The 140011-nt window shown below is 41.7% G+C and overlaps 12 protein-coding genes and 1 long non-coding RNA gene across 19 annotated transcripts; 4 read left to right on the forward strand and 9 right to left on the reverse strand.

Annotated features, from left to right (window-relative positions):
* Window positions 1-28230: 28230 nt before the first annotated feature.
* Window positions 28231-29804, reverse strand: mettl21a (methyltransferase 21A, HSPA lysine). Its single transcript, XM_028981350.1, has 3 exons — window positions 29605-29804; window positions 29416-29527; window positions 28231-28797 (listed from the first exon to the last, which is right to left on the reverse strand). The coding sequence occupies exons 1-3, from the start codon at window positions 29752-29754 to the stop codon at window positions 28400-28402; spliced, it is 660 nt and encodes a 219-aa protein (XP_028837183.1). The 5' UTR covers window positions 29755-29804; the 3' UTR covers window positions 28231-28399.
* A 4299-nt stretch (window positions 29805-34103) lies between these two features.
* fastkd2 (FAST kinase domains 2) lies at window positions 34104-38146 on the reverse strand. The gene is made up of 12 exons (XM_028981100.1): window positions 38026-38146; window positions 37252-37880; window positions 37085-37188; window positions 36907-37015; window positions 36586-36709; window positions 36177-36316; window positions 35796-35968; window positions 35496-35659; window positions 35076-35306; window positions 34775-34847; window positions 34488-34602; window positions 34104-34390 (listed from the first exon to the last, which is right to left on the reverse strand). Exons 2-12 carry the CDS (start codon window positions 37840-37842, stop codon window positions 34271-34273), a joined length of 1944 nt encoding a protein of 647 aa, XP_028836933.1. The 5' UTR covers window positions 37843-37880; window positions 38026-38146; the 3' UTR covers window positions 34104-34270.
* A 200-nt stretch (window positions 38147-38346) lies between these two features.
* On the forward strand, window positions 38347-43986 carry mdh1b (malate dehydrogenase 1B, NAD (soluble)). The gene is made up of 9 exons (XM_028980378.1): window positions 38347-38383; window positions 38460-38572; window positions 38680-38814; window positions 39230-39372; window positions 39599-40107; window positions 42153-42291; window positions 42386-42558; window positions 42716-42855; window positions 43693-43986. The coding sequence occupies exons 1-9, from the start codon at window positions 38362-38364 to the stop codon at window positions 43735-43737; spliced, it is 1419 nt and encodes a 472-aa protein (XP_028836211.1). The 5' UTR covers window positions 38347-38361; the 3' UTR covers window positions 43738-43986.
* Window positions 43987-45738: 1752 nt separating this feature from the next.
* retreg2 (reticulophagy regulator family member 2) lies at window positions 45739-51945 on the reverse strand. 2 transcript variants are annotated; one of them, XM_028982100.1, is made up of 9 exons: window positions 51583-51945; window positions 51177-51280; window positions 50946-50976; window positions 50731-50860; window positions 48759-48843; window positions 48519-48656; window positions 48145-48233; window positions 47842-47977; window positions 45739-47467 (listed from the first exon to the last, which is right to left on the reverse strand). In XM_028982100.1, exons 1-9 carry the CDS (start codon window positions 51831-51833, stop codon window positions 46704-46706), a joined length of 1728 nt encoding a protein of 575 aa, XP_028837933.1. In that variant the 5' UTR covers window positions 51834-51945; the 3' UTR covers window positions 45739-46703. The 2 variants fall into 2 exon arrangements, with proteins under 2 accessions (XP_028837933.1, XP_028837932.1); XM_028982099.1 differs by having other exon boundaries at window positions 50946-50979.
* On the forward strand, window positions 51212-51966 carry LOC114791332 (uncharacterized). The gene is made up of 3 exons (XR_003749978.1): window positions 51212-51321; window positions 51408-51484; window positions 51586-51966. It is a non-coding gene; the product is annotated as an uncharacterized LOC114791332 (long non-coding RNA).
* Window positions 51967-52935: 969 nt separating this feature from the next.
* Window positions 52936-57312, reverse strand: prkag3a (protein kinase, AMP-activated, gamma 3a non-catalytic subunit). 5 transcript variants are annotated; one of them, XR_003749804.1, is made up of 13 exons: window positions 57197-57309; window positions 56963-57002; window positions 56703-56812; window positions 56233-56314; window positions 56069-56127; window positions 55913-55973; window positions 55111-55165; window positions 54846-54972; window positions 54593-54758; window positions 54460-54497; window positions 54114-54260; window positions 53737-53913; window positions 52936-53164 (listed from the first exon to the last, which is right to left on the reverse strand). XR_003749804.1 is itself a non-coding variant. In XM_028980560.1 (13 exons), the coding sequence occupies exons 1-13, from the start codon at window positions 57200-57202 to the stop codon at window positions 53094-53096; spliced, it is 1053 nt and encodes a 350-aa protein (XP_028836393.1). In that variant the 5' UTR covers window positions 57203-57312; the 3' UTR covers window positions 52936-53093. The 5 variants fall into 5 exon arrangements, 3 of the variants coding, with proteins under 3 accessions (XP_028836393.1, XP_028836394.1, XP_028836392.1); XM_028980560.1 differs by having other exon boundaries at window positions 53820-53913; window positions 56963-56999; window positions 57197-57312; XM_028980561.1 differs by having other exon boundaries at window positions 53820-53913; window positions 55928-55973.
* Window positions 57313-58097: 785 nt separating this feature from the next.
* cflara (CASP8 and FADD-like apoptosis regulator a) lies at window positions 58098-62421 on the reverse strand. Its single transcript, XM_028980558.1, has 10 exons — window positions 62075-62421; window positions 60944-61308; window positions 60740-60845; window positions 60486-60621; window positions 60345-60379; window positions 60189-60261; window positions 59950-60002; window positions 59783-59858; window positions 58849-59335; window positions 58098-58463 (listed from the first exon to the last, which is right to left on the reverse strand). Exons 2-10 carry the CDS (start codon window positions 61249-61251, stop codon window positions 58340-58342), a joined length of 1398 nt encoding a protein of 465 aa, XP_028836391.1. The 5' UTR covers window positions 61252-61308; window positions 62075-62421; the 3' UTR covers window positions 58098-58339.
* A 2386-nt stretch (window positions 62422-64807) lies between these two features.
* LOC114790898 (transmembrane protein 169-like) lies at window positions 64808-67882 on the reverse strand. Of its 2 annotated transcripts, none has more exons than XM_028981321.1 (3): window positions 67795-67882; window positions 67198-67520; window positions 64808-66678 (listed from the first exon to the last, which is right to left on the reverse strand). In XM_028981321.1, exons 2-3 carry the CDS (start codon window positions 67424-67426, stop codon window positions 66047-66049), a joined length of 861 nt encoding a protein of 286 aa, XP_028837154.1. In that variant the 5' UTR covers window positions 67427-67520; window positions 67795-67882; the 3' UTR covers window positions 64808-66046. The 2 variants fall into 2 exon arrangements, with proteins under 2 accessions (XP_028837154.1, XP_028837156.1); XM_028981323.1 differs by having other exon boundaries at window positions 67614-67869.
* A 247-nt stretch (window positions 67883-68129) lies between these two features.
* On the reverse strand, window positions 68130-71030 carry pecr (peroxisomal trans-2-enoyl-CoA reductase). Its single transcript, XM_028981271.1, has 8 exons — window positions 70884-71030; window positions 70599-70732; window positions 69843-70008; window positions 69199-69280; window positions 68925-69021; window positions 68724-68834; window positions 68502-68613; window positions 68130-68289 (listed from the first exon to the last, which is right to left on the reverse strand). The coding sequence occupies exons 1-8, from the start codon at window positions 70993-70995 to the stop codon at window positions 68207-68209; spliced, it is 897 nt and encodes a 298-aa protein (XP_028837104.1). The 5' UTR covers window positions 70996-71030; the 3' UTR covers window positions 68130-68206.
* A 5279-nt stretch (window positions 71031-76309) lies between these two features.
* rpl37a (ribosomal protein L37a) lies at window positions 76310-79093 on the reverse strand. Its single transcript, XM_028980819.1, has 4 exons — window positions 79012-79093; window positions 78487-78615; window positions 78220-78302; window positions 76310-76476 (listed from the first exon to the last, which is right to left on the reverse strand). Exons 1-4 carry the CDS (start codon window positions 79012-79014, stop codon window positions 76413-76415), a joined length of 279 nt encoding a protein of 92 aa, XP_028836652.1. The 5' UTR covers window positions 79015-79093; the 3' UTR covers window positions 76310-76412.
* A 1907-nt stretch (window positions 79094-81000) lies between these two features.
* Window positions 81001-93422, forward strand: pfklb (phosphofructokinase, liver b). Its single transcript, XM_028979653.1, has 22 exons — window positions 81001-81191; window positions 81753-81826; window positions 81915-81992; window positions 83158-83347; window positions 84158-84323; window positions 84585-84629; window positions 84875-84983; window positions 85091-85186; window positions 85364-85456; window positions 85544-85669; window positions 86356-86420; window positions 86537-86600; window positions 86813-86959; window positions 87283-87353; window positions 87767-87854; window positions 87956-88108; window positions 88899-89063; window positions 89198-89259; window positions 89349-89460; window positions 91283-91382; window positions 91460-91565; window positions 92378-93422. Exons 1-22 carry the CDS (start codon window positions 81110-81112, stop codon window positions 92520-92522), a joined length of 2337 nt encoding a protein of 778 aa, XP_028835486.1. The 5' UTR covers window positions 81001-81109; the 3' UTR covers window positions 92523-93422.
* A 2904-nt stretch (window positions 93423-96326) lies between these two features.
* On the forward strand, window positions 96327-99897 carry cfap410 (cilia and flagella associated protein 410). Its single transcript, XM_028980283.1, has 7 exons — window positions 96327-96500; window positions 97067-97085; window positions 97159-97205; window positions 97302-97531; window positions 98127-98274; window positions 98366-98462; window positions 98799-99897. The coding sequence occupies exons 1-7, from the start codon at window positions 96424-96426 to the stop codon at window positions 98934-98936; spliced, it is 756 nt and encodes a 251-aa protein (XP_028836116.1). The 5' UTR covers window positions 96327-96423; the 3' UTR covers window positions 98937-99897.
* A 49-nt stretch (window positions 99898-99946) lies between these two features.
* orc2 (origin recognition complex, subunit 2) lies at window positions 99947-105553 on the reverse strand. The gene is made up of 17 exons (XM_028980282.1): window positions 105411-105553; window positions 105166-105305; window positions 104914-105066; window positions 104692-104781; window positions 104507-104599; window positions 104399-104430; window positions 104266-104323; window positions 103968-104152; window positions 103785-103883; window positions 103567-103676; window positions 103192-103324; window positions 103013-103109; window positions 102402-102548; window positions 102141-102312; window positions 101968-102029; window positions 101763-101881; window positions 99947-100550 (listed from the first exon to the last, which is right to left on the reverse strand). The coding sequence occupies exons 2-17, from the start codon at window positions 105260-105262 to the stop codon at window positions 100467-100469; spliced, it is 1731 nt and encodes a 576-aa protein (XP_028836115.1). The 5' UTR covers window positions 105263-105305; window positions 105411-105553; the 3' UTR covers window positions 99947-100466.
* Window positions 105554-140011: the final 34458 nt, after the last annotated feature.

Here is a 140011-nt window from a genome sequence, read left to right on the forward strand (position 1 = left end):
GAGCATAAAATCAACTGTCACCCACCTCTAATGACTTTAATGTACCGTTACATGTCAAATGGAACAAAAATGTAGTTGCGCTGCTTGCTCAAAAGAGTCATTTAATGACATCTGATTGGCTTCTTCATCGCAACGTTTTCTTCTTCTCATGTTCGATGGTACAGAGACAGACTGGTAGCTTGACACTTGGCTATCCAGTCAACATATCTTTGCAAGTAATGATTGATTTATTTGACTTGCATTCCTCAAAGCTTCATCCTAACATCTGCAGTGGGTTGTGGGTGACTTTTTGGCAAGCAGATCTGAACTGTGAAGTCTCCCTCCAATCTTGGCACGATCATTACTTGTGATTTTCCAGCAATGCTTATTTTTAACTCAGTTCTTTAGCCAAGAACTTTTCTGGTTGGAACAAAATGCTGGCGAGGCTCTTTCTAACCTCCACTCATCAGTTTCCTGCCTTTATTGCATAGTTACATTATTTGTTAAAATGTATTTTATAGGACAATATGTATTAAAAAATGGATTCACCAATATCAGCAACACATTTACAGAGTGGTTTCACTAAGGGTGTGTGCAAAAAGCAGACAGGGATTTTCAAGGCATGAGGGCACAAATCAATGACCAGAGAAATCAGTGAGGCAAACAGAGCAGAACAGGAAATTCTTTGACAGACGCAGGAACAGTTTGATCAGCGCAGGATGGCATAGAGCACAGTGGATGGAAGCTTCAGTTTAGGAAACTCGCAGATCATGCATTGAAGGATATTCAAATGAATTCGATTCAAATAAAAGGGACAATCACAGAACTGAGTCATAATTTATTATGTTCATTACGGTCCCATGAAGAGGTGGTTGTTAATGTAGTGCTTTCTAAATGTACGAAACGATACAATGCACCTTTTAGCATTTCCTGGTGCATGTGTATGGAAGACTGAGGGCATTCTCGAATAGTTTTTTGTCCAAATTTTTTTTTTCATCTGTATATTAATAGTCTTTTGATTCCACTTGTCTACTGTGTGGCAAAACAATTTGGGGAATTAAAAAATGATTTAAATTTCTCCTTCATAACACTTATGACCCTGTTGAACATGACTCATGGTGCAGTGAGTTCTGTGAAGCCAAACAAAGGAGAAGCGTTCAGCCCCTCTGAACCACTGCTTTGAAATTCTAAGGGAGAGAAATTGAAGACTGGGTAGAGTGGGCGGGCAAGGGCCTACACCCCTGTCTCCCATTGTGTTTTCCTCGCTCCCTCTCTCATGCCTTGGGGACTGGTGGAGCATAACGGGCGGTGAACATTCATCTCTACCCAGGGCTGGAGCTGTCTGTTGGTTTGGCATCATGCTGTGGGATGGTTGGTTCACAGAAAGAGAGGAGAACCTGGTTGCCTTCTGCCTAAACAAGCACTTTATGAACCTAGTCCTTAGGACAGGTATAATGGATTTTATGCATTATTTAATGGATTTGATTTTCTTTAAACATTGTATTTACTATATTACTTTTTTTTTGAGTCAGTGGAGTATTGCATCAGTGTAGTAGCACCATTGCACTGACAGTTCATATATGACATGCCACTTCCAATCAATGAAACAAATGCTGTAATAAACAGGGCTGGGGAATGATTTCACCTCCATTAACAAATCTGTCAGACCCAACACTAGACACGTGGGTCGTCCTTATCACTGAGGATGTCAACTGCCCACAGCAATTTCATGGCCTGTCACAGTGCCATGGCATTCATGCAAATGCATCACCACCCAATGCTAACACAACCTTCTTTTTGTTCGTTTTATGATATTCCACTAATGTTTAAAAATTATTGTCAGTCAGACCAAATGTATGTGTGTATGTAAATGTATATAGTGTGTGTGTGTGTGTGTGTGTGTGTGTGTGTGTGAATATATATAGATATATAGTGAAAATGAAGTGATTGTCATTGTGAAACACTGCAGCACAACACATGGTGAGACAATGAAATGTGTCCTCTGCTTTTAACCCATCATGACAGGCACCCAGGGAGCAGTGTGTGGAGACAGTGCTTTGCTCAGTGGCACCATGGCAGACCGTAAATTTAACTGGCAACCTTCTAATTACTGGCAACATTCCTTAACCACTTGGCCACCACCGCCCCAGATAGATAGATGGATGGATGGATTGATAGACTTTACATGCACGTTCAGTAAAGCGGCCATGTCTTCCTTGCCTCGTGACAGTTACAGATGACTTATTCTGTTTGCCTACTATCTTCAATGTATGTGTGTCTGTTAATGTTACAGTTACACCAGACAACTGAGCTGTAAGCCCAACACATCCAGAGAATTTGGGCAGGGATAGAGTTTTGCACTGGCATGAGACATGACTTTTAGACTGATGGAGTGGACCACAGGACAAGATAGGTGCTTCAGGCAGCAGGACAGGAATCTCTGGTAGCCACAAAGCCTGTGAAGGCACCTTGAGAAGACAGTCTGGAACCTCCCTCAGGGAGCATCCAAGCAGCACCACACACTCCTAGGGGAGCTGGGCAGGTTCCACTTGTGGCAGTGCAGTCTTCTCAAACAGCAGACAACCTGCAGAGTCTTTCCTGGACAAGTTCCTCGGACAACCAGAAGTTCCAGTTTGTGTGCCTACTAAATGGCCACATACACAAGCAAAGTCACAACCACGTGTTAGTTACTTGAGATGCAGTATTTTGTTCCATTAAGGTCTTACTCTAATTTTTATTGTTTTGGAATAATGCAGTCTGGCTTTTTATGTCCAGTTTTTATAGTGCTTCCTTACACACTCCTGTAAAAATGTGTCATTGCCATCCAGAATGGGACACGCTGACACACAGAAATTTAAGGACAAAACATCTGACGGAGATAATGTGAATGAGGAATGAGTGTTTTCCTTATGTGTGCCCTATATTTAGGTCAGTGGATTCTATCTCTATCTCAAACCAACATGCATCTCCTTTGCATCTTGCAACTGCTCTAATTTCTTGGCAATTCTTGTGATGTTTATTACCTCATAAGGCTTATTTCATAATGCATAATTCACTTTTGAACACATATTATAATGAATGCATGCAAAGTGCTAAACAAAGTGTTTAACTCTATGTTGTTCCGGGGAGAGAATGTACATCTCATTAACGATTATCAGTTAATATGATTTGCAGAGTCGTGTTCAATTACCATTTAATTGAAACTTAATTTGGGGTGTTATATAATTTATTTTACATATGAATACGAGCTACAATAAACTTTTGACTTACCTTCATATACAAAGTGGAAACCTTTTTTGATTTTTTCCTTGCTGTCACTCGACTGGATGGAGTATAGAAATGAGAGAAGCCCCACATCAGTCCTGGACTCATTTCTCCGTGAACCTGCCAACCCAGCCCCTTCATTCATCTGGGCCAATGTGCCATGCTTACGTCCCGCTGAAGAAGGGGGCAGGGTATATGTGCTCGTCCATTTCCGTGGTAAAATGGAAATTATTGTGATTGACAGCTTAGCGACGTGGCCTGAAACGAGGGAGGGTGTGCGCTCAGGTTGATTTATTTCTGAGTTGCACTTGGCAGTACTGTGTTCTCAATATGCATAATGTTGTCCTCTCTCTCTGTCTCGGTCTGCCTCCTTCAGTGCAGGGCGATGTGATTTTACCCCTGCCTGTGTGTGGTACCCTTCACTGGCTTAATGAAATGCTGCTCTGCCTGTAGAGACTGTGCGAGGTAAGGAAATGACATGTTCGGCTGGTTATAATGACTTGCTCGTGGCTCTTTTCCTGGGGGATACTAGCCACGGTGATTATGTGGAGCGGGTGGCCCCTCGGCTCCCCGAACATCAGCCAGAATCTCAACAGCATCCTGAGATTTCCCCCATCCTGGAAAACGTCAACCCAGAGCGGAGCCATCTGAACCATCTGACACACTAAGCTGGCGGCAGTGATTGCTCTGTTGACATGGCATAGCAATTGAGTTATGAGAGGAACCAAACCGTCAGTAAGATCAACACTCAACAATCTGTTCCATCCCATTGTCTTACACCAGGCCTTTAGCAAAGTAGTGGGATTGATGATCATGGTTTCTTTCTTTTTCTCTTTTGCTTTCGGAATTTAGAATTTGTAGACATGGTTTTTAACTTTGAAATCTCTCTCTCCCTTCTGAAGAAGGAAGAAGGTTGACTGTAGTCACTAGCTGTCACTCACGGTTGGCAGGTGACAGGTAACAGCTTGCTGGAAGATGTCATCATCTGCAAACTTTCCAACACACTCCAGGACTACGACTGCAGTTACTATTTGTTTGGATTGAGGATTAAAGGCACATTGACATCACTAATAAGAATCTAAATGTATTCACAAACAATTGCAAAATATTTTAATGAGATTAATGACCTTTGATCAATTTCTAATCAGTTAAAATCCTGAAAACATGAGCATCTCAAGATGACGCAAAGGTATGCTTCTCAACAGTGAGCTGATTTTCTGTGTTTAGTAGCTGCATTTACACACCATTCAGCAGGACAATTGATTGTGCTGCATTATGCAATGCAGGATAAATCAGCATGTTCCAGTGAAACCTTTTCTCACGCACACATGCATGAGAAAATTTCCTTCTTGCATGCGGTAAATCTGTTTATCCTTCCACCGGAGCAGCTGTATGGGACATTTCATGGGAGATTTTAAAGCATTAGTGAGACACCGCCTTGATGTCAGATTAACCATTTATATTCTTGAAAATTTCACAGAATTGTCGTCCTCTAACATGCACAATTTGAACATTGAAAATCTCCTCTCCTCCTTTTCCCCTGCCGCCACCCCTCCCCTCACTCCTGCTGAATTAGGTAGAAGTGATGGAGCAGTGAAGTGATACACTTGATTCTGACCTAACTGGTTTAAAAAAGCCTTAGACTAAACCAAGGGTCACATAGACGAGTAGACTGGCTCTTACTGAGGTAATCAGGGTGTTTTGCCGTCAATATTATCAAATGATGTGTGCATTGTATATGATAGGAAGTCTGATTGGTGAGCAAGATCATTTCCTATTTTATTTAATAGAAATAAAATCCAATACAAAATGGGGCTTAGCTTGGCCTGGCCAGTACACTGCAACTTTATTGTTTTACTCCCCTAGAGCCATACAAACTTCACGAGACAGGGGAACATCTACACGCACAATGACCCGACGGCGAACAGACACGAACAGGATAGTTTTATACAATTATATAAATAGACACCAGGTGAACACGATCAGGGAACATTACACAAGACGAACATGAAACTCCGGTCCGGACTACGGATCTGGAGTAAACCCCTGCCGGTCTGGATCATGACAGTACCACCATAATCCCTATATAAAGTACAAATAAGCAAAAATGTCAAATCAGAGTGCTGTGGATAATTTTTTTAATTCAGTGTTGGTCAAATTACTGTACTCAAATATAATAGCATAATATGTGGTCATGGGTATGGAGTGAACTATTTAACTATTTAACATAACATCAGCGTCAACAACAAAGACTAATTTCAATTGCAGTCAGACAACTGTAAAATCCTGGAAAGTAAATTATCATCCTTTTACAACCACACAGATTACAGATAACACAGCTTTTCAGGCACAGAGAGTAAATGTTTAATTCTGTTATTTGATGTGGGACTCTTCCTAATGTCCCTCTTCCTAATGTTTTTAGCACCATTCCCTGCCTACTACTAAGCTTTATAATATAGTGCATATTCTATAAAGGGTGATGTGACTCTCTAGAGTTGAAGTACACATGCACACACCACTTCATCAGTCCTTAGCAATAGAGGAGCTCCAGACTGTGTGATATTTAGTGAGTTCTCAAGTGATTAGACTATAATTGCCAACAAAGAGCTCTTCTCTCATCATCTCCCTTTTTATTTCAGGGCCAGCACTCCACTGACAAGGAAATCCCTGTGTTGGTCTAGTCTCCATCCCCATTGACCTTGTTAATGGTCACACCGGCAATCTAATTCTCAACCACCTCTCAGCTCACCCACGTTCTTTGTTGTCTTCGCTTTTTGGGGGCGTGATACTGGAACGTAATGGAAATAAATGTGTGAAACATCATCTGTTATGGTTATAGTTATTGGAGACAAGCTGTCTTTGTTGTTCACTATGTGGCCACTCTTCTGACACACCTATCCATTGTCATCCTTGACCACCTTCGTGCTACATGATGATGAAAAACCCTCATGCTGAGAGGAGGTTTTCCATGAATCATAACCAGTCCCATCCAGCAAACAGGCAGTCATAAATGTTTATTTCCATCCACTGACTGTTAGCATGCACTGCAAAAGGTTTCCAACTTAAAATCTTAAGTCAACATACAGCCCTATCCAGAGCGCCTTACAATCAGTAGTAACGGGGACAGTCCAAACAGGGACATTCAAAAGATGTGAAATTTGTAATAAGCAAGAAAAATGCCCACCTGAGCATAGTTTAATTTCCATGTTTAACCATGTTTAATTTCATTTATGGCATTTAGCATATGCCCTACACAGAGTGACTTACTATCAGTAGTTAAATGGTCAGTCCTGATCTATAGAGGGACTATTGAGAGCATTCTGACCAGCCACGTTACTGTCTGGTTTGGGAACTGCACCGCATCATCATCAAGACCCTCTGTGCATAGTGAGGACAGTTGAGAAGATCATCTCTTCCCCTCATAACAAACATGCTTCCCTCACATGCACTCTCAACCCTTTTACCATCCGGAAAAAGATACCAAATCGTAGACCAACATGGACCTCACTGGCTTTTCAAGTAAACCTTGTTTATCAGTTCTATTCTGGGGGACTTCTCTACTCACCCTTTACTTTAAGATTTTATGTAAGTAAAAGGATTACAGTGGCTTTAGGTTCAGTTCCGTTTGACAAAAAGATTTATGGAGCACATATTATTATTGTGGAATAAATGAATTCATCTCACAGTTGTATTAACGATATCGAGAGATTTTAACAACTGTCTCACAAGATCTCCACCCTTTGACCACTGAGGAGACTTAATCTGAAAAAAAGATTTTTTAAAAAGGTTTAAAATTGCTGACAAAGCATGGTGACTGAGAGCTTTTCTAATCTTCACTCGTCAGGTCTCATCATGCCGCTCCGTGACCTGGTTTATGACCTCGCGCTGAGAGGTTGTCATCTGCCACGTTTGAATTTTTTTTGCTTAATTTGACTGTATAAAATGTTAACTCCTAATTGGAAGGTTGCTGGTTCGAATCTCAATCCGAAAAGGTGCCACTGAGCAACACTGCACCCCAGCTCCTTTCATGGCTGCCTACTGCTCACTAAGGGTGATGGGTTAAATACAGATACCACGTTACACTGAGTGCTGTGCTGTGGTGTCACAAGTGGCAACTAATCACTTTCACTTGCCAAGTTTTCCTGGGAATTTTATTGAAACTACTTAACTGACATGACTTTCATTGACATGAAATTCTTTAAATTTATCAAATATAGTAATAACCACCCCTCCCCCAAAAGCCCAGAAACTAAAACTGAGCTCCTGAATTGAATTGCAAGGTTGACATTTCCAGTCACACATTGTTTTTGGACAGGAACCCTAGAGGAAATACAGTTGACTGGCACGGAGACTGAGTTTCACTACACCTTGCTCATTTGATTTATGATTCATTCTAAAAGCAAATGTTGCAAAAAATCTCTGCAAACATTTTAATATTTTAGTTTGGAGAAGGAAACACCATGACGCCCTGTTCAGCTTGGGTCTTTTAATGAAATCACAGCCTTCATTATATTTGGCTTAATTGAAGGAGAGGATTTGGCAGACACTAAAGGACCTGAGGGAGCAGCAGGCACATTGTCTCTCACCTTGGGAGAACACTGTTACACATGGGTCATCTTGATTACATATCCAATTAAAACATGCCTCATGTGCTTTGTTTTCAAATAAAACTGCTGCCATGTTGTCTTATTGGTTGACATTTTAAACAATGTTGTCCGGCCCTAATTTAAATGCAGAGGAATCCCCTTCAACAATATTCATATTTTAGACCAACATGGACCTCAAACTGCCCCTGGCTGAAAGCACATATGCAGCTTCAGCCCTTCTCCTTTTGGCAGGTGTCAAGAAGTGAGTGGGGTGGCCATAGTGGAAACTAAAAATCAGGCAAGAATCCCTCGACTGTCAGTCATGTGCCAATCATCCGTCGTGGTAATTTTAATGCCCACCCAAGGGTCCTTCAGTCAGTCTTTTAATGATAACCTCACAACAGTCAAGCTACAAGCCATTCAAATGCATTCAACCTCCCAAGGTTCCCAATCCATGCCAGTTTCTGTGCCAAAAAAGCACACATCACAGCCAATTGCTGTTTTTTCAACATTAAATGTACTGTGTGCATTAAAAAATATCATGATATCCACATGAATTTTCAGCCAAATGAAAGGAACAAATAGGGCACCTTGGGGGATATTTAAGACATGACTCCACTCACTGTGTGTGAGAATGACAATTTTATAAAGTGTGCTAAATTTCACTCGTAAATAAGATGTGACGCCTAATCATTTACATTTAAGGCATTTTTCCAGAGCGTATAAAACAGAGTATTGAGTAATCTCAGCTGGAGCCAATAAAGAATGATCACTCAGTACACCGGACGCCGAAGGTTGAGAAAGAAAACTAAGGGATTTATTGACAATGTCCATAACAAGTACAACAAAATCACTGTGTCTTGGCACTGAACTGTTCTGATGGCTTGAAGAGGCACCAGTCCCCGACGGCATCTGCCTTCCACCAGCAGTCTCCCCATCCAGGGACCGTGATCCCTGGTTTACTGGGGAGAACAGGGAGGTCGGGCAAGGTAGAACACAAGGCGCAAATACAGTACCACACACCAGTGTTTGTGTTGGTGGATGACTCTAGAGTTCCGGATCAGGCGAGTATTTATAGGGGAACCATTAGCCTCAATCAACCACACCTGAAACTGGTCAACCTGAGGAGGGTGGAGACATGTATCATGATACGCAGATCCTAGTACTCAGGAGAGGTAGAGCAAGTTGTGAGGGGCCAAGCTGGCGTGGACATGACCTCTGTTTATTTCTGTTAAAGCATAAGAAATGAATGCTGTGACACTGTCATTCATGCCAAACATGGCCAAGGATTCCCTATGTTTCCTTGTTTTGTGAGATTTTGTGGGACAAATTGTGCAGGTTTTGGTGGGGGTGAGGGGGCTTTCCTTAGACAGCCCTCTGGTCTTGGCCATGATGGAGGTTGGAGTCTAATTGTTTAAAGGTGTGGACAGGTGTCTTTTATACAGATATCCAGTTCAAACAGGCACCATTATTACAGATAAGTGAAGGGTTCTTAACGAAGAAGTAACAGGTATGTGAGGGACAGAATCTATGATCGTTTGGAGGTGCTAAATATTTATTTTCTGCACCATTATACAATTTTAATGGATCAACCACTGCTTATTCATATTTTTTTGCAGGTGGCATCGTTTGGGGCACGTCCATGCCTTCACCGGAGGCTTTGCCATACTGACTCAAAACGGGGCCCAGCTACAGCAGTTGCTGTGCTGTGGATGCACGTAAAGAGTTCAAGTGTGTTTTGCTGTGGCCGGGATCCCAGTAGTGTTTGGGGTTTTGTCGCCAGTGGGATGGAGCTGGATAAAGTTCATCTTTAGCGAAATGGCTGCCCGTTTGCATATACTCCAGAATGTTATGAAGAGTGATTAGATGAATTGCCAAATCCCTCTTTGCCATGAAAATGAACTTAATCACAAAACCCAATTCCACTGCATTTCAGCCCTGCTACAAAAGGACCTGCTGAGATCATTTCAGTGATCCTCTCATTAACACAAGTGAGAGTCTTCACAAGGCTGGAGATCATTCTGTCATGCTGATTGAATTAGAATAGCAGACTGGATATAGCAGCTTTAAAGGGAGGATGATGCTTGAATTTATTGTTCTTCCTCTGTTAACCATGGTTATCTGCAAGGAAACACGTTCAGTCATCATTACGTTGCATAAAAAGGGCGTCACAGGCAAGAAAATTGCTGCTACTAAGATTGCACCTAAATCAACCATTTATCAGATCATCAAAAACTTCAAGGAGAGAGTGTTGTGAAGAAGGCATCACAGTATAAAGTCTGTCTCCTAAAGGACCGCCTCCTAAAGATGATTCAGCTGCGGGATCAGGGTGACACCAGTGCAGAGCTTGGTCAGGAATGGCAGCAGGCAGGTGTGAGGTGTGCATAGATGAAACACAGAAAAAGAATGCAATTTGTCATTATACGCTGATAAAATCCTGCAAGCACAGGAAACATTATAATTTTCCATAACATACACAAATTTTGCTTCAACAACAACAACATTTATTTCTTATATAGCCCAAAATCACATACAGTATGTCTCAATGGGCTTTGACAGGCCCTACAGTTGACACCCCCCCCCCACTTGACCCTTCTGCACACAAAAAAACTCTAGGAGAGAGAAAAAAAGAAAGGAAGAAACCTTGGGAAGGAGTGATACAGAGAGGGACCCCCTTCCAGGGTAGAGTGAGCCTGCAAATGGTGTCAGTGCAGGGTTGGGGATGATATAATAATAAGTCCTACAGTTGTAGGGTTGGAGAAGTCCAGGATGTAGTCAGTGTCATGGTCTAGATTACGTGTCCATAATGATGTTACTGGTCCATTTGAAGATCCCTATAGCTGTAGTTGTAATGGTGGTGGTGGCTGTGGTGACCCTCTGGTTTGTTTCATGGTATGTCCTTGTTTAGCAGTTGTCAGGAACCAGGATTTATTTGCTGGTCTCTTCACTGGGGTCTGCCAGTAGTCTGGGTGATTGGTTCCGTGTCTCGGAGAAAAACAAACAGAAGCAGCTTCAGTGTTCATCGATATTTTTGACAGTTATTTCTGTGGTGTATTGAAGTATAATTACAAGCATTTTCTAAGTTGCTGTCGAAGGATGTTTTGGTTGCATTCTTTATTCATGGCTGTGTTCTTAGGGAAACACATGAATGGTCTCAGGATGTTTTACAGGACTGACCAATTGTGCTTTTTTGTTCAAATTCAAATCAAGTTCAAATTTTATTTGTCATGTACACAGTCATACACTGTATGATATGCAAAGAAATCTTCCTTTTGACTCTTGGGGTTTTTGGAGTATAAGCACAATGTGTGTGAATTTTATTTTGTCCACACAGTGTGCAGTATATCTCTTTTACCTCCTTATTGTTTCCTATAATGTTTTTTTGTTTGTTTATTTTTTTGTTTTTGTTTTTTAATAAACTTTAACATTTATAATTGGAATAGTCTCTGTCTTGGTACTGGAACAAACCTGTGGATCTTCTTTTGAGCTTGTGGCAGAGATTCCTTTGGGTGAAATTCCTTTAGGTGGCCTTATCGAATATGAACCTACCCATGCTCCTGCTCAGTTCTGCCACACAAATAAATTCTTTAAAAATCATATAATGTGATTTCCTGGATTTTTTACTATCTGTCTCTCACAGTTAAAGAGTACCTAGGGTGAATTACTGACCTCTCTCATCTGTGGGACAACTTGGACAATTGGTGACTGCCAAGTACTTTTTTTGCCCCGTTGTATATGCTGTATTGCATGTGTATGAATTCAACTTATAATGCTTATGTAATTAAAAATAATAAAATATTTAAAATAAAAGTTTTGTATACAGATATTTAATGTCCCATTTAATGTCATCCCACACACAGTGGGTTAGGGAGCATAAAAAGGGTAGCAACCTCTGAACTGGGCTTCTACATTAATGTGGAAGATGTTACTTACCTCATGTTTGGTTTTGTTTTTGTCCTGTCAAATAGACACACAACTCCGGATTCATTTTAGTTTTTTGGCCCTTGTGACGTTTCTTTTGTATTTTGTAATAAAATGTCCAAGAAGTCCAGTTTCTGCACCTCCTTTTCGCTCCAGTGTAGGGTAAACCCAGATATGCAGCAGCTACTGTTTATCAATGGTTAAGTAATAGAAACCTCAGAAAGATGACTGGTCTAACTTCCTGTCACTCCTTATTCAGCATTGCCAAGCAGAAAAGAGTTTTTAAAGCCGGACCACAATCTTCATCTGTGAGGAGAAGGACACGTCAGAAGCAATATTTCACTCAGCCACCAGTCAAACCTGCTTTCATCTTTTTTTTTTTTGGTTTGTTTTCCCAACTTTGTTTTACTTGCAATGTGAGTACACATTTTCCTTCAAGAGTGTGTGCATAAAATGAACTGCTGGAGAAATTAACAGTTCATATTTTTGACACGTCTTTCAAGTCATGAATGCATGTGTGCCCAACACACATTCATTCACTCACACGCAGGTAGGTGCAAATTTGTCTTCCCAAGGATTTAAAAAAATTAAAAGCAAAGAAATTCGTATCACATTAGCAACATGCTCATGGAAGAACGGTGACGTGGTTAATCAGGTGTGAGGGCAGTGGCAGCTGTGGCAGTGATAGCGGCGAGAGCCCCGGGAGAGCGGAATCACCCTGCCAGCTGCTGCTTTTTCGGGGGAAGGAGGCAACGTGCCCTGTCAGGACCAATCAGACACAGGCGATCTGACCAAAATCCACAGCCTGGCTGGTGTCTCCTGCATTATTCATGGGCCTCGGTGCTCCCACGTGCCCCCCTGTGCCTTAGTTGCATTTCCACTCTTTAGTCCCGCCATAAGCATCTGGGCATGAACTGCGCTGTCATCGGCTTCAGAGCAGAAAAGCCGGGCCAGTCAGTCGCCCCAGACAGGGGCGTCTGTTACAACGAGGAGCGTAAATAAGCTCCAGTTGCCTGGTTTCTCTTGGCAAGCTCTTCAACCTCACTGCTTTTATAGTCGCTTTGTAGTCAAAATGATGAATAAGTAAGGCTCCTTGTGCCAGACCCGGGAGGTAAGACTGACGAGAGCTGCCATGTCGAAGTGAAAGCTGGTTTATGTAATGAGTTGATCACGGGGTGCTTATTCTGACATCTGACGATACACTTTCAAGGGTGTTGGCTCTGATATCAATAAGCTACTGGGCATAGTGAGTTGCTTTAATGCGTCTCCACAGGTGTGTGTGTGTGTGTGTGTGTGTGTGTGCACATGTATCTAATATTATTAGCAATACATTTTGTGAGTGAGCTACCTACACATTAACAATTGAACCAAGGCATGATTCCGTGGGTGACATAGTGGTTCATGTGTTGCTGATGAAAAGGTCCCCAGGTCAGATAGCGATCTTGATTCCTCGACCGTCCAGGCTGCAACGCAGCTATCCCAGGAGGAGCGAACAGCGGCTATGGGGCGATGCGCTATCTCAGAACTGCAGAGTGCAGATAAGGCCGTGATGGGAGACCAATTTGCCCGAGTCTCCTGCACCTCAGTCTGGCATGCGTGGCTGTGCGTGGACCACTGTTTTATATTAAGCAATTAGCTTTATGTAACTTTTCCAGTGTTTTTTTTTCATTGAATCACAGTAATCAACAAATTAGTAGAATTTTGCTGTCATTTTGTCATTGGTTTACTGTAGTGTAATTTTCTCTGCTGTCATACAAGAGGCTTTTATAACTAGAATAGACATTTCACTTTCTTCTTGAACACAGATGAGTCCATTTTTCCCTGTTTTCCATTAACATCTGTAACTGGAAACGGGATTGCTTTGTGTTGTGGAATTGTTGAAGTAGTTTGCAAAAACTGAATAATAATAATTTACTGAAGTCATCACAGCAAAAGTATCCACACAATCAAGTGCATTTTAATTGCAAATCAAATTTGAATATTGAAATTCAGCATTGTGTAGGTCACAGCAATAACCATAGAAAAAAACATTCCCTGGATAAGGCCATTTCTGGTGTTGTTTTGGGGATAAACCCTTAATCCTTTAAATGTCATCCAACAGAAGCTGCAGAAAATCACAGAAGGACACAATCGGGGTTTTTCTTGACACTGACATGAGGTCAATGCTCAAAGCCATGGCATAAAATCACATTAAGGGTGGAAAAAGCAAAAATACTTTACACTTTTGTCATGTTTCTTTGTCAGAAACAGCCTCAATCTGTCAGTCTTGTGGACCAACGGGTGTTCCAGGCTGCAACACAAACATGCTGGCGTAGGGCAGCATGAATTTTCTTGTCTCGATATGCATAATGATTTATTTTCTTATTTTTGTCCTCTCCTTTAAACTAGTGAATTTATATTGCCAATAAATAGTTCCATTCGAAAGCACTAGAAATGCAAGATATTGATGTTAAAGCATTATAGATTCAAATGTGATTATATCCAACTATTGGAAAAACTGTTTTGTGAGGTTCACACTTTTGAGATTCCCTCAACCTCCTTGAATTAGACAGTGAGGATGTTCTGCCAACAGTCCTGAAAGAATTCCTTGTTGGCTGCTTTTCATTCACTCTTGTAAAAGCACTGAACACCTGAGATCACATTTTCAGATCTTTAATCCAGCATTTCTTCTGCTGATATGATGCTTGGGATTCATGAGAAAAATAGAGACGGCTTACCCTGTTAGTGGCTTGTGTTCTAATTCTCACCTTCCCAGACTGAGGCAGAAGACTGGGACATAAAGGGCTCATGGCAGAAAAAAAGAGGATGTGCTACATTGGGTCCCTGCGTGAGAAGAGCACTTACTGGCCCTGGGTTTTCTTTGTATTCATCTGTAAGTATAATGGGACCATCTAGAATAAGTGTGCTTTGACCTTGTCCTGCTCCCCCATGTAAATCAAACAGGCGGGTACTTGACATTTTTTAATTTAAACATGAAATTATCTTTGTCTGTGCAAAGGGAAACATGTTCTCAGCATTTGCTTACGACATGGTAAGGATGCTAAGAGCTGCTGCAGTTGTTAAATACCAGTGATGACCTTTGCTGAACCCTCCTCTCTATATGCATTGGCCTGTTTAATTGAGATTAATAGGTTCAATATACGGTCACCAAGAATATCAGATTGAATCGGTAATGCAAATTACGTTACATGATATTAGCAAAGCTGTGCCCTGCTATTCCCCGGTCCATTCATCACTGACTTCCAGAGGGAGACTTGCAGAGGAGATACTTTTGTGGTTGTTTGTGAGTTTGCAATCATAAACCTTGTTTATGATCATAAAGCTTTCTTTTATTATTTCTCGTAAAAGTCTTTTTTTCTGAAACAGAGAGACTAAGCTATGTGTATATTATGCAGATTTAAAAAATCAACATTGTTTTCATTTGTTCACAAACTGGTATGGGGATTGATCAGCGTTCAGAGGCGCCGCTTCTATGGATCTCTGAGGCATTGCAGTCTTTTCGTTAACATCTACGCTATCATGGTCACCACCCACACTTCTGAGGCAAATTGAAACAAATGATGTCTTCCGTATACTGTAACGATCCTTTCTCCACTGCTAGGGCCTGAGTGATTTTCTAATGAAAGCATCTGAGTGCAGCCTGAAGAGGGAGAGGATGGATTATGCTCGACAAGGGTTTTTCTAATCTGTGCCCTTGCTGCATCACCAATCACACTCGAAATGATCGTTCTTCTCTCTTCTGCCCCATGTTGTGGTTTGAGGGCACTTTGGCGTGCTGTGCTTGAAATGTACGTTGCGATTGATTGAGAATTCTGGAAATATTCAAATATTTTATTGCAAATGAAAAATTGAGCTTCTTGCTATTTTTGTGTCTCTTTGAGGGGCGGAACTAATCACCCAACAGGCCTTTGGTTTTGTGCTTAAAAAGGGAGCTGCCAATCATGTGGGCATGAGTGATAGATCTCACAAATACCGCTTCCTCATTATGGACAGTTTAAACCTCCTGCTGTCAATACTTTACACACACAGGATCCTCCCTCCTGTACACTCTAAATACCCATTTGTTCAAAGGGGTCTCAGTAGCCATCACAAATACTGTAAGTATCTCACAATCAGAATGTGACATTTCAAAGCAAAGTCTTTGACCCAAAATGCCAGAACTCCAGGAAGTAATATCCAAAAGATCAGGGCTTTAATTGTCTGAAAGTTGTGTCATGGCAACTGGACTTTCTTTCTTTAAGGTAGACACGTTTCATTCTGAATCCACAGAACTTTGTCAATCTGGCTAATCTGGCTAATGCCAATGCCAGATTGACAAAGTTCTGTGGATTCAGAATGAAAAGTCTCTACCTTAAAGAAAGAAAGTCCAGTTGCCATGACACAACTTTCAGACAAATTCACCTGGATGACTGAGAATCTTCACAGACATATCAGGGCTTTAAAACCCTCTGTCGTATCTGCAGCATGAAGTAGAGAGCACAGTCTAATTTTATTTTACATGTGAAGAACAGAATATATGGCACCAGAGCAAACAAAAAAACCAACATAGATAGTTACAAACACAAAATCAATCTTCTGTACATGTTCTGTACAGAGCCAAGCCAAACAAGGCAGGTTATATTCAGCATGAAAGGTGGACACAATCGGGTAATTATCAGGTAAGATTGTCACAGGGGTGGTGCGGTCATCTGTCACCCCATTTTAACATTAGACCCAGAGAATTGGACATTCAGACAAGCATAATCTCTGTAGGCTCTGGCTGAGGAATCTCCTTCTGTGGGAACGTACAAGCTGGGATTGGGAAGATGGCAAGTGGCCGTTCGCTCCTGGGCTGAGCTGGGACAAGATGGGAAGGACACTGGAAGATGTGGAGCGGAAAAAGAGAAGGGAGATATACAGCTGTGAGCGAAGGTAGAAGGAAAGGATCAAGGAACAAATTTCGAGAGGCATGCATGCGTACCCAGCTGATCTGTAATACCCACTGTGCCACACTGTGTTTGTGCAGTCGGTGCCCTGCAGTCCCTCGGGGTGCAATTGCTTGTATTCCCTTGTCAGGTTAGGCAGCTGCATCCACCTCCTGTTTCCATGCCTCGCGGTAAAAAATGCTGCTACAGGACTGCAGCTGGAGCCAGGAGATAAATGCTTCCCTTAAACCTGCGTGTGGTTCACTGGGTGGGTTGGCAGGGGGCTAACCAGGGCAGCCAGAACTTGGGCCCAGAACTTGGTGCGGTCATAGGTGACATATCTCACAATACTTTTGTTGACAGTTGCAGGGGAACTTTCCTTTGTGTGACCCTTCCAGAAGCCATTCCTAACCATTTCTGTAGCTCTTTAAGGCTACGTAAGAGTGTGAAAGTGTAAGTAGTGTGTGACAAAATGCAACAAAATGTAATTACTATATTTTCTTTCTACTGAGAATCTCTGATTGGATTAGAGGAGCTCTAGAACCAGAAGACTTCTGTGTATGAATGCACCTATGATGTACAGAATTATAATGCTCATTTGCAAATAAAACTAGGATCAAATAAAAAAATGCAAAGAATTAGAAACCATCTTTACAGCTACAAAAGGTCCAGCTACACCAGCCCATAGGACAGCATCTAAATGTCACCCTAATCACTCTTATGGACTGCTTCCTTTGTACACTGCCACATGCCAGGCAAACATAAATCAAACTAAGTGTCATTTCCTGTCCACAGCAAGTGTCGTATGCTGTCATGACAAGTGCATTTCTGTGGCAGCGAAGGGATGTCTTAATGGCTAGTGCTATATTTTAATGGTGAAGCTGTTGACAACAAACCCTGTCATTATGTCTCATTCAGACTCTCACAAATTCACTCTTTCTGCTGTTCTACTTCTCTTTTTAAAAACAAAATGTATTAATTATAAAAATGGAAACATCACAAATAGCCCAAGAGCCTTCTTAAATATAAAAATATTTTTAACTGAATTATTATGCACAAAAAAAAAAAAAAAAAAACTTACAGAAAGGTGCTTAGGTACTGCAATTGTAAAGGTCCACTATTGTGAAAATTTCACTTTAACATTAATGCAAGTTCCCCTGGCCTGTCTCTGGTCCTGCAGTGGCTATAAATGGCGATAGGTGTAAAGAGTGCTTTGGACATGCTGCTTCTCCGTTCAGAGTGCGGAAGCTCAGATGGCCAGATCTGTAATTTGTCCCCTTTTTTTTAGTTCTTTCACGCTAAATGCTGAAGAACCAGTGGGTTAATTTTTTTATTAATTTTTTAACACTACTTCCTGTCTGTACCAAACATTGTGAATGGTGAATTGTGTCAAATGACGTCAAATGCATGCTAACTTCTATAGGTCACTCTCCTTCTCGTCCCGCCTCTCCTCCTCAGTAGCATTTGAAGCTACACCACTAAGACCGACATAAAAGCAAAAAATAAATACATTTCATAATAGGGGACCTTTAAAGTTAACACATTGACCCTCATTTGAAATATGAGGGTCTTGGAGGAAGTTTGCAGTCCAGTTTGAATATGAAATTGTAAAACCCGGGGAGAACAGAGTAAAAAAAAACTATCCCTATACTCACAAAATCACTGTATTCAAACCACTCCAACTTGATGTTTCAGGCAGAAAGAGGCATGGCACAATAGAGGTTAAAAGATGAACAGTTTCTAATTTATTAACACCAGTAAATTATTATTGCAGTTACATAATATTGCATGTTAAAAGGTACCAATGTTACTGAGAAAACCAAGATGAAAATCAGGAGGAAAAGATAGAAAAGGACAGCACAGCCTAAACCAAGTTTCAGAGACATCACCTGATCCAGGAGAAAAATGGGAGGAGAGAAAAGACTCGGAAGCCTCCCCACATGTGAACAGATCTTTATACACCTGGCCTACAGGAAGCTGTCACAGACCAATCAGAACATGTTGTTTCTGACATCACGGCCCCGGTGCCTCCCGTCTGGGGAAGACAAAGAGAGTAGACGGTCCCGGCGGCCGGCACCTCACACGTTTGGCTCAGGGGAGGCCCGGCAAATGTTGCAATGCCGTTCGGCAAAGACATGCAAAAACGGAGGTGTTGAATCTCCATGCACAACAAAGGCACAGAAATGTCATGGCTCCGCGACGTCCCATCTTACAAAATATATGCATAAAAATATACACATGAATAGAGATTTGGAACTTTAATACATAATGAAGTAATACATAATAAAGTAAACATTTAGAATGGTCATGACGCAGATGAGGGAATATGTCTAAAAAATGGAACTCATTACATTTGAAGCTCTTCTCTCTTAACATCCTGGAAACAATATTCTGATTCCATCATGGACAAACACACACACACACACACACACACACAGCTGCCCCACTCAAGACTCATCGCAAGAGAAACAAAATGTTAACTTGCCTGTTGACCTTGACCTTCAGTGCAGAGCACCTGGGCATTTCTGACGACGGACCAGATACCGAAACCTTGGCACAATTGCCTTGACACAGACACATGACATTTAATGACATTTCTGGCAGCAGGTGTGTTTCAAAGAATCCCATTAAGGAAGAGAAAACTCTTCACCTCCTCTCCTTCAGCCTTTCCCTACCTCTCTCTCTTTCTCTGCAGTGGTGTTGTCTGTGTGGAAAATGTAAGGTTGGTTTGAGGGACAGAGGCCTGTCTGCGCCTCAATATCTAATTAACATTAAGTCATTCATATTCAATATATCGCAAGATTCTTTCCATTGTTTGAGTGAAAACTTGACATTTCTATTTAAAGGACTCTGTTTCACGTTCATCTCTATGCCAAAGACAAGAGGTCACAATTTTATTTGGGGACTTTTAATCAGGCATTTGAGCTGATTATCATTCACAACAGCCAGTCACTTTCACACCCCTCCTCCAACCTGTCATCAAATCATTAAGGTTAATGAGACTGGTGTTCCTCACTATGGGCCATCCTGTGCTAATTGGACATTTGCATTCATCCAACTTGTTTTAATTACTCTCTTGACATTAGTGTGCTCATACTCCCATCTCAGGATTTCTTCTTAAGGATTACCTGTGTCTATTACATGTCCAGTGGTCAGGGAACACAGAAGGAAATTGAAATGCGTTGACATAAACTGCTCTGCTATGTACTGAGTTGTATCACCGCATTATTTGCTTATGAATGTTTTTATTTTAAAACCAGACAACTGTCATTTATTTATTAAAAAGAAAGATAATGTGTTAAAATAAGCCTTCTAATTACACAGCAGTGGGCCTTTCTGCCCTTTAAGGACATTCATGAAATGTTTACAATTTGACAATACATTGTTTTAAATAGTAATCTCGACATTTATTCAAAATCCTATTTTGAATTGAATGATGCCATTAAAAAGAAAAAATGTCAGCCCTAGTAATAAAATCTTAAAATCCTGAATCAGACAACACATAACTTTTTTTTTTTTAAGGATTGCATGGAAGGTTTGTGGTACACTTTTAGCTCTGACATGATTGCATATATATGAAGTGCTGGAGGTCTGTTCAGGTAGGTGTAGGCTGTCCTGGATCTCTGATCTTCCAGATCTTATCCCAATCTCTCTTAATTGTAACCCTAATCTCTGTCTCCCCACATCAACTGGAGTGTGATTCCAGACTAATGGGTGCTTAACCAGTGTGTTTCAGCATGAAGTACATAAAAGGTTTCTAAAGTCTGATTGTTGTTGGAACTGGCAGGTATAGCGGCTCAGGGAATCTGTTTCACAGGAACTGTCTCTGTTGGAGCTGCCAGCTCTTCATGGGAATTGGAAGTTGACTGGCAGGTACTGCTAACACCACAGAAACACCACTCATCCCTGAATCAGAGCTCTGAGTCTCACAGTTCTCTTTCCACAGAATGTCACAAAACACAAAGGCAAGTGCTGTTATTAGCAAGCAAACCTTGTTGCAAATTGTCCTCCATTATTGAAAAATTGTTTCTCATTGTTGGTGTTTTAGTACCTCAAGAGGTCTTGGGGGTTGGAAGAATTTTTCTTAGTGAATGTTCAACCATGACATCATGATCATGGTCCCCAAAGACTCTTAACTCAACAGAGAATTATTTAGATCTGGAAACATTCCATATGATATTATGTCCAAGACATCTACGCTGGAGATTTTTCTTTGAAAACTGGCACTATTTAGCATTAAATTGTGGCGACTCTGCCTCTCCCTGGGTAACAAGCTCATATGGATGGTGCACAGGTACAAAATAGGGTGTCCCAGTCAGCTCCACCTCAGTATGAAACCAAGAACCTATGTAAGGGTTGCCCTTGATTTGCCAACCTTCATGAAGAACATTCTGCCCAACATGAAGCTCATTTTTTATTCATACTAAAACCAGGTTCTTGCCACCTCTGTCCTCTTTGTAGGTTTTATCTGGGTTCATAATAAGGTTGCGCTGATATAGACCAACTGTTTGGTAACCCTAACCACGGGCTTGTTGCCAAGCAGTTTAAAATACTGAACTCTGTAAAGTGTTTGTAGCCCCAGAGGTAATATTAATTCAAAGTGGGTCCATTCCATCAGGACTGAGGGAATATAACCTTCTGTTGTATAAGTTAGTTACATAAAATAAATATTACAGCGCCATCAGTTAACATGTACATTTCCCTGTTCTAGGTTCTCTGAAACGGAGAACCCAGGGGATGCGAGCTCATTAATCACACCCTTCACACCCATGTCATGGAAGTGAGCATGAAAAACACCTTTTGAAGAGCTGCTACCATATGTTACGTGTTTGTCAGACCACACCATTAACTCTAACCCCAAACCTTGATAAAAGTCTAAGGACGTAGATACTCTTAATAGTATATTATTGGTCCTGATAAGTCATGAGAAACAGGTTTTTAGAAAAATAAACTGAACATCATAGATGAACACTACAACCTAACCAAATATTAGCACACAAAAAGTCTTCTGAATTGTAGCAAAATCAAGCATGCATCCAAATTAGTAAAAAAGGTCAATAAATGCAGCAACTTTCCATTCATTCAAACCTGAAGAATTTAACTTTTCAATAATTGGTTATTCAAGCCAGTTATTTTGCAGTAGTCATTGTTTCATCTATTCTGAGGCTGAAAAAATTTCAGATTTACATTTGCTTCAAATACACTTCCTTGGAAGAAGCATTTGGACTTGCAGGGTTTAAATTTTTTTTCTTAATTATTTATTTATTTCATATTATAATTAGGGAAATGTGCAATGCTTGAGATGCTTGTTCATGCAGGGAATGGCAGCTGGTGAATCTGATTTCAATTGGGTTCATTAAAAAATTATTTTTATCTGATATAGCAGCTTGTTGCTCTGAAGCAAGCATGAAGGAACCAATCAGATGTAACACTGGCTTTCAACGAATGGCACGATACACCTGCATCATGGCAATAAAAGACATTTCCTTTACCACGTTCACAATAACCTGAGCACTACAAGGATGCATATGAGTAAAGGACAACTAGATCTAAATATACACTTCACACAGGCTGAAGAGTGCAGCATCAGGTTTGGTCTGAATTCAATTTTTAATTTATTCATTTTTAATTTATGGCATAGAAATTATAGCAAAAGTGAAAGAGACTGTGACGTTTGCAAAGTCATCCTTCTTTCTCAATCCCCACTCAGTGTCAGTTGGGATGTTGTCAGAGATCTGAAGCAGACATTACGGCATTGCAAAGAATAGTGTCTAATGGAGAAACGGCCACGGTTAAAATTCCGTTTAGTGTAAACAGCCCCATGTCGTCATCAGCAGTAGTGCCTCCCCTCAATAAAACAAGATAACTGGGACTCTGGCGTTTCATACCCTCGCCTCATCCATTGTCACGGATGATGTGTCTGCTGCTTCACTGATGCAGTCTGGCAGAGCGAAACGCTTGCCCCTAAATTGGCAATTTTTCCAAGTGCCTTCAGCTCAGGGTGGTGCCTTCTATAAATACGACCATTCTGATGGTTCCCCACAAATAAACAGAGCACACACACACACACACACACAGAAGATCTTCCACTCTTTCAATGAATGGACAAATGAGGTATGAAAGCTGAAAAAGAAAAGGCTTTGCGCGTTTCTGCAGCCCCGTAATCAATTTGATTGGCTTGCCGGCAGGTGATGGCACCTTGCAGACCAACAAAGAAAAGTAACATGCAGAGCTGACATGGTGTGTGGGATGAATTTATTTGTTCAGAGTACTTTTGACTCTGTAATTATCAGCTAGATTATTTCATTATATTCCACTATATATTTTGATTTACTTATGGACAATTACGTGCCTGCACGGTTACCCACCGTCATGACAGTCTCTGACCAATGTGGACTTGTCTTTCAGATGATGTGTCCTCAGTGGTTAAAGGTGCAGAACTTGTTTTTGTGAGACTTGTGGGATAACCTGTTTTAGTTAAAAGCTGTGGTAAATGGGACAGTAAGACAATTTTTTTTTATGTCTCAGGTGGGATCTAGAGAAGTAGAACCTGGGTCTCATTCCCAAAAAACATTACATAAACCTTAAAATATCATTGCCTTTCTGACCCTTACATCCATTGACAAAGTCTGAAAAACTCCACCAAAATCAAAAAGAAATATTGCCTGTTCAGCTTTTTAAAACAGAATTAATACCTCAAAGGAAAAGCCAGCGAGGTCCCTGTTGATCAGTCTTTTTCATCACGGTGTGTCAATGGTTCATGTGTTCCACCCATGTGGGCATGTTACCTGGAGGGGCAGAGTGACTAATTTAACACTAGCTTGAGTCAATTTTACAGACTGAATTTTGTAAAGTGTTCAATCTAATTTGTAATAAATCTAAAGTGTTAAATCTATTTTTTTATTATTTTTAAGTAGATGTCTTATTGTGTGCAAAAGAGAGCAAGTAAAAATTACTATATGGAAATTCTTTCCAATTTTTATATATATATACACAGACACACACACACACACATACATACATACATATACATACATATATATATATATATGTGAATGATATTCAGTGTTTTTTTTTCAGTGAACTTGCATCATCAGATTACAGATATTTTGCATACCAAATATCATCAAAGACCGTGTTTCCTTCATGGATCTTTTTTTTTTGTGTGTGTGTTTGTGTTTAAATCCTAAGGATGCAAGCGCCAATAAAAAAGGGCACTATGTCAACTGGTTTTTAACTTGTTCTGTACCGCCCATCTCTTGTGGAATTAACCGAAATGACTGGGTCAGGAGTGGCCCGTGCCATGAATTAGAAATCGCTTCTTCTTTCATCACATTGTCTCAGTCTGGTGCACACAACACAACGGCCACTTGAGTTAATATGAAATAATGAGCCCTGGAATTAACAGTGACGAATAATCAATCTACATTCTGCACAGACACCGGCTCAAGAAGGCTGACATGCTCACTTCACTGAAGATAATAGGGGGGAGTTTCTGGCAGGTTTTGTCTACTGACAGATAAGACAGATTCGACATTGGCTGGCTGGCATGACTGTGGTGCTTGTTGCTCCTTTGTAAGGAGCAACATAAAATTCATTCAGAGTTTTATGACATTAACTGGTGTCTAGATATGCCCAAAACAACAAATTATGTAGCACTTCTGGCAGATATTCATTTACGGGTTGTTTCTACTAGTTAGCCTGAAAGACAGAGGATTTGGATGGGTCAAGAACAACAATGCTTTGAATATTCTCCAGTTTTCAATGTATCTCCAGTGTGACAAAAAATGTTAGAAAAAAAAGTAATCCTGTTGCCTTTTTGTTTGACTGTTCCAAATGCCAAGAATCAGATCTCTTGTGCTGGTCCCACCAGCTTCTTCAGATTGAACTGGCGTCAGATAACATGCCAGTCAAAAATACGGTGCTGTTGAAGTGACAAAGTCTCAGTGACGTAGCCACGGTGACATAGTAATGCATGGAATCAGACAGGCTCACATAATCCACTTAAATAAAAATAAAAAATAATCTTAAATAAAAAAAAAAACTTAATTCAACCTCCTGAAGACATTTTTTATTATTCACTGCATTAAAAATGCATGCAAATAAATGCATAACCATTCAATTCATACCAAAGCGAGATTAAAAGGACGACTGCAGGAAGAAGCAGGACAGTGCTAGGGAGGAGGCTTTAACAATCTGGCCCTCCGCCCTCCCGGGCTTCACCTCCATCAGGCTGCAGCCTCACTTGACGAATGCTGATTGTAATTACACACCCAGGCAATTATGTCACCTAGACAGAGGATGCACGTGAACGAACTGCCAAAGATACCGGCCGTCATGGAAAAACGAGATTTTCACAAACAAATTCTGCATTCGCATCCACGTTCTAACCTCATGACAGGGATGTCCTCAGGCCTTAACGCGGTTAATCACTTAAGACTAAAATCCACACCTGGCATATGAATGCGGCAGCACATTAAACATCTACACATCCTCACGACAAGAGGACTCTTCATGAAGCCACAAAGCAGAATGTTTCTATGTATTATTATAATTCATTACAGCTATAATTATAGAATTATTGCAAGTGTGTAGGTCAGAACGAGTAAACCTTGAAACATTGTTAAAATTTCATATCAGTTCATAGTAACAGTCTTGTAATATGTCAACATTTTAAGAGCGCAGATTAAGGTTAAGCCGCCATTAAAATCATTTTTATTGTCACGTCATTAAGAGAAGCTATTCAAGTTCGGGCGCTCTCGCTGCTCTTCATGAATACGGTAACCAGGCGACGCTTTTTTGGTGTATTTGCATTACTGCTCAATATCGTTGTGAAATTCACAAAAAAATAATTTCTAGGCCATCTTGCATTATTCACACATGATGGTTCTGTGGGGACAACAGCGAACGCTGGCCTTTCCCCCGACCCGGCCTCAAATGGAGAACGTAGAAAGTCTGAAACAAAATGGCAGCTCTATAAATGACATGTGCCCTTTTCTACAGGGCTTGCACTGTGTGTGTGTGTGTGTGTGTGTGTGTGTGTCTTTTAAAGAGGATTCGGAGTGGAAACACTTCAGCAGCATTCAGATGCATTCGGAAGCCCAAACCATGGAGCAGACGGAGAACGACTCGACGTGGCCCCCACCCAACCTCTCCAAGTGTTTGGGTACGCAGAGGCGTCCGTTCTTCGGGACGAGAGCTGTCTGAGGTGGGCGGCGGGTGTGGCGCTGTGCTGCCACCTAGCGGAGGTGAGAAGGAAGCGACAGCACCGCACAATTATGGTTAAAAGTGACTTTATTTATGTAAACGGTGCAAGATACCACTTGTTCATTTTTCATCAAAGAAATGCAAAAAACATTGTAAATAAATGTTGCATTTATAACTGGGTGGATGTGGGGGTGTGTCTGGGGGTTTACCATATGTGTAAAACAGTAAAACAGTAAAGTGCGTCCATGAGTGAGAGGTCGTGCACTAGCAGTGTGTGCGTGTCTGTATTTTCAAAAGGCTTATTTATTGGACTTGGCAAGCTGAAGAAATAAGTATTTGATACACCGATCAATTTTTCTCAATTCACAAAGAACGCAGAGATTTTCACAGACCTGTTAGGAAAGGATGGATGGGGCCGTGTATCCTGAGATTTTGTCCAACCACCTTCCCTCCAGGGACAGGACCGACACACACGCTCTCTATATACACTACTCACAATAAGTTAGGGATATTGTGAGAGACTTAGTGGATGTCATATATACGTTATTTGTTTCACTTCATATATTTTTGGGATAGGGAGGCAATTGTATTGGTGTGATAGACACACCTAAATTTTGTGTTTTCCATGTAATGGTCTCATTGTGTACAGATGTAAATACCAAGAGACAACCTGTGTCAATGGCAGTGGTGGCCTAGCGGTTAAGGAAGCGGCCCCGTAATCAGAAGGTTGCCAGTTTAAATCCCGGTCTGCCAAGGTGCCACTGAGCGAAGCACCGTCCCCACACACTGCTTCCCGGGCGCCTGTCATGGCTGCCCGCTGCTCACCAAGGGTGATGGTTAAAAGCAGAGGACACATTTCGTTGTGTCACCATTTGTTGTGTTTCACAATTAAAATAATTTTTATTGTCACGTCAGTAAGAGAAGCTATTCAAGTTGTTTCGGCTTATTTGCATTATTGCTCAATATCATTGTGAAATTCACAAAAATTTAATTTCTAGGCCATCTTGCATTATTCACACATGATGGTGCTGTGGGGACAACAGCGAACACAGGCCTGTCCCCCGACCCGGCCTCAAATAGAGAATGTGGAAAGTCACAATCATTTAACTTTCAATGTGCCATCAGTTTCAACATTCTTTGGATATAAAAAGCTGGTATTGTCAGTAAATCATTCCAATGTTCATCATTCAAACAGCCATGAAGAGTGGAACGCATTGCCTCAGAACAACATCATGAGGCTGGTAAGGAGCATGAAACGTCGCCGTCAAGCTATCATTGCGGCCATCTTCTTTGTTGTCTACGTGTTTTGTTTGCCATAAATGCTATTCTTGCACTGTTTGTGTCTGTAACGTTATTTAAATGTTATATTGTAAAAGTGAAGTGATTGTCATTGTGAGACACTGCAGCACAATGAAATGTGTCCTCTGCATTTAACCCATCACCCTTAGTGAGCAGTGTGCAGCCATGACAGGCACCTGGGAAGCAGTGTGTGTGGACAGTGCTTTGCTCAGTGGCACCTTGGCAGATCGGGATTCGAACCAGCAACCTTCTGATTACAGGAGCCGCTTCCTTTAACTGCAAGGCCACCACTGCCCCTTTTTTATTTAGCACCTGGTTCTGTAGAAACATTATTACATTTCAGTATGTACTGTGTAACCTGTATATAGCTGGCATTTACCAGAGCGACTTACAAGCAGTAGTTACAGGGACAGTCCCCCCCTGGAGACACTCAGAGCTAAGTGTCTTGTTCAGGGACACAAGGGGTGTAAGTGGGGCCTTCAGCTTCATAGCTGAGTGCTACCCTAACATGTATCACTTGAACCCTCAGTAAGAGCATTGGAGATTGGTCCAGGCTGGATCTTCCAGGATGACAATGACCCACAACACACAGCCAGGGGTGTGCTAAGGAGTGGCTCTGCAAAAAGCATTTCATGGTGCTGGAGTGACCTAGCTAGTCTCCTGACCTGAACATAACAAAACATCTATGGAAAGAGCTGTGACAGGCCTGAAATCAATAAAGATCTGGAGAAGATCTGGGTGGAGGAGTGGGCCAAAATCCCTGCTGCAGGGTGTGCAAACCTGATCAAGATCTACACGAAACGTCTCTTAATTGTTTCTGTACCAAATATCAAGGTCTGCTTTATTATTGTATTACACAAAAAAGCAGAAATTATTTTAATAACCATAAAATGTTATTGTAGTTTTTTTACATTTTCACACAGGCGTACAGGTGACAAAAATGACAGAAAAATAGTGTATAAAATAGTAAAAGTACAAAATTAGGCTTTTTAATCCTTTGTACTGAGTACTATCTTGCTATTTTAGAGAAGAAGTGACCAGTCGCATTGAGAAACAGAGACAGACAGAAATTTAGGGATCAAATACTTATTTATATTCATGTGCAAGACACAGCTTGCTGTGTGTGTGTGTACTGTTGAGCTTTATTGAGCAGCTACACTCAGATTAGCAGAGAAAATCCAGATGTTCAACATCTGCTCCAGCCCTGTGCATGGACGTGTCAGAGAGCATCGTTCACCATCACAGGTCTGCTCTCTCTGGTCTCTTCATGGCCCTGTAGATGTGAATGTCCCCCTGCACCTCATAGTGAACCTCCTCCACCGTAAAGCTCCTGCTGAGCTCCGTGAGAAATCGCTGGTCCCGCTCGTATCGAATCCGACACGAGAGGAGAATAACGGTCCGCTCCGAACTGAGATGCTCCAGGGTCCGTAACAGGGCTGGGAACGTATCTTCCAGATAAACGATATCGGCGCCTAGGATGAGGTCGTAGGTTCCAGGAGGGTAGCTCTCCAGCCCTTCACCCCACGTCAGCTCAGATACCTGCACAGCATCCTGCAGGGATGGGGGAATGTTGTCTCGCACGTTCGAGGCCAGGAACTCCAGCGCAGGCTCTCGATCAGTGATGGTCACGTTGGCGCCTGAAAAACAAAAAGACATCTTTCAGCCTCTTCAAACTCGAGGAACTGGCATGCATCGGTCATTAGTGTCATTTATTGTTCCTAAACCCTAAAGTACTAAAACTCTGATGTGGCCATCACAGTCAGAAATATGTACTTTTCAGGAGTTACTGATCATGTCTAGATACGCACCTTTGGGGATTTATTTTGAAAGACTTAATTAGCAGTTTCTGAAAATGAACATATAGACAACATATACTAGTAGCTTAGCGGTTAAGGAAGCGGCCCCGTAATCAGAAGGTTGCCGGTTTGAATCCTGATCCGCAAACACTGCTCCCCTGGCACCTGTCATGGCTGCCCACTGCTCACCAAAAAGCAGAGGACACATTTCGTTGTGTCACCAAGTGCTGTGCTGCACTGTTTCACAATGATAATCACTTCACATTCACTTCTATATTTCTCACTGGAGCTTACTGCTCGAGTGGAGGGAAAAACGTGACCCAAAAAATCATTAATGGCAGCATAATTATCTCACGCCTTCTACCGATTTGGACGAATCGATTACTCGCCAGAAAGTCGGTTATTTTGGTCGACGTGGTGTATGGACATATTGACATTTCTCAGTTACTTGGCTCTTACCAAGAAGAGCAGCTACTATCCCGACCAGCCCAGTCCCCGCGCCCAGTTCCACAGCCTTCGTCCCCGGTAGAGCCACGTGTCCCGCCTCCAGGTACACGCACAGCACCACGGCCTGCAAAACACACCCGCTGCGGAGTCACGCCGTGACGGAGTCACGTGAAGCAGGACAATGGCGAGCAGGAGACCTACCGCGTCCCACACCACGGCCGCAACGCCCAGCCGCTGCCAGTCCTGCGCCAGGCGCACCGTGCGGTCGGCGAAGCGGAACTCGGCGGAGGGGCGGCGCAGGCGGCCCAGGGAAGCGGGGAGGACCGCGTCGCCGTAGGGGACCAGCGCCATTCCTGAAGGACGGGAGCACGCTTCCCTCGACTAGTCGGAACGCCGCTCGCTAGCGTCGCATGGGGCCATGCTGCCCCCTAGTGTCTCGGAGTTCTCTGCGCGTCACGCAGTGGAATATGAAAGGCCAAACGGGCCATAATAATAAAATTAAAAAAACAGAATTATTACCTAAGTATTTGAAATAAAAGTGCTTTGAGTCCTTGTTTGTTTGTTTTAGATTGCTTCAGATAACTAGAACACTGTGGTTAGAAGGCAAGCGTTTTTAAAATGCTGTAAATGATAAATGCTGTAAATGTTTTTTTTTTACAAATATCTACTTCTGCCAAATAATCCTGTTAGTGGCAGCAAGAGTATTAAACATTTATTCTTTGTCTTTGTGTTGTAGTAATCCCACTGAAGTGGCAGTGATAGACAACCTCGGCACAAGTCCTAATGAGCCAGAGGAGCAGCTTATAAACTGAAGTTACAAGGTGACTCAAATTTATAGCTTGTCAAAGCTTGACGTACCAGTTATGCACCTGGTTTCTACTAAGTAGAATTTGAGGAGATGCTCTTTTCATACACTAACTTCATATGTAAATCAGTACTCTTAGATGCAAATAAGCACTAAATGAATGTGACAGAAAAGGCTTTACAAACAACTGTTCTCTTCAAGCATAGTAGGACTTATGAGGAAACTCATTATGAGGATGACTATTTATTTTTCCTGATGTGATTCAAACTCACAACCTTTTAGATCATAGGCATCAGCTCTGCACATCACTCCACAGGAACAGCAACGTTAAATCATTATTTAATTCTTCTTTAAATATCTCAGGATATATTACAATGGTTTCTTGAGGAGGTCAGGTGAACCTGTAAACCTGGTTGGAGGTGAAACTAATATTCCAACACATGTAACCTTTCATGTACTTTGTAATATTACATATTACATATGGGTTCTTGTGGTTGCGGCAGACTGGAACGCAACAGTGTACCCGATGGCACTGGGGAGGCCCTGTGCCTGCAGAGGAGATTAAACGGAATTAAAGCTCATTAAACAAGAATTAGTGATGATGCAAGATGCATGCACCGGTCATCATGCCATCATGGAACTTAGCAGTCAGCTGATCTATTTCAAACTAAACTGGACATCACATCCCATTGCAGCAAAGACAAATACTCCTACAGCTCTTTCAGCTTTAGTTCAGGAGCTTTTCAAAAATGTGACTCCTAACTTTTGTGCTGGTGCACCTAAGAAAAGTGAAGAGATTGTCATAGTGAAACACTGCAGCATAGCACACAGTGTCACAACAAAATGTGTCCTCTGCTTTTAGCCATCACCCTTAGTGAGCAGTGGGCAGCCATGACATTGCTCTGCTCAGTGGCACCTTGGCAGGTCGGGATTCGAAAAAAAAAAAAGTTAGTCTAGAGCCCTGGGTAGCCAATACACATGCATCATGTTGAATACACACCTTCTTCGACATGATGAGCTTCTGATTACATGATCAACTCAACCAAACCTCACCAGAAAGAACGATAAGCTTAGAGAGCCACTACTAAGGACCCTGCTATTTCATACTATATTCACTGTTGAGCCCCATCCTAAATGAAATAATTTTGATGATGTTATTTCAATAAACCTGTTAGATAAAACCTCAGTATTACTGTAAAATTATTTTGACCAATAAGAGTTCCAGTCCAGTCATGATCCAGTCATTTATTGAACAGAAATAACATGCTATTTTTGACATAGACTCATTCCAATTAATTGAAAAATAGCAAGAAAACAATTGCCAGAGCTCTATTTGCATGGCCAGTAACACATTTTTGTACATTACATGTGAGACTACTGTGTGTGTAAAGTGTGTTATGCATATGAGCACTATGCACTAACATGTTAAATGTTTGAGTACTGTTATTACTAGTGTATAACTTCACCTCCACCTTCCTCAGTTTATATTTCTGCTGCTCTTCCCTTTCCATTTTCTCCCTTTTCTGAGCAGCTATCCTCTATTCTCGCTGCTTCCTTTTTTCTCTTTCTAGTTCCCTCTCATCTATCTGTCCATTACATGTAAGAATGGTCAAAGTTATGTTCCAGACTGTTTATTACAATAAAACACTTCTGAAATGCCTAGAAGTAGTGAATAACCTTAAGTAATGGAAAAGCACTGACTGAATAATACACACACACACACACACACACACACACCTCACCACATCACTTGAAATGTCACATAGGTTTCTCATCCCTCAAGAACACAATAAATTCAAAGCAAGTAAATCAGACTACCGGTACCTGGGGGTACACATCGACTGCAAACTGGATTGGTCCAAAAACACCAACACGGTCTTCAAGAAAGGGCAGAGTCGGCTTTTCCTCCTGAGGAGGCTCAGGTCTTTCAATGTCAGTAGGAAAATGCTGACCATGTTCTATCACTCTTTGCAGCTGTGTGCTGGGGCAGTGGGGTGAAGACAGCTGATGCAAACAGGCTGAACAAGCTGATTTAAAAGGCTGGTTCTGTCCTGGGTGTCAGACTGGAGACCCAACGGAAGTATGCTGAAAAAGCTTCTCGGTATCATGGACAATCCCTCTCACCCCATGCATGCCTCCATAATGGCCCATCGGAGCACAAGAAGCAAAAGACTCATAGCCGCTAAATGCAGAACCAACCGCCACAGGAAATCCTTCCTACCTGGAGCTATCAGGTTGGTAGTAGCCTAGTGGGTAACACACTCGCCTATGAACCAGAAGACCCGGGTTCAAATCCCACTTACTACCATTGTGTCCCTGAGCAAGACACTTAACCCTAAGTTGCTCCAGGGGGGGACTGTCCCTGTAACTACTGATTGTAAGTCGCTCTGGATAAGAGCGTCTGATAAATGCTGTAAATGTAAATGTATCAGATTGTATAACTCATCCTTGCTCTGTAGGTGATTTTTTCAGGGCTGTTCAAACACAAATGTTTTTTCACTCAGATGTGCAAACCTGTATGTCTTTGAATGTTTGTTTTACCCCCCTGCACATGCTGGTCAATGGCATGTGCCATTTGTGGTTCGATTCAGCTGAGGTGGTTCAAAGTAACACAAGTGGCATGATGCTGAGCTGGTCAGGCCCTTATACTTAACCCTAAGTTGCTCCAGGTAGACTGACCCTGTAACTACCGATTGTAAGTCGCTCTGGTTAAGGACGTCTGATAGATGCTGTAAATGTAAATGTAAGTCCAACACTACTTCTCGACCCGACCCACCTCCTGGTCCCAACACCTCCTCTTGGTGGAGATCGCCCGGAACCAACACTGTTCCTTGGCCACGGGGTGTTCTCACATCGAGGTGGTTACCGGCCTCGAACCCACCTGGTTTCCCACATCCACGATCGAGGGACCGGTGCCAGCAGTCAGCAGCCGACTGCACCAACTCCATAAATTCTGGTCCCAAGTCCACCCTCAACTGCACAGCCAAGCGCATGAAGCGACAGGCTGACCGCCATCGTCGACCTGCCCATGTCATCCAGCCCCCAAAAACTGGGATCCCCAGTAAATAAGGTTCATACATTAAAAGAACTTTAAAAGACAAAAAATAAATAACGAATAAAAGCTCTATAATGTGTCCCTTCATTGTCATTCAAAAGCACATTTGCTTTGAATCTCTTGTATGGAGATAGAGATCCTCTCACAAAACCGGCCCCACTACTCCTGTCTGTTGCCTGGTTACAACAGGGGGCATTACATTTACATTTACATTTACGGCATTTATCAGACGCCCTTATCCAGAGCGACTTACAATCAGTAGTTACAGGGACAGTCCCCCTGGAGCAACTTATGGTTAAGTGTCTTGCTCAGGGACACAATGGTAGTAAGTGGGATTTGAACCCGGGTCTTCTGGTTCATAGGCGAGTGTGTTACCCACTAGGCCACTACCATCCCTGCGGGGCATCTAGGAGCAGTCAGACTGGGAGTGACCGGGATCTTCCTGTGGTATCCCCAGCTTATTTACTGCATTGAGCAACTCATCCCTGCGGTTCAAATATGGTGCATGTAACTGTGGCAGTTAATATGCTGAAAAAACATACTTTTACAAAACCATCTCTTCATTCAACTAATCCAGACAACTGCTTAGAGCCCAATAAGGAATTGGAAGTCAAGCAAACCATCATAAAGTAGCTTTTTCTCCTTTAGACCGATACTCAAACTGTAACCACAAAAAAATATTTCATCAGTTATAATTAGTGAATGTATGTCGCTCTGATTAAAAATATTAGTCTGTTCTTCAAGTTCATGTGTTAGAAGCATGAAAAATTGGAGTGAGGAAGAATGTGATGCAAGAAAATCTGGGTCAGATCATCTTAAAGAGAGTAGAGCACAATGTGAACATATTGAACTTTTTTTTTTAATGGTCGCAATGGAAATAAATAAAGCATTACAGCACCACATTGTGTGAATAACAGGAGAACTGCAGACAAAGTGCTCACTTTTTGTTTAAAAATAAACCATGACAATTATTTTATTGTATTCATGGATACATTATCAGAACCTACTTAAAAGATGGTTTCATTGGTTTCATGAACTCCAGATGATTTGTGTTCTGGGAAAATTAGCTTTCTCAGTATGCTGGTTCGCTCTTCCTCAGTCTGGCACAAAAAGTGTTGCAGAGAGATCTGGAGAAAAGAAAAAGTGTTAGATACACAAAAACTATAGCAGCCAATGGCCAAATGTCTGCAAACATATGGCTGTCAAGATAAAAAAAAAACATACCAGTACAGGAGAATATCCCAGGATGCTCAGGTGGCGAACTTTCATAGCCAGTTTGCCATTAGGATGGGTTGTGCCAAAAGACAGTGATGAAAGAGGAGGACACAGCAGCGCAATCCTGAAAAACGCAAAAGTGTCTGTCACCAGGGTTTGCACATCCACACCAGTGTGCATTACTGATAGTGTTCAGACAAATGACAATTCAAAAATGATCTGAAATTAAATGAATTCAACAAACATTTATTAAAAAGAAAGATCCTACATTTTTTCAGTATCTGACTCATGTTTACCTTTGGTTGAGAGAAGCATTTTCTTGAGATCCATTCCCTTCAATTGTTTGTGGCAATAGTGTAACCAAATAATCTGCCAGGAGAAAATTAATGAAACAATTACCAGACATCTGTTGCTCAAAAACAACTGTTTCTGAGTAGTTTTTGTGAGTAATTTGTTGTTTTTGAAATTGGTAATTTTACCTTCTTACTCAAGTATTTTACTTGGATGTAAGATCATTTAAAGATACTTTTACTTAATTACATTTTCTCAGTACTTTTCCCAGCTCTGATCAGAATGCCAGTGTCCGTGAGTTCTTACCAATGAAATAGCCGTTTTCTTCAATCACACTCTCCTGAACTACATCCTCTTCCGCCACAACGCTTTTCAGTGTGCTGAGCAAGTCCTGACTGACAGGGGCCTTGTCCTGGGAAAGCGTGCTGGTGTAGCCAGGTGGAAGGCAGAGGGGCTGAGGAAGCGGCAGGTGGTCTAGTCGGAGGCAGAGGTCTATGATGTGCAGTTTCTGCTCCATGCCTTTTAGAAAGCGATGGTCTTCAAACAGAGTTCAAGAAGACATCAGATATTTTTAGAATGAAGGAGCCATGCCTAAAGGATCCAGCCTTGATAAAATTAATGCAAAAACATGGTGCACTAGTTGTTCTACACAGCTACTTTAGACAAGTTCACGAGTTCTCCCTAATGCAGGGTTCAAATTGTTCAAGAATATTTCTTTGTCTTCACCTATAGTGCAGAGCTCCTCCACAGTTTCTTTCTGCAGAAGTCGCTCCAACAGGGCTGGTGGAAAATGTCCAAGAATGCAAAGGCAGAAGGCTGCTTTTAGCATATCGTTCGGGAGCATCTTGGTCAGATATGACTCCACAACAGACGTCACACTGCTTAGAAACCTACAGAGATGTTAGCAGTGAATGGTCTTCAAAATATGCAGCATCTTTGAATGTAAGGTTTTTAAAGATATTTGAAAAACAACATGAAGGTTTAAGACTGAGAGGGGCTCAATACAGAAACTGGAAAGAAGCTCACTGATCTCTGTTACTCTTGAAGATGTGGTTGAGGGAGGAGTAGACCTTCAGTATACTCAAAACATCTCTGAGGGTGAGTGTGTCTGCTTTCTGAATCACTATATGGGTGAATGCATCCAATAAGGAGGAGGCGAGGAATCCCAGATTCTCAAATTCTAATAAGAGGAGGATGACCTGAAACCAGAAAAAATTATCAATTAAAGCTATTAAATACCAAAAAAGTGCCAGAAGCTGACCAACTACAGAATTTGTTTTATTCTCTACATATATCTGAATAAATGAATGCATTTTTATAATCAGGAGCTGTACTGGACCGAGGGAACAATTCAGACATGGTCTGAAACTAGAATATCTTGAGCAATGTGGTCTGGTCTCCCTCTACCTGCTTGTTGGTCCACATGTCACAGGTGGTTGCCACATGCTCAGATATAGCCAAGAGCAGCTCAGTGTTCCTGTAGTGCAGCTCGCCGCAGGAGCGGAGCACTGCCAGCAGCCTGTTAAATGGTACTCCGTGGACATTCTCTGTGAAAGAAATGGTAAATATACAGATACACGGTACAAACAGTCACTTTCACAAAACCAACCTTCCACAATTTCAAATTAAACTACAAAAAAGCTTTAGATTTTATGATGCTGTATGGTTCATCATAATGCTAAATACACAGCATTTTCAACAGCACAGACTTCAAGAAAAAAGGGATTTAATGTAATAAAAAGATTATTTTTAATAATTTGCTTTATGTTTGATTACTTATGTATGATACATGTCATAATTTCAGAATAAAACTCACCAGCTATATTTTTGCTGCAGATGTCTAAGAGAGGCCTGGAGTTCAGTTCCATGGCGGCGAGGGTGGAGAGCATGTACTGTGCATTAGGAAGGCTGAAGTCCTCTGCCATGGACAGGGCCTTTTGCTAGAAACAATAATATCAATTTAGTGCATGACAAACATAAGGTTTAAAAAAAAAAAAAAAAGTATGAGCAGGTTATGATTGTCCAGGTGAAGATTAGAACAAAATCAAAGATCCATAATAAAATACACTGGATGATTGACTTTTTAACAACTAGGTTTACACTTTCGCTCTTTCAAAAAAATATGGTAGATTCTAACCTCTAACTTCTTTTTGAATCCAGGTGAAACATCCTTCCCCACTAGACGCATTATGGATTGCAGTGGGACAACGTTCCGGATCTGGTTAACATTGTTCTCCAGCACCAGCCTTCACAAAGAGTCAAAGACTGTAACACATTCTGAACACACTCAAAGTGTGACCGGTATTAGAGCTCACCTGAGACCTTTCTTTAGGGTATCTACATTCTTCATGGCCTCCATCTCACTCAAACACATTGCCAGTACTGAAAGGGCTCTCTCATTGAATTGGTTCAGGTTCTCCTATAGGCAGTGGATATGGATAAGAGATTCAATACACACTTTTAAAAAATCTCATTGGCTTACCTGTGTGACTCTAAGCAGGGTTTGCACCACACGACTTCGCTGAGGCATGCCCAGTTTCACCATGGCCAGCAGGCTGTAGGCCAGATCTTCACACCGCATCCGGTGTGCATTCACCATCGCCACCTGGCACAGCTCTTCAAAGCCTGGGTGCTCGAACATGAGCCTTAGTTCATAGCGCCGCTGGTCGTCAGACAGCTTCTTGGTGAGCTCCCAGATGCGCGTCAGGCTGTTGCTCACATGCCGGTGTGTGGGCGAGTAATGCTTTAACAAGTCCAAGACGTCGGAGGGAGACATGCTCTCCTGCAGCTGGCTGTAGAAAGTCAGCCTCCTGTCCACTGTGCCCAAGTCAAGTTGATCAGCATGCAGCTTCTCCACATCTACAGGTGTTGGCAAAGGAAAAGACTTTCCCCGTGTATGCCCTTGGGAAGTATAGCAAACTACGTTCAGCAGGTAGCAGGTACGGGGGATGCCTACTTTCTGCTGTGTCTGCTCCTTCTGAAGCAGGGAGCCCAGCTGTTTGCACAGAGGACTGTGTCTACGGTACAGAAGAACCCTCCTCAGCAGCTCCTCGCCCGATTTACACACGTTCATGACGTTTCACAGTAAGGACGTTCAACACCCGAAAGCACCTGGAAAATACAAATACACGGTGATGTCCCGTTAACCAATGAGCATGAGCATTAAAGCTAAGGGTTCTAAAGACATTAAATGACATTAAATGACAATGCATTAAATGTGAAATAAATGAGCAAGATAAAGGAGTAAAATAATTACCCGTTCGAGATAACAATACTAATTTAATCAGTCCTTCATCAGAAACAATACTGTTCGCCGATGTTCTTCAACCCATAGCTTTCACACGCAATCAGGGCGCCGCCATGACAGCCAGATTACGTCACATAGAAAGGAAGTGACGCATTTCAGGGGGGAATTTTCTTATTTCATTCTTTCATCAACAGGCCGTCGACTCACGAAGTGTACTTGAATTATATTCTTGTACTGTGTTAAAAAAAAAACAATTGGCTTTTCAAAATAAAATTATTAAATACTTAACCGTAGTCGAGAAGCCACGCCCCACTTTACCTAGCAACGCACATCAACTACGGAAATATGGCAGCGTTCGTGCTTGCTGGTAAATTTATTTTAGAGATTAAATTTAACCAGAACGGGCGGTATCACATATAATATTGGAGATTTTTTTTTTGCAGGAAAGTCAGACTGTCCATTTTATGCCAAAGCAGAACTCCTGGCAGACTTACTCCAAAGGAGCTTGCCAGACTTTCGCGTCCACAAAATCAGCATTCACCCAGCCGATTGGAAGGTATTAGTGGAGTGCTGTGCCAATTTGTTAATGCTACATAATGAGCTGAAGTGATCTTCATGAGATGCCCTTGTTGCATTTAAATTTCTCCTCATCACGTCATTCAGCAGTGGCTGGAGGAAACCTGTTGGAAAAATGGCTGGAAGCACGACTGTTCCCCACTGGTATGGCGGGAGCTGACTGACAGGGGGGGCAAAGGACTTCTCCTGGGGGGCTATAATGATTTCATGGAGTATGTACAGGTGAGTATCAGAATCACAAAAGCATTTATTGGCCAAGAGTGTGAGCGAGCACATAAAGGAATTTGATTAGTCAATAAACAATATTGTCAAAATCTTATATACAAGGATTACAGAAGAAATACAAATGTACATAAAGTACTGATGCAATGCTGTAGGTGTTTAGAAGGTGACAGTTCAGCTGTTTAGGAGGGTGATTGCTGTTCTGTATATCATCAGCCAGATTGCAGCAGGTCAAAAAGTCAGTGTCCAGGGTGTGAGGCATCTGTGAAGATTTTCCTTGCCCTTTCCCGGTTCCTGATAGGAACGGATCCCAGATTAAGGGCAGGGGGACACTGATGATCACAGATGAGGTGAATGCTTACACCAACAGTCTGTGTAAACCCATGCATATGCTCCGTTTTGTTTCTCCGAACAGGGCTACTACAGTATGAGGTCAGACATGGAATCAGAACTGATGCTGAAAATAGCAACAGAAAACCTGCAGACGAAGGAGGTGTACATGCAAGAAGAGACAAGCCACCGCCAATACCTACATCCTGTCCACATCTGGATATCCAGGTGACTGCATATGGATTTATTGCCTGTCTGTTCGAGTACAATCTAGGCTATGCAATGTAGTGATGGCTGAATACTGATTGCATTTCCATACATATTCAGTTACTGTTCATTTAAGTAATGTATTCATAATGCTTTTTTTAAATCCATGTGTAAAATAGCCTTATAAAATGTAATGATGTGCGTAACTGACTGATAAATAAGAATACTATTTCTGGCTGACCCACAGTGCACTGAACCCAACTTGCTACAGCCTGATCCCTCAACTGTTTACCCCAGAGGTGTTCCCTAATGCATCACTCATCAGCCTCCATCTGCTTGAGATAGGGGGTGACAAGGAAGTCATAGATGGCATTCGGATGGAGACAGAGGACCTGGCGCTGCCACATTTGCTCGAGGTCACAGTTCACACCGACTTGGAGGGGGCCTTCTATGATGCAAACCTCATTGTCTTTCTTGACAGCTGGCCTCCTGCTACAGAAAAAGGAAATGAGGACCAGGACAAAGAGCTGAAGGAAGTAGCCAAGAAGTATCGGTGCTATGGCCAGCTCATTGACAGAAGAGCACACAAGTCGGTGCGGGTGATAGTGATGGGGGACACCTTCATCAACCTAAAATGCTCTCTGCTTCTAGAGAATGCTCGATCTGTGGACCCCGCTCACTTCATCGCCTTGGCAACACAGCTGGAGTATGAGGCCAGGGCACAGATTGCACAGAAACTGAATGTAAAGCAATCAGGTAACATAAAAAAAAAAAAAAACTGGAACTGTGTGTGACTAAACTAGGGGGTGGTTTACATGATGCAGCACAAAGGATAATGCTTACTATAGTCACATTCCCTGTTTCATCCATCAGAGTACTTCAGTTACAGCTCTGATAACCTGCATGTTGGTGTCGGTGTTTGGTGTGGTCTCATTTGCGACTTCCACTGACATACCTGTGTTCAAGGGTTATTTGGAAAATAGGAAATGGAGGAGAAATCAAAAATCGCTATTATTGGCCTAGTATGTGAGTGAACACATTTGAGGAATTTGATTCAGGTCCATGGTGTCTATCAAGCACAATAGTATAAAGATCAACAATATAGGCTAATATTTTTCTATACAGGGGGAAAAAAAAAGGTTACATAAAGTGCATAAAGCGCAGTTGCAATGGTGTAGGTGATTAGCAGTGTTACAGTTCAGTTGTTTAGGAGGCCTACTGCAAGGGGAAAGGAACTGATCCTGTGTTGACTGGTACTAATCTGCAGGCTTTCAGATCATCTGCCAGATGTCACCAGGTCAAAAAGTCTGTGTCCAGGGTGTTAGGGATCTGTGATGATGACTCGACTTCCTCAGTTGACGTACATACTCTGCTGTATCTTCCTGAGGATGGAGGAGATGTCGGTCTCCCACTTCAGGTCCTAGTACCCTGGAACTTCAAGGTCTCCACAGAAGACAACAGGCTGTCTGATGTAGTAATGGGAAGCAGCGTTGAGAGACGTCTCCTGAAGTCCATGGTCATCTGTTCAGCTCAGGGTTGTGCTGACTGCCAGTACCAGCCGCTCAACTTCCTGTCTGTATGCAAATTTGTCTGAATCCTGAATGATTCCAATGATGCTGGCGTTGTCTACAAAAATTCAGGACCTTTACAGCTGAGTTCCTGGAGGGGCAGTCATTGGTGTAGAGGAAGAAGAACAGTGGGGAGAGGACTCATCCTTGAGGGGCACCAGTACTGTTTCTGAAGTGATCTCCCCCAACCTTACTGTCTGTCAGGAAGCTGGTGATCCACCGATAAGTTGCAAGTGACATTGAGCTGGGAGAGTTTGGAGAAGAGGAGATTAGTCACAATGGTGTTAAAAGCCAAACTAAAGTCCACAGACAGGATCCTGGCATAAGGTCCTGGATGGTCGAGGTGTTGCAGGATGTCATGCACCCCATATTTACTATCATCCACCGACCTGTTCAAAGGATTTCATGGCCACAGAGGTCATGGCAACTGGTCTAGCCATTCACTCCTGAGATTGTGGATTTCTTGGGAACTGGAATGATGGTGGAGCATTTGAAGCAGAGGGAACTTCACACAGCAACAGGGATGCAGGTGAAGATGGGAGCCAGCTGATTAGCACAGAGGCGGGAAGGGTCTGAGTTCTGGGGGAAAGGGGTGATGTGGGTCATTGTCTCTGGTGGGGGTCTTCTGTAGCTGCTGTTCGCTCCACATGGATGCAGGGTTGTTGGCTGTTCTTTCATCGTCGTTTGCGGGACGTGATCTACACAGACAAACCACAAAACCATTAAAGATCCTTTTGCAATTGCAATAAAATCTCTTTCTGCAATTCAGCCATGGTGCAGAATTGGCCACTTTGAGCTAGTCCCACAGTGAGATTTCCCCAGGACGCATCATTTCGGTGTATATAGCTTTAAATGATAATGAGGAGGAGAACTGAGGAGGGCATTCAAACACTCACTTCTTCACTCTATCAAACACCACCACTCCAAAATCCTCTGTGAGCACTTGGCCACCATCTTCCTGTCTCAGGCCTCCTCATATACTGGAGCAGCAGATGAGCCTCCAGACCATGGGTGGAGCCAGCAATCAAGAAGCACTGCCCCCATCAGGCCTAAAAGGAAAACACATACTCAGAAGCATACACACACAGAGGGATTAGCAGAGGGATCCCCACTAACACACTCTTATTGTGCTAAGCACCCAGGGACGAAACAGCGATTAGGTAAAGGGTGAAGTATGTTTTGGTCTAAAAATTGGTATGTCTGTAAAATTAAGTCAGATTTGTTCTTTTCCAGATGTGACTGACATCATTATTTGGGGCAACATAACTGGCTGCTCTCATGTTGACCTTCAGAGGGCAAAGGTGTTACGATATAACGGTGCCATTTGTGGACCCAATTATTCCCAGTTGGTTTTGGAGATGCTGTATGACAGGTAACTTTTTGCTGGATGACCTTTAGATATAAGATAAGTAATTGCTAATTACATAACTAAATAAAATGATTCATTTTTTTGCTTTCTCTGAAAGAAAATGGCTGGACTCAGAGTTCCAGAGCTTGGTCAGGTCCCGGCAATCTGGATTAGTTTTGAAACTCCAAAGAGCTGCAGGCATGCAAGCAACCAATGGAATAATTACAGTGCTAAAGGCCTGGAACAGTAACTCCTCAGAGCAAGTCTTCTCATTGGGTGTGCTCAGTAGAGGTAATTCTGTCTTTTTACACATCATATAAAATGACATTAATTTATCAGAAAAGCACTTCGGGATGAGAATAATAGTGCTGAGATGGAGGGTAATGACTAACCATTATAAACAGTTTGAACTTTGACATCAATTAATGCTAAAAAATGTGTGCTTTAGGGTTTTTTGGCATCCCCCAAGACCTGGTGTTTTCTATGCCTGTGAGCTGTGTTGATGGAGAGTGGTCTGTGCTGTCCAGTGTTTCTGTCAATGATGAACTGAGGATGAGACTGCAAGAGTCAATCTCTCAACTAACATCAGTGAGTAGAAATCAATAATCACAGGTCAGACAGCTGCCATTCACAGACAAGACCTACAGCACTCTGCAAAAGTCTTAGGGACCAGAACAAAGAACATTTTTGTTAAAGGTCCCCTATTATAAAAATGTCACTTTTGGAGTTCCTCTAGCCCGTCTATAGTCCTGCAGTGGCTAGAAATGGTGGTAGGTTTAAAGTGCTTTGGCCAATCTGCTTCGCCATTCAAAGAGTGGCAGCTCAGACTGTTGGATCTGGAATTTCTCCCCTTATGTCATCATATGTCGTTACCTACTCTTTCTCATGCTTTGCCCACTCAAGAGAATTTTACGCACTTCCACTAAAAAGTCCACTTTACTGATAGTCATGGCTTCGAAAAGTATTCCAGCTGCACAGTGATTGAATGAGCACAAATGTGGGTTTTTTTTTTTTTTTTAGTTCAGTCACACGAGAGGCCGTAGAAACTGTCAATTTTTTCTGGAAAAACACAGACATAACTTTCTGGTTGCACCAAATATTGTGGTTGGTGAATGCTGTTGATGATGTCACTTCCATCAGCCGCAAAACACATCAAAGCAAAACACACCGAAACGGTGGGTCTTGGGGAAATCTCATTGTGGGACTGGCTAAAAGTAGCTGTAATTCTGCACAATGGATGAATTTCAGAAAGAGACTTGAGATTCAGTTTTAGGGGACAACTAAGACCGATTAAAAAAAAATAAAAATAAAATCATAATAGGGGACCTTTAATGTAACACAACATTGATCAAATATTGAGTTTATTTCAGAATTTTGCAGTAAAAATACTATATGATTAAATGTATGGATATTTTTTCTCTCCAGGAAAGAGAAAAGGCTGCTGAGCCAAACAGAGAAGTGTCCATGTAGCTATGGTGTTCATGTATGGTGTGGTAGTAGCCTAGTGGGTAACACACTCGCTATGAACCAGAAGACTCAGGTTCAAATCCCACTTTCAAATCCCAGTTAAGTGTTTTGCTCAGGGACACAATGGTACTAAGTTGCTTCAGGGGGGACTGTCCCTGTAACTACTGATTGTAAGTCGCTCTGGATAAGGGCGTCTGATAAATGCTGTAAAAGTAAAATGTTATATTATAAATTTAGCTGTCAATAAAAGAAACATACCATATAATTTGTCTTTTGCATTTCATTCCGTATAAAATAAACACAAAATCTAAACCCAACCCCAACAATTCCACTTTCTACATAATCATTCATGTTTGCAGTTATATCACGCGTTGACCTTTTACCTCACTTTCTTGCATTCCTTTCACAACAGGAATGCCAACATAGATTGTGAAACCTTTTCTGGATTCCTGCATGATTCTGGATTGACATTACAGTCTTCATCTAACTCATAAAATGATGTGCCTGTATGTACAGCATTTCTCTGGATGATCGTGGAATGGCTTGTTGGTTGGTTGTTCAGCTTGAGGGCAAACATTTTAATCCCCTCTGTACAAAATCCCATTAGAGCTTCAGGCCAAGTTCTCACAGTTCTCTCACTCCAACAAGGCCAGATTTTGATGAAACTAACTCGGATTTTTTAATAAATCCTTCAACTCTTGAATAACCTCCTTCTATTCAGACCTGCCACGCTCACGTCCTCGTGGTCCTTTTCCGCTGCAGAGGCTGTCTCCACCCTTCATATGTTTTGCATATTCAGCCCCTCCCTGCCCTCATCTTGGAAAAGTTATTCACCTACCTCCTCTTAGCCAACATGTGAATCAACCAAAATATAGGAAAACGTTTTGACTTGAGCATCTATGAAGAATGACAGGGATGCAAAACATCTTCCAAAAGCAAATCAATTAAATAATATAAGCATTTTAGATGTACGTGTGCACCAGGTGATTATTAATCTAAGACTTTTTTTTCAAGATAGAACAAGAATGACGAGCTCTGGGCACCTTGCATTTGAATTAATGCCACTAGTACTAAGATAAGAGCATGTTACTTGTGAATTGCAAAATGGTCAAGTATTCAAACATGAATAACATTTCAACATGTTTATCAGCACCAAACAGAAGTGCATTTATAGATCATGAAGCAGCACGAGCAAAAAGCATGAGCAAACACATACAGTTACATTGTACGGAAGAGAATTGTGTAAATATTTTGTCAAAACATCCTTACGTTTCAATTGTCTTTAAATGAATTAATCAGGACGACACACTTACAGAACGCTCCCACTGGCTGTCTTCGTGATGGTACAGTAAGAGCATTCAATGGGCAACTCACAGAACGGACGATTCTGTGTAAGAAGAGTAGTGAAAGTGCCAGAAGGAACGTGGGAACGTAATATCGATCCTTATTATATATTTACAATAATACAGCGCACAGGCAAGGTTTAGTGTAGCGTTCCCTAAGCAGAATGTCAAAAGCAAACTGTCAGTTGAACCAAGACACAAAATTAATTAGGTGCCAAGCATAGATATTCTGCATTGCTGAATGTAGAGGAAGATGGCTTCCAAAAATGCCCCTTTCATGTAATTTATCCTTAATTAACATACAGGTCAGTTATGTGGTGCAATCAATTACATTTCGCAATTTACAAGAATACATTCCTTGTTTCCTTTTCATGTGGAAAGATTTAACATGTTCCAATACCAAATTCACGCAAAGAAATTATGAAAGTATATCAAATAAATCTAAAGAAACACTTTTAGCATTTTAATGCTGAAATAAATTACAGCTAAATTAATATTGAGGATGGAAGCTTTAAAAAATCCTTTAAAGCAATGATAATTTAGGCTAAAGTCTAAACCTTTCATGTTTTATACTGTGATAAATATAATTTAAAATCATTTAATTCAACTGAAGGAATATATCGTTCAAAAATAAAGGAAAATGAACTGAATTAGATACCAATAACATCGAAAATCATTTTATTTAAAATGTTACTCATCATCTAATAATAAGTGCTTCATTATAAGTTGTCTTACCTGTCTCTCGCTCTCTCACACACAAAAATGACTGAACACGGTCTGTCATCAGTTATCCATGTTCCTCAATTCCTTCATTTGTATAAATTGTGCAAGTCCCATTGAGCCACATCTGTAGAATTTCTATAGGCATAACAATGCATTCTGGGAACCAGGACAACATTCAGACTGCCTCCTGTGTCCTGAGAATGCACGTCCAACCACAACAAATCCCTACTGAACCAGACTCTTCAAAACAGTCGCAATGTCCTACAAAATCTCTGCTTACAGGTCATCTGTATTAAAATATTTATTTAGCTCCAACCACTCAGTGACCACTGTGATAAAATAATTATATGGATATTTATATATATATTTTTTATATTACAAGCATTATGCCACATCAAAATCAATGTGTCCCTCCTGGAGAGTAACAGGAGAGCGCACACACACACAAACAAGCATTTCAAACTCCCTTTGTCTACAGATGACAAATCCCCATTAGGCACAGTCCAGCCTGAAGCCAACGGTGTGTAATCGGACGGTAAGACAAAAGACCAGACCACATCAGTTCAACGCTGCAAACCAGTGACTACTACACAAGGAAAAAGGCGTCTATGGCATGTCTAACACAAAGATGCTGCGTAAAAACCAACACCGCCTGTCAAGCGGCATTGCAGCCGTTTTTCCTGCTCAACACTGAAGCGGCGTAGTCAGTAAAAAGGGGCGGCGCCACACACGTTTAGGTCCTATCACAGTGAGAAATGAAAAACAACCTGCACTTGAACCAGACCCTTCATTGTTTGTGCCAGCCTAGATGTTGGTATGGTACATCTACATGGATGATTTAAAAAAAAAAAAAAAAAAAAAAAAGTGGGGTTTAGTACAGAGCAGGGTGCATGTACAGGGGAGCTAGGATTCCTGATGAGGTTGGTCACTGATGGGTGTGTCCGTTGATGAGCCCAGGCTTTCTCCTTGTCTGTCAGGGCCCAGGTCCAACCCCTCATCCATTGTCTCCAGTTCACTTTGGTCTAGAAGCTCAAAATCCTCTTCTTCAGCAGGCATGAGTGTAACGTCGGGCTGCTCCTCTGCGCTCGTTTCCGTTGGGAGATCTTCATCCTCTTCAAGGCTGAGGCTGTGAGGCAGGGCAGCAGATACATGGGGATCCAGCGATGACTCCAGGGGGCAGGGGGGTGTCTCGGTGGGCATGAACTCTGCCATTGAAGGTGCCTCGCTAGCTTCGGTGGAGCGCAGCAGGGCTGACAATGTGTTCTGCACCACCGCCGAGATGGCCGTGGTCACTATCTCCTCACTGAGAGCCTCCAGAGACCGACTGTGGGCACCAGCCATCGCACCACCTTCTTCCTTCACGTCCTCCCTCCTGCCCCCTTGCACTGCATGGCCAGCTGCAGGGAGTCTCCCATGGCCATTGAAGTGTGTGTTGACAAAGTGGAGTGGGGAAGCCAGGTGCTGAATAAAAAGGCTAGCTGGGCTCTGAGACTCTGCTTCCAGGAGCTCCCCGGAGGAACCCTCTGCTTGGCTGGGCCCTGAGATTCCCAGAGGGAAGCAGAACAAACCAGGCTCCATGGATGGGAAGTCCTCCACAGAGGGAAACTCGGGCAGGTCCCTGGAGAAAGTCTCCTCCGGTTCACTGTTCAGACTTTGTTGGTCCAGGTCTATAGAATTGAGAGACATTTGAGACTGGAGCATCCCGTAAATATATCAAATTATTAGAATATTACCTACAACCAATCAAAACCAATCATGCATGTCAAATATAGTCAATTCTACAGAATTCAATTATTAAAATGAATATCAGTTTTGACCACGTTTTAATTTTATCCTAGTACACTCAAATCATTAGTGGTGATTAAAGATAAGTAATAGTCCCTCTCTCACCATTTTTATTTCTCAATTAAAAGTGAAATAGAAAGAACTTGCTGTCATACAGCAGCTTAAATTGTATTGGTTTGTTCATCCAAGAATTTGCTGCAGCCCAACGATCTAAGAACAGCAATTTATGCAGCACTCATGGTAGAAAACCACAGACCTTCAGAAACATCTGTAAGCTGCGGCGTGGTGGCTCTGGACACAGAGAAGCCGCCACTCTCCAGGATACTGGCCTCCTCGTCGGACAGCTCTGAGTCTGTGATGGCCATTGCTAAAGCGGTAGTCTTCACATCCACCTGGGCAAAGGAGGCAACGTCCCATTAGTGAGCGGAGCGCCTCGCACTCAATGGGCGATTCTGCAAAAGGACTTGCAATCCATGCATTTTGGCTTCACTGCTAAGGACCTTCACATCACATCTGTACCCACATTCCCGTTGGACCCAGGTGCATTGTGGGTACTCACTGTAGGGGCAAAGCATGACAGCTCCTCCTCACTTTCACTCTCCGTCTCTGCCCTGGGCTCGTCGCCCTCTTCTGACTCCTTCTTCACCTCTGCAGAAGCAACACACAGACATGCATTTTTATTAATTTTTTTTTACATGGGGCCATTCCAGGACATTCATACCCAGTCACACAAAGGTTACCCGTTGGGTTTCCATAGTAACATCATGCATCATGAGGCTGTCTAAAAGCTTAAATGCTGCCGGCGGCAACACATTAACAATACAAAATTCTGATGTAGCAAATTCCATTGGCTTTAATGATCATTTCTAGTGCTATGACACGAAAATGTGCCACTGCTTACAGTATGATAGGAACAGCCACTCTGAGACTCACTTCTTTTCTCATGCTTGCGGTGTTGCGTGTCTCCCTTCATGCTGTAGTCCAGCTTCATCAGGATTGGCTCAAGGCCTGTGTACATCTTCTGGATCAGTTCGTGGTACACCACCAGCGGCCACAACAGCACACTCAAAACTGGGCGTGGCAAATTTCACACAGTCAGAGCCACAAGACAAGGGATAATTCTGGTGGACAAACGAAACATGCCCAGAGGAAGCCTACAGCAGGCTAACTCACCTATGATGTATGAAATCATGACTCCTGGTACATAGTGACCAACCACAGCCAAGACACTGCAACTGGCACACATCATTCCACAGAACTGCAAAAGGGAGGAAAAACAACTTGCAAAATACTGTGTTCTATGTAGTAAAAAATTCTGTGTAGAAGCATGTAGGCACGTAAAACATGTAAATATAGATCAAGCTTTTTTTTTTAATGTACATACAGCACTGTGCAGATGTTTTAGTCAGTAGTGAAACCAATAAAAGGTTTTCCATCTTTCCAAACAATACCTCTGAAATTGTTCAGAAAAGGAACTATATAAAAGTTTCACACTCAGAAAAAAAAAAAATTATTAAAAAGTGAAATTTTGTTTAAATTCAGAAAAACTGTTGATATCGAGAATGATCTCCTACAAGCAAAAGTCTACAGATAGAAAATAATATTGTGTTATATATTGTGCTGCTAACATAACTGTCAAGACTTATTTTGTCTAGGCACATACCATCATTGTTTAATGACAATGAAATGCTGCAATAAATGATTTAGATAAATCAATATTTTTTGTTATGTTCAAAACATCGATAAACAGCGGTTTGGTGTTCACTGCTTTCTTTGGTTCCTTAGTCTCCTTCACAGTACTGTATGTGCACTAAATATGTATATTGCTCAAACTATTGACAAGAAAACTGAAATGTATTAAAATATTAGTATCAGTTTTAAGCAGCTGGACAACTTTGGAAATGTTCAATGCAACTATAAAAACAAGCGAGTTAACAACCACAACAAAAATAAAAGTAAGAAGTGGAAGAGATTGTGTAATGTGAGAATGTTGAAATTAATCATATAATGGCTGATATTGCATTGATGCAGCCCAGAACAATCAATTATCTCATAATGATGGTGGTTGGTGATTATCTGACGACGGTATAAAAATTCTTGTTAAAAAATTGTGCCGGTAGTGACTGGCTGCCTCACCAGAGTACAGTGGCCGCTGCGTGCCGTGACGCATTTTCAACCAATACAATCAAAGCGGCAAAGTTTTCTTTCTACCGCTTTCAAACACACACATGAACCAGGAATGGAGGAAAAGCTGTTCTTTCTCGAAGTGTCCAGAAATCTACAAAACGACATTATCGTCTTATTGGAATTTTAGAAAAATATGCATGCTTATTGCACAGAGCCCTGCAATGCCTTTGGTCTAAAAGCAGCTTTAGATTTGCTCCAATGGGCAGAAAATCGGTCTGTCTTCAGTCCGCGCTCACCTGACGTCATGGACGTCTGAACCAGTGCCGTTTGTGTCATCAGGTTGGAACGGGTTTTATTTGGGTAGTGGAGGAAACCTCGGCTGATGCGGAGAAGGGTGTGCATTTAAAGGAGAACTGCCAGTATATACGGCTGTTACAAGGTGAGCGAGGACTTAGTTTTACTGCTCATTGTAGCAAATCAAAGAGTCCACGCAGCTGTACGAGACCTTAACTCTTATTTGGGAACATAAAAAAAAAGATGAACAACAATACACTTCCAGCTTTAAGCACCTGATAACATACTGACCATTTTGCACATTTCTGCTCTTCTTGCAGATGTCTGTCTTGTGTCCCGTTTGAAATATCCAACATGTCCACTCACAAGCATCCTACATGATGTTGTCCAGTTTGTCCCGTTCATACATATATATTTTTCTTTCTTTTATGATTGCACTATGGGGGGTCTGTGTGAAACATTATTTCAATAAACTCGTCTATGTACCAGAAGACCCACTGATTGTAAGTCTCTCTGGATAAGGGCATCTGATAAATGCTGTAAATGTAAATTCATGGTATACTGTCGTAGTGACAAAAAAACGAATCTTGAATGCTGAATCATGTGACAATATAGAAAATGTATGGGATGCATTGCAATGGCTTTGATAATCGTAATCGGATCGTGAGACCAATGAAGTGTACTGACAGTACAGCATGAATGCACGAGTCGCTTTCGGCCTCACCTTGCCATGATTCTGCCGTTTGAACTGCAGCATTTCCTGGAGGTACAGGCAACAGGTCAGGTAGCTCTCTGCCAGGTGGTGGCTGAGCTCGGCCATGCTGAGGAGGCGCGGCTGCACTCTCATGGTCTCCCTGACCACCACACACACACACAGACACGCTCAGTTCCATATCTGTTGCAGTGTGACACTCACAACTATTGATTCTAGATAAATACCTTTCAATGATGGAAGCTTCGGGATGTTGGACTGCTGTGCACAGAAAAACACGCATGACTTTTACCAAGAAAATGTTGCATATTGTATAATATTATATATATATATATATATACACACACATACATACATACACACACACACACACACACACAATTTGAACTTTAAAACCGTGAAAAAATGCCTATTGCATAAAGAGTGTATTTGTGAAGATAAGATATTTGCAGTCTTACGGATCATTTTTGGCAACTTGTCCTTCCATCTTTCCAACAGCATCAGTCCGAGCAGTGACACGCTCAGGAGGAACAGGGGTCGCAACGAGGTTGATGACAAGAGCCTTAAACACACACACACACACACACACAGCCATGATGTGAAGTGAGATTTGCATTCCTCGATATTAGTAAATGTCTGGTCCATAACCACATGCACACAACACGCTTGCACGATGCGCTACATTTCAGGTGAGAGATGTGAGCTGCTGGGACTTTGGTGGAACTCGCACACGACGCCGAGCGGCGAGAACCCGGCTGCCCGGCAGGTAACGCCGATTATCCCCCGCGGGGATTACCGCCGACGGTAAACGCGCTCGCTGCGAACGGAAGAGCTCGGAAACGCAGTTTTGTTGTTTTTTTTTACCAGAACACGGTGTTGAGGACGAGAGCGACGACGGTGCTGTACAGCGGCCTCTCCCACACCAGCAGCCGCTGCGCCCACACCACCGCGGGCTCGTACTGCGACAGCCAGCCCTGCAGGCGCTCCCGCAGCCGCTCCAGCTCCGGGTTCCCGTCCCCGCAGGCCTGCTCGGAACCGTCGGCCGGGAACAGGGCCTCGAGGCCGACCGAAGAGGAGGAAACGGAGGCGCGTCTGGCCTCCTCCCCGCTCGCCATCTTATCCCCGCTTTTGTTGTGGTGCGTCTGCGGATCACGGGGTCGGTTTCGGCGGATCCGTCATGGAGGCGCCGTGAAGCGGGCGACGCTTGACCACAACGCTCACACACTGTGCGTTCCTCCGTAAAATAAAAGTCCCCACCTCCTACCGCCTACACGAATACAATAAAAGCACCTTACTTCGGACATACGGGAGTGCATTTGTGTTTACAATTAAAATACAAGGTTTACCACGTTATTGTTTCACATAGTGTTTCTGCACTTCAAATATCAGAAATGTACAGTACGGGCCAAAAGTGTGCACACAGCTTCTCATTCAATGTGTTTTCTTTATTTTCATGACTATTTACATTGGTAGATTCTCACTGAAGGCATCAAAACTATGAATGAACACATGTGGAGTTATGTACTTAACAAAAAAAGGTGAAATTACTGAAAACATGTTTTATATTCTAGTTTCTTCAAAATATCCACCCTTTTGCTCTGATTACTGCTTTGCACACTCTTGGCATTCTCTCGATGAGCTTCAAGAGGTCGTCATCTGAAATGGTTTTCCAACAGTCTTGAAGGAGTTTAGCACATGTTGGCCCCTTTGCCTTCACTCTGCGGTCCTGCTCACCCCAAACCATCTCGATTGGGTTTCAGGTCCGGTGACTGTGGAGACCAGGTCTCCACTTTTGTTAAGTACATAACTCCACATGTGTTCATTCATAGTTTTGATGCCTTCAGTGAGAATCTACCAACGTAAATAGTCATGAAAATAAAGAAAACACATTGAATGTGTCCAAACGTTTGGCCTGTACGGTATATTGGACATAGCAGCAGGCTGCCTCACTGAATACGACGAGCAAATGACTTCTTAAACCAGTGAAAGACCAGCTTTCACGCAGGACCTTTATTTTGAAGGAAATACCTCTCGCACCCTGGCGGATTAGGAAAACGGGCAGACACGTCACGTGTTTCTTGTTTACCCCTCCACTGACATCTGCTGCTGTAAACGTACACACACACACACACACACACAGAATATCTTTAAAAAATACTTTATTACAAAAATATAAACACAAAAACAATATTTGTCTTATGACTGGAACAAGCAAGTATGGAAAATGGATGGAGGGGCAATATTATAACTACTTATTTAATTTTCAATTAAAGTTATACAGTTCCTCAGTACAGCATAAGACAACAATTAATGAAAAAAAAAGTACAATTAAAAATGAAAAGTATGGCTTAAATTCTCCTGGAATAACAAAACAGTCACTCTCTATCTGCCTTCTTCACCAGTAAATCAGAGTCATGCGATGACATCTCCAACTTGCCTGAAATGTCTGGAGGAAATGGCAAGAAAGGAAGAATGGTATGATTCAGCTCATTACTTTCCAGGAGAGTAACCTGGCTCCCGAGAAACATTTCAGCATATGATTCACCAATCCATCCGAAAGCAATCAAAATGCCTCAAACAAGACTCATTTCCCTTGAAATTGCCATAACAATGAAATTATCTTTAGTTTAAAGAATGTAATACATTTGAGGTGTGTACATAGTCAGGATGTATTTTGAAGCATTATATGTTACGAAGCAGGAATAAGCAGGGTGTCATTAAACTGGCTAATTATTAATCAGTCAGGCCAGTGTATGTTGAATTTGCCACAGCGAGGAGGAAGCTTTCCTTGAGTAAATGTTGTACTTGTAGTTTACACAGCTGCTGTGACCAAAATAAGACATATTTATTGGAATGTGAACCCATTCAGGCCTTTTTTAGCATCAGAAACTCAGTCAGTCTCCTAAATAATGCATGGAGCCAAACCAGTGACAACAAACAGCAGCTGCTTGCATGTCAGGGTCTCTGACAGCCTGGGGTGACCCCCTTGGGGGTCATTGAATGCCAGCAGAAGCCTACCTGGGCTGGGGGAAGGGCAGTTAGGAGGAAGTGAAGGGGGCTGACATTTCCCACCGGAAGTTAGGCGAAAAGGGCGTCAATACCTGCGGGGCTTAAAACCAAGGCCTGGAGGAGGTCGGATAGAGAAATGATGCCTATCACCAAATCATCACTGTCCACCAGCACCAGACGATGAACCTGGGGAAAAGGCAGCGTTCCTTTAAAAACACAGCTTCTTGTGGAAAATACCAGGGATAAAGACAAAGTGTGTGTTTAACTTGTATCACAACAGTAGCAGGTTCAGTATTTAAAAAGTCTCAATTAAATGTAGAAAAGTCACTTAAAATAAATTGACCATAAAACCTTTAATTAATATTGTGTTTAAGCTGCATGCTGACCTCTGCCTTTACAACACGTTCAATAACGATCTCAAGGGTCTCTTGGGGGTGGCATTTAATCACACCCTCCACGAAACACGTCCGCCTCCGTACTGCCTCCTGCATGGTCATGTTGAGGTTGTTGTAAGTCTTCTGTGCTGCAAGGTTCTGCCTCAATTGTAAAAAAAAAAATTGGGACGTTTAACAAAGGACGCGTTTGAACTACATTCATTTGAATTTTGAAATTTGAACTACATAAGCTTACAAGCCAAGACTTACAATGTAACTGAAGATAACCATTAATAAGTACTCTTAATTGACACCCATGTATCCTGTCAGAAATGGAAAGTATTTTCCCTTTACTTACAATCACGTCAAATCTTGAATACAGAGCCACCACCTTTCCTGCACACAAGAAGATTGCACATGTTAAACAGTAAATTATATTTAGCCATTTTGCACATTTTGATTAAAAACATTTCCGCAACCACACAGTCAACCTTTGCTGTCCACCACAGGCAGAGCAGACACCCTCCTCTCCACAAAGATGGACAAGGCATCGTAGACAGTCGCCGTCTGGTCAACAGTGGCAACGTCTTTAAACGTTCCGATCCCTGCCTCGTCAATCCGCTTCTGCAAAAAACGAGGCTTTGGGATCATAGTTCCCTGTGTGAGATAAGGACAGAATCAAGTATATTTCATGGGCAAACATGGTTTGTTGTATGTATTTTAGGCATGGACTCAGAGCCTTACGAATATGTGGAGGAACTTCAGAATCCTTTTGTGTGTTAGAATGTGCAGCACATTTCCAGACCCCGGGTCAATGACTGGCAGCCGGTGGATCTTGTATTTCAGCAGGGAATAGATGGCATCAAAGAGGCTGGAAGAGGGGTCGAGGGGGGTAAAAATGTCTTGGAACTTTGGGTATTTTCTCTGCTAACAAGCTTGTGTTATTGCATGGTGGACGAAATGAATGTATACTTTTAATTTCATCTCGTTGTGCAGGAAAGGGAAGTACCTAGCTTCTGGCGTGATACTGATGAGGCTGTGGTTATAATGCTGGAGATAGACCTCTGTAAGATTAGACACAGAAAAATGTAATGCATGCACACCAGAATAGAAAGGTTTTGGCACTCTTGGTTGAAATGTTTGTTGCTGTGAATGTTGAACACAAGATTAACTAGTTCACAATGTTATCCTGCAATGGCAGGAACAGTGGAGGAACATGATGGTAGAGTCAGCCTACTATGCACATGAAATATATGCTTTCGAAAGGTCAAAGTGGGATAAAATGTGCAGAATTTGGAGTAGAAAGGTGATCACAAGAAAAGAAACGTCACTCTAGCTATATTCAGTATACAGTCAGCAGCACAAGGAGCATTCTAGAAGTAAAAAAAGCTTGAGAGGATGGGAAACAAGATAATGGTCAGAAAAATGTACACCTCAAAATGTACAAATGGAATTACCCAATGACCCTCACAAAATTTGCAGAATCTCAAATGTAGATGAAATGAAAGCACTGAACAAACTTTTGTTTAAGGTCCTTTTCTTGTTTTGGCACATTGTACCCATAAATTAAAATGAAATTTTGGTTAAAATAACAAAGAAATGTCTCATCTTTAAACTTTGTGCCTTTTACTCATTTACTATTTACTGTAACAGACATTTTAAGGCCAAAATGTTTTCATTCATCTGTATGTGTTCATGGAACGTCACCTCCGCAACACAATTTGGCATTCAGAGCTCTGGATAACTGGGATGCTGTGACTAATGATTGTGTGAGCGAGACACGGCCATGTCTCTGTGTTAGCGTTATTTACTTTGAAAAGAATCACCTCTCCAAGTTTCAATTTTGTGCTCCTCCAGCTCATAGATCTGGACCTAGGATCAGCAGATGAGGTCATGTCAGTGAGGCAGGGCTTCAGGCTCGGTATGAGCAGTGCTTCACCACGTGCTAACAAGAGTTGGGTGCTCACCATGGGAGATTTGTAGTATTCATGAAGAATGTGGATAAAATCTGTAATGGTGAGCATGCCTGCAAGGACAAAGGGAGTCACAGACTGAGCGTGTCAGCAAAATGACATTAAAAGTGCATACACTCTACATTACAAGATGACGTGATGTGTTTTTTTTTCCTCACCCACAAATCTCTGTGATTTGTTGTCCCACAGAGGCGCAGCTCTCAAGCCATTCGCAACGAGAGCAAAGAAAGCCTTTTTCACCTGTACACACACACACACACACACACACACACACACACAGCACATGCAAAATGAACTGGAGTTCTGTAAGAGACAGCGCCATGTATTTGGTTTGGGGAAATGTGTCCCCAGTGTCACCCACCCCACTGCATCATCAGGGGAAGCTGAACTACAAACATCCATGTTCCAATTAGACAAATGTGTCGCGCATATCAGAAAGGGGAACTAATTTCCACAAGGGTAATGACCGAGGGTGACCTTGTACAACAGCGGTGCCTTTGAGCTCCAGATTTCCCTGTGATGATGATTTGCACGAAACGAAACCGGAAACACCAGAGAAACAGAACAGCATCTGTACTTAAGATCTATTCATCGTGCACGCTCATTATTTGGTGAAAGTAAAATCCACCTGTAATGAAGTGTCAAAGATGACCAGTTTGCAGCTGGTTGGGATGGCATCGTAGCAGCAGTGTTTCTTCATGAATTTTGTGTAGGCCTCAGTGTCTGGATCAGGAGCTTCTGCAGATCAGAAGGTAGATCAGCACTCCTGCAAACCTGTTTAGCACCACAAATTCATCAATGATGCGCTGAAGCATGTTTAGAATGTACATGGAGGAGCTGGGAAAAACCCTGTTATCTCCACCCAGGTTTGTTCCCAGGTTTGCTAACCTGTATTTCCCTTGGACAGCCCCTGCTCTGTGGACTCCTGCTGGAAAAAAAACTGCCTGTCGGGTGAAAGGCCAAAAAAAGTAGCTCTATAAAGTAACCTCATGCAGGAAATATCGCTGTTTAATGCAGCGTTTACTAATGTTTGCTGGGGTAATTTCTAATTTTCCCTTGGCTGCATCCAGACCAAATCACCAGGCTTGCTATGTACCAGTTGACACCGAGGAGTGGACTCACCTGCATGACGCCGTCCGTGCTGGGAACGTACGTCCCGTGGAAAGCCAGTGTCTGTAAGGCTTTAGCGTCCACTTGTTCTCCGACTGCGCATGCACACGCTGTATCCCAGACGATCCCAGAGTGGGGTCTATATTAGGAGCTTGAGCAGCCCGGTGGTATGTAGGGAGGCGGGGCAAGGCTAGGTTACAGTAACCAGGGACGTGGCGACGTGGTATAAAAAGAAAGAAGGCATCTGGGTCTCAGATGAACAGAGAAAGGTGCTGTAAAAGACGTCCACTTCGACTGAACATTGATGTGTGGGGCAGGTTGACCAAGATTTGCCTGCTGCCAGTCTTGCAGTTCCAAATGCTGTTCATTCATGTTCATTCTTCTCCTTTCTAGGATGGGGAGATTCTATTAAATAGTGATATTTTTACAGCATACAATATATGAGACACTTTTCTTCCCACTTCCCACATGCCATCTACTGACATTCTGTTTTTAATTTGGACTTGTTTTTAACACTGGAGCAGCTCACCAATTAAACACATTAGTGCAACTAGTATGTTCAAAACTAAGTACATGTTTCAAAAGGATGTGATGAACAGCTTTCTCATTCTGTTGAAGACATTCATCTATGGTCTTACCAGGTCCTGACAAACTTTAACCTGCCACTCATTCTTGTGTAACTCTAACGTACACAAAAGTTTAGATAGGTTCAACCACAAAATAGCTACCCAGTTTAAAAGTTAAGGAGCGGTTTTTGTGAAATAATGATGGAGTGCAAATTCAACAGGAGCATAGATAAGTAAAGTAAAGTATCTGACTAAGTTGATGGAGTTAAATGCAGTCCCCTTTGTGCCACCATGCTCTGTGCTGCAATGTTTAATCTCTTCACTTTCACTATACATATTCTCAAATATCCTTAAAAGAACACATTTTTATTGCAAATACATCCAAATAAATATATTCAGCCTATAAAGCCTAGGTTATGTAATTAGTTAGCTGCCTAGTTTTAGTGTTTAAATACATAAATAAGTCATAAACATAATAATATTCTTCATATCAGTGAGCTCTCGCCTTATCCCATACAGTTGGTAGATATTAGTTTAGTGATGGGTTGTTGTGTATTTCTGTAGATGCTTAACCTGTGGTATGAGTGATTTATAAGTACAGAGTCTTTCTTAATGTGTGGCCAAAGTTGACAAAGCACCGATCAGGACTGGTCCGGTTGTGGTCATATACAACTCTGTTCACCTCCGTGAGGGTATCCAGAAGGTGAATCCTCCTGCAAAAACAGCAGAGAATCAGGAGACTGAGACCACAGATCCAAACTGATCCAGAGTCAGCTTGGTCATTAGCACAGCTACAGTATTTGAACTGGTTAAAATATATAAAAATATTTAACGTTGTAGAATATTTCACAATGCATATAATTCTGTTTAAATCTTGCATCATGTGTGAAACCAAAAGCTGGCAGTAGTCTGGAAACCTGATAAAACCTGCCAAACTTGTTTCAGTTGTTGCATTAACAAATTTCCTTCTCTCAATCCACCATGAATAAGTGAATACCTCACACAATTACATCACACATTTCGTTAACAGCTTGCCAGGTTTCTTTCATTCTGAGAGCAACCAATGCACCAGAAAGAATTGCTGTCGCTAAGACTTACCTGGGCCTTGACTTCAGAAGTGCCGACCGCAGTGCCCGCAGATACACCGACTGATGCCCGCTCCTCTCCAGCACTCTACTGTCCATGCTGCACACACTCCACAGAACATCCGCCGCAGCCGGTATGGTCATCACCGCGTCCTCCTGCAACTCTCTACTCCGCTGCCACTGCCCATCCGTTTCGTACTGCTCGTCCTCCAGCCGAACGTTATAAATCTGGGTGAAGAATAGCTTGGGTTTCCCCACCAGCTGCTGACAGGCAAACAGTTGCTTTACAAATTCCAGCTGGAGTCCTGGACCCTGTGAGTCTGTGCCATGTACGTGAGTCTCTGAGCCACGGCTAAGAATACAGCAACTGAAGGCGCTGATCGCTTGGAGTTCTTGACTACGTGCAGTCTCCCTCAGAACGGAGCAGATCTCATCCTGACCAAGCCAAGAATGGAGAATCACCTTGAAGCCCAGGGCCTCAAATGTCTGCTTTAGCATCTCTAAGAATCAATGGAATACACCACAAGGTTATTAAAGTAAGTGATTGTCACATGTGATACACAGCAGCACAGCACACGATGCACACGGTGAAATTTGTAAACTGCATTTAACCCATCACCCTGAGTGAGCAGTGGGCAACCGTGACAGGCGCCCAGGGAGCCTGGGCGCTGGGAGCCTTGGCAGATCGGGATTCGAACCGGCAACCTTCTGATTACGGGGTCGCTTCCTTAACCGCTAGGCCACCACTGCCCCAAAATCTACTACAGATGTAGTAATGTGATATTTATATGGATTTATGCATATCCACTGTATGCTCATCATCAGGCAAAGGCTCCACTCTTAACCACTTAAAACTAAGAACTTGTTTCTCTTTAGCCCCACAGCCATGCAATATTAGCAACGATGGCATCCAGAACCTGTCCACTCAACATAGGACACTCACTCACCTCCATCACATCCCACACTGTCTATGATGACACACACACCACAGGGGATGGTCTCCATGCAGTACGCCTCGGACGCCTGGTTAACAGAGACAGCAAATAAATTCTGGTTGTGTGTCTCGGATGAACAAGGCGCTACAGGCTGAATTGTAGGCAGATATCTGCGTCACCTGATGGTGCAGTGCTCCCGTTTCAGACACTGCCATCTTCAACTCTCTAGAGGCTGGGTGAAAAAACATTACATATATATATATATATATATATATATATATATATATATATATATATATATATATATATATATATATATATATATATATATATATATATATATATATATATATATATATAAAAATTAAACACAGATGAAACAGGAAAACAGTAGATCTCTGGAGGAGTGGACAGTTACCTGGGACCAGTTGACTTGTACATGCAACTGGACGTGAAGCACAGGTGCACGGAGGACGCAGTGTCCTGGGTCTCTTTAGTTGAGGAATAAGGACACAAATTAAAAACCAACACATACCAACTCATCTTCTGCCATGACTTGTGCCATACAATATACCAGTGAGTGGGGTTCCGGGCAGTTTCCAGGCGAGCCTGGATTGGAGAGATGAGCATTATTAAACTAAAGGTAACATGAAAAAATGTTAATGCAATTCCGCTGCGCTAAGCAGCCCTTAAAATAAAGAAACCAGCACAGCACCTCCACTCTGAAACTTCTGAATCCTCTTGACAAGATCCTGCCGCTGTATGCTGCGAAAACATTGCACGACGAGGTCCAGGTTTTCACCGGAGACTTCATCCAGCTTCTCTAGTTCGGCCACCAAGTCCAGGAAACTCTGCAGGAAATGGGGAGCTTTCCTTCCTAATTGGCCACACCAACTTGATATGAACTTTTATGGAGCTATGAATAGTAAACCAGAGTAATACTTTATTCTTGCATCAATATTCCCTTACAGTAGCTTCATCCAGCTTTCCGTGGGGGAGTCGGTCGTGCAGGAGGAATATTAATGAACGTAAATCTTCTTTCCCCAGGTCTTCACTCAGATCCACAATGAACACCCTGTTAACACAGAAACAGACATTAAAAGCAATGTGACCTTCACAACAGGAAACCATACGGCACTTTCTGACGTTCAACGTACGAGAAAAATGAGCCACCTGTAGTCAGAAAGGACGCAGCCATGTCTCAGCATCTGTTCCACCTCCTGCTTACTTGTCCCCAGAACTTTCTTAAGTATATCAAAGCGCTTGAGGTGATACACGAGCTCCATCAGCACCTGCGGAGCTTCTCGGCCATGGCTCGCACCAGCATTTTGGCCAAGGGACATCAGGGCCCCACGCAGGTCCTCAACGCAGCCCTGGGTCAGCAGGCCTGAACAAAGGTACGTCATCATCCGGACGTCTTTCTTATCCAGACAGTCGGCCAGTCGATTCACAGTCAGAGACAGCCCGTAATCATCCATCATGCTGTGGGTTCGTCAGCAGTCAGACCGAAGCGAGCCTGTTTCTTCGGGCCATCCTTGCTGTTGACATGTATGTGAAACAGAAGAGCCAATGATGCCAACAGAACTACATCATCACGAACTAATTTTAGAAGCAAAACTGAAAGTATTCAGGATTGGCTTAAATTATCGACCACAGAATGGGGTATAACATGATGACAGAAAGTCCCTGACATTTAGCAATCTATGATATCAGAACAGTAATAGAAAAATAGTAAACAGCAGAGAAACAACAGAGACTCCTGGCCATCATGGGCATTGTATCTAACTGTTAAAAAGGGTGATGTGAGATGTTACTGCTCTCCAGAGTTAAGGTGTAAACTCGGGTCTGATCAGTCTCCTCCTTTACCCTCCGTATGATCAATAATTCCTAAAACCCCACAATTTACGATCATTTTACCCCTTCATTTAATGCTATTTCATAACAGGGTACAGGTCTTGAACCACTGATTTGAAGACCTAACAACACACAAACTACAGATCCCATAATGCAAACTACAGATCCCATAATACAGTGCTTCAGAACGCGATCATTTCTGTAGGTAAACGTTGCATTATACATTAAAATACGCACATAATATGTCTCATTGAAGCAGATTTTCTGAGCAACGTCAGAATGGAAATTGCGTGTGTACAGTAAGCTCTCAAAATACGAACATTTTAAGCTGCTGTTACGATACTTCAACCTCTGGCAACACTGCGTGAGACTGTTCTTTAAACCGGAGCTTATTGGCACAACATACGGTACATAAATGCAATCGTTTGCAAATGCGTCAGTGTGACTTACCAAAATCGTGGTGCCCATCGCGCCATGAACGCAACGAAACGAAAGTAAGTTATCAGTAAGAACCACCACAGGCGTCTTATCTCCGGAATTTTACAGCGGGCTTGCGTCGTCGGGGACTTCCCCTAAATTCCAGGCTGTCTGGAAATGTCCTGTAGGATCATCTCCTGCTTCCATTCCCCAAAAGTCCCTACTGGAATACATGCAAAATGCGGAGAATGTCCACGACGACATGATCTTTCCGCCATTTCCCCTCATTTAGTGCCTCGTGTTGCATTTTAGACTAGATTATACATTAAGAGTAGAGACCCGGGTAATTCCAGATGATCTCACAACCTTAGCCAATCTAGTTTGACCATGTTAATGTATGTCTTCTAGACCAGCATTTATATTAATATTAGTTTATTATAAAAATGCATCACAACGTTCATTTAAATGCATTTTAAGATTTCTAAAAGCACACCCAAATGTCTAACAAGATGCTTTTATATTGTGAGTGGATTTTCTGTGAAAAGTCAAGTAAAGAAGTCAAGTACAAACGATCAAGATGCCGCTTTTGCAGCCTTTCATGGGTAAATGCTGAACGATATGGAAGGCCAAATGGGCCACAATTCGCCTGCATTTAACGCGCGTTAACGCCAGGTCTGTGCACGTGCATATGGCAAGTTACCGCCGAAAAAAACGTAATAAAGTAACATCAACAACATAGTTTTTTACGCCGCTTAGTGGTAAAACGGTGTCCATTTGCAAATGCTGAAAACAACAACAACAACAACATTTATTTCTTATATAGCCCATAATCACATACAGTATGTCTCAATGGGCTTTGACAGGCCCTACAGTTGACACCCCCACACTTGACCCTTCTGCACACAAGGAAAAACTCTAGGGGAGAGAAAAAAAGAAAGGAAGAAACCTTGGGAAGGAGTGATACAGAGAGGGACCCCCTTCCAGAGTAGAGTGAGCCTGCAAGTAGTGTCAGTGCAGGGTTTGTGATTGTCCAATATGAGAGAAAAAAAAAAGTCCTACAGTTGTAGGGTTGGAGAAGTCCAGAGTGTAGTCCGTTGTCATGGTGTACATTACATGTCCATTATGATGCTACTGGTCCATTTGAAATCCCTGAAGCTTTAGTTGTTATGGTGGTGGTGGCTGTGGAGATCCTCTAGTTCGTTTCATGCTGGGTCATCATTTAGCAGTTGTCAGGAACCAGGATTTATCTGCTGGTCTCTTCACTGGAGTCTGCCAGTAGTCTGTTTTCTCCAAGACATTAAATCAAGCACACAAACAGAAGCAGCAGCAGGAGGTGGCATTATACAACTGATATATATGTGGTAATAGTGGTATATTGGTGCTACAGTGAAAGTGAAGTGATTGTCACTTGTGATACACAGCAGCACAGCACATGGTGCACACAATGAAATTTGTCCTCTGCGTTTAACCCATCACCCTTAATGAGCAGTGGGCAGCCATGACAAAATTAAATTAAATTGTGAAGTGATTGTCACATGTGATACACAGCAGCACAGCACACGGTGCACACAGTGAAATTTGTCCTCTGCATTTAACCCATCACCCTTAGTGAGCAGTGGGCAGCCATGACCAGCGCCCGGGGAGCAGTGTGTGGGGACGGTGCTTTGCTCAGTGGCACCTCAGTGGCACCTTGGCGGCTCGGGATTCGAACCGGCAACCTTCTGATTACGGGGTCGCTTCCTTAACCGCTAGGCCACCCCTGCCCCAAGCGCCCGGTGAGCAGTGTGTGGGGACGGGGCTTTGCTCAGTGGCACCATGGCAGATCAGGATTCGAACCGGCAACCTTCTGATTACGGGGCTGCTTACTTAACTGCTAGGGATTTTAACAGAAGGCCAGAGAAACTGTGTTTTCAGTTTAGATTTAAACACTGAGAGTCCCAGACACTGACTGGCAAGCCGTTCCACAACTGCAGAGCTCTATATGAGAAGGATATTCTCGCAGCTGTGACCTGCTGTACTTTGGGTACCAGTAGTGACCCCGCACCTTGATCGCTGGGGGTGTGGCAGGTCATAAATAACTAAAAGTTCACTCAGGTATTGTGAGGTGAAACCATTTAGGGCTTTATAGGTCAAAAGTAGGATTTTGTAGTCAATTCTAAATTTGATGGGTAACCAGTGCAGTGATTGTAAGACTGGGGTAATGTGGTCAGATTTCCTAGTTCTAGTTAGAACTCTGGCTTCAGCATTCTGTACTAGCTGGAGTTACTCATGCACCTAATAGAGCATCCAGACAGTAATGCGTTGCAGTAAGCTAACCTTGATGAAATAAATACAGGGACCAACTTTTCTGCATCGTGCATTGAAATTATATTTCTAATTTTTGCAATATTTCTTAGGTGAAAGAATCCTATCCTAGAGACATCATCTACATGCAAATCGAATGAGAGACCTCCATCAATGAGGACACTTTAGGTTCTTTAACTCTGTACTTGGTGAGATAGAAAGGCTATCCAGAGTTATGCTTATGTCTGGCTGCTTGAGATCCAATTACTAGAGCTTCCGTCTTATCAGGGTTTAACAGAAGAAAGTTGGTGAGCATCCACTGTCTAATGTCCTTCAGACAATTCTCTATTCTGTTCAGCTGCTGCCTCTCATCTGGCATTGCTGACAGATACAACTGTGTGTCATCGGCATAGCAATCAAATCTAATACCATGTTTGCGGATGACGTCACCTAAAGGTAACATGTATAGGAAAAATAGTAACGGACCTAGGACAGAACCTTGTGGAATACCACACTCTACTCTACTATGTGAAGACGAATCACCATTGGTGTCCACAAACTTATCGGTCAGATATGATCTGAACCATACAAGGGCTGTTCCTTAATCCTAAACGCAGTGGATTATGTCATTTTCTTGTATTATAATGATCTTATGCTTGTAAGTGCTAAAACGATAAGCCATGATATTGACTGTAATATGTAACTGTAATATTGCAGTACTACACCAGCCGGATCAGCATAGGAGATGCTGGTGCTATGCTGGACTGGTGTGATCGATCTGACGTTACTGATTGGGTTACTGATTGGGTCCTGACAGTTCAAATTTATTGGTTGAGAAGCGCACAGGGCAGAGATCGTTATAATACAAGAAAACAGCATAATGCACAACGGCATAAAAAATGCCATTGAGGGCATGTTCAGATCACTGTTTTTTTTTTTACAGTGTTTTACCAGCATAAAAAAACGCCATTGTGAATGTTTGAACGCGTTTTTTACGGCGTTTACTTGCAACATTACGTTATTTTTAAGATCGCATTGTGAAAGCGCTGTTTATTGGCTTGCCATATGTGCTCAACACAACCACAAGTAACATATGCTTTTTTTCTGACTTTACGTTATCATGTTGACCGTGATGACTGTGCTGTATATTAAATGCATTTGTGTCTATGAAAACATATATAAAAAGTCTTAATAAATAAACGTACCAAAAAGCACACTTCTTCTGCCAACTATATGTAGTTATAATATATATGTTTGCTTCTGTTACAGCTGTATTGTGATTATTGTTATTCAGCCATAGAAATGTACAGTACAACAGCATCTCCTAGTATCTATGTATGTTAACATTTTATTGTATGCTGTAGAAAATTATTGTGAAGTATTCGCAGTCATGGAGTGTATCATTTCAAGTTAAGTTCTAGTTTCCACATCTGCCTGTACTGTTTTCTTTTTAGGATGGAGTGGCCACTCGCAATATGGCGGACATGCCAACATATGGTGTCTATTTAGCTTCTAGTAATTCTGAGTCTGTGGTAACATTCACCACATACATTTTTATCTCACCTTGTGAAAAGCCTGTCAGGGCACCATTCTTCAAATTACTATAGCATTTTTTGTCAGAAGAGCAGACACACACCTACAAGATACTGCACTTGCCAGTAAAAAGAGTACAAAACATGCACATAAATCACACCAGAGTTTTGCAAGAGTGTTTTGAGGGAGTCAAACAGAGGAAACCTGCTCTGCCTCTTCTGCCCTCCTCCCCTGCAGGCTCTCCGACAGTGTGTCCGAGTCCAGCAGCTCCACCACGCTGTAGGGTGCACAGTCCTCCAGGCCCATCTTCCCACAAGCCCAACCGCAGAAGCCCTTCTCCAGATCGCACACTGCCAGCCACCATTCGGCAAAAACCCACGAGAGCTGGGTTACCGCAGCATACACGCCCATAGCAAAGGACATGCTGACGATCAACATGGGGTAAGCCAGGATGAGTACAGGACACACGGTGATCTTGTGCAGGAACGTCCTCTCCTCATTATACACCAAGAACACATTGTACCAGGTGAGCGTTCCATAGTAGAAGAAGGTGATGAAGGACAGGAGGAAGACTACAGGCACACAGGAGAGACTCCACAGCATCACATGGGGACCTTGACCAAAACCGAGTTCACAGGATGCCCTGGTGCCAGGGGCCAGCTCACACTCTGCATTCAGGCGCTCTTTGGAACGGGCCAGATCTCTCAACTCTTTGTCTGTAAGGGCGACGTGGATGTCCACCACTTGGCCTTTCCTCTTCCCTCGAGTGATGGTGCCCGTCAGCGTTACGTAGCGACTGTCGGGTGGTGCACTCCAGCTCTCTGAGGGCATCAAACAGAAGGCAGAAAAGCTCATCAAGGGTGTTTGTAGCCTAGAAGACCACAACGTCACAGGTTCAAACCCCACCTTCTACAATTATGTCCCTGAGCAGGACACTTAACCCTCTCCAGGGGGAACTGTCCCTATAACTACTGATGGTGGAAAGCACAAAGTGAAAGTGAAGTGATTGTCATTGTGAAACACTGCAGCACAGCACACAGTGACACAATGAAATGTGTCCTCTGCTTTTAACAGTCACCCTTGGTGAGCAGTGGGCAGCCATGACAAGCCCCCAGGGAGCAGTGTGTGGGGGAGCAGTGTGTGGGGACGGTGCTTTGCTCAGTGGCACCTCGGTGGCACCTTGGCGGATCGGGATTCGAACCGGACACCTTCTGCTTACGGGGCTAAGGCCACCACTGCCCTTAAAATGGTTTTCTATGAAGCTGGACTTCTGCTAACAGGATGCTCAAAGAGGTTCGTGAGATAAAACGTTAATTTAGATAAGAAACACACATACACACCTTCCCCTTCAGAGCTCCCGTGGGTCTTCCCCTCCCCTGTGGAGCCACCCTCCACCCCATCGTCCCCCTGGTCTTCAACCTCAGAGCGGTACACAATGACGGACTCCATCTGTGGCACCTTCTTTTTCCTCTTCCTCTGGGTCGCTGTGCCTTCCTCCTCCTCCTCCTGCTCCTCCGACCTTCGCCTGGGTGGAGGATCCTGCTCCCTCCTACCCCCCTCCTGTTCCATGGTGACAGCGGTGTCACCAGCTCACTTTCCCCCCCCTTTTGAATGCATGAATGCAAGCCACGTCTTCTGGTGAAAAGGGGCCAAACCGCCCATCCTGGTGCAAAGAGAGATGAAAAGTGCCTGTTTCAATGCAGCACGACATTGCTTATAAAATAAAATAAAACTTTAAATAAAAAAAACTCATTACCGAGGAACCTTCTAATGCGTTTGGGTCGTACTCGCGTAATATGGAGATATGATTTCAATAGCTGCACCGTGTATCCGTTTTATTGACGATAAAAAAAAAAGCACGACAGCACGGCACACGTTATTAACCGAGAAATCGATAATCGACGGAATACAACGAGGACCGAAGCGCGCACGTTTACCTTGTGGGCGGAACCGAACCGATCTTTTTAACGCGACTCGTTTTCCCACGTGCGTGCCGAGGCTCGCCTCGCCGAACAAAGCTGCTCGTTCCCCGCCCCGATCCCCGCCGATCCCCGCTCACGGTCCGCTGCCGCTACCGTCGCCGCCGGCTTCTCCTCCTCTGCCTGGTAACCGGAGAGCCATTCACACACCCCGGAACACGTCACCAGGCAATTTAATTAAAGATAAAAAAAGTGGAATTCACATCACAGCGAATTTTTTTTAAATAATTTTATTTGAAATGATTATAATACATTCAATTGCACATTATTTCAGTTCTAAACACTTAAACAAAATACACACACAAAAAAAAAAAAAATCACAAATGTCATTTTAAGGCCACGATTCATGTTGTTTGGGTCCAGCGTTAGATCACAGTTTGGATTTCGGACCCACGACCTCTCGCATGGTGTCCGTGTTTTCTCCCTCCGGGGCAGGTGGCCAGGATGCGTGGTCTAGTCGGATTTAACAAAGGAAACTGGTCAATTCTGAGTCACACCAGTTTAAATTGCAACATATTAAGCATGCAAATGTTATGCTTAAAATGAGCAGCATCGTTTTGTGGGGCCTTTTGTAAAGTGCAGCATTTCTTCAAGTCTGCTAGAACGTGCGCTTCATTTAATTGCTGGAAAAATGCTGGTGTCGTTTGAAAACGATAAAGCACTACCTGGTATCTCCCACACGGAATGGTAGAGGCTCTGCCCGGCATCTACCTTCAGGGTTGCTCCAGAGATGTAGGAAGCAGCAGGGGACAAGAGGAAACACACTGCTGGGGAAACCTGAAGACGCACATACCAAAAAAAAAAAAAAAAAAAAAAACGAAACACCAGAACGTTTGATTCATCCCTAGACTGGTGGGAATGAAGGGCAGGTCCTTGAAACCACTCACCTCTTCTGGCACACCCAGTCTTTTGGCAGGGCTGAATGGCACAGACATCTTGAACAATGTTGGGCCAAGTTCTTTGTAGTTGGCCACTGCGGTTTTGGAAATAATAGTTCCCTGCGTTTGGGACGAGATTCCGTTCACTGACTAGTTCTCAGTCTGAGCGCTTCTAACAGTGATTCAGCTAGATCAGCCATAAAGCCTTACCGGGGCAATGGAGTTGATTCGGACGCCACTGGCAGCCCATTCTATGGCCAGGCTCTTAGTCAGGTTGTCCACCGCAGCCCTGGCTGCTCCAGTGTGTCTAAAATTTAAACTACAGTCAGCTCCTGCACAATAAAACAGCGGATGTCTCGTCAACCCTGCAGTAAATCCAGATTTCTATTCTCTGCCAGCTTCAAAACAAAACTAGACAAGTTGCAGTTGGCAGTTCCAGAGAGTCAGGAACCAGCGTGATGCTGCATTTGTGCTGCTTACTTACGCCATGCCGGGAAAACCTTTCCACATGTCAGCAATGATGTTCACAATGACACCACCATGTTCCTTCATCCAAGCACCATATACTGCAAAAGACAGTTCAGGGTTACTTCCTGATACACGAAATATCACTCACAGAATGACTTGTTCTAGAAACTTTTTTTAATAATTTCTTAATAATTTTTAATCATTTTTTAATCAACCTCTGTTTTTTGCTGCTATTACCTTCTGCTTCTATCCACTTTCTGCCATGACAAGTGCAATTTCTCACTTGTGGGACTAATAAAGGTTGATCTTATCTTATCTTATGAATACATTAGGTTTTAGCAGAAAAACAGAAAAGCAACCTCTTCAGAACATTCACTAGGAACGTGCAACAGGCATAATCACTAATTATTATCAGCATTATCTGACAATTATACCACACAAAACACCTCTTTTGAATAAAACAGTGCGAGTACCACACGGTTAATTTTTTAAAAAGTTGGAAAAACTTAATAATGTAAGGCAACTGGTTGCGGATCTTTTTCAAGTTCTCTCAAATTCATGCCTGTGCAACAACTACATAGGCGTGAAGTTGAGGGAAATGAGAAAAAGAAATCGGTTGCCTTACATTACATTTTTTTACATTTTCCCCAGTGCACACACCTTCCTTGCAGCAGAGGAATGTTCCAGTGAGGTTGGTGTCAATCACAGCATTCCAGCCTTTGGAGGTCATGTTATCCACGGGACTGGAAAACTGGCCTCCCCCATTATTAACAAGGAAGTCAATCTGGCCGTGCAGCTTGAGCGTGGAAGCCACAAGTCTTTTAACCTGGAAAAAGCACACCAGCCTGAAGGATATTTCTCTCCTGCTCAACACCATTTGCACACAGGTTTTGTTTAGACCAGAGTCTAAATGAAACCTGCATTAGTTTGGGTTGAGTTGCTCACCTATATGTCCCAGCCCCAATTACTACCATGTAATTGAGCAAGACCCTGAGCAAGACACTTGACCCTGAGTGTCTCCAGGAGTGGACTGTCCTTGTAACTACTGATTATACATTACATTTACATTTACAGCATTTATCAGACGCCCTTATCCAGAGTGACTTACAAGGTAGGTACAGGGACAGTTTCCCTGGAGCAACTATAGGGTTAAGTGTCTTCCTCAGGGACACAATGGTAGTAAGTGGGATTCGAACCCGGGTCTTCTGGTTCACAGGCGAGTGTGAACCAGAAGTTACCCACTAGGCTACTACCACCCTCATTATAAGTCGCTCTGGATAAGGGCGTCTGGTAAATGCCGTTCATGTAAATTATTGTACATGCACAGACACTGGCTGCAGGTTGGAAGGATCATTGACACTCACAGCATCATTTTCATCATTATAACTCTGTCTCTGTGCACAGACAGCAGTGTACCTCGTCCTCGTTACGGATGTTGCATGGGATGGGGGTGACTCTGGCTGCGCTGGAGGATGGGATTCTCTGAGACAGCTCCTCTGCAGCGGATTCCAGGCGCTCCCGCTTGCGGGACGATATGACCACACTGCAGCCTGGATGAAGGAGAGGAACAGCAGTGGATAGGCATAACTGTCACCTTTACCCCACTGCGCGTTACATGTCTTGCTGGGTTAAAGTTCATTCGGACGACTTGCCAATTAAACCGGTGCTTTTCCTGATAAAAAGAAGCCAGTGCTCACGTACCTAGCTCAAGTAATTCAGACGTGATCGCTTTTCCGATGCCGGTCCCTCCTCCTGTCACGATGGCAACTTTGTTATTGAACAGCCCCGCTTTAAACACGCTGGTGGCCGCCATGTTTCACGGGGGTGTCACGTGACACCGCAGCAGCCCACGTGCTTCAAACGGACCTGTCAAATTATACTTCCGCGTTCCTCCCATTGCACTGACGCGTCCAAACGCGTATTCCCTGAAAGCTGTACAATTTTTGTACTACTTTTAACTTCTTACAGGATAATGCTTAGAAAGAATATACTAATAAATATATTGCTCGTTTGAAAAAAAAAAAACCGTCGACAGGGAGAGATTCTATTCACTTAACGTCTGTGTTTATACAAGTTATGATCAGAATGGACACCTAATTGCTGTTTATTTTATTCACCACTCTGTGTTCCTGCTGATCCAGTGTATGTTTGTGTGCAGTCTGCTGCAGTTTGTTCACGTTCCACTCATGTTAATAGTCATGCTTGTGGAGAACTTTACATGTGCCAATTAAAGCCTGTTCCTTTTGATATCTGCTATAGAAATAGCACCTGAAGTCTACACTGCAAACTTCACTCACATCTCCACCAACTGCTTCCTATAGAAGTTCTCTGATGACTAATGGGGCCGACAAGGAGTACAGAGAACTGACAGCAGCCAGCAGAACTACCTCCAGATCAACACTGGAAAGACCAAGGAGCTGGTGGTAGACTTCTGCAGGCACAAACAGATTTTACCCCCAGGATCCACACCACATCACCTCAACCACATTCTCCCTCCCAAACTGCACATTACAAATTGAACATCAGTTCTGCACTCTGCACTTTTTAGTTGAAGTATAACACTTTAATCTTTTAGTATGTCACACATTTACATTTAAGGCATTTGGCAGACGGCCTTATCCAGAGCGACTTACAGCGTGCTTTCAAGTTACTATCGATGAAGTGATCAGTTCTGGTTCATTAGGACCCCCAACTATGAATACAATCTTTTTATTCACTCTGTTGTTGATTCTCTACATAAGTTAGACAATATGAAGGTTACAAGTTAATCTAAATATTCTCTAAAGGGGAAGGTCTTGAGCTGCCGTTTGAAGGTGCTCAGTGACTGAGCTGTTCTGACCTTGAGGGGAAGTTCATTCCACCACCGAGGGGCCAAGACAGAGAAGAGTCTAGATGAATGTCCTCCTTTTACCTTTAGCGATGGGACCAGGCGAGCAGTACTGGAGGCTCGGAGTAGACGAGGTGCAGTGCGAGGTGTAATAAGGGCTGTGAGGTAGGATGGTGCTGCTCCATCTTTGGGTTTGTAGGCCAGTATCAGTATTTTGAACCTGATGCGTGCAGCTACTGGGAGCCAGTGGAGGGAACGTAGCAGAGGGGTGGTGTGGGAGAATTTCTAAAGGTTGAAGATCAGTCATGCTGCTGCATTTTGTATGAGTTGTAGAGGTCGGATGGTACATAGTGGTAGACCAGCTAGAAGGGAGTTGCAGTAATCCAGTCTTTAGATTACTAAGGACTGAACCAGTAGTTGGGTGGCCTGTGTTGACAGATAAGGACGGATTTGTCTGATATTGTAGAGAAGGAATCTACATGAGCGGGAAAGATTGCTGATGTGAGTTGAGAAGGAGAGTTGATTGTCTATTGTTACTCCAAGGTTGCAGGCTGTTGTAGGAGAGAACTGTGTTCAGGTAAATAGAAAGATCCTGATGTGGTGAAGAATCTTCTGAAATGAATATTAGTTCAGTTTTGTTCAGTTTTACACTATGCTGCTATGTTATGGTCATGATATAATTTCATATCACTACCACTATAGCATATCATATACCACATACACTCATTGCTGGTTTGTCTAGTTTGTCTCGACCTGGACTATTTTATGGGTCAGCGCGCATGTCCACAATGTCCTTTGTCATTTTGTTTTTGTGTTGTGTGTTACTCCATTTGCATACTGTGAAGCTCCAAAGCTTCGCCATCTCATCTGTCTGTGTACTTGTATGTAGTGAATGATAATAAAGTGGACTTTGACTTGCAACCACTAAACATCCAGGGTTCAAACATTGAGGCTGTGGAGAACTTTGGTGCCCTCTACAGGACAGGGCAGAGCAGGCTGTACCTGCTGCAGAGGTCTTTTGGAATGAAAGGCCCACCTTTTATGACTGTGGTGGCCTCAGCCATCTTTTACAGAAAGAGGCTGATCTGGAGGGCCAGCTCTGTTTTAGGACATCCTCCCACCCCATGCAGGAGACCCTGGAAGTCAAAGGTACCGCCACTCACAAACATCTTACTGCTGTCCTTGTTTAGTGTACAGAAAGATTATAGTATTTTTTATAGACCTATATAGGTATTTAAGTTTTATATCTTTTACAATTGCACTGTGTATTTCAAGAGATTTATTGTCAGTACAACAATATACAGGGAGTGCAGATTAGGCAAGTTGTATTTTTGAGGAATAATTTTATTATTGAACAACTATGTTCTCGATGAACCCAAAAAACCCATTAATATTAAAGCTGAATGTTTTTGGAAGTAGTTTTTATTTTTAGCTATTTTAGGGGGATATCTGTGTGTGCAGGTGACTATTACTGTGCATCATTATTAGGCAACTTAACAAAAAACAAATATATACCCATTTCAATTATTTATTTTTACCAGTGAAACCAATATAACATCTCCACATTCACAAATATACATTTCTGACATTCAAAAACAAAACAAAAACAAATCAGCGACCAATATAGCCACCTTTCTTTGCAAGGACACTCAAAAGCCTGCCATGCATGGAGTCTGTCAGTGTTTTGATCTGTTCACCATCAACATTGCGTGCAGCAGCAACCACAGCCTCCCAGACACTGTTCAGAGAGGTGTACCGTTTTCCCTCCTTGTAAATCTCACATTTGATGATGGACCACAGGTTCTCAATGGGGTTCAGATCAGGTGAACAAGGAGGCCATGTCATTAGTTTTTCTTCTTTTATACCCTTTCTTGCCAGCCACGCTGTGGAGTACTTGGACGCGTGTGATGGAGCATTGTCCTGCATGAAAATCATGTTTTTCTTGAAGGATGCAGACTTCTTCCTGTACCACTGCTTGAAGAAGGTGTCTTCCAGAAACTGGCAGTAGGACTGGGAGTTGAGCTTGACTCCATCCTCAACCCGAAAAGGCCCCACAAGCTCATCTTTGATGATACCAGCCCAAACCAGTACTCCACCTTCACCTTGCTGGCGTCTGAGTCGGACTGGAGCTCTCTGCCCTTTACCAATCCAGCCATGGGCCCATCCATCTGGCCCATCAAGACTCACTCTCATTTAATCAGCCCATAAATCCTTAGAAAAATCAGTCTTGAGATATTTCTTGGCCCAGTCTTGATGTTTCAGCTTGTGTGTCTTGTTCAGTGGTGGTCATCTTTCAGCCTTTCTTACCATGGCCATGTCTCTGGGTATTGCACACCTTGTGCTTTTGGGCACTCCAGTGATGTTGCAGCTCTGAAATATGGCCACACTGGTGGCAAGTGGCATCTTGGCAGCTGCACGCTTGACTTTTCTCAGTTCATGGGCAGTTATTTTGCGCCTTGGTTTTTCCACACGCTTCTTGCGACCCTGTTGACTATTTTGAATGAAACGCTTGATTGTTCGATGATCACGCTTCAGAAGCTTTGCAATTTTAAGACATCCCTTGCTGCATCCCTCTGCAAGATATCTCACTGTTTTGACTTTTCTGTCAAGTCCTTCTTTTGACCCATTTTGCCAAAGGAAAGGAAGTTGCCTAATAATTATGCACACCTGATATAGGGTGTTGATGTCATTAGACCACACCCCTTCTCATTACAGAGATGCACATCACCTAATATGCTTAATTGGTAGTAGGCTTTCGAGCCTATAAAGCTTGGAGTAAGACAACATGCATGAAGAGGATGATGTGGATAAAATACTCATTTGCCTAATAATTCTGCACTCCCTGTAGTGTATTGAAATACTGTTTCACCCATAGTGCAATCATAAAAGAAATAAACATATACAAGTATTGTACATTTCACAATAATTATTTTTAATACTATAATACTATAACCTGCCCTCCTCCACACGACTAGCCGAGACTATCACCACTTTTAAAAAGCAGGTGAAAAACCTCTAGTTCAAAAAGTATTACAGACAAATCTAACACTTACACATGCACATGTGTACACAATGCACAAACAATACAAAAATGTATAAATACATTATAAATACATTTTCTTCGTCTAGCACTAAACAATCTCTGAGCATGCTCTTCGCTGACAAGTTGAGCCTTATCAGGGCTCTTAGTTTGTAAACTCAATATTCTAAAGAAATCGAACGAGAATTGCTGGTGTCTTCCTCTTGTAAGTGGCTTTGGATAAAAGCGTCTGCTAAATAAAGTAAATACTGTACAGAAAAATGTAAAACATTCTGTACAATGAAAAATGACATGTAAGATGCTTGTAATATTCTGATATATTTTTACAACTCGTTTCCATTGTTTATCTCTAGTGAACTAGAGCTCAAGACCTTCCTCTTTAAAGAATATTTAGATTAAATTGTAATTTTCTTGTTGTCAAACTTTGTGTACAGAATCTACAACAGAGTGAATTAAATAGATGTATTCATAGTTGGGGTCCTAGTGAACTGATCACTTCATCGATGGTAACTTGAAAGCACGTTGTAAGTCGCTCTGGATAAGGGCGTCTGCCAAATGCCGTAAATGTAAATGTAATGTAAATGAACTTTTTATAGCATGTTGTCTATACTTTGTATTTTTTAACTGCTCTTATCTTGTACTCTTCACTTTCTTCTGTGACAAATGTAAATTTCCCACTTGTGGGACTAATTAAGAATATTTTATATTTATTTATGAGATCTCTCAGATCGGCAAACGAAAGGAGACTAAAAATTCCTTCTTCACGGGGTCTCCAATTCCAATCATCTCTGTTCTCCGTTGTTGTCCCTGGCTGGTGGAACAACCTGCCCTCCTCCACACGACTAGCCGAGACTATCACCACTTTTAAGAAGCAGGTGAAAACTCTTATTCAAAAAATATTACAGACAAATCTAACACTTACACACACACATGCGTATACATTGCACAAACAATACAAAAATGTATTAATACATTATAATTTTTCTTAGTCTAGCACCTAACAATCTCCGATCATGCTCTTCACTGACAAGTCTAAGCCTTATCAGGGCTCTTAGTTTGTAAACTCAATATTCTATAGAAATCGAACGAGAATTGCTGGTGTCTTCCTCTTGTAAGTCGCTTTGGATAAAAGAGTCTGCTAAATAAAGTAAAGAAATATAATGTGACAACATTGGGAATTTAGTTAGGTTAATATCTTTTTCCAGGGGGCTGTTAAGATGCTGATTAGCTTATTTGGAAAAAAACAAAAAGGACAAGACATAAAACCCGCTCAAGACTTTTATTGTGGGATGTTTCCAGCAAAGCACATAAATGTAGAGTCCAAAACGTGGAGAATTTTCAGCTGTACAAAAGAAGTCCCCTTCTACTGGTCCTTCAGCTCCTTCAGTCTCTTGATGGCAGACTTCACTGTGACAGCAGATGTTGTGCTGAAAATAGGAAAAGAAAGTAATTTTTTCTAGTTTTTGACTGAAGCACAATAGCTTTGCAAGGTACACAATCACAGTACATAACAGTAAACAGCTGCATTTTAATAACATGCACAAACATAGAACAGTAAGACTGCAAAGTTTTGTAATAAGGTAGCTTTTACATTGACACACAGGGGTAAATCAAGCATATATATGTAAACTGCAGCCTAATTATTCACTTAATTTTGGTTTATAACATTTAATAATGCCTGGTACTTTAATCTTGGCTAAAGTAAAGGTAACCACAAAATAGCAACAGGAAATGCAATTGAAATCAGGATCTGTCCCTGTAACTACTGATTGTAAGTCGCTCTGGATAAGGGCGTCTGATAATTGCTGTAAATGTAATGTAAATGCAATATGCTCACGATACCTTTTACCTGAAACTAATATGAAATCTACATAGATTATGTATGAAAATACTGAAAAAATACGAGTCAACACTTGACAGAGGCAGCAAGAAATGTGGGTGATAGACGGGACAGTGAATTGACATTCGATACACAGATCAGATCTGTGGTCAAAAGTAGCTTTTTTTTCAACTGAGACAACTGTCGAGTCAAAACCACTTCTCTATCGGTATCACTTTGAGATTTTGATCCATGCTTTTATTACGAATCATCTGGACTGCTTCAACACTCTTTATGTTATGTTAACCAGAGGTCACTTGATCCAAAAAGGCATTTGGTCTAAAATGCTGCTGCACAGCTTTAAACTGGCACAGAAAAAAAACGAGCACATTAGTCCAGTCGTAGCATCATTACATCGGTTCCCAGTTTGTTAATGGATTTTATAATTTCGTTTGTTTTTTTAACGTCCCACAGTATCAGTCCGATCTGCCTCAGTTTTATGCTCCTCCACGTTCTCAGGTGAGCAGAACATTCATTGCTATTCCCTAAGACAAGGTCGAAACTTAGGGGTGACCGAGCTTTTTCCATTCACTGCTTTGGAGACTTTGCAATGCAATGAAAGTGAAGTGATTGTGAAACACGGCAGAACAGTGACACAACGAAATGTGTCCTCTGCTTTTACCCATCACCCTTGGCATCAGTTTGATATTGCATGTTATCACTAGCTGTTAACATTAGATCCTGATTTTAATTGCATTACCTGTTGCCTTTTCACCTTAGCCAAGATTGAAGTACCTGACGTTACATAAACCAACATTTTTAAGTGAATAATTAGCAGTGGGCAGCGATGACAGGCGCCTGGGGAGCAGTGTGTATGTACTGTGCTTTAAGTAACTCAGTGGCACATCAGGATTCGAACCGGTAACCTTCTGATTACAGGCCGCTTCCTTAACCACTAGGCCACCACTGCCCCCATTGCCCTTGAACTTTGGCAAGCCAAATCCCTTCCTGCTTTTAAGAGCTCCCTCAAGATTTTCCCCATGGCTTTTAAATATGTCTGATGTTTTACTGCTTCATTATAGTTATTTACATCCTTACCCAGAGCGACTTACAATCAGTAGTTACAGTGACCATCCCCCTGGAGACATTCAGGGTTAAGTGTCTTGCTCAGGGACACAATGGTAATAAGTGGGATTTGAACCTGGGTCTTCTGGTTCATAGGCGAGTGTTACCCACTATGCTACTGTCACCATTTTATTTGCGGTCTCTCTCTTTTCTTTTGTCTGTGTACAGCACTAAGTCGAATGCGGTGTTTTAAAGTATATAAATATGTTAACGTTTAAAGACTTACTTGTACGTCCAGGCTCCACCAGCAACAGTCTTCATGCAAGACCCACAGTGCCAGATCCCAACAGCCCTTCTCTTCATCTTGGTCTACAAAGGAAATAGCCACAAATGAGGTTATGCAGTTAGAAAACTGGCTAGTCGTGTTACACGACAACTGAAGAACCATACGGGGGACTCCGTAGGCTCCTTTCCTTTAAAATAACATTGTACCCTTTACAAAGCTTTAGCGGAGTAATCGTGTTAAATGTGAACGGAAACGCAGACGCCGCACCTTTCCGCAGAAGGAGCAGGTGTACTTGGCGTGCTGGCTGATTTCGATCTTCTTCACCATCTTCCTGAGGGACGCCCCGTACCGGGTGCCGTACTTCCCCACAATCCCCACCTTCTTGGTGCGCTTGGCCTGCGGAGGGAGATTCTCAGTTAACACCTCGCAGCGCGGATCAACCCCATTCCCCGCCGCTAAACCCGGGGGAAAAAAAACAAACACGACCACATGACCAGAACCCAGACCGATCGCGGAGTCAAGCCAACGTTCGTGCCGGGGCAGAAACTACTGCCCCAGCGGCGAGCGCTGCGTGGGGATTCGCCGCAAAGCGGGCGGCCATTAGCTTCCGGCTAACCGCCGCACTCGGGAATAACGATAAAAACGAGCGGATATTAAAACAAATAGCCTGCCCGGCGTCCACAGGAGCAAGTTCGGCGCACGTACGCCGCGACTACGCGACGAAAAGCGGACAGTTCGTGGAGGATTTATCCGGATTTCGCAGATCCACGGGCGAGCCCGCCCCACACTCACCATCACAGCAGAAGAGGCGCGGAGCCGAAAGAGGGTGCGACGAGTGCGCACGCGCAATTTACCCGACTCCGGACCAGGGCATTGTGGGATAGTGGCGGCTCTCGGGTTGAGAAGAGTTTGGAGCAATTCTCTGTTTTTTACCCCAGGGTTGCCAACCGCCCCGAAATATGGATAGTTGGATACACACACACACACACACACACACACACACACACACACACACACACATAGCGAGTGCGTGTATTGTCAAAGGTGTCAAACTCGCGACTATTATTATTACGGTGATGTGAAGCGCCGATCAGCCAAAAACTACAGATCCCACAATGCAGTGCTTCAGTTGTCGAACGCGATCTTCACACTGCAGCTGAATCTGTACTGGAGCAGTTTCCACTAGGGATATGCTATAACACTGATTTCATTTTCGATATGATATCAAGTTGGTATCGGCGATACTGATACCTATGCGTTCGGAAAATCTAAATAAAAAGTGTATGCACTGCGGGATATGCATTTCACTGTGAGATTGTCCGGTGTACATCTCGGTCAAACCACATGAAGTTCGAGTTAGGAAGTTTCTCTCCATCTCTGATGCGGAGAAATTAGTTCATTTAGACTGGATTAATGTAATTCTCTGTTTTCTGGTTTCTCTGCTGCTTCATTGAATAAACTTCAGCTTGTCCAAAACTCTGCAGCCAGGGTTCTTACTCGCATTATGATCACATTAAGCCTGTATTGTCTTCTTTGCATTGGCTTCCAGTTAAGTTCCGTATTGACTTAAAGATTCTGCTTAATCACCTATAAAGCTTTACATCGTCTTTCTCCAGTTTAATTTAGTATCTTGCTTGTCCCCCATAATCCACCATCCAACTCTATCTTTCAGCATCTTCTTCACTGTGGATGGTATATCCTGCCTGGGGAGTTTCCTGATTCGGAGAGACATGGCTGACCTCTATGGACTATTCTGCTTGGCCCTCTGCTGACCCCAATCCGACAGACACCTGCTGGGACTCTAACACACTACATGGATGCTACTTCATTCTACACAAGTGGACTGCATTAACCTTCATATACAATAATTTTCTGGATGTATTTGATTTAACATGTAATCCACATGTTACCTGTCCTTTTAATAAATCCAACTGGCCAGTGAGGCAATAAAAAGCTACAACAACAAACCCCCCCAATCCATACCGCTATTGTGTTTGTCACAGGTAGGCATTTGTTTAGTGTTTCTCTGACATTCTGCTCTGTTTTGCCAGTTGCTTATCACCATTTGGAGCTGGTGTGGAAGATAGTGGCTCTGTAGCTTGCCATTTCTGCTGAGTGACCTCTCCAGCTATTTCAAGGTCTCTCAGTTGTTTTTTTCAGTAAGTCAGTAAACCTGATTAAATATCTTGCAAATTTTCTGCTGTGTCACTAGTAAGGACATAGACATGGTTGTTATTGTTACAGCTCTTATAATAATGTTCTATCTAAAAATGTTATCGTTTACATAAAATCTCAATTTTTCCCCCCTCACTCCTCTTAAAAATGCTTGTCTATCAATATTACCCATAAATAATTGCTGCTTCATTGAGTGTCCTACTGAGCCTCACGCTTCACAGTCCGCCCCTAAGTCACTATGGTAACTATTGACATAGGGACTGACAGCCAGGAAATCAATAGCATTTAGGTCACAGGTCACACATAGAATATAATTCACAGCAAAGTCACCTTCACAGCACAGCCATCCAATAATATACTTTTCGTGTGTAGAATATAGAATGAATGAATTATTAAAAGTTTCTCGCAGCTAAGATCAGCGGTGGTATCGCTGTCTCTGGTTTTGTATGAGCACACTTTTGCACAGTTCTGTGCGCATTTTCTTTAGATTCCTAAACCTATATTCTATTACTGTTTTCTATTCTAGTATTATATCAGAATCCATCGGTAACGGCGTGGGAGGGGGGGCGGAGTCACGTCGCAGGGGAGGGGCGGAGTCAGGTGGCGTCGCAGGAGAGGGGCGGGGCGGTCGCCGGGCGGCTGTCAACAGTCGAGTTAAGGCGCTCCGTTTCCACGCCGCTTCAGCCCCAGCGCTTGCCACGGTAACCTCGGCGTCATGTTGGTGGATTTCGAGAAGCTGCGGATGTCCGGCGCCGGAAAGGCCATCGCGGTGCTGACGAGCGGAGGAGATGCCCAAGGTAGCTTCCGTCCATCAGCCGCTGCACGTGTCGTGTGATGCCGTGGACGTTTTTTTTTTGTTCATCGTCGGTTTTTTTATTTATCCCCGACTTCAACGTGTTTGAGTTTTGCGGTCAGTGCCATAATTCCCAACAGTTTCGCCTTTGCGCGTAACGGAGCGCGTCCGTGCTGCTGCGTTACGTAACGCGGACCAGATCCTGTCACGTACAGATTTTTCGCTCCGAGAGTGAAAATGGCATTTTTTATTTCTGAATGAATAACTGGAGGAAAAATGTGATGATTAACACTTGTTCGTGTTCTTATCGATCTATGTTCATTTTATCATAAAAGATACAGCCTTACTCTCACAGTGGAGAACATTTAAGAAATAAGAACCCATTTGTTGTCATAGTTTTGAAACAACACGACTAGATTTGCTTGGAAGCTGTAATCGACATTAAGGACAGAACTGAAGGTGACCCAAGATCAATAATGCTCGGTGTGACTGTGAGGATGGCTTATGATTGATGATTTCTTCCTGATTCCTCCCTGAAAGTCCGTTCTTCTTGACCACGTTGCAGGTATGAATGCGGCGGTCCGGGCCGTGACCCGCATGGGCATATACGTGGGAGCTAAAGTCTACCTGATCTATGAGGTACAGGTCTACGTTGTACAGCCAATAAATGGACAGTGTTTTGCTGCGACTCGTGTGTATTTTTACATACGCTTCAATTCTTCTTAAGGGATACCAAGGACTGGTTGATGGGGGAGACCACATCAAAATTGCAAATTGGCAAAGCGTGACAAACATCATCCAGTTGGTAAGTGCAAGTATAGACATGGTGCAGCCCTGGCGAAAACCGTGGACGCATACATCTACGTAATCTCCAGTAACTCTGGCTGAACGTTACATTAACACGGCGAGGAATGCCATGAGCGGCGTTCAGCCTGCCGGACGTGACTCGGCACGGTCGATCGGTGCCATGTTCCGATTGGATTAAGAGGGACCATAGCGAGTGAAGGGATTTAATCGGAGATTATCAGAGTGATCCACTTTACAGGCCCTGTCCGCAGTTGAGAATCTCATACCACGAGTGCAGGAGACACTGACTCTGTCTATTGAACCATCTATCTGTTGTAGGCGTTTTGCTGTTAAAGATTTGTAGCCAGTTGTGACCGTAATGCACCAGACCTGTCATTGTCTCAAGGTCGACATGAACCAGTGCATACAAAACCACTGTCTATTTAAGATGCAAGCCATTTAGTGAATGTAACGAAAACCCCTTTGTGAAACATCGATCAAGTATTGTGTAGTGCAGAATTTCTTTATTTTACTAAAATAATGTTGCTTTATTAAACGTTGTCGCCCTGAGCAGCGATACAATATCGTTCTCCCTCTGTAGACTTTTGCTTGTAGGAGATCATTTGTTCTTCGTGCACATCTCTACATATCAACATTTTCAGTGTGAGTCATTGTAGGAGCCAAAAGTAAGACCATAGCGATGTTAGGATTTTATTACGTCTTATTGGAGCGCGGCCGCTTTAACGCAGAGGCGCTCCTTATCTGGTTCAGGGCAGATTGTAGAGATGGTGGAGCATATTTGAGGAGACCGGGGGAGTGCTACAGCGCTATGTTTGGAAGCACTGATTCCTGTCCCTAATGGAGTCTGAGTGCTCATCAAGGAACCCAAACTACATGTATACTACCTCAACAATCATTGTTGTTTGTGTTTATAGTCCCTTCCTGAACAATTTCAGGGTTACTGTTGAGAAGATTTAAAAAAAGATTAACTTTGTATAATATTATCATCACGCCATGTGACCACAGTTAAAAAGTAGTATAGTCCAGGACTATGAGCTGCCAGTACTTTGTTAAGCATGCATAAGCATCAAATCTTCAATGCCGGTAATTGATGGTTTGGACATTTCTTTATTATCTGCTGCTTTCAGACCGATGTGTTGACTTCACCTTGCCTTGCACTCTAGGGCGGCACAATTATTGGCAGTGCCCGATGTATGGCTTTCACCACACACAAGGGACGTCTAGCAGCTGCCTTCCACCTTGTCCAGAGGGGAATCACTAACCTCTGTGTGTGTGGTGGCGATGGAAGCCTGACTGGAGCGAACATCTTCCGCAATGAATGGAGCGACCTGCTGGCGGAGCTGGTTAAACAGGGTGAGGAGTTAAAGATTTAAGAGACTTAAAGTTTGTGCCTTCCCTTGCCAGTGTTGCCACAAAATGTTAGAAACGTTGCTTTGAAATGTTAACGTTTTTTTTTCCCCCCAGATTCTGGTGTTTTTTCCATGGGAAATGTAGTTTGTTTCTTGACTGCATTTTGCTTTTTTAAATCTATTTAGTGAGTTTGAAGTGAGTTTGATTTTTGAAAATGGAAAAATATCAAAAATGTAATATTTTCTTTTTCTCCAGAGTGGTAAAAATTATCTTTGTTTTTTTTTTTTCCACATTTTTTGAGTTGTCTCCTGGGCTTGAGTTCCAGCCTGGCTGCTGTCTTGTTCCGGGTGCTGACGACAGGTCCGGGATAAGGAAGCATATAACACGGACATTTCAACACAGTTCTGATTAGGATTATTTTTCACCTCAGTAGCTGCCACAAATTATCATCGGTGTCTGACGCTGTCTGCTCAGATGAATTCCAAGTTTAATTCTTCAACGCCTGGATTAATTTCGCTGTTATTTACAGACACGACTGATAAGTCCTAAAGGGAAAAACAAATGTTTAGTTTTCAGTTTCATAGAATTAGCTAAATGCTGATGCAAATAAAGTAAGATAAACTCATCATTATTCTTTCACAATCACTCAATCCCTCACTTTCCATAACCTAATCAGGGTCACAGCCACAGGATGCCATCCCAGGACACAGGGTCTAGGGGACCAGCCCACCCCCGGGCTCCATCAGTTCACTCCTATGCAAGCAACATTTGTTTTATTCTGTATTTTCATGTTATTGTGCTGTTTGCTTGCAGGGAGGATCACAGACTCCCTTGCTCAGCAGTACACGCACCTCAACATTGTGGGACTGGTGGGATCGATCGACAATGACTTCTGCGGTACAGACATGACCATTGGCGCTGATTCCGCTCTGCACAGGATCATGGAGGTCATTGATGCCATCACCACCACTGCACAGAGGTAAGGAAAGGAAATTTCTGATTTTATGACCATAGTTTCTGTGGGACATTGTTGTTATGAAGGGCTGATAGCTCACTACTTACTACCATTGTGTCTATGAGCAAGACACGTAAGCCTGAGTGTCTCCACAGAGACTGTCCATTTAAAATGCCATAAATGTAAAATATAAATGTTATAATTAAAAATCTAACTGGGTAATTTGTGTGAAAGGCAAAAAAACTGAAAATATATGAACAGAAATAATCTGTTTTCCTTGTGCAGCCACCAGCGTACATTTGTGCTGGAGGTGATGGGACGCCACTGTGGGTGAGTACTGTTGGCTGCAGGTCTGCTCATGGTGATTTTAAGGTCACATTATAATTCCTGAGGTTAACTGTTGGATTTGATTTTGTCACAGTAACCCGCAATCAGGTTTGGCAAACCATAATGTAAACAAGAAAAGTGTATTCCAGAAGGCTTTAAGACATGTTTGCAGCTAGATAGCAAGTTTACTGAAAAAGTCCAGTAATGTCTTGTCTTATTGATAAGTGTTGGGATGGGGTTGTTTGAAGGTATTTGGCAGTAGTTTCTGCACTGGCCTCTGGTGCTGATTGGCTATTCATCCCAGAGGCGCCTCCAGAGGAGGGATGGGAGGACCACATGTGTGCCCGTCTAGGAGAGGTGAGAACCTGTGTATGAGTGACTGTTCACCATATGCGTTTGTAAATCTACTTGTTTTTTAAGGTTGCTATGAAACTGCAAATGCTTTTGTTGTGCTTCTTATTCAGAGTCGCAGTAAAGGATCACGGCTAAACATTGTGATCATTGCTGAAGGAGCCATCGATAAACACGGCAAAGCCATTACCTCTGGTTATGTGAAAGATGTATGAGATTCTTTCTTCGTCTTCGCCATTGTTTGATTTAAATGGTTAAATGAGTGGCTGGAGGAAATTTTTGGGGAAAATATTAGTGGAATATATATTTAAAAGTTGCATTTCTGCCTTTATGTGTATTTGCATAGATTATTTTTGTACCACCTCATTTCTGCCCCTCTCTGACAGCTTGTGGTAAAGAGGCTGGGGTATGACACTAGGGTCACTGTACTGGGGCACGTACAGAGGGGTGGCACACCCTCCGCTTTCGACCGAGTTCTGGTAAATGTACAATTTGAATTTAACGTCAGAATCTAGTGGCCTTCTAAATCAACTCTGCTTACTTCTCATGTTTCTCTCCATGTGCAGAGCAGTAAAATGGGAGTAGAGGCTGTGGTGGCCCTGTTGGAAGCCACACCCGAGACCCCTGCATGTGTGATTGGGCTGTCGGGGAACCAGGCTATGCGCCTTCCACTGATGGAGTGTGTTAACATGGTGAGTGCTAAGTAATGCTGTCAAGCGATTGTGATTTTAGTCTTAAAACCATTACAGAGAAAAGGGTGGGAAAGAGACTCACTTAGAGGCGCTTCCCATTAACTTTGAATGGGGTGACACCAAGCTGAATTGTCGATCAGATGTTGTCTATGTTGTCGTTAGGGAGAAACAACGATTGCAATTGGTTGTGCTCCCTGCACAGCAGACACACCCACCCTCAGGCGTTGGTGCTATGTGTATGTCTGAGTGTACAGTAATTAAAATAGCAATAATTAATTTTAAGCGTTAATATTTTAAATTGATTGCAGCAATTCCATGGTAATGTTTTCATTGTTGCATAGTTATCTGTATATGACAATAAACTGAATCCTGGTGTTGAGATATGCTTGTTTCCAAGAATGTTTTGTGATTAGTTGTAATGTGGATTATGAGAACTTTATTGTATAAAAAAATCTTAGAATTAAATCTTTAAAAAGGGTGAAGTGTTTGTGGAAAATTGTGAGAGGCTATAACTTCTGATGGGCTATTAGAACTATCTCTGCATATTTTACTTTCATTCATAAGCGTATTACTTATCTTATTTCTTCAAATATTCTCATATGTCCATGCAAACTAAGATATAGTACCTTGCACCTTTAAAAATGTACCTTGCAGGACTGAATGTTCTCCAACATGTCTGTGTTTAGACTAAGGAGGTGCAGAAGGCCATGAATGAGAAGCGGTTTGAGGAGGCCATACAGTTGCGTGGAAAGTAAGTCTTGTTATGTAGATAAAGCTGCTTCTTCTAGTGGTCTAGCTGTCTCTCTCATATAGTTGAATTTAATACAATTGAATGAATTTACTCTACAATTGTGTGTCTGTTAATAGGAGCTTTGAGAACAACTGGAACACATACAAGCTCCTTGCCCACCAGAAACCGGCACAATCCAAGGTTGTCCAATTTGATTGGATTTATATGCTGGAAAACTCTCAAAGCTGTAGTTTTAACGGAAAATGGATCTAAGCTAATCAGCAAACACCCCTTCCTTATTTGTTTGATATAAGACATAATACTTTCAATAACATGCTGCTCCTGTTCTCACTGCCTTTAGTGTCATTGTTTCCCTGATTCATTCTTGCAGTACTTTCGGTCTTTTTCCCCAGAGTAATCACTCCATGGCCATTTTGAATGTTGGAGCCCCAGCTGCTGGGATGAACGCAGCAGTACGTTCTGCAGTGAGGGTGGCACTTGCTCATGGTCACAAAGTCTATACCATCAATGATGGTTTTGAGGGACTGGCAAATGGTGCGGTGAGTGTGCTCTCAGGAATCTTTTATTCTATGCCTTGATAATGACTCTGATGTTAAAAATTTATAGGAAGCATTAGGTTCACTTGATTTTCCGCAGGTTGCGTGTGCCCCAGCTGTCATGACTTGCCACATATTTTGAGAATAACCGGATTAGACCAGTTTTATCATAAACAACACAGAAGAAGGCTGTAATTGGCCTGATCAAAAGGGCGATAAAACCATCTGTGATGTGCAACTTGTATGTGTCAGCAGTCTGCACCAAGAGACTGGTATAATAACAGATCAACAGTTTTTCAAATGGACTGGTGACTGCTCTGCTGTAGGTGACTGAGGTTCACTGGCATGATGTGGCAGGATGGACTGGTCAGGGAGGATCACTGCTGGGAACAAAACGGTAACCAGACATTTTGCTTTCTGCTTGAGTAGAAAACTAAAGACCTAGAATAGAGGATTCTGGAGAATTTGTTCCAATTGAATGGAGTTGCTAATTGGTGTGGTTTTACAGCCTGGGGGGCGGAGATAAGTGAATGAGTTAATGTCATTGAGTATCTGGAAAGCAAACAATTTGGAACCCTGCAGTGCTATGATGACAAAACACAGAAAAAAAATTTAAGTAAAAATTAATTTGTTCCCAGTTTCTCTCTCTCACATATGCACACACACATACACCATTCAGGGTCAAACTGCGTTTTTCATGTTACACCCGTGACCTCTTTGACAGAAACAATCAGTAACTCTTTAATCTACAATTCCTGTCCATGAATCTGCAGCAATTCTCTCAACCGGTGAGGGCCTCTCTTTTCACAGAACTCTCCCTAACTCCTGCATGGGAAGAATCGTTGAGAACATCAGAAAATATGGCATCCAGTCTCTGCTTGTGGTTGGCGGATTTGAGGTACAGTGAACAGTGTTTACTGAGTGTCTCTTTAAAGCACTTCTGTCCTTTCAAGATTTTTTTTAATGTGTGTGTGTTGTGTGTGTGTGTGTGTTTACCAGGCATACGAGGGTGTGCTACAGCTGGTTGAAGCACGTGGCCGTTATGATGAGCTCTGTATCGTCATGTGTGTCATCCCTGCCACCATCAGCAATAATGTCCCCGGCACTGACTTCAGCCTGGGTGCTGACACTGCTGTTAATGCTGCCATGGAGGTGAGGTCAAAGCCTGGTGTAATAGCCTATTCAGCATCACTATAATATGTTCAGACAGATGAGTGGCAAGATAGCGGTAAAATATCAAGGTAAACAAATATGCATGCAAACAGAAACAGATCTTTGCATGCATCTGTTATCTGTTCTTCATGGTCTAAATCAGGAGTCCAGCTGGATCTTGGTAAGCATTTGGTTAAATTATTGAGGTGTACCAGTGTACTGAAAGAGGAAAAAAAGGAAAAACGGTGCAACAGGAAAAAAGAACTTCATAAACCTTGAAGCCAGGAAGGGAAAAAAATAGGGAAAAGTAGAAAAAGCTATGCAGGCAACACACAGAGACAGAGGGCCTCTGTGGACACACACTTATGCATTCACAATGAAGACCAGGAAACGCTGCCAAGTGCAAAGCAGCTTGGGACTGGGCAGCACAAAAAGAAGCAAATCCCGTTTGGACTGCAGAAGAGTTCCACACATATTTCCTGACCTGTGCAGTCTACAAATTCTTTGTCAGGTTCCTGGAACAACATCCACATTCAGACCAATGTTAACAGAAAAAAAAGCACTGACACCAGATGATCAGAATAAACATGCTGGTTCAGAAATGGGTCTGATGAGAAAAGAGATTTTGAGTGATAACAAAACTCTTGACAGACTACACAAAGGCATAAGAAATCAACCAACATATATATAATGAGATTAAATGCAATTAAAATACAACTTTGCTGCTGCTGTTGTTTTTTAAATAACCCTCAATTGTATAAGGAATGCGTGGTCCTATACGCCTCTGCAGAGTTGTGACAAAATAAAACAGTCTGCTTCTGGGACCAAGCGGCGCATCTTTATCGTGGAAACCATGGGTGGTTACTGTGGTTACCTGGCGACCACAACTGGCATCGCTGTGGGAGCCGATGCAGCGTACATCTTTGAGGAGCCTTTCAACATTCATGATCTGAAAGTGAGTGGCACACTAATTTGAAACATGAAAACATGGGTGGCTGATGAATCTGTGACTTACTCAAACCCATTCACGTTCATATGTCAATCATGGTGTGCAAGCTCAATTGTAAGTGTGCAGTTGTGTTTACACAGATGAATGTGGAGCACCTCACAGAGAAGATGAAGAACGACATCCAGCGAGGTTTGGTTCTGAGGTACTACAGATACTGTTATCCTCACAAACATAGAAATGGACAGTTCATTAGAATTACAGAATTGCAGAATGATTTTATTTTGCCTCTAGGAATGAGAAGTGCCACAAGCACTACACCACAGATTTCATTCACAGCCTTTACTCGGCTGAGGGTAAAGGGGTCTTCGACTGTAGGGTCAATGTGCTGGGTCACTTGCAGCAGGTAAGCGCAAAAATCTGAGAAAAAAAAAAACCCTTCAGAGCATCTTATGTTTTCATGCAGTGGAAGGTGCAGTCTTGGGGGCAGCATGCCTCAGCACGGTATCATGAACAGTAGCCGGACGGCAAAAGAAACGCAAGGCACACCAACAAATAATTACGTGCATTGGCTGTGGCCTACTAACTACAGTCCCTGAGAAAAGTCTTGTCGCTTATGTATTTTGTAGAAACACCTGCTATTAACCTGACTTTTAATTAATCACTTGGTGTTAGAAATAACTCGTAAGAAAAGCTAAAACTCTACCAAATGATGTTTAATGCATTGAAATGAATTAGTTTCACTGAAAAAGGATTTATCATTTAATCAAGACAGAAATATCCAATTTTGGCTAGACAAAAAGTTGTCGCCTATACAGAAATTGAGCAAATTTACTGCAAATACAAAAATGTCAGAAAATTAAGTAGTGGTATTCAGCAATAGTTCAGCAATAGTCTTTGGTTTGATCTTCCATGCTTCCTCTTTCATCCTACCTCACACATGCTCAATGGTATGTTCATGTCTGGCGACTGGGCTGGCCAATCCTGGAATATCTTGATCTTCTTCGGCTTGAGGAACTTTGATGTGGAGATGGAAGTATGTGATGGAGCACCATCCTGCTGCAGAATTTGGCCTCTTTTATGGTTCGGAATATAAAGGGTAGCTAAGATTTCTTGGTATTTCATACTATTGATGTTGCTTTCCACCCTGCAGATTTCTTGCACACACCCATACTGGATGTATCCCCAGACCATGGTTTTTCTGCCACCAAACTTCACTGGGTGAATCTTGGATCCTCACGGGCTCCAGTAGGTCTCCTACAATATTTGTGGTGACTGTGGTGTAATTCAGCAGAAGATTCATCTGAAAAATCCACCTTCTGCCACTTTTCCAGCGTCCATCATTTTAGCAGGCTGTGGGCCTTGGCAAATGCCACATGGTTTTTCAATTTGTTTTTTGTTTAGTGCTGGCTTCTGGGCACTGATTCGACCATGGAGGCCATTTCGAGACAGAATCCGACAAACTGTTCTGGTTGACACAGGGACTTCAGGTGACCAGGTCTCGTGGAGCTCTGCTGCAGTGGAAAATGGGCTGGCCTTTGTTTTTCGAGCCAACAAATGGTCCTCTCGAGCTATTGTCTTGCAGGGTCTGACTGACCTGGGCTTTCAAAAATGTCTCCAGTCTCTTCAATTTTTTTTTTTTTTTAATCCTCTGCACTTGACACTGAGACAGGTGTCTGCCACAACAGCAGTGGATCTGGTCTTCAGCCTCTTGATAATCAACACTTTAGTCTCAGGGTGAAGCTCAGGCATGTTTGCAGAGGTTTACTTGCAGTTGATGTGAAGGTCTAGTGTACTGAGGTTCTTTTTATATACATCTGAGGCCTAATTGAGCCATTATTAGTCATATGACGCTCACTTCTGTTTTCGCAAAACTTGACTCAATGGGCTTTACCAAGCTTTGAATATTAGAATACTTTTTGACAGTTTCTGAAATATTATTACAAAAGGTGTTGGGAATAAAATTAGCCATTTCTTAACAATCTTGATTAGAAATATATTTCAGCTTCAATTGAGGTCAATTTGTACACAAGCGACAAGACTTTTGTCAGGGACTGTATAGATCAGAGACATCTGTAGATGTAAAAAATATGAAAATATGATCTATTTATGATTCGTTAGTGTATTTAAGAAAGAAATTCACAGAAAAAAGAAAAAAAAAACATTATGTAGCAGTTTTAATATGCACAAATTCACAGTGGACTAAGGCACCATGTCTGTTTATGCAGGGTGGGGTACCCACACCCTTTGACAGAAACTTTGGAACCAAAATGGGAGTGAAAGCGGTTCTCTGGCTTACTGAGAACATGAAAGACACCTACAGGCAAGGTACAGTTCAACAGGATAATGGTGTTTTTTGGAACTTGTTTAAAGTGAACATGAGAACTGAAGTTGTTTGTTTTTAGGACGTGTCTTTGCTAATGCCCCAGACACAGCATGTGTGATTGGCATGAACCGGAAAGTAATGTCCTTCAGTCCTGTGTCGGAGTTGAAGTCCCACACCGATTTTGAGTGAGTGTTTCATAACCTTTCATAATTTAACTCATTTCCAATACAAGTATATATATATAGGAATGGTATATTTATTCATTAATATGTTTATTGAATTCTGTGTAAGGTTGGAGGGAATAGAACATTTAACTTAACATATATCCGGAGATGGGAAGTAACAAAGTACAAAAATTTTGTTACTGTACTTAAGTAGAATTTTCAAGTATCAGTACTTTGAACTCTCTATGTTGGTTTAAATGGCATGAAAATCCACAGAATACGTACTCTCCCACATAGACATAAACTCAGTTGTTCCTACCAACCTTCACATCGTACGTCATCGTAGTCTGACTGAGACACAGCTACAGGTGCATTTGTATTTACGCGCACAAGACGACTAACGTAAAGCTAGTGAGAGAAAATGATCATGTGATGTGTAAACCTTACTCGTTGCTCCTAATGTTTACAAAAGGCTTCTGTGGAAACGTGGAGACTTTCTGTTCTTACACATTTTTACACCATGTTTTACGCACAGTCATGAAAAGTTATATGTGCAGTTTTGGTAGTTGTGTAGTTGTGTGTTTTTGAATGATGACATGCACAAATTCAGAGCTAAATATCACATCACTGAATGTGTCTTTCTCTTTTTGAATTAATTTCACTTCTTTTTCTCTGCTTGATTTAGAAAAGATGGTGGTTTTGTCCTACAAAGTTACTTTATAGTATGTTTTAGAGCCTGTGCTTTTAACTTTAAAGTTCAGTTTATAATTGTACTTGAGTAAAAAAATATGTATACTTTTGACATCCCTGCTTATATGTCTCTACATTTGTAGGCACAGAATGCCCAAGGAACAGTGGTGGCTGAACTTGCGACTGATGCTGAAGATGTTGGCAAAGTACCAGACCAGCTTTGAATATGTTACTGGGGAGATAGAACATGTGACACGCCGTACTTTAAGCATGGAGACTGGATTTTAAGAATCCATCTCGTAGAACGAAGACGAGCTATATCACACTAACTAAAGCAAAACCCAGTCATCCCTAAAGCAGAATGTAATCCTATTGCCAGTATTTTTCCAACTTCTTTGCATAAGAAGGTGTTTTAACATTGTAGCAATGTCCATCTTACCGTGTTGAAATAAGTTGCAGTATTTAAAGCCATTGGCTTCTTTGAGAAGGCTGTGTGTTAACAAATTGTGTGTTTGCAGTAGTATTACTTATAAGATTTGACCATAAGAGTCATGTGTGTTCCTTTCCGTGTTACTACAGTGCCTTTGTTAATGTGTTAGTGTTACTTATTTAATCACAGATGATAATTTAATGCTTTTACACTTGGTGCATCAAAGAACATTCACAATCAACATTATCTGAATCAGAAACCGATGTATTTCATACAACAGCATCGTCATAATGAGACTTTTATCATTATAAGGAAGTTAGCATTTGGGCTACTGACACACAAGATCACACAAGTTTATTCTCATGTCTGAAACAGCAGGGAAAGTGAATTTAGCTTTTTCAGTGATCATGTAAGAAGTGCTTGGAAGTGTCATTGTGCACATTTGACATGGTGCACACCATCCAGCCTTTTGTGGGACCAGTGAGTAATATGCAAAGACACTGTTTATATCTCAAGTCTGATTTGTTGCACTTGGTGACATCAAACTGACAACTTTTCTAACATTTTCTGATATTTGTAATGGTCCTTTTTACATCGAGACTAATGCAGTATTAAACTATTTTCTCAGAGCCTCACTTTTCCTAAAATGACTGTCCTCCTACATGAAAACAATTTATTTAGTCAGACTTGTATGCCTGACATTTGTCCTTCTAGGTGTTGTTAAATGATGTTAACTAATTAAAATGTCTAAAGTGTTATGTGTCGATTAATGTTTATTTGCTTGGGTATGGTTAAGAATAAAGTTTTGCAGTTTGCTAAAGTACCTATTATAGTAGATGTAGAAAAACATCCTACCTTGCATATCAAGTTTATGATTGATCAAACTCATATATACAAACATGAGTATCTGGAACACTTTTTGCACAAAGCAAGGGTTGCCTTTTCATGAATCTAATTAAAATCGCACAATCTGGCAACACTGTCAGTATCATATTTGTCAAGTTCAGAAATTTACTTTCAAAACAATTGTTGTTTAGTCACACTTTGAAGTTTAAGTAGGTCAATATGTCATTATTTATTATTGTCATTGCTTTTGAGTGGCCTTAAATGCTATTCAAAAGTTTGAATGTTTCTTTAATTTGTACTCAGTAACCAGGAGGGGTTTTAAAAGTAATTTGTACTCAAATACAGGTAAAATAGGGTTGCCAACTTTCTCATCCCCAAATGAGTTACATTTTCTTGCAGGTGCGTGTGTACATTTCCTGTTTAGATTTTCCAAGCACATTTACATTTTGTATGAGTTATCAGTAGCTGAATTTTAACCTAAAATTTTCTTTGCATCGGATCAAAAAGGAAATCTGTGGTACAACATATCCCTAGTGGAAACTGCTCCTGTTGAGATTCAGCTGCAGGGTAAAAATCAAGGCATTTGAGGCATTGCATTTTTGTGCTCTGCAGTGGGCAAGTGGGCAAGTTCCCACCCTGCTCCAACCATTTCTGAACCGTATTTCCAGTGTTGGAATAGCTCAGGGAAGGGGTCTACTTAGTCAACAATGTTTAGGTAGGTTGTACATCAAAGTGACGTCCACATGAAAAGCAGAGTTAAAAGTTTTCCAGCAGAGCACTGCCCAAAAGATACCACTGTTGGCTTTTCTTCCCAGGGTGCCTAGTGCCAAGTCTTCCCCTAGTAAGTGATGCACATGCAATCACCCACCCATGCAATTTAAAAGAAATCTGATCAATCAGTCCAGCTCAACGTCTTCCACTGCCCTGTGATACTTCTTCATTGGTTCATTCAGAGCCAACTTTTCAGCTACTCCCCTTTTTCTGTTCTTTCAACATAAAGTATTTACTTGCTGCCAGGTGTCATTGTTATGTTCTTCTCTTCTCATATGGTCGTAATGTTTTGGTAATCAGTAAATAATACTTTAATGCCATCTAGGGGTAATTGTTGAACTAGCACTTTATTCTGTCTACTTGCCACTATTCTGTGTGCCACTAAAGTATCCTAAAGCTACAAAAAGTCACAAAAAGAGGGCCACAACAGAGGTTTCACTGCTGAATTTGGACCAAAAAATAAATCTAATCTCATTATTTCATTGTAAAATAAATGTAATGTGAAAATAATGCAAGTTAAAAACATAGTTAAAAAGTTAAAAGCATAGACTCACTGTGGCCAGCATGAATTGATGGTCCTCGCAACCTCTTTCTCTTTTCTTTCCAAAGGCCATCAGACACCTGAACAGTCAGCGATTTTCCCATTTGGACTGACGAACACACACTCTAACTCACTCTACATATCTCTATTACATTCTTATAAAAGCAATATTTCAAATTCAAACGATAATGCTCATTTAAACTCACCGGTCACAAGAAACAGTGACTGGCAATATAGCAATCAAATTCTAAAGAAATTCAAGCTGTTCTGCAGACTCAGGGTAAAGCAGTGTCAGCTTGATCTATCCGTCAACATCTGAACGAATACTTAATACTTTTATTTAATGTTAGCATGCTAGCATAACATGCTCATTTTCCCAAATGGCACCAAATTTGACATGACTCATTAATGCACTGCCCCGTTAGCATCATTAATGTTAGGGTGCTAACAGGCTAATTTTTCCAGATGTCCCAAACGTCACCAAATTTGACATGATGCATCACGTCAAATTTAGCATGTTGACGTTTCGTGTTGATGTTAGTGTTTGCATTCAACCTTTTCCTCTGCTTTCAAGCCACACAAACCACCCCAATTCTGTTCATAAACTACCTCAGTTATATCTTATTCTTTTTCTCTGCTACTTTTTCTCACTTTAACTAGTCCCACAGGTTTTCAGTGATTAAACTTCATATTTTGTAGATGTGTGCATGTGCTTTTATAAGCAATTTGACATTCCACTTTCTCTTTATTATTTTTTTAATACTATATTTTCCCCATTGACATGGGACACTTTTGAATTACTTGTATTTTGTCTATGTTCATCATATGCACATGTAATTCACACCACATTATCATAGTGACATTCTCTTCCAGTTCAGTCATTTTGTTTACACCAAACTCTGTTCAGGATTCTTTTTAATATCTATTTAATTGTTAACATTAAAGTAATTGTGTTCTGCTTCTCCAGTGATTTCTTCGGGCAATATTTAGCCCCAAATTATTAAATGGCACAGTAGACAGGGTTGTCATAGCTATAGTAAGTTTGCATGATGCAGCACTGTATATTTTCCTTTCAGCTGAGAACAAATATTAAGCCCAACAGAGTTCTCTTCTCTGTTGTGTCACTTTTTAATGATCTGTTTGTATCCCTTCTTTTGAAATGCTTTTGAATGTTTATGGTTCAATAACAGACTGCCTTCAGAACTTCAGGACAGTATATGCCATTGTAAATCTAATCATTGACAAAGCCATTTCAGCGTAAGATCAAAATTAGAATAAAAGTACAATATAGCGTACAATAAATCTACTTCATATGACAGTAAATTATCAAAATAAAAAGTACAAGTATTAATCTTAATCTTAACAAATACGCAGAAGTTAGAGTATTAGAGAGAGAGATCTAACCAATCAAAAATGAGTGGGCGGGGCTGGAGGATCTTGGGTAAACCTGGCGGGTCGTCGCCATAGACACGCCGCTCCGTGGGACGCATGCGCAGTGGGAGTAAATAAAGGCGCACCTCTACTGCAGTTCCCATGGATGCGCTTTGCATGCGTTTTATTTTTCGTTTTTTGAATGAAATGCACGTGTAACCCCGGGCGCCATGAAATTAACCCGCAAGCTGGTGCTGGCGAGAGCCAAATCGTCGGACCTGGACAGCGTCCGGAAGTTAAACTGCTGGTGAGCGCTAGCTGCTGCCTTATAGCATCGTGCTTCTGTCAAGTATCGTACATGGAAGTGGAAAGAACAGCATTTTCAACCAGTGACAAGCCTGGAAAATAATAAAATAAAGAAGGGTTTGATTGTGTTGTTAAGATTGGTTATTTAGATGCCTTCTAGTTTAAATTCTGTAACACACAGAACAGTTTTCTAAACCAGAAGTGAGGCAACAAATGAACTTTCCAGTAGAAATCTAGAAAGTCAAAAATAATGTTTTACTGCAGCTTACCTCATGCTTCAACCTCATAATTTAATTTAAGAGACATGTCAGCTGCAGCAAGTAAAGTTACACACAGAAATGTACGTGTGGAAGAAACAACAGTTAGCATTAACTTTTCCTTTTACATTTACCAGACGCCCTTATCCAGAGCGACTTAGTAGTTACCAGGACAGTCCTCCCCTGGATCAACTTGCTCAGGAACACAATAGTAGTATTTGAACGTGGGTCTTCTGGTTCATAGGCCAGTGTGTTACCCACTACCACTACTACCACCCTTTTAACACTGTTTTTCTTTTTTTTTTTTAAGGGGATGCAATCTTACCGATGTAAGTAGCCTCTGTCATAATTTCTGACTAATGTTTCTGAAGACTGAATTTTTCTAATAACTATTTGTTTCAGATCTCTATATTTTCAGAGATTCCCAACATTGAGGTCTTGACTCTGAGGTAGCTGACCAACCTGTACTGTTGATTTTAAGTACAAATATTATTAATTGCATGAATGTCTTGTAGTTTACATTTACAGTGAATTCTTGGTTACAGTGCCAACAACATTTCGTCTTTGGAGCACATTGGGAACTGTCAGAACCTCACAGAGCTGTACTTGCGGCGCAACAATATCCAGAACCTTTCTGAGCTGTCCTACCTGAAGTGCCTGGCACACCTTCGCGTTCTGTGGCTGGCTGAGAACCCGTGCTGCGACGACGACCCAGTGAAGTACCGCCTGACAGTCCTCAGGAACCTGCCTGGACTGCACAAACTGGACAACCAAGGTGGGACATTAATACTACTCCATGGTGCTCGGCTTATCGCAATATTAATCTATAGTCCATACTTACATATATTAGTGCATGGTTGTTCATGGGCCAGATTTTCATTTCTTCATGGAAAAAAATAAATGTAATTATGCCATCTTGAATTTAATGATGAATGGATATATTTAACAGCATTGTTATCTCTCATAATGGGGTGGGATGAAAATTGCTTTGACCTCAACTTCAAATGTATGTAATCAATCAAAATGTATTGAGCATGATTGAATAGCGTCATACCAATATGCTGTACAAACACGGTGCAGTTAAGATACAAATAGACAAACATACAAGAGTTTCTTTCAAACAGTTAAATGAAATTGAATAAAGTGTGTTAAGTCTAGATTTGAAAGTCTGAAATGATGATGCTAACATAAGTTCTAAAGTTAAAGTGTTCCATAATTTCTGAGCTAAAACTGCAAAAACACAATCACTCCTAGTTTTCTAATTTGACTGGAAATACCAATAGTTTCTGACCTGCTGAACAAGAGTGTGAAACAGTTAAATGATAATCGGTCCCGGACATCTGAGCTCTGAATCTTTCTGTTGCTTGTAGTTGTGACAGAAGAAGAACTTGCTCTAGCTCTTCAGGATGGAGATGAGGTACTCTGCCCTTCAGGCACTGCCTCTGCCAACTCCACCAATGGACTGACGGAAGCCGATTCTGAGAACGACCCGTTGAACTACAGCATGGAGGAGACCAAGTGTGTTCCTAGCAGATTCTGCTTTTCTGTAATTTTTCCTCTAGTGACACCAAGGATTTTATTTATTTATTTTCTGGTGATGTTCAATTAGCAAAATCCGGGCACAGCTGGGAATGAAGCCGTTACCAAGAGACAAGTTCCCATCATTTTCTTCCCCACGGGAACATGGAGCCACTTCTCGGAGAAAGGTGAGTTATCAGATTATTTGGTTGGAATGGTGGTTTACCAAACTGATCAGTGTTGTTTAGCCCATATTCTCGGTCTTCCAGAAAGTGGGATGATTTCCTGGGATACTTTGTTTGGCAAACGTAAATAACTACAATACATCGTGTGCTATATAATCGTGGATTTTACAGTAAATAAATAGCCAGAAAAGAGGCATTGCTTCTTTTATTTAATGGGAGACACTGCTCATTGTTTTAAATAGATTAATAGTTTGTTAGCTTCCATCAGTTTGCTTTTTGCTTAATGTTGCAGAAGCTTTAAAAGACATCAGTGCTTCAGCATCCTCTTTGTTTTTATAGAGCCACACCCTGGAGGCTGTCCTTCTGCTCCTGAAGGATCTGGACATGGAGGAGCTGAAGATTGTTCACACTGCCACAGAGAACAAGTTGCGGGTGCGGGCACGGCACAAGGAGAAAACCCCGGTGGTGGAACAGTGACCAGCCATTGTGCTGAGCTGTACAGCACTGCAGAATTCTTTTTTTTCTCCCTGTATGTAAAAATTGTTGCTGTTACCCTTGTACAGCTGGCATAAGCCAGATATAGTTAATAAATGAGCTAAGAACCTACACTGGGCAGGAGATGAAAGGGTCTGACAGAAGGGGAAATGTTATTTGCATGTCAGCAACACTACTGGTGCGTCAACTAATTGGGCCAAATATTCATGGTGTTATATAAGATATAGTGTATGAGGAGTGTAACAGCAAATGTCTTCTCAATTTTAATTGGAAAGTAATAATTTCTAATGCCCAGAACTACATCTTATTTAGCACCAGGAAGGTTATATTGCTTGATGCATTGCATTGTATTGCATACAGTTTGTGTAAATGTTTTCAGTAAGACTCTCAGGTCAGATTTTCTATATTGTAAATAATCGGGAAATCAGATTTTGTTGGAGTCAATTTTGTCATCTAATGAAATGTTTTAAAGGTCCCCTATTATGAAAATTTCACATTAACTCGAGTTCCCCGAGCCTGTCTATGGTCTTGCAGTAGCTAGAAATGGTGTAAAGAGTGCTTTGGCCATTCAGAGCGGCAGCTGTTTGTCCCCTTATGTCGTCATAAAGGTTACCTCCCCTTTCTCATACTTTGTCCGCCCAGAGAATTTCCTACCCCTCCCCTAAATAGTAACTGCATTGACAATCATGGCTTGGAAACGTTTTTTTTTTTATTCAGTCACACAAAACTCTGAAGAACCAGTGGGTTACTTTAATCTTTTTCTAAATAAAAAAAAACAACTTCCTGTCTGTGTTAAACATTGTGGTTGTTGAATGGTGTTGACGGAATTTAGGAGAAATCCCCCTCACTTCTATAGGCCGCTCTTCTCCTCATCCCGCCTCTCTCCTCCTCATTAGCATTAAATGCTATAGACGCAGTGCATGCTGGGAAAATTTCATGGCTCAAAGTGGCTGTAATTCTGCACCAAGGCTGAATTTCAGAAAGAGACTTCAGATATATTATTAGGGGACCACCAAGACCGATATAAAAGCAAAAAAAAAAAAAAGAATGGATTTGGTGCTGCCACGTGCCAGTCTTGTCATAGTGGTTCCCTAACTCTGTGCTTTAAAGTACCAGCAAACTCTGTACGCAGCTCTCAGCTCATTTTGTAGATTGTGCACTCATCTCTACCCACATTAGGGCCCTAGAACACCGCATCAGCAAATCATGAACTCAGATTAGCCAGACACACCCCGCACTTCAGCATCATTGGTTCTCACTTTTGTCAAACTGATATATTTTTATAATTTATATAAATAAACTGAAATTGAAATGCAAATTGACTCATTTAATATTTATGCAATACGTACAAAAAATGCTACACCTCAGTTTATAAGTCCACAAGCCAATTGAAGTGCTGGTTAACACTGCAGACACCAGAAGCAAACTGGCCTTGCTGCAGAGTATGTTCGGTTTTCCTGCTTCAAAAGTCAGTTTGTACTGACGAGAGAGGAAAGCAGGCAGCTTTCTCCTTTACTCCACATCTTCCTTCTCCAGGAAATCAGTCAGAGTTCCTGCATCCACAGGGATAAGCAGATACTCCACACCATCAACACCCTGCAAAGGAACATGGCAGGTCAGGCCATTGACTAATGGACAGTACAACATTAAGTGAATTCAAAACATTTTACTATTAAATAAATTATAGAGTGTAAATAGAAAATAGAAAACCTTATATAGCTTTCTTTAGCTTCTCAGACACAGGCTCTGTTTTTTTTTTTTTTTTTTTTTAATTCTGGTGAGATGCTCTGTGTAACAAGATAGCCGACATGTTGCCCCCGGACAGACTGATGTGCAAGGGCGGAAATATCCTCCGCTAATTTATTACATAAAAATGATGAGTGCATGAGCGATAGTAAATGACAGGACAATTTTTTTTTTATTAGACATGCGATCAATCAAATTAACATTTCTTTATAAAAACTAACATTTAATAAAAGTAATTTACAACACGTGAAAGACTTATACCACGTTTGCTGACTGCATGAGCCGAACCTGAAGCCAGCAAGATTTACAGCTCTAATGTGGGGTGTGTTGCGTTGCTCGGAATGACTGGGGTCTGATTCATGCCCTGACAGAACTTTTTCCCACTAGCTCCCAAACTAGAGAAGCCTGCTCCTGGTTACTGGAGCTTTTGGCACCAGCTTTAAAAGGGCTTTTCATCACAATCCACCTCCTCTATCCAAGCCCAGCGCCAGTTATTCCTTATGCATTTATGTTAGATATGGTATTCTGACTTAAAAAAATTTGGATGTGGATTGATCAATCATCAGGATTAATCTGATTAAAATTAACGCAATTAACCCATCTGCAGGACAGAATGAGCCAAAATCCCAGAAATGTCTGTCAATGCACTTCGGCCAGTTTGTCCAAGTGGAGTTAATGCACAAATGCCCTCTCAATGGAAAAATTGAGTATTAAAAAACAAGACAGAACAGTAGACAGGATAAAATATTATAGACATTGTGAAGGTTAAAATAAAATTTTCAGTGCATGTCCAGAATGATAGATTTTACCTCGAATCTGCTCATGCAAGATGATTATTTCATTATTAAATAATAATAATAAAAAAAATGAATTTTGTGATTAAATTAATTACCCTGTGATTGAACTGCTAAATTTAAATAGTTTGACAGCATATTTATAAAAAATGATTCCTGTGTTTTTCTCCCTCTGTAGAAATTTCAGTATCATGACAAGCCTACTGTGGACCACCAGGATTGGGTTGCATACACTGCATGAATGTACCTTGTTAATGTAGTGCCTCACCTTCTTTGTGCGAATGAGTTTGTGGTCCCGAAACTCTGTCAGCTGAGTCCTGAGAGTGATGTCACTGTTGACCAGGAAGGCCTCACGACAACGCTGGTAAAAGTCTTGGAAAGACAAGCCTGTACAGAAAAAAAAAAAAAAAAAGGCACTTGAGAAATTTGAGATAAGAAAACAGGAGTTGTGCTGCTCTCAGGCTGGTACTTGCCGGTGTATGAGGGGTCATCTTTGTGTTCCAGCTGGAACTCAGCCAGCAGCCTGAAGATTCCCCTGAAACCCACAGAGCAGGGGTCAGAGACCACAAACACACACATAACTGCTAGAACAGAAAAAAAAAAAAAAAAAAAAAAAAAAAAGAGGTTCCATATTCTGTGTGTGTACCTGGCGTTGGGTGTAAGGCTGCGCAGGACATGTGTAAGAGAGCTGAGCGCCAGAGCGCCAGTCTGCTGCACCAGTAGAGAGTTCTCATAAGACGTCTCCTCTGTGTAAGGCAGGTAGGAGGTGGTCTCATACCACAACCAGTTAAACATGCTCATCTTCGACTGATCCCACACTAAAAGCACACATACGGACACAAATGAATCTCACAAGAGACTTGCGAGCGCACACACACAATCGCGAACAATGCCGGCAAATACGGACCCAGCGGAGCATTGATGTGATCAATGGACGCCAGCAGGTGCATGTTGGGAATGGAGGCTAGCTGTCCTAGGGCCTGCTGAGTCTTCTCGCCGCGCAGCATGGGCCCATCAATGTTGTGTATGATCAGGTAAATGTGTGTGTCTGTGTCTGAGAAAAGAAAAAGATCACAACCAGTACATTTACGTTTTATATATATATATATATATATATATATATATATGTGTGTGTGTGTGTGTGTGTGTGTGTGTGTGTGTGTACACACACACGCCAAATTATTGTTACACAAAAGTACTGACTGCTTATAAGTTCTGATGCAGTGGTGGCCTAACAGAAAAGGAAGCAGACTCATAAGGTCATGTGTTTAAATCCCGAACCACCATGGTGCCACCGAGGTCCCCGTGATCAGGGTACAGTCCCTACACACTGCTCCCCGGGCGCCTATCATGGCTGCCCACTGCTCACCGTTGCAGGTGACTCCACTGACACTATGAACATGAGAATGTCCTCTCATCTCTTCTTAGGTGGTATGACCACCAAATAAAAATAAATAAATAATAATAATATAAATATATAAAAAAAAAAAAAAAAAAAAAAGTGTTGAAACGTCATACCTTCTTTAAGAATTTTCCCAATTAGTTCGATTTGGTCAATTGGGTTCCGAAAATTTCCCTCATGCTCAAGAATTTCTCCTGTAATAGAATTCAGAATCTGCCAGAGAAGACACAGTTACTGAAATGAACTGAAAACGAGAATAAAGATTATGATTTCTTGTTCAGTGCTGGAACCTGACCGATTTGAGCGTGATGCTGGGGAAGAAGCCGTTGACCACCAGGTGAACTATGTCGGACAGCATAGAAGTACGAAATTTCTCTAGCAAGTTCTTCTTCGAACCAAGCCCATATAGCAGGATGTTGAAACCTAAACTGCATTTGGGAAAAGGCATTTACACACCTCTGAACAGCCGGACCTCCGTACAATCATCACACACAGGCTCTGTTCAACACCGGCAAATGAGCTCGAACATTGCAGTGTTATGTATTAATACATAATGCAATCAGGTTGAGAACAATACCTGATTAGTATGGGAAGAAATCAGAGGAAGGACACAAGACATACACACAAGAGACAGCAGAGAGAGGCAGAACACAACAGGGCACTACTCAACTCCAACTGCAACATCCACTTGCTGAAGTGCTTCTCGTGGGTTTTGTTCAGCCGATCAATTTCAGAGGAGTAACACGAGGGCTTTCCATCCAAGAGCCTGAGCAATGTGTCCTGTGTTCACAAATAAAATCGTGTGACTCCTCCAAACCACCACCACCAAAAAAAAAAAAAAAAAAAAAAAAAAAAAATAGAGAAAAAGATGAAAGAAAATACACAGACCCGATCCAATCTGGGAGTCTGGAGTTTTTGGAGGGTCCGGTCTGATGTTAAAACCTTGGAGCTGCTATGGGCTTCAAAGTACTCCTCCACCAGATTAGGCTAAAATGACGAAAGGTGCATTAAAGCGGCACGAAAGCAAAATGTGCCGTTTCCTCTTTTATTGGCCAAAGAGCGAGCTCTTACTTCAGGGGCTTTCTTGCTCTTTTTGGAGGGGGTCTTGTAGAGCGCAGCAGCCGATGCTGACGTTGCAGATTTCCGTGGTGTTTTCAACTGTGGCTCCAGCTTTTTCTCTCCCTCCTCTTCCTGGTCCTCCTCTTCTGAGTTTGAGGATGAGAAATCACTGTCGCTCTCTGACTTCAAGTTAGGACCTTAAATCACAACAAAAAAATAATAATAAAAGAGAATAATAAAGGATTTTGACATTTCATTGTCATCTACACAATGTATGCAAATAACATATTTTGAGAAGAAGTGATCAGACCTGTCAGCCTCTTCCTCAGCCTGTGTGGGGTGTTTGAAACAAACTGCACCTTCTTGCCCTGGAAAAATCATTAGTTATCACATTTTAGAGGAAATGATGAGATTATCCTTTAGGCTTCTGAAAACGCACTCACTTTCTGAGGAGTTTTGTTCTGAGTGACAGGCCCTGAAACAAAGACAGAGCTGGTAATTAGAATCTAAACGCATGATTTAAACTGCTGTCAGAGAAGGAAAATCCTCACTCTTGGAGCCTCTGGAAGGGCTTGGCGTCTCTTCGGGAGACTCCGGCGCATTAAAAGTGACACTCTTCCCCGGCGTGCGGGCCCATTCTGAGGCTGGTGGAGAAGCGAAGGGCAGCAACGCATTGAAGAACACAAGTTAATAAACATCAGCAGGAGTTTTTTTTTTTTTTTTTAAAAGTACTCACCCATCTGGGCCATTTTATTGGAACGCTTGGTGGTGTGGAAAGTGAAGACGCTGGAACCGGTTGTGGCAGCGGTGCCATTCTCCGCGCCGTCTGTCAACACAGAAGAAACCCAGTCAGGTACAAAGATGACATAAAAAAAAAAGAAAAGAAAAAAGTAGAATTATTATACTTCACACAGCAATAATCAGAACTGCTTGTTCATTAGTGATCTGAATCGTCTACCCTCTGCTTCGGTTCCGAGGGAATTCACGTAGTTCTGCTCGTTCAAGTTCTCCTCGGTCTCGTCTTCCTCTCCCGGATCACACGGGCCATTTTGGAGCCTTTTTTTATTCAGGGTCACCAGCGTCTGCACGGAGCTTTTTGACGCCTTTGCCACTGCAGTTTAAGGACAGGAGATAAACTTGAATTAGAGAGATTTTAGGGTATGGGGGGTGACAGAAGTACACGTCCGCTTCATTTAGGATCTCGACCGACCGTCCTGCTTGTCAACAATGTGGTCCAAGACGTCGCTGTCCGCCACGAAGCGGACGTCCAGAGCGGCGGAAGCTCCGCTCCGCTTCTGCGGACTCATCCCCCCTCACGCCGCTGACGAGGGCCGGCCTGACAGACGGATGCTGTTCACACGAACACGACATAAAGGCAGAAGGATGAGGACAGCTTGTAAGCGCGATGCATCGCGGCTACATTCGACAGCTCTGGCACTTTTAAAGCCTACTTACAGCGCAACTCGTCCTACTGAATAAAGCGGCGATTTTCATTCGACTGTCGCAGGCGTCATTACTCGAGCAATTTTCGACAAATTTAGACGTAAACTGAAAACAAGACGCCCATGCCTGCTGCTAACATTACGCGCCACACGAAACTTTCTAAACCACGTGTTACAGAAAAACGCCCCCGCCGTGCATTCATCCAATCAAAATGCAGAAAGCGAAACTCTCCGTTTCCCGTGATGCCGTAGTCCCTTAAAGAGACACACACTAGATTCGCTGTAGGGTTGTTGTCAAGTGAGTGTATAGCAATTAAAAATTACAATTAAATTATTTGCTTCATTTTAATAAGATATCATATATATATATCGACACACACACACACACACACACACTATCAGGGATATAATTGACAATGTTTCATGCTCCTCACTGGCCTCATGATGTTGTTCTGAGGCAATGCGTTCCACTCTTCCACAAGTGCTACACGCAGTTCTGCCAGGACACGTGGGGGTGAGGTACGATCATTCAATCTCTGCTTCAACTGGTCCCAGACGAGTAGTGATTACAAATACTTTATGTCAACATTTTAGTTTGAGCGATTTATGGCCTGTCAAAATGATAAAAAAACGTTTTGATTGATTTATGACCTTCCCCCACCTCCCCTCTCCATCTCCCTCTACCTCACCGGCACTCCCTTCTCCTCACACATCCCCTCCCAGCCTTTTTTACTTTTTGACTCGATGACATAGGGTAATAAAAGAGGCGAAGGCTGTCTCTGAACAGCGTACAACAATGTCCACTCCGCTTGCTGCAGCTATGTAGAGTCGAATTACACCTACGCCTGTTCCAAACAGACTAGTTGTTTGTGAAACTCCATTTGCAGCAAAAAGGAGAAGGCCTCGAAGGAGCGTCATGGAAATTGTACTCTGTGGACATGGACCAAGAGTTTATTCCAGATGAGCAAATGTGTCTAAAAAGTTAACAATTTATTTTCCCTGCTAAAAGAAACTGATTGCCACATTGATTTATCAACAAGTCAAAGGTATTTCATTTATGGTTTTCAGATGTTATGCCACACAAAACGTTAACAAACTATCATTTCTATTTAGTTGAACCATGGCATAGAAACATAATGAATAATCAGACGATGAAAACATAATGTTTAACACCTTCTGTTTTTCTACAAAAAGATTTAAAGATGCTAACAGCTTACATACCAATAGGTCTTCTGTTTATCAAACATATTTATGAAAAATGAACAAAAACCTTTCAACGTTCTTTTCAGAAAAGAGACCATCTCTTCCCACCCCATCAGACAACCCCTCTCTATCTCTCTCTCTCTCTCTCTCTCTCTCTCTCTCTCACATCCTCACCCCTTCCTTGCCATTTCCCCTCACATTCTCCCCCATCATACACACACACACACACACACAGACTAGCTTTTTAAACAGAAGCCTTATTTTGATGATATATGTTTTAAAAGAAAAATGTGCAAGGATTCATTTTCTAGAGAGTGGAAACTATCGTCACATTGTTCTACGAACAAGCCAAAGGGGTGTTTCATTTATGATTTTCAGATGATATTCCAAACAAATGTTAACAAACGATCATTTCTATTAAGTTGAACCACACACCTTACCGTCACACGTCACAGTTAGTCTTTAAAAGACTAACTTTTAAAACAGAAACCTTATTTTAGTGGTATATGTTTAAAAGAATTTCTCGTTAAAGAAAATGTGAAAGGATTCCATTTCTACAGAGTGTATACCAATTCATCTTTTCAAACAAAAAGTTATCAATTTATTTTCCCTGCTAAAATAAAACTAAACATCAAATTGTTTTATGTACAAGGCAGAGGTATTTCATTTATGGTTTTCAGATGATATGACACAAAATGTTAATAAACTATAATTTTTATTTAGTTGAACCATACACAGATTGATAATGAATAAGCAGACGATGAATGTTTTTTAACACCTTCTGTTTTTCTACAAAAAGGTTTTAAGGTGCTAACAGCATACATACCAATAGGTCTTCTGTTTAGCAAACAAATATATTTATGAAAATGAACAATATTTCAATGTTTTTTTCTGAAAAAATTCTACATTTATTAACAATGTTGTGACCACTTGCGGTAACAAGGTTTTCACCACCCAGCAGATAATCAATTACTATTTAGTGCTCACTTGAAACTGATGTTTGCAAAAATGACCATTGTTGATGGTTTATGACCCCTCATATCAATGACACAGACCCTCTGTTCACACTCCCTTAGACTTTTAAAACAGAAATCTTGTTTTTTACTCAAGGTTTTACTCAACATATTGTTTCAGTGTTAAACACATGCTAAACACAATACTTATTTTAATACAACGCAAACACTATTCATATACTGACTGAATATGGTATTCAGTCATTTTCCAAAAGATACATCACATAATGGCATGTAGGATGCATCACATCACTGACACAGGACATCACCTGTACACACACACCCGCTCACACAAACACACACAAACTAACTTTTTCTTTTCCCTGCTAAAATAAAACCAATCGTAACGCTGTTTATGAACAAACTTTTCTCCAAATGTTTCTCATCTACGGTTTTCAGATGATATGCCACACAAAAACTATAATTTCTATTTAGTTGAACCACACACAGACTTCTGTTTATCAAACAGATATATTTAAGAAAATGAACAAAACTTTTCAACGTTCTGTTCAGAAAAACAAAAGAGCATGTTGTTTAAAAAAATCCTACTTTAAACATTGAAGCCTAGTGGGTAACACTAGGCTTATGAACCAGAAGACCCAGGTTCAAATCCCACTTACTACCATTGTGTCCCTGAGCAAGACACTTAACCCTAAAATTGCTCAAGGGAGGGACTGTCCCTGTAAATACAGTCGCTCTGGATAAGGGCGTCTGATAAATGCTCTAAATGTAAATGTTTTAAATCATGTTTTTCCACTATGGATTATGTAATGATAATATTGAAATATATACAGCAGGGAAAATAAGTATTTGACACATCAGCATTTTTATCAGTAAGGAGATTTCTAAGTGGGCTATTGACACAAAATGTCCACCAGATGTTGCTCTCAAGCCAAATATTGAATTCATACAAAGAAATCAGAACATTTATGTATACAAGTTGAGTCATAATAAATAAAGTGAAATGACACAGGGATTAAATATTAAACACATTTTATTTAATACTTTGTAGAAACCAGTCGTCTGCATTGCTCAGGAGTGATTCTGGCCCATTCATCTACACAAACGGTCTTTAAATCTTGAAGGTTCCTTGGGCCTCTTTTATGAACTTTTTCTATGGGATTTAGGTCAGGTGATTGACTGGGCTATTCAAGCAACTTGATTTTCTTTCTTTGAAACCACTTCATTGTTTCCTTGCCTTGTGTTTGGGATCATTGTCTTGCTAAAATGTCCCTCTTTTCATTTTCAGCTTTCTGGTAGATGGCAGCAGATTTTTATCCAGAATGTCCCAGTACATCTCTCCATTCAGCCTGCCTTCAATAATATGAAGTCTGCAAGTACCCCTTGCTGAAAAGCAGCCCCAAACCATGATGCTTCCACCGCCAAACTTAACTGTTGGTATGGTGCTCTTGGAGTGGTGGGCAGTGCCATTTCTTCTCCAAACATGAGGTGTAGAATGACAGCCAAAAAGTTCATTCTGTAGTCTCCCAGTAATCCACAGGCTTCTCCAAATGCTGTTTTGCAAACGTTAACCTAGCCTCAATATGCTTTATGTTCAGCAATGGAGTCTTGCGTGGTGCGCGTGCATGACAGGCACCCGGGGAGCAGTGTGTGGGGAAGGTGCTTTGCTCAGTGGCACCTTGTTGGAGCGGGATTCGAACCGGCAACCTTCTGATTGCGGGCCATTTCCTTGGCCGCTTCCTTGGCCGCTTCCTTGGCCGCTTCCTTGGCCGCTTCCTTGGCCGCTTCCTTGGCCACCACTGCCCTTGACCCCATCATGAAGTCTTTCCTGTGTGTCTGCTGGGTAATGAGAAGCCTTTATAGGCCATCAATTAGGACTAAAGCAGCTGATACCAATTAGTACTGATAGGTGCACGGTTTCTCTCTCAATACTGCATCTGTCATGTGTTCTACATACATTGGTTGTTCTGACATTTTCAGTCTGCCCTTTATCCTGTTTATGTCAACAAGGCATTTTTGCCCACACATCTGTTGCTAACCGGATCTTTTCTCTTTTTCAGACCGTACATATGGTTGCGCATGAAAGTAGATCACCAGTTTCTAAAAATTCCAACCATGCCAAAAGTATCCTTTTACCCCATTCTAATGATCAGTTTAAACTTCATAAAGTTGTCTTCACAATGTCTAGATGCCTAAATGCAAATCTGCTACAATCTGGCTGATTAGCTGTTTGTCTTAACAAAAATTGAACAGTTTGATAAGTGTTCACATCATTTTAATATAGTAAAATGGGGTTTTAAGCCTACATGTAAAAGGAAAGGCCAGGTTGTATTTAACAGCACTGTTTAACCCCATTTAAAACCCATTAGATGAGTACAAATTGTATTATACTGAATGCATAAAAACTATGCAATCACAATAATAAATATAACCTGTCAAATCTATAACCTGATTGAAACTGAAGTGAAGTGATTTGTGATTATGGTGCACAAACTACATTAACCATTGAGGAAAAATGAGCGGCTTTGAGTGGCACCCAGGGGGCAGTGTGACGTCCCGTGGCAGACTATGGGTGTATTTTGTTTGTGAGTGTGTCGCTCTCTTTCTGTCTCTCTCTCTGTAATGTTGCAGGGTGGCTCCTCATCAGCCCATGATTGGACTCCTCCCACTTCCTGCCATGATTGGTAGGCTGTAATAGGGAAGAGGACTCAAAATGGCGGCTGCTTCGGGACAAGAGGAGGATGTGGTGTGAGGGGAGAATGTTGGTGTGAGAAAGGAATGTTGTTGGTGAAGATAGGAATGTTGTTGGTGAAGATAGGATGTGGTGTGAGGAGAGGGTGCTGGTGGTGAAGTGAAAAGAGTGTTGGTGTGAAGTGAAGGATTGTGACCAGAAGACAAGAATAACTTAGACTGCACAGACCTGTTTTGTGTGTGTTTTGTTGTTTCAATGTCCTTGTTTGTAATAAAGAATTAGCCTTAAGTGTTGTCACGTCGTTTTGGTGTTTCTGCTCCTATGTCCCATTTAGTGCTGCACGATTAATCTAATCGCAATCGTAATGTCAGCCTGTGCGATTACTTGAACACAAAAAGCTGCGATTTAAGTGATTAGTACATGGATTGGATCGATCCAATTTCTCATTCTCTCAAAGTTCGCGAGCTGACTGAAGTCTCACATCTTGCGTCTCACATCTCAGTCGGATGTGACGTGTTTGGTCACATGACTTTCGATTCGGAGACATATGGTTAGACAGCGCATGACGCGCTGCAGCATATGTCAACGTCGCCACCATATTGCTATAGGCTCTGCTGTGGCGTGAAGCATATACATGTCTATGGAGAGAAGTGGATAAAAATGCCTCACTCTTGTGCTGCTGGGGGCTGTACAAACCGCTGTACGCTCCAAACCATTACATTTCATAAGGCTGGACATTGTTTTGAATATATTTGGCCATTAAAAATGTCTTAACCTTAGCTAAGCTAGCAAAGCTATGTATTCCTGTGTTCAAGTCAGCCTCCAAACAACGTTTTGGCTAAACGTAGGCATTTACTATTTAGACTGTTCTTAGCTGTTTAGTTAACTTTTCTCAAACTTTGAAGGTTTCCTAAAGAAATTCACCTCAGTTTACAAATCTTAACCTTAGCTAAGTTAACAAAGCTATGCATCCCTGTGTTCAAGTCAGCCTCCAAATAACGTTTTGGTTAAACGTAAGAACTATAATACGGGATTTTGTAATGGCCAAATATAATCAAAACAATTGTTTAGCCTTACCAGGGTTGTAGTTCGACAGTAATGTAAAAGAGTTTATGTGATTATTTAATTTTGTAGAATATTGTATTTTGAAAGCACTGGGCATTTCAGGTTGTTATAAGTAGTTTGTATGTTCACTTTGAAATTAAACATTTCACTATTAGTATGCGACTTTTCAAGATATACAAGCAAGTGTCCTTTATCACATCGCAATCGCATATCGCAGTATTGATCTCAATAATCGCAATATGTTTTTTTCCCCAAATCGTGCAGCCCTTGTCCCATTTGTTATGTCCCTGACCCTAGACCAGGGACGTAACAAATTTTGGGGGCTCGTCCGGGATTTTCTAATGCGTAGGTAGGATATTGTGTAGGCTGTGGACCTTGGTGGCTGTTCTCATCTGGGTGAGTTTGAGTTTTTTTCTGTTTATGTGGGTTTCTTGTGAACTCTGGTTAGGTAGAGCTGTCCAGCTGGATTCTGCCTTGAGCGGGTCCTTCCAACGTACGCTGTTTGTTATGTTTGTTTTTGTTTTGGTTTGTTGTTATTGGGGAAAAATCCAGGGGGAGGTACGCGTCGAGCATTTCGGTCTCAGTCAGAGACTGGAAATGTTGCGAGCTTGCGTTTAAAGGTGACTGGTAACTTCCCCGAAGACTAGCTAGATCTTAGGTAGCTGGCTGGTTAGGTAGATTAGGAGCTAGAGTTCCTAGAATCCCACAGGAGCAGACTGACTCTGGTATACAACCCAGTGTGCCGTTTTAGTTGGGTCTTTGGTTTAGTTGAGTTTTTTTTTTGTATTGGAGGGTTCACCAAGTATTTCAATTTATATTTTGCTGTGAGGGGGTAGAATTACTGGTCACTATGGCTACAGGTTTTGAGGGTTTTGTTGAGTTCCCTTCTGATCAGATGCTAGCAGACTTAACCAAGGAGCAGCTATTGGCTGTAGCAGACTTCTATGGTGTTCCCATAACCAGCGGCAATAGAAAGTTGAAGGATTTATTAGTAAAAGCATTAAAAATCAGGTTGGTGGAAAAGGGAGTACTGTGTGGTATATCCTGTAGTTCACTCTCTGCTGAGGGCTTGGAAGAGTCCGGCGAGAGTTTTTTGTGTGAAATGTGGTTAAAGGAAATGTCACTGCAAGAGAAGATGCAGCTTGAAGCAGCAAAACTGCGGGCTGACAGAGAAGCTCGTGGGCTGCGTAAGAAGGAACTGGCGCATCAGCTACAACTCAAGCAATTGGAATTGGAAGAACGTGATCGTGAACGGCAGTTGCATCTTAAGCAATTGGAGTTGGAAGAACGTGATCGCGAACGGCAGTCAATTAGTCAATTTGAACGGGTAGCAACAACTTTACAGTGGCCTAAAGTTGTTTGGACGCTGCTACTGCAGTGTGTTCTTGTGGGGAAGGCTCAGGAAGTTTACTCTTCTCTTTCTGTGCAGCAGAGCTTGGACTATGATTTGGTAAAGACTTCAATTCTGAATGTGTACGAATTTGTCCCGGAAGCGTACCGCCAAAGGTTCCGGAAGTCTAGGAAAGGTGAGCAAATTACTTATGTTGAGTTTGCCAGAGAGAAAGAAGCTTTGTTTAATTGGTGGTGTGTTTCCAGTAAAGTCAGTACGTGGGAACAGCTTTGTGAATTAATCCTTTTGGAGGAATTTTAAAAACTGCGTCACGGAAGCTGTTGCCACTCATCTGAATGACCAGAAAGTGTCCACGCTGGCGCAGGTAGCCGTTGTGTTTTATTCATTCTCACGAAAACCAGATCGGGATGTGAGTTTCCAACGGGATCGGAACGTATTTCAATCTTCGCCCGTTTCCTTTAGTGATGGTCGCGCTTGTTTTTTATTGTCACGAGACCGGCCACCTCATCGCTAAATACCCAAAACTTATAAAGAAGCACGGTTCACCTCCAAAATCCTCACCAAAGGGGGTTGGGTTTGTTCAGTCTGCTGTGAGTGTCCCCACTATTGTTGATCCTGTTTATGAACCTTTTGTGCTTGCTGTACAGTTTCCGCAGCTGCTTCCGCAGTGCAGTGCCAGTGCGCATTTTACGAGACACCGGTGCTGCGCAGTCTTTTGTTTTAGTGAATGTCTGGCCGCGTTCTGTGGCTCTTATGTACAGGTGCGGGTTATTGAATTGGGCATCGTTAAAGTGCCATTGCACGTTGTAAACCTGCACTGTGCTTTATTTTCAGGTTCGTGCAAAGTTGCAGTGCGACCCGAACTGCCTATGCAGGGAATTGATTTTATTCTTGGGAACGATTTAGCTGGAGAGAAAGTTATTCCTCTTCCGGAGGTCATCGATAACCCTACGGTTCCACCCTCTTCACTGGTGCCGGGTTCTGAGTCAGTTTTTCCTGCTTGTGCAGTCACCCGAGCGCAGGCGCACCGGCAGAGTACGGTTGATTTGTATGATACGTTTATGGCTCTTTCTGACCCTCTGGTCTCCCGTGCAGCGCCATCAGATGGCGGAGTGGTGGAGGGAGTGCCGCGGACGCGCGCTGTTAATGTTCAGGGTGCTGAGACAATGTCGCTGCCTTTAAGTAAAACACTTATGTCCCAGGAGCAGCGAAAAGACTACTTTAACGCAGTGGCATTCGGCTGTTGTTGACAAGGCCAACATAACTGCAAAATTGGTAGCATTTTTCTGGGATAAAGGGATCTTGATGAGAAAGTGGACTCCTCCAACTGCTGATGACGTAGGTTGGAATTCAGTATATCAAGTGGTGGTTCCTCTTAAGTTTCGATCTCAGGTACTGTGTTTAGGGCATGACTGTCACGTCCCTGTCTATGGGTCAGGAAACATGACAACAAAAGAGGGGAATGTGTGCAGTGGGAAGACACAGATACCAAGCCCAAGTGAAATATTGTGCTTTTATTTACAGTGAGTAGTGAACAACCAACCAAACCTAAAGTGCTATATACAACAACTACACAATTCACAGGAGGACAACACACCATGAAAGGAGACAAAACATACACAACAAAGCCACAACTAACCACACTAATCACTAACACAAAACAAAAGCTTATCCAACTCTAACAATCCAAAAACTCCAACTCCAAAACTCTCCTCTCACTTCCTCCTCCTCCGGCTCCACAACAATGAGCCCTGAATGATGGCTGGAATGGTCCTTGAAATTCGATGTTGCACAATATTGTCAATCGTGTCATGTTTGTCAGTTGGCTGGCAAACCGAACCAGTCAATTCCACCCGTGCCACTCTGTCCTGTGCCTGTCCTAACCGAACCATTTTCGAAGATAATTTTAGATTGTGTTGGTCCAATTCCTCGTACCAAAACAGGTTTTAAATACTTGCTGACGATAATGTGTAGTGCCACACGTTTCCCGGAAGCAGTTCCGTTACGCTCACTAAAGGCTAAGAATATAGTGAGGGCCTTAATGAAGTTCTTTTCTACTTTTGGACTTCCAAAATTGGTCCAAACGGACCAAGGTTCAAATTTCCTCTCTCGTCTCTTTAAACAAGTTTTAGAAGAATTACAAATAAAACATCTGGTATCAAGTGCTTACCATCCTCAGTCGGAAGGAGCATTAGAACGTTTTCACCAAACTATGAAGTTAATGCTCTGTACTTATTGCTTAGCTTCGGCTAAAGAATGGGATGAGTGTCTCCCGCTATTGTTATATGCCATTCATGAAACTGTTCAGGAGTCCTTGGGATTCAGTCCTGCTGACCTTGTATTCGGTCACACACCGTGCATGGTCCACTCAAGCTGCTTAAAGAAGCCTGGGTAGCTGAACCATTTACAGAGACTAATGTACTGGATCATGTCAGTTCCTTTCATAATGCTTGTGCTACCACTCGAGCTTCCTTACAACATGCACAAGGGTCTATGAAAGCACAATATGATCAGAAAGCAGTCTCTCGATCTTTTCAGCCGGGTGATAGAGTTCTGGTTTTATTACCACTAATGGGGTCTGCTCTCCAAGCAAAATTATCAGGTCCTTATGTGGTGGAGTCCCAGTTAAGTGACACTGATTACGTTATTCGCACTCCTGACCAAAAACGTAAAATGCGTGTATGTCATGTGAACATGCTCAAGAAATACGTTATAAGACACAGTGATGCAACACAGGACAATGTAGATCCACAGGGAAAAGGAGCTGCTGTGTTATCTGTGGCTTCTATGCCCCTGCTGGATGCATATTCTCCCTAGGAGGATGGGTTGCATCTAGGAAATGTTCCTGTGTCTTTGCCTCAATTACACAACAGTGTGATCTTGCAAAACTTAGATGCTCATCTGTCACATTTGCCTCTTAAAGAAAGGGAGCAGGTTATGAGGTTAATTCGGACATATAAGACATTGTTTGGTGATGTTCCGTCATGTGTTAAAGCATGACATTGATGTTGGTGAACATGCCCCAATCAGACAGCACCCGTACAGACTAAATCCAACTGAGCGTACGGTAATGCAGTCTGAGGTTGATTTTTTTCGTTGGAACATGGGTTCTCTGTGCCGAGCTGTAGTCCATGGAGTAGTCCCTGTCTGTTAGTACCTAAGCCTGATGGTACAGTTAGTTTCTGTACTGATTACAGAAAAGTAAATGCAGTAACTAGACCCGATTCATTTCCATTGCCCCGAATGGAAGATTGTGTTGATAGGGTTGGTTCGGCTTGTATTGTCAGCAAATTAGACTTGCTTCGTGGTTACTGGCAGTTCCGTTGAGTCCCAAGCTTCTGAAATCTCTGCTTTCGTCACACTGGATAATTTCTTACAAAATATGGTTATGCCGTAATGCGCCAGCGACTTTTCAGCGTCTAATGGCTAAAGTGCTTTGTGGTGTTAAAAACTGTGATGCTTATTTAGATGACATGATTGTCTATTCGTCCACTTGATCCAAGCATATCCACACTCTGACTGCTGTGTTCATGCGGCTGCAGGATGCATCGCTGACTTTGAACATGGCGAAGTGTGAGTTCGGCACGTTCGGCACGAAGTGTGAGTTTGCCTTCCCAGTTCCCACGTCGAAAAGGGAACTGCGCCGATTTTGGGAATGGCTGGATACTACCGGGCTTTTTGTAAATGGGATGAGGGTCTCCCATTATTGTTATTTGCCATTCGTGAAACTGTTCAGGAGTCCTTGGGATTCAGTCCTGCTGACCTTGTATTCGGTCACACGAAGTGTGAGTTCGGCAAAGCCACTGTGACTTACCTGGGTAGAGATGTGGGTCAAGGCCAGGTAAAACCTGTTATTCAGGCCATTTTTGCCTTCCCAGTTCCCACATCGAAAAGGGAACTGTGCCGATTTTTGGGAATGGCTGGATACTACCGGGCTTTTTGTAAAAAGGTAGTTTGTCCTTTGACTGAACTGCTGCGGGGCAGAGTACAGTTTAGTTGGAACAATGAATGCCAGAATGCTTTTATGTCTGTGAAAACCCTTCTTTGCAGTACCCCTGTTCTTGCTGCTCCTGACTTCCAGTGCCCTTTCAAACTGGAGGTGGATGCCAGTGCTGTTGGAGCTGGGGCTGTGCTGTTACAGGAAGATGCGGATGGAGTTAATCATCCCATCTGCTTCTCTTAAAACATCAGGTCAACTACAGCACCATCGAAAAGGAGGCATTAGCACTGATTTTAGCATTACAACATTTCGAGGTATACATTGGGTCCACCACACAACCTGTTTTAGTTTTTACTGACCACAATCCCCTGGTGTTTTTATCACGGATGAAAAACACAAATCAGTGTATTTTTTTGTTTTGCACGGTTTCAATATCGAAATCAAATACAAACGTGGGACAGACAATGTTTTGGCTGACGCATTGTCACAGGCTTTTTAGTTTTTTTTGGGTGAATCAACATAGCACATTGATTTTTGGTGGTGGGGGTGTGACGTCCTGTGGCATACTATGGGTGTATTCTGTTTGTGTGTGTGTCTCTCTCTTTGTAATGTTGCAGGGTGGCTCCTCATCAGCCCATGATTGGACTCCTCCCACTTCCTGCCATGATTGGTAGGCTGTAATAGGGAAGAGGACTCAAAATGGTGGCTGCTTCGGGACAAGAGGAGGCACGGGGCAGTGAGCAGAGCGGTCCGTAGAAAAATGGCGTCCCGAAGGCAGATGGGGGCGGACGAGAAGGCAGTTAGCAACAACTGGACTGTGAATGGACAGGAATATGCTGAGGGAAGTGACGAATCAGGAAATGAAATAGGAAAGATGGAAGTAGGTGGTGGGAGTTAATAAAAAATGGGATATGGTTAAGAATAATAAACGGAAAAAGAAACGACAGAGTAACTTGGATGAAAGTAACTCTGACAGGGGATCAACTGTAGAAGAAACGAAAGAGGAATATAAAGTGTTTGCAAAACTTATGCATGATGGAGACTTGTTTGAAGGTATGAATCCAATACTGTTGACAAAAGCATTAAATAAAGAAATAGGTGAAGTACAGAGTGTTAAAATACATAGAAACGGACTGTTGTTGATTATTTGTACTCAAACAGCAAGAGAAAGCAATCAAAATGAGCAGGATAAATGGAAAGAGAGTGGAATGTTCTAAGGCCAACAGCAGGAACTTTATAAAAGGAGTTGTTACAGGAATCCCGGTGAATATATCGGTAGAAGATGTGAAATGAAACATAACAAATGCAAATGTAAAAGAAATTAAACGTCTAAAAACAAACAGGACCGGAAGTTTAAATGATAGTACCTCGATTATGATCACCTTTGAGGGGGGAGTTCTCCCAGTAAAGATATACATTGGATACATGTGTTACAATGTGAGGTTATACATACCTCCACCACTTAGATGTTTTAAATGTCAGAGGTTTGGACATGTAGCAGCGGTGTGCAAGGGAAAACAGAGATGTGGTAAATGTAGTGGAGAACATGAGTATGGTAAATGTGAAGAGGGTGCCAAACTGAAATGCTGTAATTGTGGAGGGCAGCATAGCACAGCATATCGTGGCTGTGAAGTTAGCAAGAGGCAGGTTGAAGTACAAAGAATTAAGGTGACTCAGGGAATCAGCTATGCAGAGGCGGCAAAGAAGGTTTCAGGGGATGTAAATTGAAAGAAGAGACCCTGATAGTGAAGAAGAATGATTTTGTATTGTATATGGCAGAAATAATAAATTGTTCTGCACAGACGAAAAGCCGAAATGAAAGGATCAAAATAATTGTCAAATCAGCGGAGAAGTATCTAAATGTAAAAGAGTTGCCCTGGGAAACAGTCAGAGATATCCTTAATGAAGAAACCCAATCCTCTCAGACATGGGCTGGATCATCATAATGGTGTTATCTATTCTACAGTGGAATGCAAGAAGCCTAATAGCAAATGGTCAAGAATTTAAGAAATATATAGATGATTTAGCAGACAAACCAAATGTAATATGTATACAGGAGACATGGATGAAACCGCAGTTAGACTTTAGTATAAATGGTTATAATATAGTTAGAAGGGACAGAGAATTTGGCAAAGGAGGAGGACTAGCAACATTTATACAGAATGGTATGAAATATAAGATAGAACATTTAAATTTAGAGTCAATTAGAAGTAAGATATGGACAGAAAGAGGATGTATAGATATAATAAATTACTATAATCCATGTGAAAAACTAAGTCAAAGCATTTTAGAAAAGGTTGTGGGATCACCACAAAATAGCGTAATATGGTGTGGGGATTTTAACTCGCATAATACATTATGGGGGAGTAAGAATACTGATGCAAACGGCCTACTTATTGAAGAATTTATTGATGATAAATATCTATGTATGTATTAATAATGGAGAAGGAACGCGATATAATAATATACATAATACAGAAGCGGTACTTGACCTAACATTTGTATCTAGTTCAATAGCAGGGATTAGCACTTGGGGTGTATTAAAAGATAATACTGTAGGGAGTGACCATTAATGATTAAAGTTGGTACAGAAATATGTTTCGAAAAAGGAAATGGAATTCCCAGATGGAAACTAGAGAATGTAAATTGGAATGTTTTTAAAGAAATTTGTGAAAAAAGATTTGTGACCCTTCGAGAGGAGAACCAAAGGGATATAGATGCACTTAATGAAAAACTAGTTAATGTGATTATTCAGTAGGATGAGGAAATAATACCTAAAAGCAGAGGGGTTAGACGTTCTAAGAGTGTACCCTGGTGGAATAATGAGTGCAAAGATTTTCTAAAAGCAAAAAATAAAGCATTTAGGAAACACAAAAAACACCATTCTCTGGAGGCTTTGATTCTGTACAAAAGGGCTCAAGCAAAAGTTAGGAAAACAATTAAAACACAAAAACGTACATATTGGAGACAATATTGCTGCAGTATAGGGAGAGAAGTACAATTATCAGATGTTTGGGGCATGATCAGGAGAATGGGGGGGGTCAGGAAAAATGATGAGTTACCAGTGATGAGTAATAGAGATAAAACGGCTGTTAGCAATCAGGAAAAAGCAGAACTTTTAGTTCAGACATTTTTGAGAGTCCAAAGCTCTCATAATCTTTCAGTAGAGGCCAGACAGAGTAGGAATAGAACCTTAATGGAATAACCTAATATTTTACAAAAAGACGACGTGTCAGAAAACCCCTTAGATTTGCCGCTTAACATGTTTGAGTTAAGGGTTAGGGTTATAATAATAATAATAATCATAATTATAATTATAATAAAATTATTATATATAAAATTATAATAATAATCAATGCTTGACAAACTACTCCAGGGAAGGATGGGGTATGCTACAAAATGCTGCCACACATGACAGAGAACACATTAGAAATAATCTTAATCTTGTTTAACCAAATTTGGGTCACTGGACATCTGCCTTCAATCTGGAAACAAGCAATAATAATACCTATTCTTAAACCAGGGAAAGACCCAACAGATCCTTCTAGTTACAGACCAGTTGCCTTGACTTCGCATTTATGCAAAATCATGGAACGGATAATTACAGAAAGAATTACGTACTTCCTGGAAAGCAGATATCTTTTATCTCCATATCAGAGTGGGTTTCGTAAGGGTCGAAATACTATGGATTCTGTATTATGTCTTGAGTCAGATATAAGGAAAGCACAGACCAACAAAGAAGTAGGAGTAGTTGATGTGGAGAAGGCATATGATATGCTCTGGAAGGAAGGACTATTGATAAAATTAAAATCTGTGGGAATTAATGGTAGAACATATAATTGGGTTTTGGACTTTTTACTTAATAGGAAGATACAAGTGAGGGTAGGTGAAGAATATTCCAGGGTATATACTGTAGAGAATGGTACTCCACAAGGTAGTGTGTGTAGTCCATTATTATTCAATATAATGATTAATTATATATTCTCTCAGGTTGAACAAAACATAGGGAAATCTTTATATGCTGATGATGGGGCTTTGTGGATTAGAGGCCGGAATATACCGTATGTCAATAATAAAATGCAAGCTGCAATTGATGAAGTGGAAAAGTGGACTAATAAATGGGGATTTAAATTATCTATTAAAATTATCTATAAAAACACAGGTTATTTGTTTCTCTAGGCGACACAAAATTTCACCCCTTTCCTTGTATCTGTACAGACAACAACTGGAGCAAGTAAAAGTTATTAGGTTCCTTGGGGTATGGTTTGAAGAAAAATTGACATGGAAGGTGCATTTGAATAAAATTAAGGACAAATGTAAAAAGGTGTTAGAGTTGTACGCCGTTCCAACACTTATAAACCAGAGAAGAATGACACGAAGAAGTTGAGTTCTTTTACTTGCAAGGAGAGCGATCAGAGACGACCAATACAGCAGCCTCCAAAAAGCTCTGCCGTCTCTTCCGCTTCCTCTCTTTTTATTCAATAATAGGGCGGTACATTCATCACAGGATCACACCAAATAAGCTTATAATTTGCATGTAGGATTGTCTCTTTGGTAGACGCTCCATCGCCAAGGTCTTCTTGTTTTTCTTGCTTCTCCGCGGCTGCAGGCCTCCTCTTATCAAGTCGCGGTCATTCTGTTCTGCAAACAGCCTTTAGCCCACCAGTTTCTGAAGAGACTAATGATTCAATGTAGTGCGCATATTAAAAAGATTAATATAGTTTAATGCATGCGAGATATATATATATGTCAAAAGGATTAATAGAGTTTAATACATGTGGGATATATATGTCAAAAAGGTAGTAAAGGTTAATAGCATGATAACTTATATACATTTTCCAACATTTCCCCCCTGTTTATCATGTATCAAACCTTTTTCTAATTCTTTTTTTTTTTTTTTTTTTTTCTTAATAATAACAACAATAATAATTATAATAGAAAAAATAGTGAGTATAGTGATATATATACATATATCTTTTTTTTTTTTTTTCTTAATAATAACAACAATAATAGAAAAAATCGTGAGTATAGAATAACAAAAATAATAGGAAAACATCGTGAGTATCACACAGAGTGATAATGCCGTTCTGGACCACATAGGGACTGTAGTACGGTGCTGAGAACAGGCCACATGATGCACCGAATCGAAACCACAATGCAACCAACCAAGCATTCAAGAGAACAAAAACGTGGTGTCGCTGTTCAGGAGAGGACAGAATAAATGCTACCCTGCCGATTCAAAACGCTGCTCCTTTTTTTTTTTTTTTTTTTTTTTTCTTCGAATCAGCAGATTCAAGTCTGCTGAGAGATCCATATTCTACCATCCTATCACCATAAGTCACCATATTTCCAAACGTCGTTTCCAGCCTTATCCAAACAGCACCTTGCCTGATAAATACAGGAAGTTCAGAATTAAAACAACAAAAAGCCTGATAAATTCAGGAAATACAGAATTAAAACAACAAAAAAGCCTGATAAATTCAGGAAATTCAGAATTAAAACAACAAAAAATACATTTAAAACATAATGAGTCAAGCATATGTCCCCCAATATTTCCCCTCTGTTTATCATGTATTGAACTTTTTTTTTTTTTTTTTTTTTTTTTCTATAGTACTTCCCTAATAACCTCTTCCGGTAGGATTTTTGACTATTAGTTCATAAACCGAGCAATACATTTACACTCAAAGGGATGTTGCTTCAATTCTCGAAGATAGATTCTCAGAACAGTTGGCTCAACTGTAAGTCACTGGGCTCCATGGACATCTCAAAGCCCTCATCGTGGATTTTATTTTCCAAGAGCGGGTATAACTGTGTGGGATCAACCTCCCTGGGTGATAAGGCCGTAGTGATGAGACGGTTCACAAGACTGCGCAGACAAGGAATACAACAACATCCACACAAGGTCAGAATTGCTGCAAATACAGCCATAGATGTTAAAACAGATTGAACTAGGGCTTTGTATTTCCCGAATACATTCATCCAGGAATCCCACATCGTAGTTTCCACCCCTGAATGCTCCTTCATCTTCCGGTTGAGGGTGCGCAGGCCGTCAATGGCCAATGTCAGACTGCCTCCTGCAGCTGTGTTGTTTGGTATGAACGAGCAGCATTGCTCTCCAAACACGGCGCAAAACCCCATTTTTCTCAGCCAAGAGCATATCAAGCGCTATTCTGTTCTGAAAAGCCATTAGGGAAGTGGCGGATAATTGCCCATGCACGGCCTCAAAACCGTCTTGTGTCCAATTTCCTTATTTCTGAACATTGTAATGGATGTAGTTGATCCTGTCTACGTTCTTATTAATCGTACACCACCAACACAAGGTTGATTCTAATCCCGCTGCTATTTGATTTGCTATTTTATATTCGTCAGGCACCCCCCCTGGGAACCCCAATTGCATCTATGTAAGTTGGATCTGTTAGCTTCTCCCAGGGCGGGGTTGACCGCTTCGTCTGGTGCCAGTCTGCAGGCACCAGGCTGTCTATTTTGAATAATAGGTTACTTATTGTTGTTGGATATATGGACACTGGTAATAAAAGGGTTACTAAGACACACAACCCGGTGGTGTTTGTGGGCAATTGATCAAACAACCTGATCCCAAACTTGATCCCAACTTCTGCAACGACAATCTGGTTGAGTTATAACCGCTGGTTTTACCTGTAATAATGGTCATGGCCCCATACAAAGCACGCAATCTTGTTGAGTGACATTAGCTGCTTGCTCCACTTAAAGAAGCCAATTGTTGTTTTTACCACATCAAGCATGTATCAATTATTATTATTTATTTTTTTTATATAGGCTAAAGCCATATGTAGCTGTACCACCAACCCCCCTGTTGAGACATGTGTTTTCCCATGGCTCAAAATCGCAGCCCATCTGTATGTAGATATGTACATATGTAGATTGTAGATTTTTTTTTTTTTTCTAAAAAATTGTAAATAATAAAAAATGAAATTAACAGTTGTCGATAAGGTAACATCCAAATTGCATCAAAAACCCGCGTAGAAACACATCCTCAGTCATGCTGAAAATCCAAGACTACTACAGCAGTAACATCCAACATCCGTTACGCACCCGATTCGTCTTTACACAAATATTTGCCCCTCCCAAAAATAAATAAACAAAAGAATGCACGAAAAATCTGCTACAGGACATAGTGAAGGAGAACAGAGGTCATACGGTCACAATTTTGGAGGCCTAATGTGGGTGGGGAGTCTGTTTAAAGCTAAGAGGGCCTGCTCTGCATCAGGGTTCCACAGCACCTGAGAAGACATCGATTTATAATGAGTGAGGGCAGTTAAAGGCTTGCTGAACCTTGGAAGAAATACTCAATGGTAGGAACAAAAGGCAATAAATAACAACAACTGTTTTACAGTAATGGATGTGAGGAGTTTGGATGACAGGTCCTTGTCATCTTCCACTAATAATGTGACCCAGAAATATAACGGAAATGTAACACCAAAAATGCAACTGAAATCCAAACCAAAACTGAGACAATAACCCTATTGCTGTAAATAACAATAATAATAGTTATTCTCTAAATGCTCTCGGTCTGGGTTCAAGGAAACAAAAAGTGCACAGCGCAAGTTATAACCAGAATAATGTAGTCATCCCAATGCTACCATTTAAATAAAAAACAATACAGCATCATATCGGTCATTGGCTGGGGCAACACAATGAAATTAAATAAAATCCACAGTACAATATAAATGTGAAGCCTTTTTTTTTTTTTTTATGTCTTCCACTGTTCTTTTTTACATGGCTGCACTAGAATCAACAATGAGAAAAGAAAAAATTCACTTGTCAGAGGGATGCGTATCAGTGTGTTATGTCTTCGTATTCAGCGTGAGTGTCAGTGTAGGTGTGATGGACCTTATTCAAAGACACAGTAACAGAGGCAAACAGTGCAGCCGTTGGGAAATCTCCCTTCTTAAATAAAATAAAACAACACAAAACCCAGAAAAAAGAACCCAAAGTGTACATACAACGGTACAATATTCATTTAAAATTGCACAGTTTAGATGTAATGTATATATTTTCCCCAGCTTTTCCCATATTCCCTTTAAATCTGAATAAGGTGGAGACCCGTTGTAAATCGCTGTGCTGATGCCCAGACGGTAAAATCTATTGCTAAGAGTTCCAAAACAAAACGAGAGAGAGAGAGAGAGAGATAGGCCCCACACACACACACACACACACACACACACACACATACCAGAGAGATAAGGTCTGCCAATGCGTGTAGACGCACATACCCACACACACACACACACACACAGAGGCTGGAGTGTCTCATCAGAACTCCTGTCCTGCACTTGTATTTTCCTGTAGATGTAACCATTCCCCTATTCCGCCAGTACTGAGCAAATGTATATTGGCTATCAGTATATATAGTAACATCTTTCCCTTTCATTAATTTACAAGCCTCAGTTAGAGCAATTATTTTGGCTGCTTGCGCTGAAAAAGTCGATGGTAAGTTGTCAGCTTTAATCACTGCTGTCACCATGGCGTAGCCCGTTTATGTTTTTCCCAAAAAAATTTTCTTTGAAGAGCCATCGATGAATATTACCTCACCCTGAGGCAAGGTTGGTCACTTAAATCTAATCTAGATTTAGCTGTGTGTTCGTGTTATTCTCCGTCATCGGGTAAAGTTAACAATGTGGCTGGGTTAAATGTGGTGCATCGTTCGATAGTGAGATGTGGCTGTGACAGCAACGTGGCCATGCAGGAGAGGTGCCTTGCAGGTGATAAAAAGATCATATTGGTTTGCAGTAGTAAAGCAGCCACTGCATGTGGGACCTTAAGGGTCAATGGGTGGAATAAAACTATTCCGGCACTTGCTTCTACTGCCATCGACGCCGCTATCACCGCCCTCACACAGTGTGGCAATGCGCGGGCTACATTATCTAATTTGGATGAAAAATAAGCTATCGGCTTCAGGTTGTCGGCCTAGGACAGAAGTCATATATTTGTCTTTGCAGTCCACCATTTGTATAAACGGTTTACTATAATTTGGCAAGGCTAGAGCTAAATTGGAGGTCAGCGCCTGTTTAATATCACAAAAAGCTTTTTCTGCTTCTGACGTCCAATTTAGCGGTGATGTCATTTTCAGGTCTTCAGTGTAAATTAAAGCCGTGAGTGGGGAAGTAATCTCAGCGTAATTTGGTACCCAACTTCTACAATAATTAGTTAATCCTAAGAATGACATCATTTGTTTTTTATTAATTGGTTTTGGTGCCTGTAGGACCGCTGTTTTCCGTTCTTCTAGAATAGTTCTGCCGCCTGCACTGAGGTGGTGACCCAGGTATTTGACTTGTGGATTCCACAATTGCAATTAGTTTTTACTAACTTTGTGCCCCTCTATAGCTAGGTGATTTAAAAGGGCCACAGTGTCAATTTTACATGCTTCCAGACTCGGAGAAGCCACTAATATATCATCAACGTAAAGTAGAATCTGACTTCCCCCCGGTGGTTGAAATTTGGACATGCTGGCATGCCTGGCTTGGGAATATATAGTAGGGCTTTCGCAATAGCCCTGGGGAAGCCTAGTATAGGTGTATCGTTTCCCCTTAAATGTAAAAGCGAACCAAAATTGGCTGTCTGGGTCTATGGGAATGGAGAAAAAGGCATTGCTAATGTCGACCACAGTAAATATTCGCGCATCTGGTCTTAAGGAATTTAGTAATGTGCTGGTCAGGCACACACGGAGCTCGCTGTACTACTGCAGCATTTACTGCCTGCAGATCCTGCACCATTCTCCATCCCACCAAGGGAGCTTGCTTTTTCACCGGGAATATAGGCGTATTGCAGGGGGAATAATCTCTCTCTATAATAACCCCTGCTTGCTGTAAGTCACGTATCACTGGTGTGCCTTCTAGTGTGTCAGGATTAAGCGGATATTGTCTTATGCAAGGCCGATATTCTGTTTTGGGTCTGACTTGTACCGGCAAAATTCCTTTTATCAGTCCAACATCAGACGGTCCTTGTGACCACAATGATTGAGGGATTTGTACATATGGACAGGGGGGTTTGTGCTAGTTCTGATTCATCTTCTTCAGTGAGCAGAAAATGTCACTGGTTTCTGGATGTACTCCAGTCTTGGTCTGTATTGTCCAATACAGCCATTTCCAAATTATGCTCTAATTTGTCCCACATGTCTGCCCAAATCCGTTGCGCTGTCACCTTCTTGAACTATGGTGCCCAACGACTTCCAACTCCTCTCTCTGTTTTTATACAGTGAGATGTGCGGTGGATACCAACCCGGAGCATTGCTAGGTAAAGCGACCCCCGCCACCACGTTACCTTGCCCGTCCGAGTAAACATAAAGAATGACTATGGTTGTTGGCGTGAGTCGTGACAATTTCTTTTTCTTTTTTTTTTCGTATATTGGATCAGGCCAAGGAGAGTTTTTATACCACATGGTGACATGCAGTTTGTCAGAGGGCATGAGCTCCACACCTGTTACGGAGTGGAGACGAGTGCCAAACCTAATTTAAGTAAGCCGTCTCTTCCCAGCAAATTAACAGGGCATTCTGGGATAAAAAGGATGGACACGTTTTACATGATGTTCCTTTGGGGTCTCTCACCCAAACTGGTTTAGAAGCAGTGACTATTGTTGTACCCCCATTTACAGATCTCCCTACTACTCCCTTATCTCCCGGCCCTGCTAGACAGTCTCTGGCTATGTGCCCAGCCTTCCCACAGGACCAGCAGCCTGCTCTCCATTGGCCCTGTGTGTTCCACCCTCGTCCTTGGACACCCCCTCTTCTTCTTCCCCTGCGTCCTCCCTGTCTCCCTCTGCCTCCGCCTCCATGGTAAAATGTGTCTGTATCCTGCATAGTGTTTTCCCAAAAGGTGTCAATTTTTTTATAGGTTTGTCTTTTCCTTTTAGTTCTTATCAGTTTGTCTATGTGCATGGCGTGGATATGCCATATCCCATATCCAGATACAGGGGAGGAGCTGCAGGCACAGAGGGAAGCGCTGGTGGCTGCACTAGCGGCCCCCATTGCCCCCTCCTCCCCTACTCCTTCCTCGTCAGCCCTACGCACCCCTTCCCTCTGACTTCCCCTACTTCCAGTTTCTTCATGGTCTTCTTTGCGGAGAAACAGAATAGTTTTCTCCACTTCCATCACTTTAACTGCCTGATCCTCTCTCTCCCTTTCCTCCTCACGTGCTGCATTCTCTCTAGCCTGTCTTATCTTCCTCTCCCCTTCTTCTCTCTTTCCTGCTATCTTTATCCACTGTATTAAAGCCTCAACCCCTTCTCGCTTCATTTGCTTCTCCTTATTTTTACATGTATGTTTTATGACTCCCTGTAACTCAATTAGGCTTTTTACTCTCAATTGTCCATCAAACCCGTATTTTGTTATCCATTTATCTAACGGCTCGACGTAGGCTTTGTTAATCTGCTCTACATACTTCCAGTCTTTACATTTTAGTTCTTCTTTCAGTTCTGGTTTACTGGATCCCTTACCCATTTTGACCTAAATTTGGGCCAGTGTGTCGTACCTGGGGTATCCTAAAACACTGGTATTTGTTCACAGGACAGCGTATCAAAATTCCTCTCGTGGTGTATTTCACTTCTACCTCAAATCATTTGGGGTGGAAATACCTTGCCTCTGCGTCCACGAGGGGTCGCTGTTTCCTTCCCTGTGAGGTTTTGTATGGAGTGTCCGTCTAGTGACTTTCACCCCCACTCATCCACACACTCACACCCGCGCGCACTCTCATACACCTGTATGAGTTTTAAATCACTTATTTTACTATTGAACGTTCCTTTTCACTGACAGAGGAGTCCGTCCTCCCCGCGGATTTTAACCCTTTACGGGAGGGGTCCGCCCCCCCCCACGGAATTTAACTGTCTTTGTTACCTGCCAGAGTCTAGAATACCCAGGGTTTGTTTCCTTTAAGTAACCTCTTGTTACTCTTGTTACCTCTTGTAACCTCTTGTTACCTCTTGTAACCTCTTGTAACCTCTTGTTACCATTCATTCCATTTCTTTTAAACAGAAGTCAACTTACCCCCGTGCCTTCTCTCACTCGTAAGATTCCGTCAACCTCCAGATCCCAACCGACGGGTCGGCCTCCCAGTCCCCAAAGGGGTCTGTCTCTGACCCCTACTAAGGAGTCAGCCTTGGCCAAGGATTTCCTGGTATCCATCCCGTCCGCTGGAGTCCTTTGGTGTCTTGGAATCCGGCTCGAAGGACCAATAAAATGTTAGAGTTGTACGCCGTTCCAACACTTATAAACCAGAGAAGAATGACACGAAGAAGTTGAGTTCTTTTACTTGCAAGGAGAGCGATCAGAGACGACCAATACAGCAGCCTCCAAAAAGCTCTGCCGTCTCTTCCGCTTCCTCTCTTTTTATTCAATAATAGGGCGGTACATTCATCACAGGATCACACCAAATAAGCTTATAATTTGCATGTAGGATTGTCTCTTTGGTAGACGCTCCATCGCCAAGGTCTTCTTGTTTTTCTTGCTTCTCCGCGGCTGCAGCCCTCCTCTTATCAAGTCGCGGTCATTCTGTTCTGCAAACAGCCTTTAGCCCACCAGTTTCTGAAGAGACTAATGATTCAATGTAGTGCGCATATTAAAAAGATTAATATAGTTTAATGCATGCGAGATATATATATATATGTCAAAAGGATTAATAGAGTTTAATACATGTGGGATATATATGTCAAAAAGGTAGTAAAGGTTAATAGCATGATAACTTATATACATTTTCCAACAAAAGGTCATCAATATGCTTCGGTGTCTATCAGGGCAAGAATGGGGAGCAAGTAGAACATCTCTACAAAGCATATATTGGGCACTTATGAGATCTGTTCTTGACTATGGATGTATAGCTTACATGTCAGCAGCAGAATCAAACCTCAGGGAATTAGATGTATTGCAAGCTCAGGCCCTGAGAATATGCAGTGGGGCATTTAAATCATCCCCGGTGTCAGCAAGTGGAAATGGGAGAAATGCCGTTAAGGATCAGAAGAATAAAATTAATGATGGCATATTGGGTCAGTCTCCAAGGACAAAATGAAAAACATCCTGTTAAAAGTATATTAAAAGAGTGCTGGGAACACAATGAAACATATTACACAAGTTTTGGGTGGATAGGCGATGCGAAAGCAAGAATTGTAGGACTACATCAATTGCAGTATAGCAATACAGTCCCACTTTCTCCCATTCCTCCATGGTTATTTCCTTTGCCAGTAGTAGATCTCAGAATTCAGCAGGAACTAAAAAATAATTCTAATAACATTCCAATATGGTATATAGTGCAGAAATATTTTGAGGATCATTTCCCACAGTCACAGGTTGTATTTACAGATGGATCCAAAGAACCAGAAACAGGATGTGCAGGTGCAGCAGTGTATGTCCCAATATGTGAGTTTTGTATTAAGAAAAGAGTAACCGATCATCTCTCAGTATACACTACAGAGTTACTGGCAATATTATTGGCCCTAAATTGGATAGAAGAAATGGAAATAAATAATAGTGTCATTGCATCGGACAGTTTTTCAGCACTAGAAAGTATAAAATCCGGCAGGTCATCAGCTAGGAAGGATATTGTCTATAAATTATTCTGCAAAATGTACAATCTGAAAGTTAAGGGCATATCTACACAATTCATATGGGTTCCTGCTCATACTGGAGTGGAGGGAAATGAGAAGGTGGATACTCTGGCTAAACAATCAATAAGAATAAAGGAAATAGATCTATGTATTCCGTTAAGTAAAGCCGAAGTGAAAGTATACATCAGGAAATATACACAATCCGTTTGGCAGATGTATTGGGATGACCATGAAGCAGGCAGACACTTATACAATATACAAAAATCAGTAGATGCCGGGAGATTAGGGAGTATGTATCGAAGGGAAGAAAATATTATTACACACCTTAGAATCGGACACACTGGACTTAACAGCACATTATATAGAATTGGCAAGCACCCAACTGGGGAATGTAGACATTGTAATCAACAAGAAACAGTTGAACATGTTCTACTTCAATGTACCAAATACAACAATGAGAGATATCGTCTTTTTCAGTCAATGAAAAAGGCAAATCATCATGACATGTCTTTATCCGGTTTATAAATAATATAGAATATTAATAATGCATTTGGTCAATGCATTAATTGAATAATTGTATATGGGTATTATTAATATTATGTAAAATGGGTATGAATATATATATTTGAGTGTGTGAATTTTTTTTTTTTTTATACAAAATATAGTTTTGTAGTCCTTATGGCCTTTCCCTTCTTTACCCAACATATTAATTAGAGTAGATTCAACTTTATTGTCATTACACATGTACAAGTACAGGGCAACGAAATGTAGTTTAGGTCTAACCAGAAGTGCAATAGGCAGCAAGTGCAGGATACAGTTCAAATAAGTTATATATATACATAAAGTGATATGTGCAGGAGTAGTACAGTACAGAGATTATCAGGAGTGTATGGGGGGGCAGAGGAGTTCAGCAAGGAAACAGCTCTGGGAAAAAAGCTGTTCCTAAGTCTGCTGGTTCTTGTCCGTGGTAGCCTGAAGCGCCTGCCCAAAGGCAGGAGAGAGAACAGTTCATGGGCCGGGTGGGAGGAGTCCTTAAGAATACTGCGAGCGCGACATAGACAGTGCTTCTTCTGGATCTCCTCAATGGATGGAAGTGGAGTCCCTGTGATGCGCTGGGCAGTTTTCACCACCCGCTGCAACGCCTTACGTTCAGCAACAGTGCAGCTTCCATACCACACTGTATATTTTTTGTGCACCAAGTGGCCAGATGCTGGACCTCCTCCCTGTAGGCAGTCTCATCGTTGTTGTCGATGAGACCTATCACCGTGGTGTCATCTGCAAACTTAATAACGGAGTTTGATCCATACATAGGTCGGCAGTCGTGGGTGAAGAGGGAGTAGAGGAAGGGGCTCAGCACACAGCCCTGTGGTATACCAGTGTTGAGCGTGACAGTAGTGGAGCGGATGTGGCCTGACCTTACATGCTGTGGTTTGCTGGTCAGAAAGTCCATAATCCAGTTGCAAAGTGAGGTGTTGATGTCCAGGGCTCTGAATTTAGAGATTAATTTAGAGGGGATGACAGTGTTAAATGCTGAGCTGAAATGCTGAGCAGAATAACTTAGACTGCCCAGACCTGTTTTGTGTGTGTTTTGTTGTTTCAATGTCCTTGTTTGTAATAAATAATTAGCCTTAAGTGTTGTCGCGTCGTTTTGGAGTTAATGAGTGAAGAGCAGGACAGGGGAGACATCCAATAACTGGTGAACGTGTAACATTATAAAGACCCAACGGCAAACAGAAATGAACAGGTCAGCTTTATACAATAAGACACAGGTGAAAATGATTAGGGAACATTACACATGACAAACGTGAAACCCCTTCCGGAACGGATCATGACAAAGAGGACTTTACATCGAGATTTGATGTTTACTATGTGCTATTCAGGGATTTCAAGGAGAATTAAAGTTAGTGTCAGCTCACATAACAGGATGAACAGAGATCTAAATAAATTAATTCTATATACATTCTCAGAAAACAGTCTAATACAATGAAAGCATTGATTAAGGTGGACTATTTCAAATTTCCCAAGCCGTTCAAATCTTCATGTCTTCCTGTGATGACAGAGGGGGCTGACATGTACTATTATACAGTATCTAAGAAAAGTGAGTACACCCTTCACATTTTGTAAATATTTTATTGTATATTGCCTAGGGACAACGCTGAAGGTGTGACATGTTGATATAATATAAAGTAGTCAGTGTACAGCTTGTTTAAATCCCCTTAAAAAGACTAAACATACAGACATTAAAGTCAAAAACACAAGTGGGTGCAACCTCAAGTGAAAAAGTTCAAATTGATCCTTTTTGGTGTCATGTGGCTGTTGATTGTTACATGGCATGAATGGGTAGCAGGTTTTTAAACTGGTCTAGGCTTATATTTTCTACTTTAAAGGCAAAATGTTAAAATTGTTTAAGTTCAATGGACTGTTTCAAAATAATATAAGTAATTGTCTTAAATAATCATGATTTGTAGACTGTTCATGTGTCAGGGACAGACCCTTTAATTAATCCCTTTTAATGAGCAGGGTAAGCGAAGCTTCTCCACTGTCATTTGTGAAGTCCATGGCTGTGATCGGCAGCTGCTGCCTTCTGGTGACATTGTATTAGGGAAGCTAGCTTGGCTGCAGGTGGACTTCAGACTAAGGTTTGGTGGCGCTGAGCTGTAATCCAGTTCCATCTTTACCTTATCACTCTGCCCCTCAGTCAACAAGAGCGTCTCCCAGTGACCCACCACTCTAATGCTGTGAACTGGGAAAACATAGTCCAGCTCATGAGTTGTGACTACTTTGTCCATTTGACAGACACTGTCTTGAAGTCTCACAGAAATTTGCTGCTTTATAATTGTATGATGTCCCAGTATCAATACAATATCACTATGTAAAATCTTGCAATATATTGTTTTAATAACACCCCTAGATCTAATGAGAAACTTAGACAGAGGGAGAACGCTACATATGAAGCATGGGTTCACTTTCCTGCACATCACTAAACACCTGCTGATTCAATCTTACAAACCAAAAGACAAGATTTTATTGCGGTCAGGCATAATTTAAGACATACTGGCTTAAATGTTTTGATATCAGGTACAAATGTCAAAGATTAAACATTCCAAAATTTCCCACAAGCTCCTGCAATCTTTACTGATCCCAGTCAGGAACTCATACAGGATGGTTGGAAAACTGATGGGTGCCGTAGACAAGTCAAGTGTGTAAAATACAGTAATCTGTAAAATTGGACTTTTTTTGAATCTTTAAAAAGCCTGAAAATCTTTTACATTGTTTTAATAAATAATGTGATTTCATGGTTTTTAACTGAGTTTTATACTTAAGTATAGAAGTTCAGAAAAACCCATAAATCTGTGTAAAGAGGGCAAATTTGTTTTCAATGGAGCAGTCATTCCAGGATCCCACATTTTCGATTTGGTTAGGGGGGTCACCACCCCTAAAAGGATGAGTGCTATAGCCACGTTGAACATACCTCTTTCTATGGTTCCAAACAGATGTGTTTAAATATAATAATAACAAGACTTTTACTACCTATGATGCTGTTTCAGAATCCACCATATTTTCATCACTGCGTTTAGATACGTGTTGGAGACCCGGTTTAGTTCTCTTAGACACATGGCATGAGCTGTGAGAGGTGCGTGGGGTTTGTGTGTAAAAAAAAGTTATTTCTTCTATTTTAATTTATGTTCATATTTGTGAATATTTTTTTTATGTTCTGTTATTACTGTATATTGTAGAGAGAGGTGCAGAGAGACGTGAGTTGTGACGCGATGTTCTGACGCGACCTTGCTTTTGTACAGGTATGCAGTACTGTAAATACTTAATGTTATTTGTTAGTTCTCTTGGACACATGGCATGAGCTGTGAGAGAGAGAGGTGCAGAGAGACGCAAGTTGTGACGCGATGTTCTGGCGTGATCTTGTTTTTGTACAGAATACAGTTTGCACAGAAAATCTCGTGGGTGTCGGCTCGTCATTACGGTTCAAGAAAAGAAATCAAAAAAATTACGCAGAAGAAGAACCGCTACATACACATTGTTTTTTTAAAAAAGACATATTACAATTATAGGAATGCGGTTGTATTTTTTTTTTTACAAATAACGAGACCGATTTATCATTTTGTCAAGTCATTGGAATATTTAGATAAAACATCTTCATAGCTCAAACCCTTTGACGTGGTAAAGAAAGAATACACAGTGTTCGCCGCATGTAACTGATGATAAATCCTGAACTTGTTTATTTGAAAATCGTACATTGTAACATGTAGTTTTTAGAAATTTATAAACAGTTGAGGGAAACATCTTGTTTGGTTTGTTTCCAAAACTGTCAAAAAGCAACCAACACGGTCTTCAGTTATGTACACAGCTAACCAGTGTTCACCCGGTTGGTCTGAACTGTGTGTGCTGATTATCACAGATGCTGGTAGGGTTAGCATGGGTCCTTTCGGTAAATGATCGGACAGTAGAGTGGCTAAAAAATGTGGAGATTTTTTCCATAATATTTGATAAATAAACAGTGTTCATGACTTCAGTAGTGGTCCACAAGAATCTGTCTGCGATTGGACACTGATTATGTTATCAAATATAGCATAGACTATCAAATTAATAGTGTTTCGAAGCAGATGTCTAAAACGTGTTTACCAACCTGATGTTTTCCGATCTAATTGATGGCGTGTGATGGCTACACTCCTCGTCCGGTTGAAACGGCTTGGCCGGGAATTGTTGTTCATCCACATATACCACTAGGAATTTTAAATCATAATAATTGAATGCAAAAGGGTTTTCATTATAATTGCCCGTAACTACAAGGGCCTTTGGTAGTGTCCCCAAAAACAGGTTTTCCTGATTAGCAACACGGGTCCCAGTGGGCACTGAGAATTTATTAGGTACACTCTGTCTATAGGATATTTAGCAGTCGCTGTGAGTAAGGTCTGAGCATGTCCCAACCTGACAGCCAGTGACACAGGAACCTTTTTAACAAATAAGGATGCTGCTAGTATGTCGATTTTATAGGCCACATTGTTTCTGCACATTAGACAAAACTCGCCCTTAATCCGCGTTAATCGAATTTTAATATCCTTGTAAAATAGACCTACAAAGAAAAGTGATTCCAGGGTGTGGCAATCATAATTAATCAGACACTCTATGATGCTTCTGTACGCGTATGTATTTGAACTCAAACCCCAAGGATATGTTGATCTGCGAAAATATTGTAGCTCCAGGATAATTAATCAACCCGACAGCTCCATCATCTTTATACCATCCGATTTAGTGATCTTTAACCTTGTGTATAAAAACGTATTTTTTAAAACAACATAGTCTTCTCCATTTCCTGCTATATAAAACTCCAGGGTTGTGGTGTCAGCCAACACCGAAATAGGCGGTACTTCGAGGTATGTTTTTCTTTCTATAGACAGCTGCGTAATAGGGACAGTGAACAAATCCAACTCTGACTTGGATTTGTTTTGTAACCACCTTACTGTATTTAAATGGTATGATGCGATGATGCGTCTGATTTCACTTCTACAGCTATATCGCTGATGTGTGACTTCGAAACACGTACATAGTGTGCTGTCATACTTGATTGTCACAATTTCTTTATTTTTCCTGGTTACATGTACACATCGTAGAAGGGGTACAAAATTGTCACCCACCAACATTCTATAATGTCTGTATAGACAAAAAGGGCATTATCGCTGCCGTGCAGGTCAGCGAGGTTTGTTGCATATGACGGATCTGCCTTAATGGTTGTGTCAAAATGTTCGCTGTTCTTAAAACCAAAAATAATCCTAAATTTACCGAATATCACTATGGTGACAGGTTCGACCGAATCGACATAAACCGTATCAATAAGCAAATGTAACGCTGTGCATTATTGTAGACTGTTGAGCTCTTTGACTATATCCAGGATACTTGTGTAATAACCCACGTTTATTGCAACACCCATTCTCTGACCGGTTATATTTTTGGTCAAAAAGATGGTTTTGTCATCCTCTCCAAAAAAAAAAAACCCATGTTCTCGGGTACTGGAATTCGATCAGCGGCACTTCCCGATCACCCTTTAATACTACAGGTCTCACGAGTTTGGTCCTGTACTTGGTAGTGTTATCAGGGTTTACACTCTGTGAAGCATTACTCGGCAGGGTTACATAAAAACCCTTGTCGCCCATGGTGTTGTTGTATCGTGAATGAAAGACTGGTACAACTGTAAAACAATTTAAACATCTACTACGTCTATTTAATCAACCCAAGAGTTACATTTTATAGGCCAGCCCAACCACTTCACCAATACCATACATCTTTTCTCCACGTTCTTCCCTTCCAAAATTTTCTCAACTTTAAATGGTTTATTACTAATTAGTTTGGTCTTTTGCAATTCTTACATAAAAGGTACTGTCTATTATAGCACCGTCATAATCTTTCAATTTGTAGACCGGAGGTATACCCGGGATACAGTCTGATATAGTAAAGAATTCCTCCTATAGTTTTGTTCATATCCTTTTTCGCCGGTTTTGTATTTAAACATCACATTATTCTGTTTCGCATCGTTCACGCTGTACAATGATTTAAACACTTGCTCTTCGTTTTCAGAGGTCACATCTGCAAGAGGTCACATCAGTTACCACCGAAGTATTAAGATGCTTCAGTGGTAACCGATGTGACCTCTTCATACAACTACATTGTATGATTTTATTAAGTCAGGGAGTATGTCTATATAGACTGATGTCAGATATTGCCACATTCTACCCTTAATAGTCCTGTTGAAATGCTCGACCACACTGGCCTTTAACTCACTACCGGTGGTAAAATGGCCTATACCATGTTTTCTCATTACATTTTGAAAACCTTTGTTGAAAAACTTTTCCCCGGTCGGTCTGCAATATTTGAGGTACTCGGCCTTCCTTTAGAATACTTTCAAATGCTCTAGTCACGTTGGTTCTGTTTTTTAAAATACAAGCCCATGTGTATTTACCAAAAATCTATACATGTTAGCATATATCTATAACCATAATTTTCCTTTGAATACATAGAAATGTCAACAAGGTCTGCTTTGAATTGTTTGTCAACACTGTACACCGTGACTCTTGTACTTGATACGCACGGGTTTGTATACGTTACACAAATCCATGTGTATCAAGTACAAGAGAAATAGTCACGGTGTACGGCATCCTCCCCTAATAACCAGTCAGAAACTATCTTGTTAGACAGATGGACTCCTGAATTTTTTTTAACACAGCGCCTTTTAACCTTATTTTACCACCAAAGGAACTCTCGCTGTCTGGCTTATAGTAGTGTGCTTTTAATAGAGTGTTTTTGTTACGTGTAATGAGTTACACATTTATTTTCAAAGAATTATGCATTGTCAAGATATTGTAAAAATTTGACACACAAAACTAAATCTCCCTCAATAAGGCACGAAACCAACATGTCCACGATGGTATAAACAATAATTATAACATTTTCACACAGTTTAACAATATAGACATCGGTTACATAAGCACACAATGTTATGATATGACCTATTCTAAAACTATGATTACACAACATGGTTTCTATGATCCTACATATAGCCGCACGACAACATTCGTCAGCATTTACACACGTATGTACAAGATTACCAAACCCAACTATAGAAATTCTTCTGTGTTTTTTAAGATTGTTTGCAAGATGTCACATAAACAGTGTTAAAATTATGCAGTTCATCAGCAATAACAACAAAGATGTTCAGATTTAACAAAATCTTTTGACGGACCAAGTCTACAGAACTGTCTTCTCACCCCAACTCTTTAGCGCTTCATAAATTACATCCGCACTTTGTGAGTCAACAAGTTTTTCACTTATCTCATCCAACTTCACAAATATGTAGGGGTCGTCTTCTGACTCATAGGCGAATGCCCCCAAAACTGTTGATTTTCTGAGGATGTACATGGATGTCACATGATCCTAGAACCTTTGTGATGAGGTGATGTGTCTCTGCCTGGAAAAGTCGCTATTTTGTCCATGTTGGCCATGTAGAAATATATGATATACACAGAGTTAACCACAATCTCTTTTATTACCCTATGTCAGCGTGTCAAAAGGGACACACACACACATTACCACAGGCTGGTGAGGGAGGGATAGACAGAGCAGGGAAGGGAGGGCTGGTGAGGGAGAGAGATAGAGAGGGGAGAGGGGGAAGGTCATAAATCAATCAAAACATTTTTAACCCTTTTGACAGGTCATAAATCAATCAAACTAACATTTTGACGAAGAATATGTAATAACTACTATGTAATGTTGATTCCCATATTGTTCATATGGATGCTACAACATTTTAATGTTACTAAATGTGTGGAAGGTGGCTGATGCCATGTTTAGTACTTTTGATAGACTTCCTGCTCCTGTCCACATATCACAATGATAAAATATTATTAAGATACTATATTATATTATATATTATATATTATATATTAAAAGATAAAAGGTAGCCCAATTAAGCACAGCAGATTTATAGCACTCAACAAGAAAAATGGTACCAAAATCTCAAGATACAATACTATCATGATACCAGGTCCATTGCACATTATTAACAGTATTAAAAGAGAAATATTAAAGGAGAAGTAGGGATTGTTGTCATGGATTTCAGAATTTTACAAAATTAGACTAGTTCTAGTTCAGTGGTGGAGCAGTGGTGGCCTAGCAGTTAAGGAAGCAGCCCCAAAATCAGAAAGCTGCCGGTTCGAATCCCGAGCCGCCAAGGTGCCAATGAGCAAAGCACCATTCCCACACACTGCTCCCTGGGTGCCTGTCATGGCTGCCCACTGCTCACTAAGGGTGATGGTTAAAAGCAGAGGACACATTTCGTTGTGTCACTGTGTGCTGTGCTGCAGTGTTTCACAATGACAATCACTTCACTTTCACTTCACTTAGTTCAGGCGTCAGTAACTCACGGCTCTTCCATTCTTACATTGCGGCTATGGAAAATACATAATCATTTATGTGTATTATATTTTTATTCGTAGTTCAAAAGTTGGATTTGGGATTTGTCAAGGAAATTCAGTTCCCCCATGTTTCCCCTGGCGCGCGCTGATTTCAAATCATGACGTCACAGGCTACTGCTATATTAGGCGGCTTCTCTTTAATTTCTTTACTTTATTTTACTTAGCAGATGCTTTTATCCAAAGTGTCTGCCAAGGAGAAGACACCAGCGTCTATAAGGAGAAGACACCAGCAATTTGGGCTGAAACGAGGACAAGACGAGGCCTGGGAGAGTGTGCAGGTTGCGTGTCCTGTATGTATTGAATCTAGGAGGGCGCCTGGAGTGAATGATGGGAATGCTCTGGAAGCACATAATCAGAAGAAATAAGTAGGAGAAGAACATAAGTGATTTTACCTGTTTTGTTTTTACTGCTCGGCTGAGTTGCACAGGACGAATTGCAGGTCTTTACCCAAGTGGTTCTTCACACAAGGGCTGACGCGGTAGCGCAAGAGTACTACCCAAAGTACAGGCTAAATAAAAAAGTGGCAACATGTACAGTCCACACATAGTGGGTTTGACTATGACAAATTTCAGGACAACGCAAGAGTGGGCGTGTCTCTATCTCAGGTGAAACTGACGCCGAACATCAACAATAGCGACAGCGAAACTAATAGAGTAACTTAGCGTTCCTAGTCACGACAACGTAACACAAGCACTCTTACTATCTAAACAAGCTTGTCCAAGATAGAGTCAAAGTTAATTCACTCACCTCTACAGAGAACCACACAAGAATGATTACCGCTATGTCTTTATTTAGACATTTTCTCTGCCTTTTTAATGTCTTTATTCAAATCGTCTTT

This window comes from Denticeps clupeoides, chromosome 5 (genome assembly GCF_900700375.1).
Source record: "Denticeps clupeoides chromosome 5, fDenClu1.1, whole genome shotgun sequence".
NCBI classification, from domain to species: Eukaryota; Metazoa; Chordata; class Actinopteri; order Clupeiformes; family Denticipitidae; genus Denticeps; species Denticeps clupeoides.

Excerpts from the sequence above, each read along its gene's own strand:
- mettl21a (XM_028981350.1), bottom strand. The coding sequence starts at position 29,754 with ATGGCGCTGGTCCCCTACGGCGACGCGGTCCTCCCCGCTTCCCTGGGC. Across the intron at positions 29,528-29,604 it reads CGGCCGTGGTGTGGGACGCG|GCCGTGGTGCTGTGCGTGTA; the intron begins GTAGGTCTCCTG and ends TGTGTTTTGCAG. Across the intron at positions 28,798-29,415 it reads GATAGTAGCTGCTCTTCTTG|GCGCCAACGTGACCATCACT; the intron begins GTAAGAGCCAAG and ends TTTGTTTTTCAG.
- fastkd2 (XM_028981100.1), bottom strand. The coding sequence starts at position 37,842 with ATGAACGTGTGTAAATCGGGCGAGGAGCTGCTGAGGAGGGTTCTTCTG. Across the intron at positions 37,189-37,251 it reads CCCTGCTTAGAGTCACACAG|GAGAACCTGAACCAATTCAA; the intron begins GTAAGCCAATGA and ends CACTGCCTATAG. Across the intron at positions 35,969-36,176 it reads ACATGTGGACCAACAAGCAG|GTCATCCTCCTCTTATTAGA; the intron begins GTAGAGGGAGAC and ends TTCTGGTTTCAG.
- mdh1b (XM_028980378.1), top strand. The coding sequence starts at position 38,362 with ATGGCAGCGTTCGTGCTTGCTG. Across the intron at positions 39,373-39,598 it reads GTCCACATCTGGATATCCAG|TGCACTGAACCCAACTTGCT; the intron begins GTGACTGCATAT and ends GCTGACCCACAG. Across the intron at positions 42,559-42,715 it reads ATTGGGTGTGCTCAGTAGAG|GGTTTTTTGGCATCCCCCAA; the intron begins GTAATTCTGTCT and ends TGTGTGCTTTAG.
- retreg2 (XM_028982099.1), bottom strand. The coding sequence starts at position 51,833 with ATGGCGAGCGGGGAGGAGGCCAGACGCGCCTCCGTTTCCTCCTCTTCG. Across the intron at positions 48,657-48,758 it reads CATGATTTCATACATCATAG|TTTTGAGTGTGCTGTTGTGG; the intron begins GTGAGTTAGCCT and ends TGCCACGCCCAG. Across the intron at positions 47,468-47,841 it reads GCTTACAGATGTTTCTGAAG|ACCTGGACCAACAAAGTCTG; the intron begins GTCTGTGGTTTT and ends TCAATTCTATAG.
- prkag3a (XM_028980559.1), bottom strand. Across the intron at positions 56,315-56,702 it reads TCTTTGACACTTCATTACAG|GTGAAAAAGGCTTTCTTTGC; the intron begins GTGGATTTTACT and ends GTGTGTGTACAG. Across the intron at positions 54,759-54,845 it reads TGAAGTTCCTCCACATATTC|GGAACTATGATCCCAAAGCC; the intron begins GTAAGGCTCTGA and ends TATCTCACACAG.
- cflara (XM_028980558.1), bottom strand. The coding sequence starts at position 61,251 with ATGATGGATGATTACGGGCTGTCTCTGACTGTGAATCGACTGGCCGAC. Across the intron at positions 60,380-60,485 it reads TCAGAAGTTTCAGAGTGGAG|GCTCGCCTGGAAACTGCCCG; the intron begins GTGCTGTGCTGG and ends TCTCCAATCCAG. Across the intron at positions 60,003-60,188 it reads TACAAGTCAACTGGTCCCAG|CCTCTAGAGAGTTGAAGATG; the intron begins GTAACTGTCCAC and ends TTTTTCACCCAG.
- LOC114790898 (XM_028981321.1), bottom strand. The coding sequence starts at position 67,426 with ATGGAACAGGAGGGGGGTAGGAGGGAGCAGGATCCTCCACCCAGGCGA. Across the intron at positions 66,679-67,197 it reads CGGGAGCTCTGAAGGGGAAG|AGAGCTGGAGTGCACCACCC; the intron begins GTGTGTATGTGT and ends TGATGCCCTCAG.
- pecr (XM_028981271.1), bottom strand. The coding sequence starts at position 70,995 with ATGGCGGCCACCAGCGTGTTTAAAGCGGGGCTGTTCAATAACAAAGTT. Across the intron at positions 69,281-69,842 it reads ATTCCTCTGCTGCAAGGAAG|TATATGGTGCTTGGATGAAG; the intron begins GTGTGTGCACTG and ends TGTCTTTTGCAG. Across the intron at positions 68,835-68,924 it reads GAATCAACTCCATTGCCCCG|GGAACTATTATTTCCAAAAC; the intron begins GTAAGGCTTTAT and ends TCCCAAACGCAG.
- rpl37a (XM_028980819.1), bottom strand. Across the intron at positions 78,303-78,486 it reads CCTGCTCCTTCTGCGGAAAG|ACCAAGATGAAGAGAAGGGC; the intron begins GTGCGGCGTCTG and ends TTTCCTTTGTAG. Across the intron at positions 76,477-78,219 it reads GGTGGAGCCTGGACGTACAA|CACAACATCTGCTGTCACAG; the intron begins GTAAGTCTTTAA and ends TCCTATTTTCAG.
- pfklb (XM_028979653.1), top strand. The coding sequence starts at position 81,110 with ATGTTGGTGGATTTCGAGAAGCTGCGGATGTCCGGCGCCGGAAAGGCC. Across the intron at positions 83,348-84,157 it reads GGCGGAGCTGGTTAAACAGG|GGAGGATCACAGACTCCCTT; the intron begins GTGAGGAGTTAA and ends GTTTGCTTGCAG. Across the intron at positions 89,064-89,197 it reads TCAACATTCATGATCTGAAA|ATGAATGTGGAGCACCTCAC; the intron begins GTGAGTGGCACA and ends GTGTTTACACAG.
- cfap410 (XM_028980283.1), top strand. The coding sequence starts at position 96,424 with ATGAAATTAACCCGCAAGCTGGTGCTGGCGAGAGCCAAATCGTCGGAC. Across the intron at positions 97,206-97,301 it reads ATTGAGGTCTTGACTCTGAG|TGCCAACAACATTTCGTCTT; the intron begins GTAGCTGACCAA and ends TCTTGGTTACAG. Across the intron at positions 97,532-98,126 it reads GCACAAACTGGACAACCAAG|TTGTGACAGAAGAAGAACTT; the intron begins GTGGGACATTAA and ends TGTTGCTTGTAG.
- orc2 (XM_028980282.1), bottom strand. The coding sequence starts at position 105,262 with ATGAGTCCGCAGAAGCGGAGCGGAGCTTCCGCCGCTCTGGACGTCCGC. Across the intron at positions 104,324-104,398 it reads AGAACAAAACTCCTCAGAAA|GGCAAGAAGGTGCAGTTTGT; the intron begins GTGAGTGCGTTT and ends TGATTTTTCCAG. Across the intron at positions 101,882-101,967 it reads AGATGACCCCTCATACACCG|GCTTGTCTTTCCAAGACTTT; the intron begins GCAAGTACCAGC and ends TTTTCTGTACAG.